The 121,896-nt window shown below is 38.7% G+C and overlaps 6 protein-coding genes across 12 annotated transcripts in view; 2 read left to right on the top strand and 4 right to left on the bottom strand.

Annotated features, from left to right (window-relative positions):
• Positions 1-682: 682 nt before the first annotated feature.
• Positions 683-37,500, bottom strand: prkci (protein kinase C, iota). Its single transcript, XM_023265640.3, has 18 exons — positions 37,168-37,500; positions 27,369-27,490; positions 23,784-23,873; positions 22,154-22,204; positions 20,682-20,767; positions 20,181-20,318; positions 20,005-20,059; positions 18,393-18,448; positions 17,275-17,451; positions 15,872-15,969; positions 12,281-12,367; positions 12,032-12,167; positions 11,818-11,905; positions 7,520-7,645; positions 7,014-7,093; positions 6,647-6,736; positions 2,550-2,665; positions 683-2,453 (listed from the first exon to the last, which is right to left on the bottom strand). The coding sequence occupies exons 1-18, from the start codon at positions 37,248-37,250 to the stop codon at positions 2,366-2,368; spliced, it is 1,767 nt and encodes a 588-aa protein (XP_023121408.1). The 5' UTR covers positions 37,251-37,500; the 3' UTR covers positions 683-2,365.
• A 1,619-nt stretch (positions 37,501-39,119) lies between these two features.
• Positions 39,120-62,118, top strand: phc3 (polyhomeotic homolog 3 (Drosophila)). Of its 4 annotated transcripts, none has more exons than XM_035946140.2 (15): positions 39,120-39,283; positions 40,425-40,632; positions 41,828-41,983; positions 42,075-42,152; positions 42,261-42,413; positions 42,544-42,633; positions 42,898-43,120; positions 43,941-44,575; positions 44,658-44,775; positions 45,744-46,015; positions 46,579-46,735; positions 46,858-46,969; positions 48,594-48,723; positions 50,841-51,102; positions 61,722-62,118. In XM_035946140.2, the coding sequence occupies exons 2-15, from the start codon at positions 40,468-40,470 to the stop codon at positions 61,874-61,876; spliced, it is 2,706 nt and encodes a 901-aa protein (XP_035802033.2). In that variant the 5' UTR covers positions 39,120-39,283; positions 40,425-40,467; the 3' UTR covers positions 61,877-62,118. The 4 variants fall into 4 exon arrangements, with proteins under 4 accessions (XP_035802033.2, XP_035802032.2, XP_023121427.2 ...); XM_035946139.2 differs by having other exon boundaries at positions 39,122-39,279; positions 46,852-46,969; XM_023265659.3 differs by having other exon boundaries at positions 39,122-39,283; positions 46,852-46,969.
• LOC118469767 (uncharacterized) lies at positions 53,101-54,884 on the bottom strand. Its single transcript, XM_035944627.2, has 4 exons — positions 54,289-54,884; positions 53,892-54,050; positions 53,518-53,610; positions 53,101-53,427 (listed from the first exon to the last, which is right to left on the bottom strand). The coding sequence occupies exons 1-4, from the start codon at positions 54,850-54,852 to the stop codon at positions 53,101-53,103; spliced, it is 1,143 nt and encodes a 380-aa protein (XP_035800520.1). The 5' UTR covers positions 54,853-54,884.
• Positions 62,119-63,557: 1,439 nt separating the features above from the next.
• On the bottom strand, positions 63,558-73,870 carry dapk3 (death-associated protein kinase 3). The gene is made up of 9 exons (XM_023265660.3): positions 73,776-73,870; positions 72,901-72,994; positions 68,452-68,812; positions 67,722-67,851; positions 66,457-66,505; positions 66,337-66,363; positions 66,079-66,231; positions 65,828-65,873; positions 63,558-65,546 (listed from the first exon to the last, which is right to left on the bottom strand). The coding sequence occupies exons 2-9, from the start codon at positions 72,960-72,962 to the stop codon at positions 65,010-65,012; spliced, it is 1,365 nt and encodes a 454-aa protein (XP_023121428.1). The 5' UTR covers positions 72,963-72,994; positions 73,776-73,870; the 3' UTR covers positions 63,558-65,009.
• Positions 73,871-79,947: 6,077 nt separating this feature from the next.
• Positions 79,948-92,672, top strand: sppl2 (signal peptide peptidase-like 2). 3 transcript variants are annotated; one of them, XM_035946146.2, is made up of 16 exons: positions 79,948-80,073; positions 82,485-82,601; positions 83,137-83,319; positions 83,411-83,500; positions 83,693-83,832; positions 84,668-84,810; positions 85,788-85,884; positions 86,525-86,641; positions 87,051-87,132; positions 87,256-87,330; positions 87,418-87,480; positions 87,994-88,093; positions 88,454-88,531; positions 89,197-89,357; positions 89,598-89,638; positions 90,159-90,302. In XM_035946146.2, exons 1-16 carry the CDS (start codon positions 80,026-80,028, stop codon positions 90,166-90,168), a joined length of 1,545 nt encoding a protein of 514 aa, XP_035802039.2. In that variant the 5' UTR covers positions 79,948-80,025; the 3' UTR covers positions 90,169-90,302. The 3 variants fall into 3 exon arrangements, 2 of the variants coding, with proteins under 2 accessions (XP_035802039.2, XP_023121429.2); XR_002745915.3 differs by lacking the exon at positions 89,598-89,638 and having other exon boundaries at positions 89,197-89,479; positions 90,159-90,299; XM_023265661.3 differs by lacking the exon at positions 89,598-89,638 and having other exon boundaries at positions 90,159-92,672.
• A 1,860-nt stretch (positions 92,673-94,532) lies between these two features.
• arhgef18a (rho/rac guanine nucleotide exchange factor (GEF) 18a) overlaps positions 94,533-121,896 on the bottom strand; it is a 28,793-nt gene continuing 1,429 nt past the window's right edge. Inside the window, exons 2-21 of one of the 2 annotated variants that reach the window (XM_023265627.3) lie at positions 114,254-114,318; positions 112,617-112,748; positions 112,170-112,277; positions 110,609-110,749; positions 109,800-110,050; positions 107,588-107,713; positions 106,791-106,908; positions 106,361-106,612; positions 102,960-103,036; positions 102,563-102,744; positions 101,833-101,888; positions 100,710-100,889; positions 100,386-100,526; positions 99,460-99,575; positions 99,305-99,364; positions 99,157-99,204; positions 98,492-98,977; positions 97,806-98,124; positions 97,450-97,554; positions 94,533-95,506 (exon numbers count right to left, since the gene is read on the bottom strand). In XM_023265627.3, the coding sequence (XP_023121395.1) occupies positions 95,352-95,506; positions 97,450-97,554; positions 97,806-98,124; positions 98,492-98,977; positions 99,157-99,204; positions 99,305-99,364; positions 99,460-99,575; positions 100,386-100,526; positions 100,710-100,889; positions 101,833-101,888; positions 102,563-102,744; positions 102,960-103,036; positions 106,361-106,612; positions 106,791-106,908; positions 107,588-107,713; positions 109,800-110,050; positions 110,609-110,749; positions 112,170-112,260 (2,904 nt within the window). In that variant the 5' untranslated portion in view covers positions 112,261-112,277; positions 112,617-112,748; positions 114,254-114,318 and the 3' untranslated portion in view covers positions 94,533-95,351. The remainder of the gene's footprint in view (positions 95,507-97,449; positions 97,555-97,805; positions 98,125-98,491; positions 98,978-99,156; positions 99,205-99,304; positions 99,365-99,459; positions 99,576-100,385; positions 100,527-100,709; positions 100,890-101,832; positions 101,889-102,562; positions 102,745-102,959; positions 103,037-106,360; positions 106,613-106,790; positions 106,909-107,587; positions 107,714-109,799; positions 110,051-110,608; positions 110,750-112,169; positions 112,278-112,616; positions 112,749-114,253; positions 114,319-121,896) is intronic. The other variant, XM_055014413.1, reaches the window with a different exon arrangement.

Here is a 121,896-nt window from a genome sequence, read left to right as displayed (position 1 = left end):
GCAAAACACAGAATCACAGTTTTGTTGCCAGACAGAAAAGGCATTGATGACGATCTCTACTCTGAAGAGTTCACTTAGTTTTAAGAAATCCAGTTTGGTTTATTTTTGACATTTTAACATAAAAGAAGAGTTATTGCAGCATCTTTCTGTAATGAATGAGTCATGTTTCTGAAATTTTATACTAAGAGGAAACTGACTTTATTAAGGGTGGGGAAACTATTCACCTGTGAGATTATGAAAACCTTAGGAAAATGATTAAATGGGTACTCCGCTTTTAGTAATACACCAGGATAACAGTGGGAGACCTGTAAGATATTTTACAAATCTTAGAAGCAGAGCCAAAGATAGTTCATTACTTAGTCTGTAGTAGCGTTCAGAAAATCTGGATCCGTGCAGATTCTGTAATGCAGTATCTATAATTAGACCATTCCTGCCTGTTACTTGCTCTCATCACTCAAATTTCATGCCCCAGGTTGCATCATCCTGTTAAACACTAGAAGCCCCACCCTGAAATCAAGATACAGATGATATAACATGACAGAATAGGAGGAATCTTTGAAAAAAAATCTGCTCCAGAACAAAAGACAACAGTATATAAGTAGGGTAGTTCTGTTAGCAGAAAAAATTCCCTTTTAAATGAATGACAGAGCCACACCAACACAAGCGCATATTACCACAAGGAGAGAAATAAAATGTTTATTTTACCGCCTGTTTTTTTTTCTTTGAACACTCATAAAGTTCACCAGAGTCCTGAGGATGGTAAACATCCCCAAAACACAAGAAATACAACAAATAGTGCTTCCATTGGGTTCACCCAGTAACATTTTGGAATCAATGTAGTGATAAAAAACTATCTAAATTAAATCTGATTATTCACAAAAAAAATAACAGTAAAGCAAAAGTAAAAAGTGTAACAGATGAATGTGTTTCTCTGGTCTGGTCACCATGTGAGCCCAAAAACATGAATATGAACAGAGAGATGCTTCGACTGGAAGAGAGTCTGGAGGTTCTTCTACCATCATTTAGTGTTGTTACAGTCGGGGAGCAGAGAGTGAATCACCACACCCCTTACATGTTTTAAAGCAGTTTTATAAAATACCTCATTCAAACTGCGGACTAGATATGGAAAAAAAATGGAGCACAGCAGACAGAATGCAGTTTTAAAACCACACTTCAGGACCAAAACTGCACTGTGTCATAGGTTTGGGCTTCTAGCCAAGCTCTCATTTTAACAATCACTTAACGTTTTGATTTTACAACAAACACATGGAATGGTGAAAATACACACAAAAAAATGGTAACAGAAAGGCATAGTACTAAAAATGAGCCAAAAAAAAATCAGAATATATAAATTTTATGACTGAGGACAACACATCTTCCTTTATATACTGTACCCTCTAATACGTACCAGCAAGACATTTTTCAGAAAACTGTTTTGGTTTTTTTTTTTTGGTCCTGTGTGAATTTCATGGATGGTCAGCAGAGCAAAATCAAACCTTTGCTCCAGCGTTCAGGAATTATGTGCTATTCTTCCAGCCCCTTTTCCACCACATCGAGCTCTTTCATTCACAGTTTGGGAGCATTACCTCAGTATTAGCATTATAGTGCGGTTTAAGTTCCTTCATTCTGGGAGAGGGGATCTGAAGCAGACTCTTATTTTCCAGAAGATGAGCATTCCTCTGGTTGTGTTACTCAGGCTGGACATTTAACACATTAATGACTGGTATGTTACTAAATAAAACATGAGAAAAATATATTGATTTTTTATCTTTTTCTGTTTTAAATGGCTAGTGTTATGAGTCTTCTTTCCTCTACAGAAGGGATTTCGCAACAAAGCTAATTCCAAAATGACAATTAAGATGTCAGTTTTGTCCAACTGTGGCTTGAAGCTAAAAAGGCCTTGTCTAACAATTATCCTCAATAGTAGTTTTGTATATATACAAATAAAATACGCATCGAAAACACCCACCAGGTGGAAGGAAGGGATGCTCAGTCTGTCAGGGGTCATGCCTCATCCCTCCGGTCCCCACGCACAGCAACCTTGGAAGAACTTTGTAGCCACACTGGCTACTGATAGAGGCCCCCGATGAGAGAATTGATATCAGTGCAGATTTACATGATATAAAAATAATTAAGAAAGAAGGTAGGCTTAAGGGCAAGTGGTTATAAATGGCAGAGTGTGAGACTGGTTTTGGCAAATAAGCGTTCTACTGTGCATGTGCGGCCCTCAAACAGAAGGTTGATGTCGTCAGGTTGTCTCGTAACCATGCAGCTTGAAGACACTGAGACGCCACGTAAACACGTGCATGAGTGTGTGTTTATGTGTGTGTGTGGGTGGCGTGCATAAGCACAGATGTCACATCCCTCACACACACTCCTCAGCCGACATCAGCAAAGGGTTGATGTACTCGAAGCCTTCAAACTCAGACTGGTCAATCTTTTTGACCACATCACTAAAATAAAGAAAGGGATAAAAAAATGTTTTAAAAAGTACATGAATTTACAGAAAATTACACTTGAAAATGACAGCAAACCAAGTAGGAACTCACTCGTCATCAGGCGTGAGCTGGATGGGCTCGTTGGTGAACTGGGCGTCAAAGTTGTCCAGTCCAAATTCCCCTGAGATGTTGGGCTTGAACGGAGGGACCACCTGCTTCTGCTCCAGCTAATAAAACAGCAAAGGAGTCATGAATACACCAACATTAAAATGAATATTTTACCTAAAAAGGAATTATCTGCTGCTGCAATTATTTTTAAATAATCAATTAGTTGATCAGTAGAATTAATCTCCAAGTATTTTGACCATTTCAGCAAAAATAAATAAATAAATTTGCAACAAGATTCTAGAAAGTGGGGATCTATGTATTATGGTCACTGAAACAAGTGTCAGCTGAGCAAAGCAAGCAATATGATTAGCACTAATGACTATTTTCAATTCAAATCAACTACTTCACGGCTAATCTAAAAATGTGCTAAATTTGTTAGAATGAATTAAAGTATAAATAAATAATGGTAATGTGTAAATATTTCAGCATCAGTGTCATTGATTATGTTAACTCATCACAGGAGCCCTAATCATACTGCATACTAAGAAATCATTATATTATATTTTACAGACAAAATGATGAGAAAATAATCAGCAGATAACAGATATGATTAATAGTTGCAGCACTAGAGTCCAAGACCCATTATGAAGCTGTAATTTATTTAAAATTAATTGAAATCCAGCCTCAAGAATGACAGTTTTTATTTCAATCCTCATTGCATAAATTAGTACACTGGTTAAGTGACTGAGACCAGTTACTTTAAAAGTGATCAAAATTCCTGTTGAACACCTGTGCTTTGCCTCTGCGTGTGACTACATTTATCACAGTGTACAGGTGACTCAGCAGACCTCTTCAGTATCCAAAACAACCATACTTTTTGGGAAGCCAACAATTGCTCCCCCTGCAGGCCAAATGGCACAGCACAGGGCAAACTTTCAGGATAATGTTGGGAGAGCGAGTGGGAGGGGTGTAAGCCGATCTGCCCAGACACTCTGACCAACTGCTGGGTCTCTGCTCTAGACCAAACAGGGAAAAAGAGGTCATGTAGATCACTGGCGGGCTGCCCTATTTGTCTGTATGTCTGTCCTGTCATCCAGCAGCATATGGTCTGTCTGCCTTTGGAGATAAAACGTGCCTTCTTCTTGTCACGTGGACACAGCTTCAGATGAACAGTCCCATGTCTCTAAAGGTATTCAGCAAAATCTTGCTATATCATTTAGGGCTGTGACTTTAATGCGTTAATTTCGATTGATTAATTGCAGCAAAAAAAATAACCCGTTAACTAAATTAATGCATTTAATCGCATCTTTCTCAGTTCCCTAATTTCTGGCACAACAGTAACGCTGACGAACACTCCAGCCCAGTAGGTGGCAGTAATGAACATAAAGTCTGTTTACAGCCGCGATGAAGAAGCACAGGAAGTGTGAGTGAAGTCAGCACTGGTGAACAGTGAAGGAAGACGAGATTGAGCTCGTTGGGCAGAAAGTTTTCTTGTAAAAATATTCTCTATGGCAGCTTGGATAAAAGCCTGGTTGTGTGCAAATTGTGCAACAAAGAGTTTTCTGATCACTGCAGCACTTCAAGCCGACAGTGTCACCCCAATATAAAACATGTTCCTGTTAGCACCAGAGCTAACGTTAACTACGACACTCCTGCTAACGGCTAACGGTGTAGCCATCCCATAATAGACCACTTTTCTAGACAGTGCTCGAGTTTACAAAAAGTCTTAAAATGTTGAATGTAATCGCGGTAATTGCACTTTGATTTTCCAGTGTTCTGTGAATGTAGCAGACAGATGAAAAATGCAGATAAATATAAATGAAACAAACAATTTTGTTGTTTAAGTTATTGCACTGTCAAGGCTCCACCTCCTTGTAATTTATATTCCTAAAAAAAAGAACCATCAAAATAACACCATTTATCAGACCCAGAAACTATGAAAACAGAATGAATCCGTGGATTTTCAACTTTTTGAACGTCCTTGAACTACTTATGCTGATGTTATGTGCCATACAGTGGAAAAAAAAACAAACTAAATCCTGGCTTTAAATAATCCAAATCACTTTTTTCTGTATGTCCCATTTTAAAATGTTTAGAAATTTTAAATTATAAACACGTATATGTCTATTCATTGATTCAACTGTCAACCACAATTTTATTTGAATTGAAAAATTTCACTTATTGTGTCAAATATTGCTATTTGACAAAAGTATGATTATTGCAATTAATTACAAAGCCTGTAATTAATTAGATAATTTTTTTAAATCGCGTCCCACCACTAATATAATTATTTTCTTGCTAAAAAAAAAAGATTAAAGTCAACTGTCCTCAGTCTTTAGATAAAAAATTCTATGCTAAAATAAAATACATTTATAGCATTCATCTGGATACATTTGACTTCTCATAGAATCAATATTTAATTCAATCTTACCTACATAAAATTCGGGCTGAAACAGATAGTTGACAAATGAGTGAGCCTATCAAGAGAAGATCACGTTCACCATTTTGATTGTGAGCACATTGCCACTTTGAAGGCAAGAATCACTGGTTTTAGCTTCTCAAATGTGAGGAATTGCTACTTTTTTATGTTTCACATCATTGTAAATTAAATTTGGGGTTTTGGGCTGTTGAGCCTGTGCTCTTGCAATTTTTGGAGTGTATATTTGCACATTTTTCTCACATGTTATAATCTAAGCAATTCACTGAATAACAAACCAAGTTGCAGTTATATGCATCAAGTTGCAGTTCACATCTATGTCTACTCAGACTTGACCTTTTGGATATAAATGTCATCACTTCATCAGTTGTCCTACTAGACGTATGTGTGAAATTTTGTCATGGTTAGCATATGAATTCTTGAGTTATGGCTAAGAAAAGGTGTTTTGTGAGGTCACACTGACCCTGACCTTTGACTACCGTAATATCATCAATTCAACCTTTAGTTTAAGTCAACATCTGATTAAAATTTTAAGAAATTGCTTAAAGCATTGCTAAAGCATCAAGTTTATGACATACAGACGTAGGTACAGACAGCCTAGACACAAAATTCCTCAATCCATGTCTCTTGGTAGTGTAGAGGCTTTAAAAACACATATTAGTCAGTAGGCAAAATAAATGTTAATTTCAACTCTACAATAAACAATATCTACATCAGCCTGTGAGTCTTTTGAGTCCACTGACATTACTTTGATTTTATGGTTCTTGGCATTGTAAAACAGCAATCTCATTCATTCCTAAATGATAACTTTCTCATTGTTGAAACTGAAAACAGGAGGCTTCAGAAGCATTTATAAGGTTGGTTTAAACTTCACTGGTATTGCTACAAGTGATTCTGAGATTACTAATGGGTGACTGCAAGTAAAGGCTCAGATGTTAATTTTCTGCTCCACATTCAGAATTACACTGGTTTTCAAGCATAAACAATAAACATGGAGAACAGACGCAGACAACAGTCAAGCAGTCAAACGTGGTTTTCAGTATCAGTGACAGAGACTATAAACTACAGAAGGAGCAAACAAGTTTCTGTGACTACTGGATCCTCAGTAAAGCTTGTTCCACACAGAAATTACGATAAAACTATTCCATAAGTGAGAATTTGAAGATTTATTATTGGTCTCCTCATGGACATGGATCATGTTTTGACAATCCAGACATCTAGAGCTACACATTTCACCTCCTTATAATCTGTCTCCTCTCATTTCCTCTTCATCTTTGGCTTCCTGTCTCAGTCAATGTGCTAGTCATTTTATCTGACTGGCCTGTCTGTTTCTAACTGCCTTCCTTCCACAAGGACACAAGTCTCATTCCAAAGCCAATAACTCTCAGCTTTAACAGAGCGTCTATGCCTGCAGTGCAGCAGAGAGGGTGAGCCTCTGCACTTAGATTTGACCTTCTGCTGTGTAGAAGCACCTCTGTTTTTCTGCTTCTCTCCATGATCAATACATGGATTTATTTTGAACTATTTGGCAACCAGCATGCACCAGTACTGATTTCCTTCATTTCACATGATGAAAACCATGATTAGGTGGTGAATGAGGAAAGTCAAAAAAGGGGAGGGTGGAGAGACAGAAACAATGAGAGAATAAAACTAAATTACTTACCAGGTCCCAGTCAACATTGCGGAAGAAAGGATGACCCATGATGTCTGCAAAGCCTGTCTGCGGGTGGCAGCCTAGACGCTCCTTGGGATCCTGTGAGAGATGATGCCGGTAGAGAAAGACACCAACTTAAATAATCCATAAAAAAGGTGGAGAGGAAGGTGTAAAAACAGATTGGAATTTTGGTGAAGGAAAAAGTTTAAAAAACTGGACAGGTAAAAAGGTGATAAAGCCACAATGAGACACAGTGACAGATGGGTGGCAGAGAAACCATGAGAGATTGCAGTTGACTAACAGAGGTCATAATAATGTCATTCTCAGGGGAAAGCCCTGTGTAAGACTAATAGAGGTTCATGTGACCCCTTCTTACCTTGTTGAGGAACCCTTTGAGCACACTGGCAGCTTTGACTGACAACGAGCGGGGGATTCGGATCTGTTTTTCCAATATTACTGCAGGAGGTGAGAGGAAAAGGGGGGAGGGGTGTGCACAAGAAAAGGAGAGGTTGAGACAAACGGTCCCCTGAGGATAAAATAACAGATGAAGGTACCAACACTGCTGTTATATGTTCATTCCTTTCACTTAGACTCATGTTCAACATATACAGCAGCTCTTCAATGAAGGGTCAGTGACGTTAGACAAAGTGTACTGAAATATGACTTTCTAAATCTAAAACTTTATTGGCAACTTTAAGAAAACATTTGTAATCATATTTATGTTGAATAAAAAAAATACACAACTTTCACACATTCCCTGTAACAGATGGCACATGCCTGGTACTGAGAGAAGCCATTAGAAAGGTGTCACTGTAAAAAGTGTTTCATGGTTTCACACATTAGTCGTTCTTCCAGCTATAAACCAAACAGTGTGTGCGTTACCTTGGAAGAGGTAGTCTTCTGTGTTCTGGTCTGGATTGTCGGAGCTGCCAACGATATCGAAAGGTGACCGGCCCGCCATCATCTCAAACATCAGCACGCCCAGTGCCCACCAGTCCACACTGAACCCTGGGACATACATAATTAATGTTAAAGCTCATTTTTCTGACAAGCACAGAGACACCAAATATGTTCTAAAACAGCAGCCCAAAATGAACGACAGGTATGTGTTTACAACTGCCATTTAAAATAAGCGGTATACCTACTTTTATAGCAATGTTTTTGCATGTTTAAGGACAATTCTTTTTTAACTCCCGTCCTTCAAATTGCTGTTTACAACTGCACAAAGCATACCACTAGGTCACTATAGCAACAGCCTCCACCTTAAAAGCATTATACTAAAGTCGTTCCATATAATCACACCTTTACCAATAATCTCACACTTCACAGTATTGACAATTTGTCTAAGCAAGTGACTCGGGCTTACATGTGGTAATATAATAGAACATTATTTTACCAGATACTGGCTGCCATTTCAACTGTGTAGCGACATTTACAGAAATTATCAGATTTTTGCTCTATGTTATATTTCTAAAAATCAAAATAGTGCGTAGTGATGGGGTTCAACAGCATAATAGGTTCACCTATAAACATCTGCAAGTAGCGTAAGGCTAAAATGACTCAACCTTAAAGATGTGTAGTGGCCTTTTGAGTGTACAGAAATACAGTGGTACCTCATCTATCGCAGGAGTTACGTTCCAGACCTTCCCGCGCTAGACGAAAACCCGCAAAGTAGCGACCATATGGTAACCCTTAAATATTGGTCGACTCACCCGTCTCCAGGGCTGTGGGTCAGGCCAGTTACAATTATTTAGCGTTTTTATGCTCATGTCTTTAGCTGTCTTCCATGCTAAACATCCCCAGCATGACAGGACAGTTTTCTGCAGGTTTTATTCACTGCTCAGCACAACAAAAACAGACTGGGCTCTTATCAGCTCTCCCGCTGTACCACAGTTAAATCAGCTGTACCAAAAACAACAGGAACGCGGAACCATCATCTGGGACAGCGGGGCAATAAGCAAACACAAAACAATGAAATATCTGACCAAATGATCAGCTAAATAAGATCCAAGGCACAACACAAATAAACACCAAAATAAATGCAAATGAACACAATCATACAGAAATCCGATGCTACAGTATTAATTTTGCTATTGCTCCGCCAAGGAATGTGGCGGAGTAATGTGACGATCAGCTACGCTTCTCTGTGATTCTGTCTGTTCTGTGCAACATTACTCAAAAACAGACCAGCAGATTTGGATGGAATTTTTAGTGAAGGTCAGAAATGACACAAGGACCAGGTGATTAGATTTTGGCAGTGATGTGACTTATAGTCTGGATCCACGGATTTGTTAAAGATTTCCCATTGCTAGATATAGCGGACGGCACAGCGTCACTGTAACCATGACAACAAGTGAACGCTGCGTCAGTTCCCTGCTGACGATCATGCGATCCTCTTACAAATCCACCTGTACCGACTTATCGGAATTGATACAAGGAACAATTGATTGATTGATTAAATTGTGGGGGTGTTTCTGAGCCCCATCAATTCCCGCCGCCCGCTACATATTTAGGTCAGACGATTCACGCACACATGCATAACACACGCATGTGTTCAGCGCCGGGTCAGAGAATCAACAGTCTTGGCGGAATATTGCGGTCTCTGAGCGCTTTTCTTGTTGATATATATTTTGAGGCTTTATAAATCCTCCCCACACACCACACATCACCGCAAAGCAACACTATGCAGCGATTAGATGTCTGTGTGAAACGGACAGGGCCAGATACTGAATGCCGCTATACCATATGTGCTATACTCAGGAGACAGAGGAGACTGACGCTACGGTCGCTGAGCCAATCAGAGCCCAGCGCACTTTATTTACATTAAATATTCTTTTAATATGTTTAACTTTTTTTGTTTACATATTTTTTTATATTGTTTTCAGTTTTTTAGGCTAGAAAATGTTTATTTTACTGCAGAAATTATTAAAATAATGTTGCATGGCAGAGCTGCTCGCTATGACTGAACCGTTGTGCTGCAATGCACCATGGGAGTTCAGGGTGTTGGGGGTTAAAATGTCATTATTGTGGTTTATGTTGGTGATACAGTGTTATTAGTATTTGTGTTTTATTGTGTTTTTGTGATTTAGTCAGTCTAGTAACTTTGCTTAAGTGTTATGTTGTCACCACCGTGAGTGTGAAGTGTAGTGTGTTTGATGACTTCCTGCCACATTTATATCAAAGTCTGTGTCAAAATAAAAGCACTTGGCAGTTATATAGTGCATCAATCCTGGGTATGTGTTTTCCAGTGTTAATTATGAATGCAACCTGCCACAATGCTAACCACAGAAAAAATAACCAAATCCACAAAAATCCGTGATATAGTGAAACAACCGCAGAACCAAACTCAATCCAAAAATCCGCGATATAGTGAGACCGCGAGAAGTGAACTGCGATATAGTGAGGGACCACTGTTTTATTGGCAGTTAAATTTAAATTCTTAACCTAATGAAGTAAGCAGCATGATATGAGATTTGAAAAAGATTAAAAAGGGTGGAAAGAGAAGAGCTTCTTTAGCATTAAATTTAAGTAATTCAGGAGTCCTTATCTAACAGGATTAATTAAATTGAACTATCTATAGAGAACCAAATCAGAACTTATAGGGTCTGTTCCATTAGTAAGAAAATCTCAATCAAAATGCCGATATCCTCTACAACTATGCTGAAAGCTACAGCCCTGAAACAGGTATGCCTAGCATCGCGTGTTGAAGTAAGTACAGCAGTTGTGTAAAAATGATTTAATATCATAAATTCGGTTGTTTAAGTTTTAACAGACATTTCCCATATTCTGTAGACATTTTTGTGCTAAAAGTCAAAACTCAACAAAGGAGATGAGTCCATGAGAGTGTTTCAGGTGGAAAAATTGAAAAAGGCAGACAAAGAAAGGGCAAAATGATAGATTATCTTGAGTTACTAAATATGGTAGAACAGAGGTTAGCCTAGACAGGAAAGCCTATCTCTAGTAAAAATCAATAGCAAATAGGTTTTCCCACAGAATTCCTATTTTGATGGTTTCTTGCACAGGTTTCGCTTTTTAAAGTCAGATGTTGAACTTTTGCTGTAATACACTAAACACAGTCAGTCACACATCATATAAAGCTTAAAATGATCATAATTGGTCACTCACTGTGCAGGTAGGCCCAATGCAAACCAGATATGCAATTAAAAAAAAGCTTACAAGCCTAGTTTTTATTTTCTATGAAGAGGTAAAACTGATTATGTACAGCACCAAGGTGGGCTTACTTATCAGACTGCATCCAACATAAATATTTCAGGTCTATAATGTCATTTTGATGAAGAGACAACGTATTGTTCAGCTCAGTGGTTGCAATTTATTGTAAAACTTTTCCACTGCAACCACTGTGACTTGTCTCAGTACAAACAGCGTAATTGTTACTAAATAGGGTGGCAGCTGAGGAAGCAGCTAAATGGAATCATTAATTTTTCTATTTTCACCATCTTTGCTTTTCTTTCTATGACATGTTAAACTGTCTATGGTGGAAAACAGCTGCTTTACTCATTTGAAAATTATAATTTAAAAACACTGATACTAATACATTGATTCTTTCAACAGGGTCACTATGATGTTGCTTTTGGTAACCAGGGAGCTCTTTCTATTTTTATTGTATTATGTGTATAGATACTTGTACATGCAGCACGGAGCTGAGGATGTAGGAAATGCTATTTGATTCAGTGCTTGAAAGTACATTGAACCTTTGCTATAAATATCTGTAGCACATTCAATTTTGAGTCACACATCTAGACAACCTTCACCACATAATTTTTCAAACCAATGTACTCTGTACTCTGCATAATGAGTTTAGGTGGAGTATCGTATTCAGTCAATGTCACAAGTGTCCCAGTGCATATTCGAATGCTTTTGTAAAAGTATTTGCTCATGTTTATTTTTATTTTACTGATTGTTTTAGTTTGCTAGCTAATTTTCAGCTCTTGTTTCTCATTTTCTATTCTTTTACTGCTTAAGTTCCACTGTACCCACAGAGATGTTTACAAGTTTTATTTTTTATGTTGCTGGGGATAGGCTTTTCACATAGTGCAGATTACCCCAGTTCTGGATCACCATCCATTATCATCACTGAGAGCAGCATCTCAGATATTCCTACATAATGTCTCATCATCAGATAGCATTTCTGGTAACTGCCTCTGTGTTGTAATTCTCACCGTAATCCTCTCCTCTGAGTATTTCGGGGGCGATGTAATTGGGGGTACCACAGAAAGTGCTCGTTGTATCGCCTGGTCTTAAGCCCTCCTGCAAAAACAAAAAGATCGTCAGATTATTTGACAGGGCTGTAAACTGACACTTCTGCAGCTTGGCAGGTGCTTTTATCCAAAGTGCATTGTATCATTAGAACAAGCATTAATCTGTAAACCACACCTTGCACATGCCATAGTCTGTGAGTTTGATGTGTCCTTCAGAATCCAGAAGTACGTTGTCCAGTTTCAGGTCTCTATAGATAATTCCTCGCTCATGGAGGTAGTTTAGCGCCAGACTGATCTCTGCTGAGTAGAATCTGAAAGGGAGAGACAACAACAAAAGCCTCCATCAAAATATGCTGTAGCTACATAAAGACAGTAAATGGCATCTGTTTTGTTTGTTGTAATTACACGAGACAAACTTTTTTACCTAGCATGTTCTTCTGGAAGTTTCCTTTGTCTCTGCATGTGGAACATGAGATCTCCACCGTTCACATATTCAATAACAAAGAAGAGTCTGTGGAAAGATGCAAGTGTTTTGTTGAGTTTATTATTTTTTCACTTGAACACAATTAGTCATTTGATTAATCATCTAAAAGAATCTGTCAGGGTGCTGTCCGCAATGTTTTTTTAAAAAAATCTTTTATAAATTTAGTTTAGCATTTTTAATACACCTGATATAACTTCTCTGACACAAAAAATCAACAAACACAATAATCAAAAATGTACCAAGTAAAGAAGAATTTTCAGATTGCTTTTTTTTTTTTTAGAGACTATCAATTTTAAACTTCCTGGATCCACGATATATCTCTTGGTTTGCTGGAGGTCTTTTCCATCCATTATCTATACACCGCTTAATCCTCACTAGGGTCGCGGGGGGTGCTGGAGCCTATCCCAGCTGACTCAGGCAAAGGCAGGGGACACCCTAGACAGGTCGCCAGTCCGTCGCAGGGCTACATATATAGACAAACAAGCACTCTCACATTCACACCTACGGGCAATATAGAATGATCAATTAACCTCAGCATATTTTTGGACTGTGGGAGGAAGCCGGAGTACCCGGAGAAAACCCACGCATGCACAGGGAGAACATGCAAACTCCATGCAGAAAGATCCCGGGAAAGCCGGGACGCGAACCAGGGATCTTCTCGCTGCAAGGCGAAAGTGCTAACCACTACGCCACTGTGCAGCCCTTGGAGGTCTTTTCACTGGTTTAAATTTAGAAAATGGTAATGTGATACATTCCTATGCACCAATTGAGAAAAGGATGGGATGAGAATGTAAGGACACACAAGAAGTTGTGTATTTGTGCCGTCTGGTAATCATTGAATATTTTTTTAAACAAAGGACTTCTTGTTCTAAACTTTAACTTTGCCTTTTGTTGGAACGTTTGATGTCATAAAGTTTTCAGGGGCTTTTAACATGAACGGGGTTTTCCCTGTGACTGCACTCTTTCACTGACCTTAAAGTGTTTTGTTTACCTAAATGTAAGCATACCTTAACAGGAGCAGTAGGGGAGGAAACACTGTGTGTCATTCTGAAACGGCTAGGATTTGTCATGACAGAATGGTTTCTGTAAACAGGCATCTCTGACATACAGACAAGTCCATAAATATATGGACATGCATACAATTTTCAGCATTTCGGCTCTGTACACCATCACAGTGGATTTGAAATGAAACTGTCAAGATGTGCTTTAAGTACAGACTTTCAGCTTTAATTTGAGCGGAATTACTTCCAAATCAGGTGAACGGTGGAGGAATAACAACACATTTTAGATGTGCCCTCCACCTTTGAATAATTGGACAATTGGCTGCTCAGCTGTTCCTTGGTCAGGTATGTGTTATTCCCTGATTATTTAATTTACAAGGAGCAGATAAAAGGTCTAGAATTCAAGTGTGGTATTTGCGTTTGGAATCCGGTGAGGTCAACTCTCAATATGAAGTCCAAAGAGCTGTCAGCAAAGCAAGTCATCATTAGGCTGAAAAATCAAATCAAAACCATCAGAAAGATATCACAAACATTAGGTGTGGTCAGATCAACTGTTTGGTACATTATTAAAAAGAAAGAATGCACTGGTGAGCTCAGCAACACCAAAAGACCAGGAGACCACAGAAAACAAGTGTGGTGGATGGCAGAAGAATCCTTTATCTGGTGAAGAAAAACCCTTCACAACAGTTGGCCAAATCAAGAACAAAAATTAAGAGAAGACTTTACCAGAGTGAATACAGAGGAATCACAAACAAGGTTGTTGGTGAGCCTCAAAAACAGGAAGGCCAGATTACAGCTTGCCAAAAAAAAAAAAACATGTAAAAGAGCCTGTGCAGTTCTGGAACAATATCCTATAGACAGATGAGACAAAGATCAACTTGTACCAGAATGATGGTAAGACAAGAGTGTGGAGAAGGAAAGGAACTGTTCAAGATCCAAAGCAGACCACCTCATCAGTGAAGCATGGTGGTGGTAGTATAATGGCTTGCACGTGTATGGCTGCCAATGGACCTGATTCTCTTCTATTTACAAAGATGTGACTGCTGACAAAAGCAGCAGCATGAATTCTTAAGTGTTTCAGGCAGTATTATCTGCTCATATTCAGCCAAACGCTTCAGAACTCATTGGATGGACCTAAAGCATACAGCGAAAGCAACAAAAGAGTATTTTAAGGCAAAGAAGTGGAAAGTTCTGCAATGGCCAGGTCAGTCACCTGACCTGAATCCAATCAAGCTGCATTTCACTTGCTGAAGACAAACTGAAGGGAAAATGCCCCAAGAACAAGCAGGAAGTGAAGACAGCAGCGGTAGAGGCCTGGCAGAGCATCACCAGGGACCAAACCCAGCGTCTGGTGATGTCTATGGGTTCCAGACTTCAAGCTGACATTGACTGCAAAGGAATTGCAACCAAATATTAAAAGGGATGATTTGATTTATCATTATGTTAGTTTGTCCAATTACTTTTGGTCCCTTAAAAAGGTAGAAGGCACATATAACGGTGTTGTAATTCCTCCACTGTTGACCTGATTTGGATGTAAATACCCTCAAATTAAAGCTGGAAATCTGCTCTGACAGCACATCTTGATAGTTTCATTTCACATCCATTGTAGTGGTGTATAGAGCCAAAATGCTGAAAATGGTGTCAATGTCCACATATTTATGGATATTCAACTGATTTAGCAATTGCACTCCTGTAACACTCTCAGACAATTAGTCCCTGGATGTAAGCTGTAGGTTTAAGTCTGCCATTTGGCATTCATTTTACATGGCGTCATCCACTCCTTCCACTAGCTACCTGTTAACGTTTTCAAAATTCACTTGGCAAAGAACAACTTCAGCCTAAAACACTTTAAAAATTTCAAGGTTTGATTCATACAGTAAGGCAACTCTGCTCTTTTATTGGTACATTATGACAGATAATGACAGTGTTCATCTCCCTGTTTGCAAATGTTTCACCAAAACAACTCCACCTGTAACTATTTTGAGGGAACATCGAAGTCCCATCTTTTGCTTAGTTCCACCTAAGACTATTGTAACTAATTTAAAGAAATACAAACCAGAATGTTTTCCCCTACAGCAGAGTGACAGTAAGGTGCAGTCAAACCATTATGTTCTGCAGAATGGGCTTGCTAATCGAGACAACCAAACTAATGACGAAGTTTTGAAAAAGGAACAAATTCAATGAAGAATTTGTTGTCAAAACCTGATGCCTTCAATACATGTAATGCAACTCTACTACTGCTAGTATCAGCTAATGTAGCCTCAAGCGTTAAGCCTTAAACAAAGATAAAGAGTGGGGTACAGAGGTTTGTTAAGCTAAACATTTTAATTCCAGCCCTCTTCCTCTCCTCCAGTGATATCACTTAAGGCCATTTATCAGACTTGGCAGTTCTGCCTCTGGAACTATAACTCTTTATACAACTGTTTTTTCATAGGTGCAGCAGGACAGACCATGTTCTGTAAACAGTCAAAAGCTATGCATTTTTCGACATTCACATACTCTCCAAAAAAAAAAAAACCCACTCTCTCACCTGCTTTCTGTCTGAAAACAGGAGTGGAGGCCAACCAGGAAAGGATGATTAGAAGCCTGCTCGAAGACGTGCTTCTCTGTTTGGACCCAGTCAATGTCCTGGAAGAGAAACACACAAAAGACACACCCAAATGCCAATCAGAGATCATTCTGACATAGTACCCTTGAATTTATAAAAGCTGAAAAAGCACGGAGTTTCATCGACCATGCTACAAAGCTTGGGGTTCACTCATGTGTGAGGTGGGCAGCAGCAAGAGAAAAGGGCTGAGCCAGGAGAGGCAGCAGCAGGCCTATATCGATGTCTGGATGATAATATGTCTGGACACGGATGCTGCTCACACCGACAGGGCAGGGACAACAGAACACTTCACCATTGATCGAGAGGCACTTGTCAATTTGTCAATCACACTAAGTGCGTCTAATCAAGGCTAACTACTCCTATTGCCGCTGGCTGTGCTGCTACATGTGTTCACTGAGATCAATTTTTGATGACAAGATGGTTTATCCACACCTTTTTAGAAAGACTGGTGGCTTTGAAGAGGTCTGTCAACTGAAGTCTAAGTGTTTTAGACAAGATACACAAGATGGATGCTCATTCGCATTAGACAAATGTTCATTGTGCTATGAATAACAGCTCCCATTGATTGTGCTAATTATTTTAATTATACATGGCAGTGACAGAAGATTGATGACTTCACTATTAACAAACCTCCTTACATCTCAATAGAAGGAGGCACGCTGTTATTGTTACACTGTACAGACTTAAAGGGACAGTTCTGAGATACTGTGTTGAAGATAAAGATGTTTAAACCTTTGATGATGGCTAAATAATGGCTACATAAACTACAAGCTGTAACATATAAAAACACATCTTACTATTAAAATGGAAGTTCACTTGCATGAAACAAATCTCTCAAGATAATATGAAAAGCCTAAAGCTGAAGTGATTATTCCGTTTTTCTATTGCAATAATTTAAATTTAAAATAAAATAAATAAATAAACATCATCGGATTTCTTTAGAGTGTCCCTTTTTCCACTGGCCTACATAGATGGCAAGAAAAACAGTGCATCCCATGGTTGTTTATGATATGAAGAAATGTTATCAAACTTCAGCAGTAAAGAACACAACTGGATTGATTCTGTTGCCTGTATAGACACAAACAATGCTCTATACCAAAACACCCACATTTGATTTAATGCTGGTGTGAAGCCCTCTTTTATTTACTAATTCTATTATTACATTTCATTGTATTTTATTAAAAGTTTATTGTATTAATTGTTGAATATCGCTTTTATGTTTACAGTCCTCATTGTCTTGTTCAAATTGGGCCAATAAATGAAGGCTAAAAAACATTTGATAGGTAGGTCTGGCACCAGCATTATCTGAAACTATTTAGATTTACCTCATCGTCGTTGACCAGCTCCTTCTTGACGACCTTCATGGCATAAATACGCTCTGTTTTCTTCAGCTGCACTAACAGCACCTTGGCGTAGCTGCCTCTGCCGATCACCCTCAACAGATCGAAATCTGCTAGGCCCAGACTGGAGGGCGATTTTCCTGTGTCTCTACTGCTACGCGCCTGTGGGGGAGCAGATAAGGAAGGAAATTGGAACACAGTGATAGAGAGAGCATTAAAACCTTTCTACAAACAACACCATGAGATGAACAGTAAGTTAACTGTAAGACTTTTGATCATGCATCATTTTGGCCATCAACCTCCAGATGATTTTCTCAGTAAACTGTTGACATAGCAAATGGTTTTGTTTCAACAAGGGCAATTTCCTTTGGGTGATTTTGTAAATGGGATGAAAACTACACCAAGCACCTCTTATTGAGAACAAATCTTAGTAGAAATGCCATCATGGACCTTCCATTAGCTTAGACACTTGATATAGTATAGTCCAACTTCTCTGTAAACCAGACTGCCACCTTTAACTTTCCCCCACCTATCATCCCTCCTGTAATCTGTTCTGTAGTGAACCGTTTGACTACCTATCCATCTAGCCTGCCTTCACCTGGCAACCTCCATCCCCAGAGTCAAACATGTACCTGTAGATAAGATCATTTAGCTTGCTCTCTTTTATCTCTGTCCAACTCGTACCATTCTTGATGCATCTCCAGCTTTCCTGCTTCATCTAACAATCCTTCCCACCAAAGCCCAAACTACATCCCAAGTCATTAATCAGCCTCTGGTGTTAAGAGCTGTGATAAAAGGTTACATTATTAGCTCCACCAAAGAAAATCAATACCCACAGCACTGCAAGGGTGCCTACAACTGCATGCACTCTATATCACACAGGCACAGAAGGTGAAAGAGGGATCACTCAAATGCAAGCCATTTAGAAGATGACAAAAACCTGCTATAAATTACAGGTGATCTTATTCTTCCTGCCTCTCAAACAAACAGCGCCAATTTCTGTTTCTAAATATATACATACACACATATATCCATCTAGTCAACATGACAGGGTGACAGCCCGAGTCACATAGCAACAACATTTGAAAAGATTTCTTTCTCACCTCTTTCTCTTCTCCATCGTAAGTCAAGCTTTCTCTGGAGTCTTTATTCTGAGGGCCTGGGGGTGGGGGGTGGGGTGGGTGGAGTGACAGACAGACAGAAGGAGAAGGGGAGGCAGGAAAAAAATAAAGGAGATGAGCAAAGAAGGGGAGAAAATAGGTGAGAGACAGTCACACTCTTTGTTCACAGCTATGCTGTGCTAAAGTATTTTTTCTCTGCTTCGTTAGAGAAGAAAATACCCAGTTTGCATTGTTTACCAAAACAACAAAGACTGACTCTTTTTTGGATCCATACTAGTAAGAGCACATCAGAAAATAAACAATTACCCAAGTGATATCAGTGCTTATAGTTCAACATAGATGCTTTTAGAACAGGCTAAAACAAAGTCATCCGCATCCAATCATTACTATAATTGCAGTCCTCAACACTCCAGATGGCCAAGGAGCATCTATAGCATGAGTTTCAGCTGCCTCTCTAACAATAGCAGCTACGATCCTAAGCTCTCTCATTCCAGTCAACCTCTCAACCACCTGACTGGATTTTACTCTTGTGCTGGACGTGAACCCCCAAATGCAGCTGACCAACTTCTATTTGGCCAAAGTCACACTGAAGCGGCCAAGATCCCGAGTGTTTATTCCTGATAGACAAGTATGGTGTTTTTACATATATTGTCTCTTAGTCAGTAAATCTTGCGAAAAGACTGACACTAAAAATAAATTGATCCAACTAGTGTTTCCCGTGCATCTAAAGCCTGATATAGCTTAACCCTCTGTGCTATGAACCACTATTGTTCAAACACTCTTAATTTCATCTTAACATGAGCCATTTGTCACTGCAATTTAATCCACTAACTATATAGGAACTATGATTTCTGTTGTTAAGGTTCCAGTTCTAATAAATGGTGTAATTTTGCAGATTAAAAAATAATATTTATTATTATTATTATTATTATTATTATTATTATTATTATTATTATTATTATTATTATTATTATTATTATTATTATTAATAATAATAATAATAATAATAATAATAATTAACAGCCTTTCAAACCTGCTGTCCGATTTTGGAATTCAGTGAGTTAAATGATCTCTTTAAAAATATCGGCAAGTATAGAAGCACATTTGAGCAACACTGGGTGACAAGCTTCTTCATTACGAACGGCACAATGGTTGATTCATGTATTTTAAATTACAGAACTATTGATGATCTGTTTTTTAAGATGTACATTGTCCAAAAGAACAAACTGACTTGTGAGAAGAGCCACAGACAAGCAAATTCCACTGCAAGACTATAACAGTGTCAACATTTTTTGACATGTACAAAACAAAAAACAGTGTCAACCTTAATGTCTTTTTAGGACAGAGGTCAAAAGCTGTCGGCAGTAGGTAAATCTAAGTCATCATGTCATGGGAAAGATATCTAAAAGTGGTAGTATATATTAAAAAAAAACTCAAAAGAATTAGTTTTTTTTTTTTAAATGACAGTTTTACATTTTTATAAATTAACAAAAGTCCATAAGGAGCAACAGATAAACAGCTCAGAAGACTGTCTCTCTGGGCTTCCAATGCATAAATTCATTTTTTGATTTTTATGCAAACAAGTGTGTCTTACCTGGCTGTTCATTTGGGTCTAACTGACTCAATGGTTGGCCAGGAATGGTAGGTTCCTAGACAAAAACATTCAACATTAAGTATAATCAGCATAGAAACTATTTTGCAGTGTCTGTATGAGTCACAGTGATCTACTGTCATCAAATTAGTGAGCATGACATGCGTCACAGATCTCACCGGGATCATAGGTCTGCCACATTCCACCGTCACCAGTTTATGGCACTTCTTGTGCACCAGCAGTTTGCAGTTGATGCATTTGTAGCCTTGTCTTCCCAGACCCCAGATTCGGTCTGTACAGATGGCACAGTGGGCTCTCTGCTCGGGAGGGCAGACAGAGCAAAATCTTTATCATAAACAAGCACAAACTGTATTCTAGAAGAAGCTAAAGAGGAAACAAATGGCTTCTGCAACATGAACAAATGCTGGTCAAGAATCAAATTGCACAGGAGATACTGTTCTGTATAAACACCATCACTTCTGCTCCATCAACCAATACAGACACAAATTACTTAAGGGTAGCAGATGTCTTAAGCTCCTTTCATTGCAAGTAAAATGTCCATTCTGCTTGAATTGACAACACACCAGTGATGTGAAATATAAGAAATACAGAATATCAAACACATAGCTAGTTCTTACAGTGAAAAATATTGTTTAATAAAATTCAGTACCATGCCTCACCCTGTTAAATCGTTTTGCCTGAAAGGCATGACCGCTGGCATAGTAAAGCTTCCTCCAGCGCCGGGCTCCACGCCGATATATTGACTCTGTGAAGGGAGGAAAGGGAAGCAACCCTTACTTGTACTGGCATGCATTGGCATGTTTTTGTATACTAACAATCAAATTGGAAACAGCAGTATCCTACTGGAATATTTTCAAAACTGACAGTATCTGAATTGTCACCCTCAACATCCCTTTCACAGTTTTTACAATACAGGTATGTGACATTATATAAGTTGTACCACATTTATAGTAAATGCTTAAGAATTTACCTAGAAGTATTTCTTCCAATAAGTATATGAATTCAGTAAGTGTAATAGGCAAGGTAACAGTTCAGTTTCTGCAGTCAAAGTGGTAAAGTGGTATCCAAAAATAAAAATTTAAGAAATGCATTTTTTGTGACCAAGTATTTGATAAGAAAACGCTTTCTATAGGATTACTTTTGTACTATTGTGAAATGCAACTACATATAGTTCAGAAAAGATCACTAGTTGACTTCTGCATCTCCTGTTTGTCAATGTGTGCTCAGTGATGGGACTTTTCATAATGGTTGCACTTCTTTTTCCATATTTCAGTTCAAAAATAATCAAAGATTTTCACTGTACAAAAAACATGCAGAAAGTAGGTTGACTGGCAGTTTGTTAAAAACAATTACGTCGAATAGTATTTGATATATCAAGCTAAAATTTCACATATATCATTTTAAATATCTATAGCTTTCGATAAAAAAAAAAATCAGGCAAATGGGAGGTGGTTGAGCAGAAACCATTCCAAATATTTCAGTGATTTCAGATGGAATGACCCATATATTGATCAGCGCCTCATGTGCAGCCAGCCAACATTCCTCATGAGCAGGATGGACATATTTCCTTATGATGTTTTGATAACATCCGTTGAGCTGTTGGAAATGCTCAACAGTCAAGTACCTTTCAGAGAAAGTCAGAATCTGAAGTATAAAGGTAAGAGGTATTGTGGCACAATTATACCTGGGAGTCTTCACATCTCAAGCGTAAGTGTACTGGTAAATAACTTCCATTTAAATAACTACTGTGCTGTCTGTGTATAATTTCCACGCTGACAAACCTACTGCTGATTCTTTGTACATTGCATTGATGTTACTCATATTTTTTTAAACCAGCATTTTTTGTGCAAATACAAATCTTTTCTATGCTTTCTTTGAGTTTTTTTTTCATAAGTTTAAAAAAAAAACTGATACAGAACCACAGAAAGTGAAGGTATTTCTGGACATCATTTTAACAAATTCAATTATCAAACTGTCCATATCTGAAAAAAAATGCTATTTTGAAATTCTCGAGGATAAAAGCATTTATCTCTAAGTATCTCAAATTTAAAATCTAAATTAAATACAGGTTTCTTTGTAAACCTGGCTGTCAGAATGAAGTAAAACTAAAGTTGGAAAATATTTAACTTACTGTCTTCACCTGGACAGGGCATGCCTGGTTTCTCTGGCACACATGGAAACACTGGAAAGAAAAACAAAGACATCATTACCTTTAGAAAGCCTTCAGTTCATTTTTAAGGATGGCAAGTCTGACAGCATTCAAGTGAGGATTTTTGTGTGCGGCTCAATACATTTCCCTTTTTCCCTCATCACAACAGCAGGCCTCCTGCAGCAAAACCTCCCCCTCAAGCAATTCATCAAATAAAAAATGCTCATGTTGTTTTCATGACGGTGCAAGCCTATATGTGCGTGCGAGTTTCAGAAAGTGGAAAAAGACACAATCTTACAGAAGTCAACGAGAGAGACACAGAGACAGACTGGGCTCAGCGTGAGTCAGAGGCGAGGCGTGGGCTATAGCCAGCGAGCTTGTTAACGAGCAGACCTGGCGACCCCCTGCAGCATCGTCACATCCTCTCCTCAACACCCTCTTCCATTCATCCTCTGCAGTCACGCTGGCATCCACTGCACTCTTGACCCGTCACCTCTGATTTGATTAAAACTTTACATTAACCACATCCCTCATCCCTGCTACCCCCAGGTTACATGCTTATGCACACACAGCTTGTCAATCAAATGTTCCATATAACTACATCTATATAACCTTCACCCCAAGCCAAGCCTGTGTCGGCCCTGACCTCTGGATTCACAGAGATGCACAGCTATTTGTCAAGTACGCTAAGCTTAGACAGGAGAGTGAACTAGCTTAAGGGCCCATAGACAGACATCAACAGCGAGAGTAATATTGTTTTTACAGCCCACTGGAGTATTATCCATATGTTTTTATGCTTTTTGTAGTGTGCAGTATCTAGCTGACTGTGTTCAGAAACAAACAGAAATGTAAATGCACATAGAAACATGCAAAAGGAAAGGCAAAGGAAAGTAAAAGCAACCACATTGATTTTTAAATAGATGGCGAACCACATCCAAATATGTCATTTGCATCTTTGTGGCCTGACAAAATGAAATGCCAGAAAAAAGATGAAACATCTTATTCAATATATGTTCAGACCAACAGCTCCAGACTCAAGTAAATTCTGTTAAACTATCTTGATTATGCGTACTATAGTTAAAATACAATAATTAAAACATGTATTTACAGAATGAATAGGTAACATTGTTGTGAATATATGCTCATAGTCCAAATAAAAAGTTCTGTTGATTCCACCATGCCTAAAGAATATATATAATAGTCTTCAAAGCAGCATTAAAGGAGAGACTAATTACTAGTACTGGCAGGTGGTTAACTAAAAATGGCAAGCTTTGTGCCCACCAACACTGATGATCTGTGTTGGCACATCTCATCAGTTATGATCCTGGGCCTGAAGTCTTGTATAAGGTGGTTCACTGACCAGAAATGAAACATTTAGTAATGCTGCCAACTTGGCGTACCATCAGATTCCCAACAGACAGGTGAGTGGACCAGGAGAGCAAAGAGTAGAAAATAACCGGTTTCTCAAAGGCTTCATTTATTACTGACCATGGAACTGGTCAGAATCAACATCTTACTGGCTGCACTACACAAGAACATTATTTGAGTCAAATTCTGAAAGTGTATAGAGAATGTTATAAATAGGGTCTGTGTGAAAAGCAGTAAGGCTCACCATGGATAATGAGCTCTGAGTCTTTGTTTAGATCATAGAGTCGCAGTGCTTCCTCCAATTCCAGCTGAGATGACACGGTGCAGGGGTCACCTAGCAGCAGAAGAGAGGCCAAATGTCATTCACAACACTCACGTGTACACAAGAAATCAAGCTGTAGAGAAATCCGGTGAAGGTGGAAACCACAAAGTTGTGTCCTCTGCAATGCAGTCCTCTGAAAAAAAAAATTCGTGTCAAATAATTTCCTCCTCAATAGCATACACTATTGTCAAGTCAAACTTATCATCATTTAGGCACATCGCATGGATATGACACTGCAGTTAAAGTACAATATTTTCTTTTGCATGATAGAACATCTGAATAACATTTTTAGAGGAATGGCTCCATAATGCAAGCCAAGTTATTTACTTATTCAAGTAAAAATATATCTGTTGTAGAAGTAAATCAGTGATTTTTTTAGCTGCAGAAAAAAACAATCAATTAATTTTCAGTTATGGTCAGTTTTGTTTTTAAAAAATTGTCAGCAGTATTATTGATAATCATATGATGCTTTTTTTTGTTAACTGTATGAACAAAACAACATTTTCTAGTTCAAAGAACTCAAAAGTAAGGATTTTGTGCTTTTTTATGCTATACATGAAAATGAACTAAATATTTTAGGGTTTCTAATTGTCACCTGAGGATGCCATTCTGGAAGATTGTAATTTTTCAAAGCATGACAAAATGATTACTTAATTCTTCTAATGTTTCTGATCAGCAGATTAATTGATTGTAAATAATTCAGTTCAATTTTATTTATATAGCGCCAATTACAATTCAAATTGTCTTAAGACGCTTTACAGAACCTATATGCCTGAACAATGAAATAATCAATAGTTGTTTTTAAAATAAATCTTGCTCTAATCACATTCTTTCACAATATAAAAAAATAAATATTTTTTTTCTGCTCCTCATATCATCAGATGTTTGTATTTGTTCCCATATTAAGAACATAATTATACACCTTTCTGCATTTGACAGCTTCACTCCTTTCTTCTTTCAATACTCAAGTGTGTATCTTCCACATGTGAACATATTACAACTCTGCTGGTAATCCAGAACAGGTGACCAGGTTTCACATTGACATGGCATTTAGGAGGTTAGTATGGAAGGCTGACAGTAAGCAGGTTACTTAAAAATGCACAAACTAACAGGACAAGCAGTGACAAAGTAGACAATTACGTGGTATATGCACTGGATTTGCAGTTCCCAGAGAAAAGGTTGAGAGGGTAAAAGGTGAGTGGAGCACAGTGATATTTAAAATTTAAAAAAATAAAAAATATGTTTGATTATTGTAGGTGCGATGGGAAATACACAAACTTTTAAGTAACCACTGAATTAAGTGTGTGGGTGTAAGCACTAGCGTGGAAGTCAATGTTGCCATTTCAATCTGTTTCCATTTAATTCTGCACGGCTATTTGTACCATGATTGATAATTGAAATGCTACTTAGACACAGATGTAATTATTTCCTTATCATTAACAGGAAAAGCTAGGTGTTGCACGACAATCAAGGAGAGGCTGTGAGAGCCAACATTCAGGACATCGATTCTATTCTTAGTGCTCTACCTAACTAAGCACATTAACAAGCTGCTGATACCATACACAGCACAAGAACAGAAACTATGACACACAGTGTAATTAAAATAATAAAAACTACTGAAGACTGACGTTGAACTTCTAAGTGGACTGCGACAACCATCATGTCAGAGGTGACGTGACTGTCTGGTTTTCTGGTGACGTGAGACACTCAAACCATTTATAGCAAGGCCTGCAACTGATTACTGTTTTTTACTTTAAATTCATTCCTGAAATATGTTGTCACTTAAATAAATAAATGTGGGAGCTATCCAAAAACAATTAAAAATTCCGGTCAACTTCTTGGTACCAAAAGTGATATTTGAAACCGTGTGGTTAAACAACAGATCCAAGGAGATTCACTTTGTTATCACAGAAGACAAAACAAGCATGAAATCTTTATATTTGAGAGACTCAGACAAGTATTTTTGTGTTAAATTGATGATCAAAATTCCTGCTTGTGGATTTTATGTTAATCAGCCATCAAGATCTATATATAAACTGATATTTTTAGCCACAAAAAAAATGGTTTGACTTTAGTAATCAGTTAATAAACACATTTTCCAAAGCGAAGTGAAATTAGTTAAGATTGCTTTTTAAAATCAAACAGTCTGATGTCATGAATTTTGCACCAACTTAATTTTCCTCATGTCAGTATTTTCAGTAACTTGGTTTAGCTACAAGGCTCTGTGCACCATTTTTCTCCCAAGATGGTTTGTAATAAGCAAGTCTGCTCATTTGTTCTTCAGGTTCACACCATACAGGTGATGTCCTGTACCCACAACAATGATTAAAAGAAAACTCACATCTGATTGAGGAACACGTTATGGTTAAAAAAAAAAAAAAAGAAAGGGCTTTGAACAACAGATTATTCAGTTTACCTGTGCAACAACATTTCACAGAGTAAATCTTAAAAGCTGTGCGTTCATGTGAATATTGCCTTCAAGCCTTCAAATGTTTCTCTGGAGGTGAAATCAAATGACCATGGTATTTTAGTAGGAAAATTCAGTTTGATAAATTGAGCATTTTTGAAAAACACATTGATCAATCACAACATTAAAATCACTTGTCTAATGTTGTGGAAGTCTCCCTTGTGCTGACAAAACAGCTCCGACCTATCAGGAAATGGACATGGGTTATCTAATGGTGTCCAGAATAATGTTTAGCTAGGTGGTATGTGTCAAAGCAACATCCACATGAATGCCAGGACCCAATTCTTCCCAGCAGATTACTGCATTATAATTAGATGATCAATATTTTTCACTTCACCTGACGTGGTTTTATGTTATAGCTGATTGGTATATGTCCAAAGCAGTAACACATGATTGGCATGAAACAATTGCATCTAATTTTTTAAATTAATGTGACCATGACTTAAGTTCACATCGCACAGGTGTACGTGTGTGTTTCCCATGAATTGGACAGCAGGAGAGACAACTAGCACTGAAGAAAGTACTTAATAACAACCATCAAGCAGCTTGTCTTTCTCACACAGGCTAATGACTCTAGTGATTGCATGTGGGTGGCTACCAGCAGGAGTCGATCAGAGTCTAATGAGTTTGGGCAGGCTGACCTTATCCTGGGCAGGACGATCTGATGGCTCCATCTTTCTATGTCAGTATTACTGCTGCCTGACTCTGACAAGGAATTGCAAAGGGGTGCTCTACACTTTCTGGACTGACAAGACAACACGTAGCATTACAGTCAACAAAGAAGGACATGTGTGCTTATATGAGCATGTGTACATATTAACATATGGCCTTGCAAATTCAATCTATTCTTGCAAATTCAATCAGTAGCTTCTAAAATTATAGTCATGTAATCATCAACTTGATTTTTGTTTAGTATGATTCCTGTAACGTAAACTGTGGAAAAAACAAAAAAAGCACTAGCTACTGTGGCTGATTTGTTAGACATTTACAGAGCATAGATTTTTAAACAAAAGTGCAGGTGCAGTGTAAGGAAAACATACCTTCTTCATCAATCCACTTCATGGTGAAGAGCTGGTCATTGTCCATGGAGCACATGTCCCTCACCTCCCCGTATAGGCCCTCATACGAGATAGATGGCTCAAAATGTGTGATCATGATGTCCCTGCAGATATAGAAGAATCAATGAAATATTTTATTTGACCTGTGTGATTACTTTAGATCACTGGGGCGCGATAGTGTGGGGGGCGCAGGCGACTGGGAGGAAAAGGTCCGTCTATGCGGAACTAACTAGATGAACTATTGTTTTAACATCGGCCTGTTTTTCGCAGCGCACAAACTCAGCTGACCGTTGTGCAAGTCCGTACTTGCTTACTTGGCAAATACGGACTCCCGAGAACGGGAAAACGCATCGTTAATATGCAATTAGAACACCGGCGTACTTAGTTACATCACCACCTCGGCTCATCTGCTCCGATTATTTCTACCAGGGGTGTCAAACATGCAGCCAAAACCGGCCAGCCAGATGGTCCATTTCGGCCCGCGGAACGACTTTACAAAGGGTAAAAATGAAAGAGAAGACATTAACTGTAAATCGTAAAACTGTAAATTTGAAATAATTTCTATACCTTGACAAGTTGTTTTGATCATAAAGTAAAATACTACATTGTTCAGTTCCAGATACCTGTGACTAAATGTTGTGTTCCTTTGTAGATAAACTGTGATCTGTAAGTTGTAATGCACGTGTAAATGATCAACTGAGGCATAATATTGTTGAAACTGAACTTGCTTTTCTAAAGAAATTTCAGGGTGTTCATAATGTTTTGTAAAAAGATAGTTCATTAAATGTGAACATTTTCAGAATGTAGTTTTTTGAACTAAAACAAAGGGAAAAAAGTAAGAGTTGTGGTTATTTATAGGTTGTTATTGCTCTGATTTTACTGGTCCGGTCTACTGGAGATCAAACTGGGCTGAATGTGGTCCCTGGACTGAAATGAGTTTGACACCCCTGATCTTTGCTGTGAAAAAAAAAAAAAATGGAATCAGATAAAATAACACAGTCCTGCATATTCACGTTTTAATGTAAAAAGAAATTATTTTTTTATTTTTTATATATATATATATATATATATATATATATATATATATATATATATATATATATATATATATATATATATATATATATATATATATATAAATAAAGGTTATTGGGGGAGGAGGGGGGGCGGAAGCTTTTTGTCCTCCAAAGGACAAAAAATTGAGAACCACTGCTTTACATGCAACAAACACATGCTGGATATGTGGTAGTACAGATATAACATTTGACAGCGCTGCCATTCTAAAAATTGTTGTATACGTGTTCGTTCAGATAAGTCAAAATTGCCTGCCAGCACAGTGTTCAAACTGACAGTGCACCGCATTATGTTACGATGTGGTGAAGTACAAATATTGTTAATGTGGAAAATGGCTGCACTAGTACCAATGTAAACATAGTAATATCAATTATGCTTTGTGGAAGATATGGTCGGCACTGAAAAAGTCAAACTGGTGCATTAATAGGGATAAAATAGACCATGGCCAAATTAATGAATAACAATATAGCTACCACCTATGAGCACAGTATACTATTTATGTATTCATTTTAAAGGAGCAAATGCCATTAATGCTGCTATTATTACAGTTTATGACATTGTCTACAAAACAGTGAATACAGATTTAGCCCAATGTCGTGTATTTTTTTTATTCACAAAAAAGAATTGTTCAATTGATAATATATCACAGCTGAGTGGAATATATCTCAAGTCTGAGGTGATGCCTTCAACACAATCCATTTTAAAGACATCACCCTAACAAACAGTCCAAAACCCAATAATGTTTGATTTTCAACTATATTAAACTGAGAAAAGCAGCAGCATTCGCAAGGTTGGAATGAAAAAGATTATGTTCATTAGATAAGTGGCTAATCAGATGATCAACTGATTGTGTCAGCAGCACTAGTTATCACTCATGAATATTTAATTAAAACACTCAGCTCCTCCAGTCTCCCCATCGCTCTCTCTGATGCACTCAAAGAATGCCAGACTTTTGATAGAGAGAAGAGGTGAGAGAGTGCTCTTTTTTCCCCCAACACTGCTGTATGTGAGTCACAGTCTCGCAGTCTGTCACATTTGTGTGTGCATTCATGCGTACAGCATGATTGTGGGTGTGAGAAAGAGAGCAAAACCAAGAGCTAGAAAGACTGCAAAAGAAAGAGAGCGAGAACAGCAGACTACAACAGAATGAGTCACAGATGATACTGGTGGCCGCTGTGGTTAAAGCTCACTGTCCACCCCTTTGTCCTATCAAGCAGAAAAAAAAATTCCAAACACATTGCACTTTATCAACAAGCACATCACTCTTGGTCTCTTCAAGCCACACACACACACACACACACACACACAAACATTTGAGATGTGGGATAAGGACTATAGAGCAACCATCCCTGTGGAAGGGATCATCTGTCCCTCATAATTTCATGACAGCATTAGGATTGATGTTGCCTTCTCCAGCACTCTGGCCTGCCTCTGCGATGTTTACGACCCAGCGGTGGAAGATGGAGATGGTACACACAAGCTTTTACAGGCTTGCAGGCGACAGGTTTCTGCGCTCAGGATTCTATGTGTTTGGTGTCAGGAATAAGGGGAGCTGGGCAAAAACAAGGGATGTAGAGCAAATACATGGGAGCAAAAAGGGGATAATGTGTAAATGCTATCCCACTGGTCAGGGAGTGACCCACAGGGACAAAGACCTCTTACTCCTTTTACTGCCATCGTCAAAGATAGGTCTAGTTTTTCATCAACTTGAGAGCTTTATAGCAAGATGATAAAATCCCAATACTTGAAGTAAACAACACACACTTTCAAGGACACATACTGCACAGGTCTAAGGACAGCTTGAAGTGCATAAGGTCAATGTAGGGTCAATACTCACCAGAAGCAAACACATACAAATACACAATAGACTGTGATTTATTAGCTGATAATCTAGTTTCACATTAATGTTGAGCATCTGCAGGACTCGTCATAGTGCGGCTTTTGCACAGCAGGTACTAAGCTGTCTGAACTGAAAGATCGCATATCAAGAATGAATAAAGCACTCTGATCAAGAATACACTGGCGTTAAGAGTCAGTCTGATGCCTACTCTTCCTTCCCATCCTCCCTCAGTTTTCTCACCATCTTCCTCCATCCTGCTGGTGTTAATCATTGCTCTTGAGAGGGGGAGGAAAAGATTGGCAACTACACTCGTACAGTCTGATCTCTCCTCCAGGACCAGCATGGGAGCTCTACTTCCTCCAAAAGCCCTGATAACATCAGAAGATAGGGAACACTTTAGCACACATACTACACTACACTACAGTTCCCACACTGTGACTGTAGATGATCCAGGCAGCGTTTTGAAGCCAATAAGTGATTCTAACTGTGTCACATGTAACTGGACCCGAGCTGTGGGTGTTCATTAAACACTGTGTCTACACTGTAGTTAAAGTTTGCCATGTCTCAGGTGCCTCAAGCAACATCCTCCGTTAAAACAGATACAAGCCCAGTTAATGACTATAGCTGACACTGGAAACTGGCAAACTACAAAGTTCTAAAAATATAATAAAAGCAAACTACTGTACAATAGAGCTGAAATACCAGATTTTTTGAATGAGTCAATCTATAACAATTTATTTGAAAATTATTTTGATAATTTGCTTAATCAAGCAAAAGTGCCAGCTTCTCTATATGATGATTTTTCATAGAGCTGAAATAATAAATCAACGAATTGATTAACTAGTCGATTTTCACATAAAACTCACAGCTATTTGTGGTTTAAAATAAAAATTGCAATTTGAAACAATATAAAATATACATTATGCAGTGTGTCTGACCCAATTTTAAAACTGCTGTGTAAACAGCTATACAAGTTCATGCTGTCCTCCATGTGTGACAGCCGCACTTTAGACGGTATCTTGTGACGTAAAATTCTATTACATCTATTTTATCATTCATATGGTCAATTTTGTGCTAAACTGCGATGCATGTCAGAAAAAGTGGAATAAGGTATTTTGCACTCAGCCATATATTACAGCTAATTGAATGTCTTGGGGATTGGGAAATAAGACATGCATTATAAATAAGCAATTTTGGGCACTGGAAAGTTGTGACAGGTATATCAAACTATTTTGGGACATGTTATAGATAAAGTATATAATGAATTAATGGAGAAAATATACCTGGCAGATTTATAATAAACGCCATCACAATTGTTAACTTCAGGCCCAATCTGCTGCATTACTGTGTTTTATAATTGTTTTAAATCAAATACCTCTGGATTTTTGACTGTTTTTCAGACCAAACACGAGTTTAGACGTCATCTTGGATTTTCAGAACTTCGGTAATTACATTTACATTCATTTTTGGCATTTCAGCTGTGCTGTACCATTCCTCTTCTGTCATCTTAGTGCACTAAATTTGAGACTGCACCTGCCTAATAATAACTAGAGCTTAAACAATTAGTAAATTAACCAGAGGTCGACCGATATATCGGCCGGCCGATATTTTGGGCCGATATATGGACTTTTTTCAACATTGGCCATCGGCCGATATTTACAAATAAAAAGCCAATTTGTGATCAGGCACCCGTACAGATTATTGTTGATGCATATTTTGTTTTTAACTTGTGTTTATTTTGTGGTTTATTTAAAGATTTGTAATGTTTAACTGCACAAAGTTTTTTACAAATGTTTACATATATATAATATTTATATACTTTTTGAGTTAAATTTATTGAAAAAAAGTTTTATTTAGTCACAGAAGACACTTGAGAAATTACCGTTGATGCCAATTTCATATTAAACTTTTGTGTTTTATTTTGTGGTTTATCTAAAGATTTGTAATGTTTAACTGCACTACGTTATTTAATTTAATTAGCATTTGTTACAGTTTTTATTTTGTGATCATGTTTATCTTTTATACTTGAACAAGCAATTGCACTTTCAGGTTACTTTTTAATTGTATTTTTTGTAAACTTTAAGTATTTTTTTTTATGTTATTGTACTTTTTCACTTTTTGTGTTCATTAAAGGTTAGAGTTCTACTAGTGTATTTAATTTGTAATATATACATGTATATACTTTTAGTGTTTAAATTGCCTTTTGTAATCGATGTGCTTTAAAAAAAAAAAAAGGATATCGGCCTTAAAAATCGGCTTCTACAATCAGCTTTAGATATTGGCCATCGGCTGAAATTTTTTTTAAAAATCGGTATCGGCATCGGCCTTTGAAAATCCCATATCGGTCGACCTCTAAAATTAACCCACAAGAAAATTTACTGGCAACATTTTAGAGAATCTTTTGAACAAGGTCATGTTTCCAGAAAAATATTTCTCTTTATTTGTGATGGGGTTTTTTTTCCCTTTACTGACATATTAATTTTATGAATAAAAATGGATGATTATTTCACCCTAAAAATGACTAAACTGAACTGAAGTGAAAGAGACTTTATTTCCCCAGTTGAATTGGCAGGCAGCTGTTTGATAAATAAAGTGCACCTTCTTCTGTTGCACTATATGAATTGCATTAGTGTTTGTTTCTACCTTTTCATGCAGACACAAATGATAGAAATTAACTAATCAACAAATCTCAAAAAATACATCTACTCCCTTGACATGAAGGAATTTATATGGTCAGTGACAAATAAATCTACTGCTAAACTAACCTGGTGACCAGTGTTAGACAAAGGCAACAGTACTGGGTGAGGCAGAAGAACTGTGCAGTAAGCAACTGGGAGCACATCATGGTGAGAAACAGATGGGAAGTGCCATTCCACTCAGATTTGGCATTCCTTTGCTCTTCCCTGTCCTACAGTACGGCTAAATTAAAGGAGAAGGAGGAGGAGGAGGTGGTGGTGGGGGGAGGGGAATGGGAGGAGTAGTGCCCTATGCTTCTGGTGTCTTAACTGTCGTGAGTAGGACTCTGTAGCCCCATCTGCCCTGTATGAAGCCATTCGTCACTGGTGAGCGCTCAAGCAGGAAGAAGGGTCAAGGTGCCTCTCTGGGCTTCCAAGAGCACCTAGGATCATCCATCTCTCTGTCACTGTTGCCATGCATGTGCCCAGCAATACCTTCACAAGACCCACATGTACACACTCAGAGAGTCAGAATCAACTGCTAACACAGACTTGTGTCCGAAGAAAAACTAACAGACATGGAACAAAATACAGAAATGGACAAGCAGAAGTTGAAAGTGTCACAACAACTACACAGACAATGCCCCAAAAAAACCTACATCCTCCCAGTTTAGTCCCAGTAAGGTCAAGATGAATGAAACACAGCTATGTTGGTCTACAGTGCAGGACGCTGTGGTCTCCAGGCAACATGGCCCGCCTGCAGAGCTACACAGGAGGGAGCCTTGCTCCTCACAGCACAATAACACCAACCAAACGCTCTCCTGCTGAGCCTGGGGACAAGGTCGCTCCTAACAACAGACTGACACGTGCATGCAATCACTTGGGCTATATTACACACAATGTGCAAGATGTGTACATGTTACAGCACAGACAATGCAATAATGCATGTTAGCATCAGCTGAGAATCAGACATATTCAAACTCGTTAGTTAAATCACAAGTGGAGACGTGTACTGGTGGATAAATGGGTGGATGGCTGTATGACTTCGTGGTTCAATGCTTGAGGGGCTTTCAGAACAAAAGTAAACAGCAACACAAATACACTTGCCATATTTTAAACAAAGCTGGGCCTTCAAGCAGTGATGCAGAAGGCAGAGTCTTTGAAAACGAGAAGCAACTCCTTTCAAAAGAGAAAAATAAATGAACTGCTCCATCAAGCCGGAGTAATCCCAGTTTCCTGCCAAACAACATGCCTTACACAGGAATCCTGAAGTTGATCTGGCACATAAGAGGTCTTGTGTTAGTGTTGGCAACTCTGCAAAAGATATTTTTTCTAACTTGACATGGTGGCAGTTAGATATTGAAATGTATTTTTTTTATGTTAGGAATACCAGCTATTATACACAGAAGTTATCCTTTTGATAGCTTATGCAGTTGACACTTATTCAAATACTTGAGCAAAAGCCATAAAAACCTGTGGTAAGAAAACCCTTCATATACATATAAAAAAAAAATCTAAAGGCATACAGACAAGGTTTACTTAGTTGTAGTTACTTATGGAAAAACTGGAGTTTTCTTGGCTCTGAATGGGTCTGTTTCCTGACGTTTCTGATCATTTGACAAACAAATGAAATAGAAAGTAACAGCCTGAAAAATAAAATAATCATTAGTTGCAGCACTACCTACACTCTGTACTTTTATTGGCAGTGACTACTACCACAGTATAGCATCAGCATCACTGTCAATTTCTGGTCATTAGGTCAGTTAATTTGTACCATTCTCTACAGGCCATCAGAATGAATGAGAGCAACATGAAGACGAGCCAGTGACAGGCTGAGACTGCTACAGGCTGACACCGGTCTGCTGGCACTGACTGACAGCACACATGCAAACTGGAAAGAGTGGATACTACACTGAAAGTAGATAAACTGAGACATTACTACCACAGAGTAAGGTCATCAAAAGAGTCAGGGAGTTGGATGCTTGTTGGATTTAAAAAATGTTCTTCAACATTTACATTATTCATGCTTTAAACCACAGAATTGGAACTAAACTGTGAAATCAGTTGCTGTAGTGTTTTGGTGACAGGAAACCTGCAAACTCTAAATTCTTAACACTACATGGTAAAGGCCTTCTGTTCTGAAGTGACCATCCTACAATCAATATTTTCATTTTTGATTACTAGGCTGTAATTGTTTAAACCATATTAATCAAATTAAGACATCATTTTGTAAAAAAAAAGTCAAAAATTCCAATCACAATATTCAAATGTATTTAGTTTACTATTGCATATGACAGACTAAAGAAGCAAATCCTGACATTTCAGAAGATGAAACCAGAGAATGTATAGCATTTTTTTCACTTAAAAAAAACTACTGAAACAACTATCAAAATTACTGATGATCGACAAATTGGTGAAGTAATCAATTATTAAATAATTTTTTCTTTCAGTCCTAATTTTACATCACATGTTCAGTATCTGTAGAGACATGGGGCTACTGCCCGAGCTAACATACTGATTGAGTGTATTACTAAGTCTTCCATCTCTGACTCCTGACTTCTGCGGGAAACTCTGACAACATCTTGGCTTAATGCATCCCAATAGCAAAACAATAAGACCATTATACTGCATTTCCTCTTTGGTAGCATACTTCAGATTCCTCAGCAGGAATGTCATAAATACTTCACATGCTTTGTTCTGTCAGATGACACCTAATGATCAACACACATTACAGAGTTCTTGAGGTGTGTCACAGAGCCAACAAGAAATACAACAGGTCTGCCTGAGGTGACTTGCACTACACGTTTTTCAAGTCTTGGCTGGCCTCCAATCACTGGCTCCATCAAACCGAGGCAGTGGGGCAAGGAGTGTCATAGAAACAACGAAGTGATTAATAATTTTCATTGCCACAATTCAGCTACAAAACTCAAACAGCCTACATGCCTCTGGAAGGTTTTAGTAGCCTCTTATCTTATCTCTTAGTTTGGCAAAAACTCAAAGCAGTGGTTTGTCATGCTGGATCGGGAACTTGGACATTTATTGCTCAGACATTATTGCCAGCCTGCTGTTGAAGTGTGTTTCGCTACAAGTAGGGTTGCTGGAGCACTGTTTTCCCTGATTAGGGAAGTAAAGTTAACTATATATAAATTTTAAGTTATGTTGGGGCTTGGGCTATAACCGGAAGAGAAAGTCAATAGAATCTATGAACAACAGAAAATTAATCTGCAATATCTTGGATAATTGTTTGAGTCTTTTGAGGAAGCAGATGTGTCCAATTTGTGCCCTGCTCCTCTAATGTGTGGAACGTCTGTCTATTTCATACTGCTTTTAAATTGATTACCTTTCAGTTTTGGACTGTTGGAGCAAAAATTTCATTTGTAATTTGACTTCAACAAATCAAAAACAATTCGGACTTTCAGCCCTAATTAGGACTATAGTTTGGTTGAAACTAATTTATGAGAAAGGAGACTTAAGTACAACACTGTGAATATATATGAAACCTACTGGTAAATGTTTCACATGGCTTTGTTGTTTTAACTAATATTACATATGTATTTCTGTACTACTGGATAATACCCCGAATGTGACAGCTTTGTTTATAATGTCAGGCAGTTCATCTAGATAACCATCATACCTTAATTTAATTTTCCAGACCTTCTCAGTTTTTTTGTTAGTATCAGTAGTATTGCTTAAATTGTTGTTCTTACTGTCGCAACATAGTTATCATACTGCTCATACCTAAATGACAAAACATACGAATTTCAAGGTATGCTAACTTGCCAAAACTGCCAGTCAATCGATACGAACATTCCAAGTTCTTACTCAGAAACAGATAGTCAACTTAGCTAGCAACTGTTAGCTAGTTGGGCTGACAGACTAGCTGCAAAGCTTTCAAATTGTATTACATTTAACTGTTTCTGAATGAATTGAATCGTTTGACAACGTGGCTGTCCAGCAGACACATTTTTTAAAATACCACAGAGGAACTGACTTCACGCTGTCAACGCGTCTGGATGGTTTCACCTGTCTGCCTGGCCAAGTTTACCGAAACCTGGTACACAACATTAGCAAGCTGTTAGCTGACTTAGCTTATGTTAGCCAACTGGTTAGCCACATTCCCAAGTCTACAACCGACAATAGGAAACTTGTTTAGAAGATCATTTATATACTGGAAGAGACGGTGATTTCTTACCCTTTATAATAAGCTTTCACCCGGACTTGGTGGGAATTCTCGCCGGGGTGGGACATGGTGCTGTCCCGCAACGTCGGCATCATAAGCTCAGCCGCGGACAGGACGACTCACCGATACCTTCCTTCCTTCCTTGGCCCTGTACTTGTCACCACGCTCCAAAACACTATGTTTTTATGGTCTGTCGACAAACTGCGAGTATACCGAGGCAAATTATGCTTGAAATCGAGAATTTGTCCTTTCTTAGACGAACAACAATAACATGTAAAGTAAAGAAAAACTTGCGGAGTCCGCCAAACAACTCCCTACTGCAAAGGCCTAACGACGGACGAGTCCACTGTCGGAATGCTTGGGGTGGCTCGTAAGTTGGCATCACAGGAACATGCTTTCGAACACGAAACAAATATTGCATTAAAAATTTAAATACAGATTTTCATACAAATTCATGGCTTGTATCTTATAATAAACAACGGATAATATCTTTAAAGTGAAATATATTACTTGGCAGCATTCAGACTGTACCAAGTTAAGCATTTAATGTCTGTGAGTGCTGCATTCATGTTCAAACATCGAAGCTCGGAAATAGAAATCACCCTCAAGACATTACGCGCATTGAAGTGCTGTGATTCGGAAAAAACGAGAGAATTCCTCAGCAACATAACAGAAGTATGTGCTTTTGTTAACTTTAATTTTAGAAATGGACTACTGTGCACTGCTGTGATAAAATAGCATTTCCATGGCATTCAACAACTTGACATTTATTAGAATTTTCCATGCTGAGATAAATTGAGTCAGTCTGTCTCATATACAGTCGTTGTATGTTACAGAAAAAAATCGAGATTTTTATTGATAAAACATTACAAGAAAATGAGCTTTTTGAGAAGATTGTTGACAGGCTGAAATCAGTTATCACATGATTAAATGGTTTTATCTTAACCCTAAGGAATTCTGTTCGAGCAGCTCAATTTGATTGGGTTGGATAAACTTCATTCGCTTGTGTATATTTAGAATTAGTTGACTCAGTCCGATCAAATTTAGTCAGACCCAAGCCTTGGAGGTAATTTTAAACAACCCTAATGAATTCATTCACACATACATTAAGTTGGAGCAACGTAACTACTTTCATTCAAAGAGTTATTTTTTGAGTGTAGTTGGATGTTCAGTCCAAAGCCTGCTTTTACTTCCTAAACATAGTACACGTTAATTTTTGATAATGATTTACAGTCCAATCTTTCATAATTATAGGCCAGTTTAAACATAATATTCATAATCTGATTAGATTCTCACAACTACTCATAGCTTGGTCACTGTTTCAACTTCGACTTTATTGATTTACTTAATTTCTCTAAGTGCACAAACACAAATTAATTTAGATCTATGTCTGCAGTAGCACCAGTTATGGTAGTTTGCCCTGTTTACTGTAGCTTTCTCTTAGATGATCAATCTATTTTCTTGTCTTTTAATGCACTTTTATGATCTTAATGTGTATTTTTATGTTTTTTTTTTCTATGATTTTAATGTATGTCTACCCGTAAATCATTTTTTCTGGATGTATTTCTTTGTCATTGTAAAGACCTTTGAATTGCCTTGAGTATGAAATGTGCTATACAGATAAACTTGCCTTACCTTGCCTTCTTTCTGTCTTACATCACAATAAATTAAGCTGTTACAAATAAATTATGCTCCCAGGGAAAACACCTCATAGAAGTAATATTACTGAGTTGGGTCTTTTAATATGTGAAATATCAACATGTGTCTGGCATTTTGAAATGGTCCTCTGATGCATTTTGACGTGTGCAGCCTCATTTAGAATCCATCTTTTCTTTTTTGAGTAAATATATAAATGCCTTTCTTATGACTGAAGTTCAGCAAATTAAAGCCGTTCACCCCGGATGAAAGCTCTGACATCCCCGGGACTGTGGAAGGTCCTCCCGCACTGCGAGCGGTGCTGTGTTGAGGAGTTTTTTTTTTTTTTACCGTCTGCTGTACAGCCTATACCGTCTGATTTTTTAAAATCTCCATTTTAGACAGTATTGACGCATCAGTAGGCTTCATGACTGGGACAATGTGCCGGGGTTTGGTCAGCTCCTGATGGCCCAGCTCCATCAACAGCAGGCAGGTATCGCCAACCATCCACAATGATTGTGCATGCATAACGCGCTGTGTGAGCGGAGAGAGGCAGGGAGGCAGAGGATGACATCCAGATGTGCTGAATGTAGTGTAATCTGGCGTTCACAGACAGTGCATTTAAAATCAGATTGACTTTGTGGTCGTTCTGGGTTTGTCCAGAGAATCCAGCCCGCGTCTAATTGGGCAGAAAACGCTCTGCAGCAAAAACAATCAATATTCAAATTGCTCCGGGAGCGCAGATCATCATCAGTGTTGACCCCTAGACAAAACCTAACAGTTGTTCCATTTTATGATCAGCCTATTGAGATTACTAATTGTTATTATTTCCGTATTTTATTTTATTTAATTTAACGACCAAAACATATATATCCTGCAGTGTTGTGCATTTGCCAGTTTGTCCTGAATTGTAATTTACTCTCAGTGCTGAAGATGTATTTGAATGGTTCTCATTGTAATGCGTGAGATTTTCATTACAATGTTTTATTAATGAATATGATTACTGTCGTGTGTTTGCACAAGTTTGGTCTCTAACTTGTGGAGTACTGAGGAGTCAGTTATGCCACCGCATTGGAATAATCAAGTTTGCCAAAAATCAAGTTTCATTCGTTTTCTTTGCTTTTAAAACATGTATCTTTTAAATGTATGAAAATCGGGCGACATTCATTTGACTAGAAATGTTAGGGCTAAAATTTCTTAAAAGCAAAGTGAAATAAAATGTCACGAAATATATGTTTCTCAGTTTATAATGCATGAATTACCAACCAATTTCAATCAGATATTCTGTCTATTGACAAAATGTTTTTATACCCCAAACAAGTGGATGACTGTTTAATTTAAGCAGATCGACATATAAGTAGCCTTTTTTAAGAGTTGAGTGATACCTTTGAATTTTACCGAAATGAAGTTGCGCTAATATTTGAACGTAGAAGAGAGTTCTTACAAATGACCACAATTCTTTGTAATTTAAAGCTACAACCTGAGTCTCTTTCCCACCTTTACTGAAAGCTTTTACAGGCGAGTGAGAGAAAAATGTGTAAACCGTGTTCTGCTGATCCTATCAAGAAGAAGTTTTACCATCTCCTCATCATTAATGTTTTTTGTTTGTTTGTTTGTTTTTGTTTTTATCTCAGTGTCCCCGTTTCTTAGGTACTGAGTCCGTCTAAGACCTGGGAGATGGACGGCCAGAGCCCAGGAGAGAAGCAGGGGGACACTAATAAGATAGTAGCCACCACATCAGCAGCTGTCGCCATGGCAACAGTCAGCTCCAGCAGCACCACGTGCACCCAATCGCCCTCTACTTCCCTCAGCATCATTCCGTCAGATAGACAGGCAGTCCAGGTAATAGGCGGGACCTATAGCGCCTCTGCATGCATTGTTTAATACTGTATAACAGATAGGTAGTCCAGGTAATAGACAGTACCTGCGACCTTAGCATCTTTTGACCATTTGAAAAGAAGGCGGTCCAGGTAAAAGACAGCATCCAGTACCTCTGTATACATTGTTTGATTTAACAAGTAGGTAGTCCAGGTAATAGACCGTATCTATGACCTGGCATGCATTACTTGATTTACAGGCAGATAGTCATGTTGATGGACCTCTGTATGTTAACTTGATATTCATATTGATTGACAGCACCTGCACCTGAACTGCCACATTTTGATTTGACAGGTAGACATTCCAGGTCATAAACAGTGACAAGCACCCCTGCATGCATTGTTTGATTTAGCAAGTATATTGTGGGGTACGACCTTCTGAGGCCTAGTTTGCCTGACAGGCAGACAGTCCACATAATAGACAGTACCTAGGACCTGTGCATGCATTGTTTAATTTAACAGGCAGGTAGTAACCATCAATAGAAACCATCTAGGACCTCTATGTGCACTGACTAGATAGTCCAGGTAATAGACAATACTTGAGCTCTGTGCACATTGTTGAATTTAACAAGCAGGGAGTCCCAGTAATAGACAGGACCTAGGACCTCTGTGTGCATTAACTAGGTAGTCCAAGTAATAGACAGTCCCTGTGACTTCAACAGGCATAGTTTTGCCTGTCAGGCAGGGAGTTCAGGTAGCAGACAGTTCTTCTTTTGACTGTAAACATTTTATGACAGATTTGGATGTTGTTTGGGTAAGACATTACTCAAAACATTATGTACTGTCTATAGTATATCATTCATTATACTGTAAGTTACATGTTGTTTTAATACAGTGACCAACATATAAAATATCTGTCTTTTTTTAGGTGACAGAAAAATACAGATTTGGTTCCTTTCTCTGGATTTTAAATTTCTCAAGCCCCTGGACATCAAAATAAAAGCACATTTTACAAGTCTTTATTATTCTATAAATAACACATTCCCATCTTCATCAAACTAACATATAAACTGTTTCAAATGTTGGATGTTTTTTTTTCATATGACAGCTCAGTAAGAGCAAATACAATACACTTTCAGAAAGAAATAGCCTTGTGCTGCAGACAGAGAGCAGAGGTTTAGTTGTAAAGTGATTTATATGTTTCTCATGTGATCCAACAGGTGATCCAGCATGCCATCCACAGACCTCAGAGCATGGCAGCCCAGTATCTGCATCAGATGTATGCAGCCCAGCAGCAGCACCTCATGCTGCAGACAGCAGCCCTGCAGCAGCACCAGCACCCCTCCCATTTGCAAAGTCTGGCCACGATACAACAGGTCAGGGGGTGTCTTTGTGTGTGTCATGTGTTGACACAGTCATGAATCACTGGGTGGAAAGTGTAAAGTTAAAGTACCTAATGTTTTTCAGGCCTCGGTTTGTCAGAGACAGTTGCCTTCTTCATCCAGCGGCAGTTTGGTTCAGCCTGCTGGTGTTTCCCAAAACTCAGTAAGTATCTTAGTTACCACTCTCACCAATATCACAGGCTCAGAGCACAAATATTAACCGCAGCATCTTGCTTTTTTCACATTTTTCATCTTACTGTGCCAAATCCAGATCACTTTACCAGCATCTCCAGTGACAGCACAGCTGATTGGCCGAACTCAGACATCCACTGCTGCTGCAACCACTATATCCCAGCAGGCCATGCTCCTGGGAAGCAGACCAGCCAACTGTAACCAAGCTCAGATGTACCTTCGAACTCAGATGGTACAAACCTTTTTCAAATATCCTACTGGTCCTTGCTACCCTATTACTGGTTTACTCTATTTTCTATTTTTACTGCATGTGTTTTTCTGCCAGCACAAATTAAGAATCTCTGTTGCTTTTTTTCTGTCAGCTTATTCTAACTCCTGCAGCCACGGTGGCTGCAGTTCAGTCAGACCTTCCTGCTGTGACCTCCTGCTCCTCTTTACCTACCTCCTCACAAGTACACATTACACACGCCACACAATTAAACAAAATCATACATACCACCACACTGCGGTGTTACCATATCTGCCACAGGAAGTTACAAACCTTTAGCATGAACCACACTGTAAAATTAAAGGATATGTGGTAAATAAATGACTGATTGCTATCCAGATATTTCTTTTAATGCATTACCTGTGGATTAGCTAGCTCATTTGTTAGCATGTTCATCCCACAAACTTTTATCAACAGTGGAAAAAGACCTCTGTTTGTGTATATTTAGGTGCAGAATCTGGCTCTGCATGCTCATTTGCCTGGAGCTCTGACCACAGCCCGCAGTGTCATCTTAAAGCCATCCACTCAATCCCAAGCTCTGTCTCCAGCTGCTTCTATGTCCAAGACAGCAATCTGTGCACTGAAGGCCAACCAGCTGCCTGATGCTTCAACAGAAATAGGACCACCTGATATCCCGCAGATGGCTTCAGGAGCCCAGATCATAACCCCAGGTGAGCTTATGTATCCTGGTTAGATTTAAAAGCACCAAAGTCAAGATTGTTTTCATCTGGTATTTCCAAAAGAATCCCAATTAATTCTTCCAATAACTCTTTGAAACAAATATCACTTTTTTTAGCACTGGGATTATTCAGGCATCAAGACAAATTCTTCCTCTGATGGTGTAATGTAAAATATAAAAGTTGAGTTTTTGAAGTTTTACTTCTTATTATGCTGATTTCACTCCTTTTAATACAGAAAAAAATACATTTCACAGTGGATTTTTAAAATAAATTAGAAAACAATTTGATGGACAAGCTTAGTCTAGCAGTGTGCTACAAATCAGCCCATGCAGCGATAAACTAAACTTTAAATGTTCAACTCCTGAGCAGGGGTCAGGCATCTTTCTGTAATGACCACTTTTATTCTTACTGCCATAGTTGTACAGATGTTAAGGTTATTAAAATCAGTAAAAGTACTTCAGTCGGCTGTAGAGAGGCTCAATAAGCAGTATAGTTAGAAGGTCTCTGTGTTGTGATTTATTCAGAGTCTAAACTTCCTGTCCTGAACCCTAGTGATTGGTCTCCTTGACCACTAAAAATCAGAATCATCCCTGAAAAAAACATAATGGTCAACACTTGCTTCTGAAGTTACTCATGCCAAAGGGATATGAATTACCAAATTTCTTTAATGCATATTTATATCTGAAATGTGATCCAAATTAAGAAAAGTTCAAAACAAAGATATTAATGTTCATGTAGATGTAGAGTATTATATTTTTGGGAGGATATTTTATATTTTATGCATATTTTTTCTTCATCCCCCCCACTGCAGCTTACTCTCCAGTGCACACCCACACTGTAGTGAAGCAGCAGCTGTCGTGCCCCACAGGCCAGCGGGTGGCGCACCACCAGCTCATCCTCCAGCAGGCCACAGGAGGAGCTCCCAGCCACAGACAGCTCCAGCCCATTGCCCTCAGAGTAGCACCCCAAGATACCACCTCCAACCCTCTTCCTCTTTCTGTTAAAAGACTGACCACTCCCAGCTCCCAGGCACAATCACGTAATGACCCCCCAGCCATGTCTCCCTCTGTTCCTTCTTCCACTAGCCAGTTTGCATCAACAGCTCAGACCTCAATCCCAGCTGCCACAATTCAGCCTCAGCCTCCTCCTCTGGTGGCTGCTCCGCAGCGTCGGACTTTGTTCCCACAAGTGCAGAACCAGCCTCCACCTCCTCCTCCACCTCTGGTTCTCCCCAGACTGCCCCAAAACCCAACATCCTCTCTCCACAGACTGTCCCTGCACTCAGTCCAGGCTTTGGCCGTTCAGTCCGGACAGATAATGCTTACAGAGCAGGAGCTGCCTGTGGCGGAGGCTCTGGTCCAGATGCCCTACCAGAACCTGCCACCTCCTCAGACAGTGGCTGTTGATCTGAAAGTGCATCCAGTCAGGCACAATGAAACTCCAACGGTGAGTCACCACATCCTGTATGGAACTGCTGTTTACATTCTGTGTTGGTTTGACTGAGGCTTTGATATGGTTTGAATTTCAGGTGGGGCAGACATACAAAGTGAATGGACTAAGCTCAGAGGACAGGAAAGATCCTCCAAGTCCACAAAGAGAGAGGACGCCTCCACCTCAAACTGTGTCCCCTAAGAAGAACGGTGCAGGTAGATGATTAAGTTCTTCAAGTTAGCTCAGAGAAACAGGGCTTATTGTGAAAAGCCTGTCTTGAATAAACCACAATTATGCAGGTTTGGAGTTAATTTGAGTTGCATGCTGTAGCCTGCTTTATAATAACCTTGAAAAGCAAAACCGATAACAAGTGAAATAACTGATATCTAAACACAAAATGTGTTGTTTTCTGCCACTGAGCAACACATATTAAAACTATGATATGCAGATTCTGATGTTAGAAGAAAAATCATTACAACAAAAAGGCAAATTTTTGGCAGCAGATTGCAGCATCTTAGAAGTAGCTGAACTCAGAACAGATAGTAATACTGTTAGGTCACAGGAGTGTCTGTGCACTGGTCACACTATCTGATCTTTGTCCTTTAAACCTCAGTTTGAAGATGAATAATAATATAGAAATAATAATATAGAAAGTCAAACCCTGCAAGATGGCAGGATTGGTTCCAGGACTGGACAATTAAGATGACTTCACATTTTTAGTTGGAATGTGTTATTTGTTTTGTACAAGTGGCATAATAGCATAAAATTCAGTTTAAATAACTTCAAACTCACTGTTTATCCCTTAGATTTCTCATCTCATCTTATTTTTTGTTGTCACATTTAAAAAAGGAATAAATGGTAAGATTGTTTGCTACTATGGTGCTCCAGCCATGAGTTACAGCTGTCTCTTAATTCTGTTTGTTAATATGATTGGATAGATCCTTTAGACTGAAAAGGATTTCGGTTCAGAAGGTGATTCTATGCATCAACGTTTAATGTGGGACATAGATTTCTGACATTTACTTCAGGCAGACTCATTGTCACAGTAAAGCAGTAAGATAGCCTTATTTCTAAAGCAGGACAAGTTTCCATGGGAACCAAGGTCAGACTTTTTTAAGTTGCATAGGAAATTGATAATTAACCTGGTTTAGGCTACCCTTTAATGCTTTTTATTCTCTGGCAGTGATGTGTTCATCCTCCGTCGCCACCAGTCACTCAGTGATCAGGTCACCACAGGTGGAGGAGCTCTCCCAGCTCACCAGCAGCAGCAGCAACCTCTCTCCTCCATCTCCTCCTCTACCTCCATCCATCCTCCCTGCTGCAGTAAGAGGCCCCAGCCAGCCCCCCTCTGCCCCAGCCAGCCTCCCTGGAAGCCCTGATAGGACCCTGACATCCCACGTCCTCACACACCTTGTAGAGGGCTTTGTCATCCGGGAGGGCATGGAGCCGTTCCCAGTATGTGTAGAGGCAATTTTAACACATTTTCAGTTCACCAGTGAATGTTAGTTTGAGGTTAATATTGTAGCTTAATTGGAGATTCCACCCAAAAACACTGTAGATCAGCTTCATTCATAGATAATTAACATTAAGTAATTCTGCTGCAGATGAGATGAAGATTTAAAACAAATATTATTTTTATATAAATGATGGTGTTATGAACAAAGAGTACGAGTTTTGTTGTGTATAGAGTCAGTCAGAATGGAAGAATCATCTGCTGGTGTGGCAGAAATACTGTAACAGTTCTGCAACTGATAATTGTATCATAATTTGATATTAATCAATCCATTAAATCATGCCAGCAAAAGGCCTCCACATCATAACAGGGCCATTTGATCTCTTTACTAGAGGTCAAGTCTTCAGCATTTTTAACCCGTTCGTACATGAACATGTACATCAACACAGGGTTTAGCAAGGTTTAACTTAAAGTCATAACACTGAATAATCAACTCACTATAATCCATTAAGTGAAAATGTCACTATGTCAGATTTTACATTTTTGAATGTATCCCACCATGCAGGTGGGTCCATCCTCACTGTTAGCGGACCAGCAGGCTTCACTTCCTGAATCCCAGGAGATACAGAACAACGGGGATGCAGCAGAGGACAGTCCTCTGGATCCTGACCAGTCAGATTCAACAGACTCTGAGATGGAAAATGATGGGCCTGCAGCAGATGGTGAGGACTGTGTGTGTGTGTGTGTGTGTGTGTGTGTGTGTGTGTGTGTGTGTGTGTGTGTGTGTGTGTGTGTGTGTGTGCATGTGTGCATGTGACTAACAGTTGCTCCTCTGAAGTTGCAGAGCTCCAGGAGAGTGTGGCAGTTGTGCTGCAGTGTGAGTACTGTGGAAGCAGAGGTTATGCTCACACATTTGTGCGCTCCAAACGTTTCTGCTCCATGACGTGTGTCCGAAGGTGAGTAAATCACTCACACAGGAAGATGTGGTTATCACATGTCTGATTCTCAGATAGTGCACAAAAAACAGGCGAGTTAACTAGAACAAGTGACAAAAATGGACAGAAACTAATTTTAAAAGTAGCTTCTGACTATCTGTCTGAGATGTCGATTAGATATGCACTTTCTAGATCTCTCAGACATTTTACCTCTGGTCTCTTCAGTGTTCCACAGAATAGAACTAAGATGAACAGGGATACGTTGTGTGTCAAACAAAATCTTAAACTTTGTTGTAGAAGATGCAAACTTCTGTATGTCATGTTTTCATGTTTCATAAACTTATTATTTATATTTTAATTTATTATCTTTTGATGATGTGAAGTTAAACTTTGATTTCCACTTGAATGTATGAACTTAGCTATACAAATAAAGTAATAAAGTGAGTTCTATTTTGAGTCTATTGAGTTGATCTGCTGCTGAAAACAACCCCAAACGAATGCACCATTCACTACTGTTATAGTGATATTTGCAGAAAATTCCAGTGCTCTGCTGTTGTATGGTATTCTATTATTGTTTTTAAAAATGAACTTATTTAAACCGCTTAGATCTGGAGAAATCTGAGGAAGACTGAAATGATATTTGGGAAGGCCAGGCTGACACTTGCATTGCAGATACTAGCGACAGTTGTGCTGGAAGAACACAATGTGATAAAGAATCCAAAACTGAAAGTTGTACAGTGGGTTTTTAGGGTCAGGATGAATGCTGGAGGCAGTGTAGTAAATCAGTGGAAGACTGTTTTTATGTATTTTGGGCTTGCCGTTTATTTCACCCATCGGAAGTTAATTGCCCTTCAGTCACATTGTACCTGGGCAAAGTCCCACACAAAGTCATAGCTAAGCATGAATACTTTTATAAAGGGGTTGTAGTCATAAAATTGCATACAAGTGAGGTGGTTGTGGACACTGTTTGGAGAAACTGACTTTTTCTTTAATGCTATGCCCTGATAAATATATCAAATGTAAGAAAAAAAAAATACTACATACTCTATGATGTGCTAATAAGTACTTATGGGATATCATCTATTGTCTGTGTAACTGAAAAAACTCACTTCTGTGTTATTGTTTAGCTCGTACTAGCCCATTTTTTAACCTGAAAACCACCTGTAGTTGATGGCTACAAACAAAGGGTAGGAACATCGTGATGTACATAGAAACTACAGCATCAGTGGTTTTGGATTTACGTTAAGCTATTGGCAGAAAATTCTAAAACATGCTGTCTCATCCTTTAATGCAATAGCGATTGGTAATGTTAATTCTTTGTGCTATTTACAGTGTGTTACCTAAAGTTCACCACCTTATCTGACAAACAATGTGGAAAAAAAGAGTAACAGTCTGGTTTTAATTAATTAAATAACCTACAGTAAAATGCAGTCTGTGTCAGCGGTGCTGAAAGACGTCATCTGGAGTCCACTGAGCTTCAATCAAGGTAGAAGATAAAGTATATAATTGCTCCCAGGTTTCTCTTTGAGTCTCCATCCAGACATCAAAAAGAGGACAAGTCTCGATACAGACAATCAGCCTGTCTGTCTGAAATTATTTCTCACTGGAATATACAGTCTAATATTTCACAACTCTTCACGCTCAGGTTCAGTGTGAGCTGCACCAAGCGGATCACGGTGCTGCGAGCAGGCCGCTGGGATCACAGGCCGATGGGCAGGAGAGGACGACCTCCCAGCAGAGTCAATGGAGCCTCCAGAGAACATTTTCTGAGACAGGTCAGCTAATATCATTGACCTGACGCATTCATGGAGATACAGAGGTGCTGCAGGGACTGCTGCTCTCCAGGGAGCAGCTAAATTAGACAAGAACAAAGTTTTGGAGGATACTCTTGGCTTGTGAACACAGTTCACACAATGCTTTGGGTTTGTCTAAATGAATGAGATCTATAGGCAGATTTTAATGTCTGTGACAGCACTGACCTCTATCACCAGATAGATGTGGCCTCCAGTTTTGAAAAGTTTAACTGCAGGCTGATTTTATTTTGTTCAAGCCATTCAAATAGGCATGAAGTGATAAAATACTTCTAGAATTCAAAGAGAGAAAAGCAAATAGTAGAGCAAAGTTTGAGCATTTTTTTGCTCTCTATCTCATATTAATCGTCATATTTATCTTTCAATCCCTTTGTATAAACACTAATCTGTTGGAAAACTTTATAAAAATTTGTAGTCAACATTGACTTTCTTCGAGCCAACAGATGAGACAGGCTACTCAGCTAACTGAAGTCTGTTTCCTAATTCAATTTTACTTTATATTTACAAAATGAAATTAAAGGTCAGTTCATTTCATTTCAAACTGTCCTATTATTCTAGCTTTCCAGAAAACCAGATTTTTACATGAATCCTTTAAAACATTTGTAGCAAACGTTAAACAAAGGAACAACTGTAACTCAAGCTATCTTGCGTAAACAGCACCCTAAAACATTAGCTGTGCTCTTAACTTGAGGAACACCTATCTGATGAAGAACTGCTTTAGGTGTTTTGATCCTGCAGAATGCACACCATCCTGCCTTTTACTCTGTCCAGTAACAACACAATAGTCTTTGTTAGGACCAGTTTGAAGAGCAACTACCCACAACTGGAGTCAGGTAGTCATTTAAAACTGCACAGTGTGCATGTTATTATGTAAAAGAAAACATTTCACCTGGTTTGGTATGACCTCTCCAACACAAACACATGCTAAACATAAAGGTATCCACACCTTCACACATATAAACAAACGGCAAGCATAGAATGTGAATGTGGAGGGTGACAAGTACATTGGCAAGTTGCAAGCTAATTTCTGTGTTTACTCTTAGTCGGTCTCAAAAACCAACATTTCAAACGATTCATGGAAAAATCCATCTTTGGGAACGCTGCAGGGAACTCATATTTTTGCTGTGATATAGGCCCTTTAGTGTATCTTCTTTCTCTGTATCTTTCAGTGTAAACTCAGTGTGACCTCTAGAGACACATTATCCACATTAATGGGAAAAACACCTGTTTAAAATGAATTAGAATCACCTTTGAAGTAACTCTATTACTGCTGCTAGTAGTAGCACTTACTAGTTGCTACCAGTCAAGGGAAGACAATGCTAAAAATTGAATTTTCTTAACAGAGTTACTACATGCTTGAGTGCTTTACAGTGAAACTAAAAGGAAAACGATAAAATGTACTAATGAGGATAGGAAAAAAATAACACAACATAGATAAAATCATACAAGAGCAATATGGTAAATACATTTCAGAAAGTACAAATACATAAATAGGTAGAAAGAGATGCCAAGGAAAAAATATTATTTTGTTTTCATAAGACAATATTGTAATGAATATATAACATAAAAAAAATAAATTGGTTACATGAAATGAGAAATGTAATGTGAAAATCATCCATACAATCAGATGATTATTAGGTATAATGCAAATCTGTTTGAAGGCTGATGTAGACTGAACATTGCAATGTCTGCATTCTTCCTCATCATTTTAGCAATAATTGCTAAAAAATGGAGCAGTGGAACACTTTAATGTCTCAAAATTAAAAGAATGACATGTTTCCTCCTGCTGATTGGAAACATTTCTAAAGCAGCCTTTAGACTAATTTGATCCTCACACTGTCCACCAACACTCTTAATTTAGCAGCACGCTGTAACATTGGAAAAAATTATGGTGGCCAATGTTTCCTCACTTTAATAAATCTCCTAAATATTCCATTACATGTGAAATATACAAAAATATTACTTGTAGCTTTTGTGGGGTAAGAACTCAAATATTACCTGGGAAGACAACTTCGTTACTGTAATCAGTCGCTCACTAAAAGACACAGTGTCATGAGTCTGATGGTGTTTGTGCTTCACAGGCTCATGGGCCGTTTGGCTCAGAGGAGGCCCAGCAGAGTTCACAGAGGGAGGAAGAGGAGCAGCAGCCCCAGGAGGAGGAGGAAGAGCAGCCTCCAGTTCCCATGACTACCAGGCTCCGTAAGCAGGCCGAGAGACAGCGAGAAAGGGAAAGAGAGCAGACGATGACGGAAACAATCACTGTTTCTGATGGAGAAGAAGACGTCAGCTCTCCGTCTCAGTGGAACGTGGAGCAAGTGTTTTCATACATCAGCACCCTGCCAGGTACTACTGCTACTACTACAACTGCTTTAGTACTGCATCTGTCACCTAGGAATGGCAGATATGGCTCCATCCTATGTGTCAAGAAAGAAATTCAGTTGGAAACCTAATTACCCACATTATGAAAAACTGATGGAGATTTGAGATCAAGCAAAACATGACATTGAAACAAAAGCAGAAGGTGATGTTTAGTTTTTATTTTAGACCAGTTTTTTGTCATTTTGAAGAACAGTTTTTATGTTCAGAGCCCCTTTTCAGATGTGGAAATGTAAGTTAACATATGAAGGTCAAAAAGAAACAAAAGTGAGTCTAATATCTGGTTGCTGAGGTCTTTAACCCTCTGAACCCCAAAATGTTGCCAAAATTACACTATTTCTCATAGCAGGAAACTGGTAAAATAGAAAGAATCATACAATGTTCAACTTTCTGACAGTCCATAAAGCACTCAATCTGTGGCGTCATTCCATCAGTAAAGTTAACTGAATCTAAGCTGACAATTGTGATATGTAATCAAAATAACTTTGTACATGTGTCATTTAATATTTTGCCAAAATAAAATGTTTCCTCTAACGACATTCTATAAAAACCAAAAAGTTCTGCGATCTTGTTGCAAGCGAGAAGTCATGAGTGACTCAGCTGTGACCAAAAGTCATGAAAAAATTCAGACTTCTCAGCTGGACTGGGCTGAACTTCAAGCTGTGTTTAACACAGAGCAGATGATAGACAAGGATGGAAACAAATTCAAGTTCGTACTTCACAGAATACATGTGTCCTCTCTCCTTCTAGTCATGGTTGTGCTGTTTCCATAGATGTTGAGGACTTTAGTATTGCAGTGAAGAATTTGGCCACGATGAGTCAAAATGTGACATAAAATAAAAAACAAACAAAAAAACACCCAAAAACTGTGTGGAAATTCAGAGGGTTAAGGCAAAGATGCACTGTTAAATGTGACAAGTTGATCTTACTTAAACAAATCTAGGAAACCGGTTGCACTCAAAAAAGGTAAGTAACTATAACCATTAGTCGCAAGTTAAGTTTACTTAATATCTATTTGTAAAGTTTACTCAAAATTTAGCTGTATTAATTACTTTTGTGAACTTACAAATAGCAAGTAAATTTAACTTAATCTTTCCAAGTGTTAGCAACATAAATAAGTTAAGTTAGTCTGACTTAACTGAACTAACTGTACTTAGTAGAATTTAGGATACCCGATTGCCTTAGAAAAATTAAGTAAGCACAACAAAGAATTATTTGTTCACAGGGTCATAGTATTTATTTGAACAACAAATTATGTCAACAAGGCTCCATGACAGTTTTTTCACAAAACCAATAATCAATTAAGGTTTAGCCGACTCTCAAGCTAAATGCTTATGCTTTTAACTTAAACAAAACAACAAAACATAACACTGGTGTTAAAACTGTGCTATATCTGCTGATAGCAAACTAACCAGGTTTGTTTATAGACAAAAAGGATATTATCTAATAATCAATGACCACAATAAACTGTAAGTCTTAAACTATTCAGTTACCCAGGAAATAATTTTTGTTGTATACATCAACATAGTGAAATTAAACTTTTTATGAGACAAGGCATATCCTTTACCTGTCTATTTTCATTCTGTAACATCTAGAATTTGGGAGTAGTGTGTCCCACAAATAAAATTTGGCATTTTAAACATTTTAAAACAAACATTTGGGTAAAAACACAAACACCTGACTACTTCTCAAAAAAAGTGAGCTCTATTTTCACAAGACTGTTAATGTCAATTACACTCAAATGTTTCTTTACTTAACTTCACAAGCTAGTTTTGGTTATTCAAAGAGGACTCAAACCTCCAACTGAAATCCCACAAGTTGAGACAGTACTGAAACTATAACATTATAACAGCATAACAAGTAACCAATCTATGACTGACTTTCTAAGAATTTTGAACAGTCAAATCAAGTATCTATTCTCCAGGATCCTTTGCTATTTTAAGGATCTACCTGCAGTAAATCCACCTACTGCAAAAGAGCATTTTTCAAGCTCTGAAGTTTTGGCCTCAGGTGACCGTAACCGATGTTAAGCATCACCCTCTGAATAAAATCAAAGGTGTTCTTCAGTCGTTTTGGATAATCCAGATGAAGAGCGTATATGAGTCCAAATAAAATGCAAAAAGCTTGTGCGTGGCTTTCAATGTCATCCATGACGATAATACCTTCTAGTATGATGGCAGTGCTGGATGGTTCGAGGGGCAGGGCATGTGGACCTGGCAGCTGACTGTCTTCAGGTATCACAGTCAATACCCCAACCGGTACCTGTGTGACATCTGCAGTGGCATGAGAGTCCTGTAGATATAAAGAAAGGTTAAAAAATAATTTTAAAATGTTGGCTTCATAATGCATAACCTTCATCATATCAAATTATGCAATACTTACAAAGCAGACTTTGAAAAATTCACTTCCATCATCCCCAAGGAAAACTGGAAGACATCGCAGGACAGCAGTCCTCATGACTCTGACATCACGGGTCTGATGATTGGGGAAAACAGTGAAATCAGGAAAAGCATTTTCTGAAGAAAGTGCATCATATTTTTCTATGTTGAGCGATTTAAAGGAATAGTTTGGCTTGTTGGGAAACGTATTTGTTTGTCTTGTTGAGCAACATTAGAAGGTAAACATCACTCTCACGTATGTGTGACAAATGTGAGGCCACAGTTAATAGCTGGTCATCTGTGGAAATTAGAACATTGTCAAAAAGGAAGAACTTGCACAATTCCCACCACTTACACAAGATGAGAAGGAGTGCTTACCCTTGTTTCAACCTGGGCAAGAATCTCTGCAAGCGTCCTTCCAACCATTCCACCTTTTGATTTGAAGATCTCCAGGAAACGTGGGGTATGTCGGTCCAACGACTCAAAGAAGTCTTGCTCAAGATCTTGGCTTGCCACTCTTGTGAATTCTGCAAAGACCTTCAAGGACAAAACCAAACACAAACACAACATTTTGTAGCAAATTAAGAGATGACCACAATATTACTGTATACAAACTGTGAATGGGACAGATAGTTTCACATCACACCAAAACGTTGTTTTTATGTTTATGCAATTTGTATATTTAATTTTTTACTTAAAAATCCTTTAATTCCCCAGCAAACAACATCCTAACTTAGTATATATATTCATATTATTCAGTGTACTTATTAGCTACCTGTTGTTTTCTGAAGAGGGCTGGCCACCGTCCCAACATCTGTTTCACAGAGGGCTGCTCTTCCACAATTTCTTTGCGTCTTAAAGAGAAGGTCTGGCTCATCAGCTGATTCACAAGTGCTACATCTGGGAACCTTTTCTTCATTTCATTTTCAAGCAGCTGTCTAGACCTTTCAAGCATTGATGCATCCTGACCAAGCGGAAGATCTGGCAGAAAGTTTGTCTCACTTCTTCTGGGTCTCTTCAGGTTTTTTCGAGGTGGGTCACCATCTGGGTTCTGCTGTGCTCTCTTATTACCATTGACTACCACATCTGCAATTCCACATCTGCGAAGTTTGGAACGGAAATTTCCCATTTTGAATTTTAAACTATTCTTCCATCCATAGCAGCCCATGGGTGACCCTGGCTCAGCAAGGCAAGGGTGCTTGGCAATCAGTGCTGCAGCAACAGTTGTGAAGTGTTCATCTTGTGGGTAAGCCGAGAACTTGTACATCTCCTCAGCTAGTTTCTGCAGAATGTCATGCTTCATGTCTCGTGAAACTGACTTGCGTGTGCCATCTCTCATATAAATTAAGTTTCCCTGCCTCAGTCTATATTCAGTATTTACAGAGAAATATGGCACCTCAAATGTAGAAGGCCATGGGTCATGTGAGGTCAGTGCTATGGTCTCCTCAGTGTGAGGCAGTATTTCTGTGTCAGATGAATTAGGCGAAGACCGAGCATAAGTTGAAGACAATGCACTGGCTGAAGACGATGGACTGGCTGCAGACAATATTATACCTACATTTTCCAGACTGATAATCTTCAGTGTTGGTCTATCAGGTAGCTCACTTATGTCTGTGAGGTTGCAAAAAGCATTGTTGAAGTCCGGGTCTTCATAGTGAAGCATGAAGTTGTACTGCAGACCAAGACGTTTCTTCAACTCGCTTAGTAGTTCCTCCAAAATATCAGGTCTTTTGTGGAAAGTTACTTTTCGGATGTCACTTTCACCAACCACCACCCTAACTGGCCAGGACTGCTCCATAGTTCTGAAAAAATGAAATATGACATCAGCACAAAATATAACGCTTCAGGGTCACAAACAACTTGCCTTTCACTCTGTAGGCAGAGAGGGGAAAGACATCATTGAAGTCTTTCAAGTGAGTTACAAGCAAGTTTGAGCTACTTTTGCAGACTTCGTATGCTCTGAGGTGTTCATGGTACCATGCAAACAATTCCCTACAAATGAACAAAATATTGGTATCCACAACCAGAACCTGCTGAATCTGCCTAAATTCTGGAAGGCCTGCACATGAACCAACAGACACCACCATGTCAGCTGCATACTTAATACCATCTATGCTAACAGATGTAGCTGCAAGGACTGTGTTTTGAGGTGCATGTCTTGCCAACAAATGCTGCTGCACATTATCTGGGAAGGAAGAAATCATGACACTCTTCACTTTGTCCAATTCCAATGCTGGTTTGAAAAATGAAGCAGACTCCAAATGGTAAGCCATCATCTTTTGATGTCTTTCAGCCAAAAGTCAGAGGAACATTTTTGAAATTGTGGGCTCCACGAATGACCCGTTTAAAGAACTTGTGTTTTCCCTCAAACCTCATTGTCCATACATCTACAAGTGGTCCAAATACTTGAATCAGATGGGGATAATGCTCCAAGTAGTGGTGTTTTGGACGGAGTCTGTAGTGAGGGAATGCCTTTTGAAGAAAAGTTCTATGTTCCGACAACTTGAAATCCAGATAGTGGAGAGACTCCTCAGTAAACCTTGTAGACATGGCCAACTCAACCACATCTTTCAAGCACAGTATAACCTCCCATGCATCATCTCCTTCAGGGATATAATGACCAATCAGTAGGGGAAGGAGTCTGATCAGGCTCCAGTTTTCATGACCATTACCTCCAATGGTCCCTTTGACATGGAATGTTTTAGAAATTGTCTGAGGCTGGTTTGTTTTGTCTGAATGTGTGTAGGGAAATTCCTTTATGGCATGATTCAGCATCTCAAGTGTGAAGAACTTCTTTTTTATTAAGTCCTGAATGCAAAGACACAACTCAGAAGGAATAATACCTTCAAGCAAGTCATGGAGGATATCAGGAGGGAAACCATCAACAACATGAAAGTGCTCCAAATGATCACTTATCGGACAGCTCCCTTTCACACCATATTGCTTAGCCATCTGGGCATCCTGTTGGACTTCTTGGACATGCCGATCATGGTCTTGTTTTCTTCTCAAGCAGAAGTGACCAGACCTGACTTCATTATCTTGTATTTCCTGCCGTGTAGCCATGCAGAAGCGGCAAATCTTATCAGAGACAAAACTTTCATGAAATCCTGCCAAAGAATGAGCAGCCAAATTATCTGCAGCAATATACAAAACAGTTCCTCGGACACTTGAGCCTAGTTTTTCCACATATATACCATGCTTCTCAAGAAGCACTAGATCCTGGAGGAGTGGACGAAGGACTTCAGAGTACCCACATACTTTGACGGTGTTTGCCTTACAAAGAAGAGCTAACTGTATTGAGCTGAGAGAGGAGCGAAATTTAGGTGCAATATTTACAAGCACCGAATATACTGCACAGATTTTATGTTTGTTTTTAGCAGTCCCCAGAGGGTTCGTAACCTCAAAGTCATCAATGTACAGTGCCAAGGCTATCTGACAATTTTCCTCCATGAGTAAAGTATTTTCACAGAAACGTGAACCATCCCTGAAGTTACTGTACCCTTGCACATCATCACTGCTAACTGTAAGAGCTTTGTCCAAGATTTCATGTTTGTTTAACAAAGTCTGGAGCATTTTAAGGACAGGTATGTAGACAACTGACTGCTTGTGTTCGCCTATGACAAATTCAACAGGTTGCACAATTTTAAACTCTTTTAACATGTAAAAGGCTCTTTTGCAGGACGTGGACAGGGAACCTCCAGTCTGAGTGTGTTTCAAAATGACATTGCTTTCTGAGATTGCACTTACTATTTCTTTTGTTATAGACATGTCTGCATCAGGATAGTATTTCAAGAGTATTCTCTGAACAGCAGAAAAATGCAAAGGTTTTGACAGGTCCATGATCTGCCTTATTTGCTGTATTACATCTTGCACAGCAGTTTCAGAAATATTAAGTATGGTCGACATTCTAAGGAAAAGGGCTGCCAAATTATGCTCAAGCTGCCTCTCTAAGTCATCAGTATTATCTGCTGTCAAATCCTCTTCTTGAAAATCACTTGTATCTTCAGTGTCACTTTTGTTTCCAGATTGGGCAGCTTCAACCAAAGGTTCTGCATGAGTTAGAATTCCTGGCTTGAACTGCAGCTGGCTGCTGCTATTGTGTTTCCTGCTTTTGTGGGCATTGAACGTAGTGTAGATGCTGGTTTCAAAATTACAACCCTGGTATGGGCACTGTACTTTTTGGTGCATCTGGATATGTGTTCGCAAATGTGTGAAAAAATCTTTTTCTGCACACATCTCACTGAAGTCACAAAGTTGACATTGGAACACATTTTTTATGGCATCACAATGATCACTGATCTGGGAGTGTGCTCTTGATAAATGTACTTTAAGACTATTAAAGGACTTGAATGTGCAGAGGCACTCTTTATGAATGCATGGTAATGGTGCTGTTCTTGTGTAACCACCATGTTTCAATCTATAATGTTTAAGCAGTTGCCCCCTCTTTTCACATGTGAAGCTGCAGAACTTACACGTCCACTGCATCAGTGTTGATCAATGTGTGTCTTCAAGCTGTAAAAAAAAAAGAAAATAAAAAAAAGAAAAACAAGAAAAATGTTACAAAAATGACAGCAACTTTCTACTATCCTGGCAGACAGTTAAACAGTTCTGAGCAACACACGTGAGACAGGTTGCTGCTCAGAACCGCTGGTTCTGGCTGTGTGTAATTTGTAAATGTTACTTTACAGCAGAATTACAAAATGGTGCACGTGCAGGGCTCTACACTATTATCACTATTGTCACCTTTTTATTTTATTGTAAGTAAGAATAATTTAAAGTTACATTTACATTAATAAAACCACATACAACGATTTATAATAGTCAACAACAGGGCTCGAGCTTCAGGACCTTTCAATTTTTATTTGACATTGAAAAAAAGGGTAACTTTATGATGAATGGTGATGAAATAAAAGATAAATATAACTTGATGTTTAGTGTAGAACACAAAATTCTCATTAAATGAATGAATGTAATCGTACTGCTACAGACTGAACTGAAATAACTGACAGACTTCACAGCTCCTGAGTGTATAACAGCAACACTAACTTAACTAATACCACACAGTATTCTAATCTGTCACAGTTTGATGTCAAGCTTTATAAACCAAGACAGACTGAGCCGATCCGTTTCACACACACAGCGCGACCGTCAGCTTGATAACTCACTGACTGAGCCGCTGTTTTGGGCAGTAACGTTACTGTTTTTCAAAATGTTAGCTTGTTAGCATGCTAATACCTTAACCTGCGTTTACGTAGGAGGAGCGGGTCGATTTACCGAACACGCACGTGACGTTACCGTTAACGGTAAGCAGCTCAACTCAGTGGGTCGGGTTGAATCCACCGCTGCAGCCGCTGTTCAAGTCCAGCTGCTTTTCCCGGTTGTAACGCGGTTACTAACAGTCACTACTGGTCGGCACAAGACCGGTGCTACCGCTTTAGTGCACTACACAGAACATTAAGTCATACTTATTTTTATCATCATTCATTATAAAGTTACCAGGTTTTTATATTGTCCTGGATAAAATTATTTATCGCACTGGAGCGACGGGCAGTCCTTAAGCTCAAGCCACATATGCAGTTTTATATATCTAAAACGTAACCTTCAGCACAGGGTGACACATACATACATATTTGTAAATTCTGTGCTTGCCAGAACTTTTTAATTTAGAAATTCTGCTGCAAATTTGCATTTTCAGCTCTTCTCATTGATGTACTATAGCGAACGTGACAAACTCTCGTGAATGATATGGCAGTTTTAGTTAGCTGCATTGGCTACTGTTAGCTAACATTAACATTAGCCAGGAGTCTTAGTTACGTCCAGACATGTTCGTAATCACTATGTTCAGAAATTTGTTTTGCAAAATCTCAGCTATCAGTAATGAAATCCTGACAAGCTGACAAGTGGAGTTACTTAGTGAAGTTGAATAACTTACCAAGACACTTGGAACACGTTCTGCTTGGTCCAATTGTCTGGAAACGGGAAAAGTCGGTCCAGCGCCTGAAAACTTGTCCTGTACTGCTCTACTGCGCATGTGCACTGCTGAGCTCTGCGTACACTTACTCCAGGAACAGAATGGTTCGAGTTCAGTTCACTTGGATGAACTGAGTTTTATATCTCTTTAAGGAAAAATGAGTACTGTTTACTAGTACTACGAGTAATACTCACAATCCACGAGTTAAATGAACAGGATAGTGAAAAATAAGTAAAGTATACTAATGTGATTTATGTATGCACAGTTATTACCTTTTAGAGTGTGGCATCAAATCTATGACAGACTAATAGAACAAAACATTTAGTATCTTTAAAAATAGTTTCCAGCCTTTAAAACAGCTGCCTTCAGCTGATGTGTGTTGCAGGGAGCTCTGTTTTCAGTCTCCTTTTCAGGATTTAAAATGTCCACAGGGGTTTAAATCTGCTGAAATCTGAATTTTTATGTGTTAGGGGTCACAGTCTTGTTGCAGGATGGAGCTGTTGTTGCTGCTGCCTCCATCAGATCCGTTAAAATGATCCTTAAAAATGAGCGGCCCAGAAGCAGTCATGTGCTTTTCCCTCCTCATTGTTTCATTAACGGGATGAAATGGTTTACACCTCACTTTACCATTGCCTCATCTGTCCATAAATGTTTGCCCCAGAACCTTTCTGGGTTATCCAGTCCAGCCTTTGGATGGTTGCTGCTCATTCAAAGTTTGCATTTTGCACTATATTTTCTCTTGAAATCTTCCACAGACTGGGGATTGTGATACTTTCACAGCTGCACTCATGTCTGACTGTAGTTGGGATTTTAGCGAACAACCTGTCTTATTTTCATTTTGAAGCCCACCAATAATTTCTTTGTCTTCTTTCCACACAGCTGAACTTGATAGATCCACAGATGAGCTGTTTTTCATCACAGTCAGCTCTATGGTCTTTATGTCGTGTTCTGGCTCAAACTGTTATCTCAGTTGATTAAAAGACCAACTGAAATGTGGACTAACCTATAGGTGTGAACAATCCAAGCTAAGAGAGACACCTGTGCAGCGAGTTACACCTGTCAGTCATTTACATAAAATACTGTTCAAAAGTTTGGGGTCACACAGGCAATTCCACATTTTCCATGAAAACTCACACTTTTATTCTTGTGCTAACATAATCACACAAGGAATTTCTAATCATCAATTAGCCTTTCAACGCAACTAGCTAACACAATGTAGCATTAGAACACAGGTGTGATGGTTGCTAGAAATGAGCCTCTGTGCCCCTATGTGGATATTCCATTGAATATCAGCTGTTTTCATCTAGAATAGTCATTTACTACACTAACAATGTCTAGACTGTAGTTCTGATGAATTTAATATTATCTTCACTGAAAAAAAGCTGATTTTCCTACAAAAATAAAGACATTTCTCCAAACTTCTGAATGGTAGTGTATATTTGCATACTTGGAAGCAGTCAACACAATACAGCTATTTTAGCTTTAGCTTTAGCTGTTATTTCCAAATTAACAGAGCTTTGAAAAGCTGAGAAATGTTCCTGTTGAATGGAATGAAAGTCACTGTGAGGCGCGACTTCATGGGGGAAAATGATTTCTGGGCCAAAACAGACATTTTAAGTGATTTGAGTTCAGTTCACAATCTGTGCCAAGTGCTGGGACATCTCCCAGTGTGTTTCATCTCAGATCTAAAATTTAGGATCCCCCAGTACAAAACTGTCTAACCACCATTTCAGCAGCTGTTAAAGATGTGCTCATCAGGTGGTTAGACTTATTTTCTCACAGTTTATCAAATGATGTTACGGTAACAAAAATACTACTTTCAGCATGACAGCCAACATAGATATATAACTTCTGTAACTGTAGTGGTTTGAGCTGAATGAAAATTTAAACTACAACAGTGCTGATGTTATCTTTAACAATATTATTAACATTAACAGCTATTATAGTTATACTTAGTCTGACTCATTGGATGCAGGTCAGGCTAAGAAGAAAAGGCTCCTATCTAAATGAATAAGGAGAGATAGGTTCAGAAATCCCCAGGACATAAAAACTGTATAGAATCAGCAATCAATTCTGATAAAAACTGATTAAGAAGTTTGTTCACTTTTGCTGAAAAGGTTTAAAAAGTAATATAAAGATCATAGTATGTGAGCGACACATAAAAACATTAAAAGAACACAGGTTACACACTCTAGTGGCAGAAACCTTACAGTGTGTCTCTCCTTCCTTCTGTGCAGGTGGTTTGGATGTAGCCGAGGAGTTTCGCTCCCAGGAAATAGATGGACAGGCTCTGCTGCTTCTCACCGAGGATCACCTGGTCAACACCATGAACCTTAAACTGGGACCTGCACTCAAACTCTGCGCCCATATTAACTCTCTGAAAGATGCATAAACAAGTAACATTCCTGCTGTCTGAGAATGTCTGTTATCTGGACTAGGACAGAGAAAAACCGAGGAGACAACATGGAGCACCACACATCTTTAAGCTCTTTATTTTGTACGTTGCAAAGACAGTTCAATCACACAGAACTGAAATCATGAACTGCAGCTCTCCTGAGACCACTGCCAAGATTTTCTGTAAGCGCTAGTGTCTCACACACTCCAGAGTTGATTTCAATACAAAGACGAGCAGTTCTTTCTCTCGACCTCTCTTTATTTCATTGTAGTGATTGTAGCAGTTGGCTCTGGTTATCCATTTGTTTCAAAATGGTTTTAAAAATACTTGGTATCATTTATACTCAAAGAGAACAACTGAGCAGTTTACACTGTCACACAAAGGTTGCTGTACACTGTCAAAGTTTACAAACATGACAGATTATTGCTTATCTTGGAGATGGAATTTGATACATTTATCATCAGAAAACAGTCATAATGAACTATAAATAATTTCAAGGTTATTTATTATTGCCACAATTAATATACAAATAAACCCATTTAAAAACAATATTTTACTTTTGTCTTTATGTAGATGGGATTTTTTAACAGTCAGATTCTAAGGGAAATTCAAGTGAATTTCTTTATCTTATTGTAGGGTTTTGGTAGTGATAAACCTCTACAATTCAGATGAATCGAACGGCATTAAAGGCAACGCATGATGGCACCATAAAAAGCAGCCAAACAACCGGAGGTTTTGCTCCAGAGCTCCAGTTTTTTACTAGTTTCCATGTACAAAATACAGCCCACCAAACAAACAGTCAGACAAAGGAGTCACCCAGGTGCAGTCGATGATGGCAGTTGCAGCAGCAGAGTTTCCACCTGACCCCCTCCTTCTCACACACCGCACTGATTTCCCACCTCAGCGACCTGCCCACACTTCTATTAAAAAACACAATATTAAACATCCTTTATACTTAAAACACATAAATGCAATTAACAATCTGATACAAATGAAAGACAATGCATAATGAACCAAAGAAATACTAAAAAAAGATCAAACTTATTCAAAAATCCCCCCCTGTAACCCCTCCCCTCTCTCCTCTCTGATCTCTCAATTCTGTCTAATCAGATAAGTGACAACTGCTGCATCCTCATGTGTTCACTCCATGGAACACACCCCCTGAAGTCAAGCTCAAGAGAGAGAGGTTAACAGGTTTCCCCCCCAACACAAAACAAAATAAATAAACTTGTATCAGTCTGTCCAACTGTCAATAAGCATGCATACTTTCCTTAGTGAGGGGGATGCTTTCCAGCTCCCTCACACTTATTCATCTTTTACCTTTGATACCTTCAGTATATTTTGCTGATAAAACTTTGTTAGATTTAAATTGGCCATTATTTTTCTATTGTGATATTGCTACTGTTATCAAAATAAAATCTCTAAATACTAATTCTTTCCAATACTGCAGCTACAAACAACAGATTTATGAGACAAACACCCAGATTCTTTTTGATTTTTATGTTGTTTCAATGCTCCATGTGAGGTTCACACTGAAGGCAGATTTTTTAAATATCTCATGTATTTTGTTGAACCACCACCAGAGGGAATCCTTGATACCAATTCTGTTGAAGGCAACGCTGTACTGAGCTGAGTACATGTTGTCATCAGAGTAGTATAGACAGTAACAACACACAGCTTGTCTCAGTGATAACTTTGTTTATTTGTAACAAGCCCAGACACTTAGTTTTACAGCTCTTTCTTACTCCAAGAGACAGATTAAAACATATTTTTGAACATTGCTATAATCATTTAAGTGCAAATGAGTACATATCTCTACTGAAAAATACTACAGACTACAATATGCTTTCTATGCTATACATAGGGAATGTGTTGGCTGGATGTGAAACTTATCAATGGAACGTTTCAAGTGTGCAGAGATGGTCTGAACGCAAACATCGACACAGTTACAGTATACAGAGAATGTTTCCATGCACACTATTTGGTTTCCAAGGCTGCTGTGCAAAAGTTGCTGCGTTTTAAGACATTAGAAATAATAATGACAGACCAGTGCTCACAGAAGCAATGAGGTCAATCAGTTTACAGGCACTGGAAAGACAACTTTATACATTCCCAAATCTGTCATTGCTCTACAAAATCATAAATTAACTTTCTTGCTATTTTCTGGGATATTTCCTGTGAAAAAAACAAACACGTAATTTGATGCTAATTATAGGTCAAATAGTAATCAGATGATCAGAAAATACATTTCCAGTCAGTTCTAAATGTTAAACTAAGCTAACTTGAGAGGATATCAGGATAGCTAAACAACTCAGTATATATAAAGGAAAAAAATTTCCAGTCACTTTTTCCAAGTAATCAAAAATGAAAACTAATTAAACAATCTCATATGCTTCTCTATTTTACCTGAAATTAGTATTACAATCTAAATGTTTGCATCCAAGAAACATTAAAAAAAAACATATCTGAAAATACCAGATATGTAAAATAACTTGCTACTGTAAAATGTCCTTTTGTACTGTGCTGAGTTAGTGCTTATTGCATTGTTTAAAGTCAACAATCTGTCCACAGATATAAGGTAATTTTTAAGGTCAGCTGAACTCAAATGTAAAATGCATTTAACCACATGAATAAATTCTCCTGGAATGCCACACAAACCGCTATAATATGGCATATTTTGTGAAACTTTCTCACACTGCTGGCCAGCAACCTGAGGCAGGAACATTTATGTCTTTTCAAGCTCTAGGAAATTAAGATTTGTTTTAAAAATGATAACCAGACTAAAGCAAAAATTAATGACAATATGTCTATCTGCAAAAGAAGCCAACATATTTAACGATTACAGCTGAATGACAGTACATAAAATTGCTAAATTCTGAAATAAATTATAAAACACAGGAATGAGCCATTTCACTGGGGAATGTCTTCAGCATATGACCTCTCTACTTCTCGCTCCTTCTCCCAAGCGTGACATAAAAATAGTGGAACGTGTATTCTGATGGGCAGCAGCAGCATAGCTTATGATGACAACTGACCCACTCAAACTCCACTGTGCACCACACAGGCAGAGAAGACGGGCAGGTGGATACTTGAGAATTATAATAACGTCATTTGTGGATCTCGGCCCAGCTCAGGGCATGCTGCCAGAGCTGAGGCCGTCCCTCTCCACCGATATTGACTTTACCAGCTCCTCCACCCAGTGGACCTCAGAGGCCACCTGCTCAGCCAGAGCCTCGTAGCGGTTTTCCAGGCGCCCAAATTTGCGCTTAAGGATGTTGGCTGCCTGCATGGTGTGCCGGGCATCCTCCTGGCACTTCTTGCGCTGAGCCTGTGTGCGCTGCAGCTCTTGGCGGATGTGGCTCAGGTCGCTGAAGATGCTCTGGTTCTCCTCCTTGTACCAACCCTCCTTCTCCTCGTATATGGACAGCAGCGCTGCTACGTCCTCCCGGCAAGAGCGTTGATTGCGCTCCAGCTCCTTCAGGCCTTCCTCTGCAGCTGCGATCTCCTCGAGCACCTGGGAGAAGCGCTCGAAGTTGACATAGGTGTTGTTGGGAGGCATGCTGGAGTGAGACTTGATGGTGTACTCCTTCAGGCGAGTGGTCTTCAGACGCCGGCGCTCAGGTTTGTGGTCTCTGTCCTCTTGACGTACGTTACGCCTCTTGATCACCTGAAGAGGATAAAATGTAAAGGTAAGAAAAAAGGATTGTATTTGATGATATACTCTGAACAATGATGACACTTGAGACGATGTCTGAAAATGACAGATGTGTAGCTTTATTGGATAAATCCTTCACAAAAATAAAGATTTTCTCGCAGGATTCCCTAAATTTGCTTTGCAAAGGAATTGTGATGAAAGTGTAAGCACGTCACCTGAATCAATATGTGACTGTGAATGTTATGCTATATACTGTATAAATAAAAAATACAAATTCTGGTTAAAATACAGACCTTAATCCAAGGGTGCTCAAGACTGTCATCAATGGTCATTCTCTTCCTACAAAAAAAAACATCAGAAAAAGACCAAGCAGTAGCTTTAATGTTTTCTCTACTTTTATAATAAAAAATCATTTATATGGCGTCTTGAAAAAGAAAGTTAAGAGGTAAAAAAATAAATTAACATCAGCTCCTCCTCCATTAAAAGGGATTTTTTTAACCATACAAAGAAAAAAAAACTGAATAAGGTATGAAGATATGATTACTTGGGATCCTTGACCAACAGACGGCGTATGAAGTCTTTTGCCAGCTCACTGGTGTTGCTGAAATACTCCTCATCAAAGTCGTAGTTGACAGCAGATATGTTGGTCAGAGTCTCCTGCTTGGTCTCGCCCAGAAATGGTGAAGCACCACTCAGCCTAACAGACAGAATCTTTGCTTTAGACCACAAATGATGAGGAGGACTGAAGTGATTTCTGTTTGTACTAATGTCAACGGGCATTTTGATGTGAAGCATTACTCACAGGATGTATGTGATTACTCCGATGCTCCTGCAGAGAAGAGAAGATGAATGAAAACCGTCAGCGGGTTTTGTATACAGCTTCAGAGGGGGGCAAAAAAAAAAAAACATGCTGACAGCTTACCACATATCTGCCTCCAGCCCAAGTGGCTCATAGTTGACTATTTCTGGAGCTGTAAAGCACAGAGGAAAGAACACTTTAATATAAACCAGATGTGATCTGAAGCACATCAACTTCAACTTAAGCTTTATTGTCATTCAGCAATGTACATAGTACACAGTTAAACGAAACAACGTTTCCCACATCCATTCACAGTGCAGAAGTAAAAGTAATACTATAAAAAATAAGAATAAATATAAGGCAAAATAAATATAAGGTAAATTAAAAAAGACTTTTAAACAAAGCATACATCAGACAAAATCATACTCGCTACTGGGGTGATAATGGGTGAGATTAATGTGACTGCAGTTTTGAGTTTGGAGGTGATGGGTGTGTGTGCAGGTCTTCATGTGTTTTAGCCGCCGGGTGTTCAACAGTCTGACTGCCTGTGGAAAGAAGCTGCTGCAGAACCCTGATGTGCGGGTTCTGATGCTGCGCAGTCTCTTTATTGACAGGAGGGCAACAAACAGTCCATGTGAGGGGTGGGAGGGGTCCTTCATGATGGAGGTGGCCCTGTGTATGCTGTGTTCCTTGTAGATGTCCTGGAGAGCTGGAGGGAGGCACCAATGATCCTCTCCACTGTCTTGACCACACGTTGCAGAGATCTGCGATCCACTTCTGTGCAGTTTCCAAACCATGTGGTGAAACAGCCAGTCAGGACGCTTTCCACAGTGGCCCTGTAGAAGGTGGTCAGAATGGGAGTTGGAAGGCTGGCTCTCTTCAGTCTCCTCAGGAAGTGTAGGCGTTGTTGTGCTTTCTTCATTGTAGAGTTGGTGTGGAGAGACCAGCTAGGGCCATCTGTGATGTGCACCCCCAGGAATTTAGTGCTCTTGACACTCTCAACTGTGGAGCCGTTGTGTGGTCAGCTGGTGCCCTCCTGAAGTCAACCACTAGCTCTATAGTTTTGTCCACATTCAGAGTCAGGTTGTTGTTGCTGCACCATCCTACCAGGCATTCCACCCCTGCTCTGCTCTGCTCTGCTCTGCACATGACCATCCTCTTACAACGCTAACTGACAGGCCTGCATGGACACTTTCTGACACTACGCCATGTAGTGCTATGTAGTCAATAGATGGCCAGGACACCTATGTGGCATGTGATGACAAAATTAAAACTGACATGAAAAAAATAACAAATGCCAAACTGGAAGCAGTCACATGTGGCACACATCCACTACTGTATTACTTTAAGCAAAGTGAATGAATATTGTTGAGATCACATGCTCTTACCAACAAACTCTGGTGTTCCAAAGATGTTCTTGAACTCGTTTCCTGCTTTAATCTGATGGGCGATCCCAAAATCGATCAGCTTGATCCTGGGGTTGGGGACGTTCTTGTCCAGCAGCATGATATTCTCAGGCTGCAAGATAAAACAAAATGACTATACATTACTGGGTGGAAAGACAGAAGATTTTGTATTAATGTCCAGAGTCTAATATCAAAATAAATGCAACTTAGGGTTTGATTTTTAGATTTCTAATACCTCATTTCCATGTATAAACATAACCTATTAATTACTTGTATTTTTAAAAAAATCACTGTATTGTTGCAAATAATCAAGCAGGGAAGTTTCACGGAGATATGAAGTTTAAAATGTTACCCTATTCACCTGCAGTGTTTCCCCTTTATTAAACAATAACCTTAAGGCAAAACAGCAGAGATGCCATGTAGCCAATGCCAATTTTCTGGTTTCTATATCAACTTCGCTAACAGCAAAATATATTATTATGGTATTGATGCAAAGATATTTTGCCTATAATAGCTTGTTCCCACCCTCCCCCATGCAGCAGGGCAGTCTTGTGTGTTGGCTTTGTTTCACACTACTGATGGAAAACATCTCCAAAGACAGAAGTGCCACATACTTGCAGGATTACATAAACTTCTGCTAACAACTAAACTGAACTTCTCACTAGCAAGTGATCTACCACTGCAGGCCCACAATTCCCCACAGACCGCTAACCTTGAGGTCAAAGTGAGCAATGCGTTTGGAGTGGAGATAGTGAACGCCGTCCAGGATCTGCTTGAGAAACTGCGTGGCCTCCTCCTCAGTCAGAGATTCCTTCTCAGCCAGAAAGTCAAACAGCTCCCCTCCGGACACCAGTTCCAGGATCAGGATCACGTCGGTCTTGTTTTCAAAAATGTCATGTAGGGTGATGATGTTGCTGTGCTGGATCTCCCTCAGGATGTTGACCTCACGCTCGATCTCTTCACGGCTCACCCCCCGCCGGCTGGACGACAGTCGCCGCTTCTTGATGAACTTGGCCGCATACTCAATGCTGGTGCTTTTCTCCTTACATTTACGGACGATGGCAAACTGTCCACTGCAGACAGGAAAGGCCAGAGTGATATTTAGAAAATACCAATGACTCAGGAGGAGTCTGCACACGTTAAAGGCAATGAACCTGTGTTACCTTATTTCACAGAAAGCTATGCCTCTTCCTGTTATTGCTGACCATTTGATAAATATAAATGTCTATTATGGTTGAGGGAATGAAACATCAATAAATACAATTTAAAAACAGATATTTTAAAAATGATTACCAATTTGTATCATTTTGGCATTGTCTAAAACAGGGGAGTCAAACATGCAGCCCCACCAGAGGGTCCAATCCAGCCTGTGGGGAAGACTTTGTAAAGTGTAAAAAATTACAGAGAAGAAATTAACTGCAAATTGTAAATTTGTAAAACTGTAAATTTAAAATAATTTCTAGACCTTGACAAGTTATTTTGATCGTAAAGTAAAATATTAAATTGCTCATTGTTCTGTTGTCATTTCGTGCCTCATTTTTGTAATATTTTGTCTTGTTTTTTGTCTGACTTGTCGTTTGTCTTATGTTTTTGTCATTTTGTTTCTCATTTTTGTTTTGTGTTTCCTTTTTTCTCACTTGTGTTTTTTGTCACATTGTGTTTTGCTTTATTCATTGTTTTTTTATGTATCGTTTTTGTCATTTTGTCTCTCTTTTGTCTCGCTTATGTCATTTGTCCATTTTTTTTGTCACTTTGTGTCTGACTTTTGTAATATTTTGTCTTGTTTTTGTTGTTTTCTGTCTGACTTTTGTCATTTTCATCCTAAAGTAAAATACTATATTATTCAGTTCCAGATACCTGTGACTAAATGTTTTGCTCCTTTGTAGACACTTTGGAAGTTTAATGTGTAAATGATAAACTGAGGCATAAAGTTTTTGAAATTGAACTTATTTTTTCTAATAAATTTCAGGTTTTTCATGATGTTTTGTAAAAAGATAATTCCTTAAATGTGAACATTTTCAGAATGTACTTTTTTTGCACAAAAACAAAGGAAATATTTAGAGTTGTGGTTATTTATAGGTTATTATGCTCTGATTTTACTGGTGCAGCACACTGGAGATCAAATTGGGCTGAATGTGGCCCCAGAACTAAAATGAGTTTGACATCCCTGGTCTAAAACCATCTTGTTTGCACCAAGAGTTAACATAATTAAGCTTTTTTCCTGCTTCAAGTTATAATAAATACTGAATTCCTGACCTCTTGCTAGAGTGCATAAGCTACATCTAAACACTGGTCTATGTGATGAGGAGCGATCATTATTCTAACATGGACTAGCCATTGCTTGCCAATACTTTTGGCGACTGCTCGTCTCTACACTGGGGCCACAAGTAGTCATTTAATTAAACCAAAGAAAATTATTTTTTTCTGAGATTACTTCATTTAAGAGATTTTAAGAAGTCTGAAGAGGTGCAAATATCAGTTTATTCACAATAAGACTGTGAACATTCTAATAAAATAAATGTAAATAAAATGTTTTATCAAAAATACCAAGTTTTTTTTGAACAAGTGAAAAAAACTGCTTCGACTTCGAGAACGTTTCAACTGGTTTCCACAGAAATCAGCTTGTGACCCTTTGTTTCTTGGTGCATAGGAACAACAACAAAACTTGAGCTGTGATTATATTAGAAAAATATTGGAAATATGTTGATGGAGACAGAAAACAAGTGAAATACTCTCAATATACTAGCACAGGGGTATCAAACTCATTTTAGCTCAGGGGCCACATTCAGACCAATTTGATCTCCACTGGGCCGGACCAGTAAAATCAGAGCATAATAACCTATAAGTAATCACAACTCCAAATTGTTTTCCTTTGTTTTAGTGCAAAAAAGTACATTCTGAAAATGTCCACAATTAAGGAATTATCTTTTTAGAAAACATTATGAACAACCTGTAATTTCTTTAGAAGAAGTTCAATTTCAACATTATTCCTTAGTTTATCATTTACACATTACAACTTACAGATTACAGTTCATTTACAAAGGCACAAAACATTTAGTCACAGGTATCTGGAACTGAACGATATAGTATTTTAGTTTATGATCAAAACGACAAAAGTGAGACAAAAAAAGACAAAGCAACAAAAACAAGACAAAATATTAGAAAAATGGACAAAAATGTCCTAAAAATAACATGAATGACAAACGAGACAAAAAAAAGACAAAAGTGAGAAACAAAATGGCAAAAAAAAGACAAATGACACAAGGGAGACAAAAACACAAGCAAGACAAAAACGAAACAGAAAATGAGAAACAAAACAACAAAAACATAAGACAAATGACAAGTCTGACAAAAAACAAGATAAAATATGACAAAAACGAGGCACAAAACGAAAAAACAGAACAATCTAGTATTTTACTTTATGATCAAAACAACTTGTCACGGTCTAGAAATCATTTTAAATTTACAGTTTTACAAATTTACAATTTGCAGTTAATGTCTTCTATGTAATTTTTACACTTTACAAAGTCGTCCTGCGGGCTGGATTGGACCCTCTGGAGGGCCGGTTTGGCCCGCGGGCCGCATGTTTGACACCCCTGCACTAGCAGAATGTTTTTACTTGTTTAAGGAAACTTTTAGGACTTAGGTTGTTTTAATAAATGACTTGTAACAATTACAGTTTTGCAGGTATATTGTGACCCTAATGAAGGGGAACTGATCCGCTTTATTTAAATTAAAAAAAAAAAAAAAAAAAATCAACAGATTAGCTAGAAATTAAACTGGCTGTCAGTTATCCGAGTAGAAGTAAGAAGCTTAATAAGTGACTGAAGTTGCTGACAGTAAAACCGTCCAAACAAACCAGATGTATTCCTCTAATTATAGATAATGGAAATCTCTGTTGTCTGTAACCATATTACAAAATAGCCACACAGCAATCAATATGACATGGTTTCAAAAAAAAGGAAACAATATAAAAGATGACAGGCACAAACAATAAGACCACCATGCACGTATGACAACAGCACATCCCTGTGCATGACTGAGCAGGGAATTTAATTTGCACCCATTTAAAGTCTGAATACCTTTCTCAGCAAACACACACACATTACCCTCTGCTTTAGAGACACGACACCACAGCAGAGGTGGAAAGGCACATTGAGAAGCAGTGATGTCATACTTTTGCTGCATTACTGCAGAAAAAATAGCTAAGGTAGAAAGTTGGGGTTTAATCGCTACAAATTTGATGACTCATTCACAAACTATCCAGCATAACAAAAAAAAAAAAAAAAGACATTAAATAAAATGTAATATGTTGCTGACACATTAAGTATTTTGGCCTTGTTCGGATCTCAGGTTTTGGATCGACTGCAGCTTATACCTGGCATCAAAATGCATCTCAAGTAATTGTGTGTGATCTGCTTACACAAGCGGTCTGTTTTTAATCTATGAAAGACTGCAAGCTCTCATAATCATCACTTGTACCCAGTTATGTAGCTTAAAAGGAACCGCTGCAGAACCTGGAACCTTGCTTTAAGGATTTGTCTCACAAATGAAAATTAACCATCACGCTATACACACTCTCCAATAAAAGGACCACATGTACACTACTGATCAAAAGTTTGGGGTCACACAGGCAATTTCATGTTTTCCATGAAAACTCACACTTTTATTCTTGTGCTAACATAATTGCACAAGAGTTTTCTAATCATCAATTAGCCTTTCAACATTATCTAACACAATGTAGCATTAGAACACAGGAGTGATGGTTGCTGGAAATGGGCCTCTGTATCCCTATGTAGAAATTCCATTAAAAATCAGGCGTTTCCGGCTAGAATAGTCATTTACCACATTAACAATGTCTAGACTGTATTTATCATTCATTTCATGTTATCTTCAATGAAAAAAAACCTTTTCTTTCAAAAATAAGGTCATTTCTAAGTGACCCCAAACTTTTGAACGGTAGAGTACGTGCTAAATGACCACTCTGTGCCAACACTACACTCACATAACAGTACTATTAAGTGTTTTGGGTGCATTGTATTTGGAGAAACTGGGGCATCGAAGACATGTGAGGGTGAAGTGCTAACAGTGCAGACTACAGTAGAGGCACTGGCCAGATGCTTTCAGACACAATGTGCTTTGTTAAATGAGGAGAACATACCTGCCCAGCTCCTCTCCCATCTCATAATACAACTCAACATCCTCCTGCCTGAAGCCGGCCATAGTGTGGAGACTCTTAGATGATGGGATGATGCCTTGAGAATGAAAAAAAAAAAAATGAACTACACAAGGAAGAGAACAGACAAGACAGAACAAAACACAATGACATATTGGCCGTCTACCCTGTGACAGAAGTCTGAGTTATAAGCCACGATTATAATGTTCTCCCCACATTACGGTTCTCCTCTCAGTACCTGCTCTTCTTTCCTCCTTATTTGGCTCGAGTCAACAAACTTGAGTTTTCAGCCTCTCTGCTTATGTCAGACCACTGCATTCCTGTCCTACTTACATCATCTCCTGCCCTGGAACAGCTAACTCTGATGTTAAAGGGACTGGGCTTTAGCTAACCTTCCAACTAGTTTACTTTGAAAACGTATTTCATGTGACTGAACTACAACCACACTGTAAACATACATTTTTAATAAAAAAAACTTCCAGCTGGTAACAGATCGGGAGAACCTTAACGGATGCTGAAAAGCGACTCTGCCGCTTACGTTACGAGTAGGCACCAGAGACATTTCTCGTGGATTATCATGAATAAAGCAATATGAACAACGGGCTCACTGCCACAAACACAAAAAGAACCTGCCGTCACGGGTATAAGCTATTCACGTTACGGACTTTCAACAAATGGAAAGAAGAAATGACGGAGGGAAGACAGCTAGCTTAGCTGGTTGACTTGCTAACGTTAACGCACTGTATAAACACCGGCTCTCCCTGTTTTTGACAAAATCAAACACGATAAAGTGAAATACTGACATCAAAGTAAACACGCAACCACACAAACATGAAGATATTACTACAGCAGATACTTACAGTCCGGCTGGCTAGGAATGTTGCATTCCTCTCCCTGTAGTTGTGTATAAAATCACAGACCGAGCAGCGTCAAGCTAACTGCGGCTACACCTCAAGTTTCCGGTCTATTATATCAGAATAAATGTCTTATAAATTTTGTCCATGCCAAATATTGCAGTTTCATTGTATTTGTTTTTCCTATACATCCCTTTAGTAAAGCATTGTACAAGTTAATCTGTACAACCAAAACTGCAACAAATAACTGACTGATCAAATAGTCAATCAATAACTGACCAGTCATCTAATCAATTATTTGTCATCTATTCAATTAATTGAGAACTATTTTGAGAATTGAATCAATTTCTGTATTTTTTCTGAAAGAAAAAAGTATAAATTCTCTGAATTTAGCTTCTTCAATTTTAAAATGAATGTGTGACGGAATACTAAATATCTCTGGACAAATCAAGACATTTGTCATCTTGAACTTTGAGAAACACTAATTTTCTGCTATTTTATAGACCAAACAACTATTAGATTCATTATTAAAATAATCAACAGATAAAATAATAATGAAAATAAGCCATGTGCAGCATACAGCTTATTACGTCCTTAGACCTTTAGATTTTATGATGGATTTATTTAATCTGAAAAAAACTAAACAACAAAAAACTCCCCCTTTAAAAACCATTTAACAGGGAAAATGGAAGAAGCTTCAGCAGACAGAAAAGGGAGACCTTACCCAGGATGAACAGACATGCATTAGATGTAGCACAAATGAGCACATTCACAGAGCTATACTATAAATATGGCCTCCATATCACAATCTATTTTGTGTTGAAATAAAGAAAAATACATAATAAAATGTACATTATGGACAATCAAGAAAACAAACATATGCATATTGTGAACATATACAAAATACATCTCTATAAAGACCTGGAGGACAGAGTACACAAACATACAAGAGGCAAAACTCAGGCACACTGTTAACACATCACAGAAAGAAACAAATGTAGCAGTTATTGCTACTGCAGTAGTCAATAATTGCAATTCTGTCTACTTATAAAAACTCTCAAAGAAGAAGAAGAAGAAGGTTTTCAGTATTCCAAGTGGTTCTGTAATGTACACTTAAAGTGTAAGGAATAGTAAGAATGTGTTGTGATACATTACTGAATTCTGGCAGAAGCAAGCTATTCATGATCTTCTTGCCCATACAGCTACAAGTAACTGACTGTTCTGTCACCTAACCTAGAGGCTCCCTGTTAAATTTGTGAACTCAAAAATCCTGTCCAGACTTGCATGGCTGCTTTTCTCTTTCGATGTGGCATCTATTTTCAGAATTACTGGCAATCAGTGTCAGCCAATCGTACAAAGACACTAAATTCTTTCACATTATGCACCGGTTTTGTATTAAATTCAAACAGAATATTCATTATTGTTAATAGTCTAATAGTTTACTGGGATAGTATGAAGTTGCGACTTCTTTTTCAAACAGCAAAGCAAACTCTTATTATGAAGTTCAGAATGGTTTGAGTTCCAGCGTTGCTGTTTAGCTTGATGCAGGTAAAAGTCTGGCAGAAGGACGACATATGGAATGACATCATGCAGTGAATCAACCCGCTGCAGTACGTCAATGGAGAACAAGATCGAGCATGCAACTGCAAAGATTACAGAGAGACCAAGAACAGGCCATCAAGTAGAGAGTATCCCTGGATCAAAGCGGGACACTTCGAAACAACCTGAGTTATAGGAGTTGTTTCTCATATAGGATGCAGGCCAATTAAAACAGATTTGTTTTGAATGCTCATCATTTGCAAACAAAACTATGATCCCAGAGGTTAAAACACTCAAGAACATGTATATCCGGACTTAACTTGAATGAATTCTGGCTAATCTAATAGAAAACACACAATATTTATTACCCTTCAACAATATATTTTGCTGGTTCTACTTCCAACATGTGCAACCTACTGTCAAACAACTGACTGTGATTACCCAAGATATTTGTTTACCCAATCCCCTAAGTTAACTTTAACAGTTGACTTAAGTCAAATAGAAATTAACATACATAGAGGTACACTGTTCTTAATCTAATATGTACAGTAACAACCTCATGCATTACAAGAACGTGCAGGAACACACTGGATATATGGTTTTCTATGGATTAGCTGACATACCTGTGAGTACCTGTTTCCATTCACATATATAGTCATGGAAAAAAATTATTAGATCACCCTTGGTTTCTTCAATTTCTTGTTCATTTTAATGCCTGGTACCCCAAAAGGTATATTACTTGAGGAATACAATGAACACTACAAAAATGCAGTTGATTATATTTTATGTCCTATTTGACATGCTTAAGCTTAATTGTATTCCCAGGGTATATAGGAAGCCATTTCATGTCATAAGCAGCACTGCACATGCCTTGAGTGGTTTACTGCTTGCATTCAAGCAGTAGCACGACTCAGAAGTTGTCAAATCTCACATAATACCTAAAACTAAAGAATTATGTGAAGCTGCAAAGGCAGCCATCTTGGCACTGCTGGAAATTGGCATGAGTGAAAGACAGGTAGCAAATAAACTGAAGATCTACAAGACAGCTGTTCATTACGCAAAGAAAAAACAAGCCTCACGTGGTACTACCGAACTGATAGCAGGAAACGTCTTTCTACTCCACGAGATGACAGTGCACCCATCAGGAATCATTGTCAGACTTCCAGGGACCTTAAAACGCCCCACATCAACAAAGTCATCCAATCCTGCTTCCTCCAGATAAGAACCATTGCCAAAATCAAATCAATCCTCCCTCTAGTGCTGGGCGATATGACGATACATATCGTGAGAACGATAGAAAAGTGTCTACTGTGCCATTTCTCTTCTATCATTTCTATCGTTTCTAACCTAATTTTATCAATTATTACAGCAAATTTATCATTAAATAGCCTGCGACAATTGTATTAGTGTTTTCTTGTCACGATGCATACGTGAAAATAAAGTAGAATAAAAGAGAGATTTTTCGCAAAGAAACTCCGTCTTGTGGTTTTTGCGACATGACGTTGCTTTACGTTCTTTGACTGCCCTCATTTTTTCCCGTCTTGGTTACTGCAACTCTCTTTTTATCGGGCATTCCACAAAAATCCCTCTCCTGCTTCCAACTGGTCCAGAACGCAGCAGTTAGGCTTCTTACTGGTTTTAACAGACAACATCATATCTCCCCTGTTCTAGCTTCCCTCCACTGGCTCCCTGTCTGTTTTAGAATTGATTTTAAGATTTTACTGATCACTTTTAAAGCTTACCAGGGCCTTGCCCTTGGCTATATTTTAGACATGCTAATCACGTACGTCCCCTCACGCAGCCTTAGATCCTTGGGTGGGATCCTCCTAGTTGTTCCAAAGTCGAGGCTTAAATCCAAGGGTGACCAGGCCTTCTCCGTCAGGGCCCTTCAGTTTTGGAACAACCTGCATGAGGAGATGAGGCCCGCCAAATCAGTAAATTCTTTAAAATTACTTCTTAAAACCCACTTTTATAGACTTGTCTTCCAGTAAAATTCTCCTTTATTTCTCTTTTATCAATATGTTCTACGGTGCCAAAACACTTTGTGAATGTTCTTCTGAAAGGTGCAATACAAATAAAGTTATTATTATAATTGTAAAACTGAGTGGGCACTGTGGACAAATGTGACTTGTTTGACAAGGACAGTTCGAAACCGACTTCTTGAAGCTGGTCTGAAGTCACACAGTGCACAGAAGAAGTCCTTCATCAACAAAAGGAAGAGGAAAGCCAGGTTACTCTTTGCTGTGGATCACAAGGATTGAACTGTTGATGATTGGGCTGAGGTTCTCTTCAGTGATGAATCCAATTTTCAGTTGATGCCCACTCCGGCCAACTTAATGGCTAGGTGGAAGCCTGGAGAAGCCTACAAACCAGACTGTCTTGACCCTACAGTAAAACATGAGGGTAGATCAGTGACGACCTGAAGTTCTTTCAGTGTGGGTGGAACAGGGCAAATGCAATTGTGTGAAGGGCAAATGAACCAGGTCATGTACAAAGCTACTCTTGAAAACAGTCTTTTTCCATCAGCTGGAAAACTCTTTCCTGCCTTGGATGATTGGATTTTCCAACAAGACAATGCCTCTTGCCACACGGCAATGTCAGTTAAAGCATGGACGAAGAACCAGAACATTGGGACCATGCCTTTGCCTTCTCAATCACTAGGTCTAAATCCAATTGAAAACCTGTGGAAAATCATCAAACACAAAATGGAGAACAACAAGCCCCAAAACAAAGCAAATTTGTTTGGATTTGTGCAACAGGAATGGGCTGCTGTAACAGAACAATGTCAGAAGCTGGTGGAGAGCATGCCAAGACGCATGGCTGCAGTCATCAGAAACAATGGTTCTGCAATTAAGTGCTAACTCCTGTGTGTGTCATGTGACTAAAACAGACAGAAAAGAAAACATTGAATGCCTAAAAGCACTGTTTTTGGCAGTACAATGCCATAGCTATTGATGTAAGAACTTAAGTAATTTTGGTTATTATCAAGAAAACCATGGAAAATTGCAAGATATCAGCTCTTAAATTGAACTCTTATGAGCTATTTTTGTTGTTATCATTATATTTGTCCAACCAAATGTACTTTCAGAAGTGCCAGGCATTAAAATAAACAAGAAATTGAAGAAGATGGTCTAATAATTTTTCCATGCCTGTAATTATTGCCTTGCTCAAAAACTGTACGTTAAAAGTAATTCTCTCACCGGGAATCGAACCCGGGCCGCGAGGGTGAGAGCGCCGAATCCTAACCACTAGACCATCAGGGATTGCGTATATGTATTTTCCTGAAATTCCCACGAAACACGGGGCCGGATGGTAAACAGGAGGACAACTGGTAGCAATATATATCTGGTTATTTCTTACCTATACGTTGTGTACAAGAGTTCACTGCCGGACTACAAGTTTATGTCTAAAAATAATAAAAATAAAATGAAATAACATAAATGGAGTTGATTGGCAGTTATGAGACTGTCCAGAAGGCTGTAATTACAGTGAAAATAGACGGTTAGGAATGGAAAGCAGCTTTAGCCTTCTCATTCCTCCCTTCAGGGATTGAGCATACTGGAAATAACCTACCCTGTAAGTGATTACATGCACTAGATGTGTATTTATCAGCCCATGTCATTACACTGTCTAGGACCCACTTGAGAGACTGGATATGGCAGCCAAGAAAGGAGAAGGAACAAAATAAACGTCTTTACAATTAGTGTCGCTGCTGTCTATAGAACATTTAGCAGTAATGCAGCACTTTATTTATGGAGGTGTCGAGTTTTGCATTTGCCAAGATTAAAATTGAGCCCTTGTCTTTAAGTGGAGTTGCAATCAAATTTTCATTTTGCAATTCGAAAATCATTCAAGTATTTAGAGTTCAACCTGTGCGCTTCGGGTCCACAAATGTCATGACTTAACATTTAATTTATCGCTGATTAAATTCTTCAGCTACAAATAGTATTAGTATAGTTTTATCAACATACCAAACTAGTTTCTGCACTGAAGAACAGAAATACACGCACAAAAAAAACCAGTGAACGTAAAAATTAGGTTAGAAATAAATTATTAAAATAAATAGCAGATGTAAAAATTCTAAACAACTCGAAGTGATTCAGCAATCTCAACATCACATATACTCCACTTGAAATCGCTAAAGTAAAATAAAGATATGTAAATTTACAAAAGACAAACCTCAAAGTGATAATACCAATATCAATATATTTTGTTTTGATTTCTGTTATCTTATATTCAAGTACATGTTGTGTTGTTCAAGGTATTGGTTTACAGGTGCGATCTATATTTCTAATTACACAAATATTCAATATAATATGACTACTTATACTGCATTTTGGGGCCTATAAACATATTAACAATTACCTTACTAAAGTAATTGGAGGGTCCCCTTTTCAAAAAAAATTCAACCACCCTAGCATTATTTCAAGTAGATAAATCCCTGTTAAATCGTTGAAAAAAGTTTGTGTTTTTAAAAAGTACATTTACCTACTTTAACTCGCTTCTTAATTAAATCAAGGCGTTTACATTAGTTTTGACTGATTTGAACTTTAACCAATCAAGAACGTCTTCATCTGTTCGTGACGACAACAGCCAATCGTAAACCCCTCTGCGCAAAGTGGGCGTGTCTCATGGAACAGCTGGTGGGGGCTCGCGTTGCGGGGCTCGAGCCGAGCGGTTGGTTGGTCGATGGGGAAACAACAACAAGCTAGGCATCATGAGGGTCCCCAAAACACTGATTTGGGCTGCTTTTCTCATCCAGAAGGTGAGAGACCGCTTCCGTTTCTCCGAGAACGGTCTATCTGCGTGTTTACGTCGCATAGCAGCACGTGGTTGATAAGTAGAGACGGTTTTTTTCTAACCGTGCTCCGGGAATATTAGCTTGGATGCTATGACTGTTAGCTTGCGGACATCACCGAGGGCCCTGGAAAGCCACACATCACTTACCTTTTGATGTAACCTTAATGAGGCTGGGTCACTGCTGATTCACCGCATTTCTCAGACCAACATGACAGACAGAATTTAGTAGCCGTTTAGCAGACAATGAATCGGGGAACGTTAACCACCAAGTTACTTTGCGCTGGTGTTGTAAAGGTGTAACAACGCTTCAGAAATTTGAGGCTTCAAGAGAAAACAATCTCATAGCTGATTATAATGTCGCTACCAAACACATTAAAACCAAATGTACTTAAACCTTGTGAGTCAGGCTCTAACAGATCTACTGTGCTGTGTAACCGCCAGATACTGACTCCTTTTCAGATTTAACAGACCGATAAGGTTTTTTGTAAATCAGGTTTTTAATATATTTAAGACTCTAATTGCTGTACACAACGTGTAAATAGTAGCCTTCATATTGCTGTAATTGAGCCTACATACACTTAGTTGGCGGTTTGTTTGGTACATCTGACTACAAGAAGATTGCGTTGTAATAAGATATCACTGCAGCAAAACCCTCTACATTATCAGGGTTTCTGAAAAAGTCTTCAACTGCACTGGATTAAAAAAATAAATAAGAGTCTTAAAATTCAACCTGCAAAAAGGCCAACTATTTTCTTTTGCTTGCTGTAGGCCAGTGGTGTCAAACATATGGCAGAGGGTCCAATCTGGCCCGCAGGACAACTTTGTGAAGTGTAAGAATTACAGAGAAGACATTAACTGTAACTTTGTAAAACTGTAAATTTTAAATAATTTCTAGACCTTGACAAGTTGATTTGATCATAAAATACTCTGTTGTTCAATTCCAGATAAATGAAACTCAATGTTTTGTGGCTTTGTAGATACTGATCTATAAAATGTAATGTGTAAATGATAAACTGAAGTGTAATATTGTTGAAATTTCACTTATATTTTTCCTCAAGAAATTTCAATTTATTTGTAATGTTTTGTAAGAAGATAGTTCTTTAAATGTGAACATTTCCAGTACTTTGTTGCATTAAAACAAAGGAAAGATTTGGAGGTGTGGTTATTTATAGGTTATTATGATTTACTGGTCCAGCCCACTTGACATCAAATTGAGCTGCATGTGGCCCCTGAACTAAAATGAGTTTGACACCCCTGCTTTAGGCTGTAATAAAAAGTAAGTAAAGTGTATAATACAATACACATTATGAGCGAAGATCATTAACATAATGCTGCAAAAATGAAACAAAAAAAGAGATAACAATGTAACAAGTTATCTTTCGGTAACTCAAGTTCAAAAATCACACAATTCAAAGTGATGAGATGCGGAAAGACACGAAAATTAATGGTTCATGATCCCAAGATTCTATAATAAAAACAAAACAATACAAAACAGAAAACTGTTGCACACACTGGAGCCAGAATATATCTGCCGGCTGCAAATGTTTACATTAAATTCATAAGACTGTGACATGAATAAGACTTGGTTAAGTGTGCGACTTCTTTAAACGTAACCTTCCGTCTTCAGTATAAACTGAATAATGTAGTGCATCTTCTATTACTTATTTCTACTGTCGATTCATAGTTATTGTTTTTATAAATTGTTCCTTTTTTAATTTTACAAAATGTCAAAATGGTGAAAAATGTCCATCAAAGTCCAAGATGACAGATGTCTGGATTTGTCTACAACCAAAAGATATTCAGTTTACTGTCATAGAGGAGCAATGATTCCAGAAAATAATCACGTATAATAAGCTGCAGTACTTTTTTTCATACTTTTGAACATTTGTTTTAAGAAATAGAGATGTGGTACAAAAAGGTCTCGGAAAGTCTTAAATCTAAAATGTTGTACTTCGTGGAAACCCTAATTGATAAACCATTATGTATTATACATACAGGCGCTGATAATATTGAGTCCATCTTATTATATCACTTTATTATAGACTAAAAGCAACTCATCATTAGTTTGATCATTATTTACAAAAGGTTGTACAGCTCATGGGTTTGCAGAACAGCCTTGACAACAGTGAGCAGTGTGTTTAGAATTACTTCCAAATATCAGTCTTGCTGTCTTTCACCATGCACACTGTTATTTCATCAGCATTTTTGACTTTGTCCTGGTTACGAGATTCTCTTCACAGTGAAATATCAACAGCAGTTGTAGTTGTGCTTGATGTTATGGCTAAGTATGATATATATGATTTGACATATACATCAGTTAGAAGTTACTAATATGTCATGGACATGTGCAGTGATACTTTGTTGTTGTGTTGCCAGGTGGTGGGAGAGTACGGCATGGCCCATTTCAGTGACAAGGGCAAGAGCAAAGGAAAGGATTACTGCATATTCTTCAACTCAGAGTGGGCACATCTACCTCAGGACCTCAATAAGGCAGTAAGTTGATAGTGAGCCACAACAAGTGGAATTAAGTCAGCTTCTATAGGCATAGTAGTAATTCAGATCACAATGCGGTTTAACTTTATACTAATTTCTATAGGATCAATAAAATTCTTTTTCAGAAAGCCTCATAAAGGATACTGAAAATTAATCTCCACTTTTAATGCCTGGACTCCAGTTTTCAAAACCATGTGCAAAAGGTGGAAATCTTTAGGACTGATATGAGAGAATAATGATTTACAGTAATCCATTCAACAAGAAATAAAGGCAGGAATTACAGTTTTTGGGTCATGCTTGTATTAAAAGGATTTTATTTTTGGATAGAGATGTATCATTATCAACCAGAGTCTGTTAATTCAATTCATTTCCACTGACTGAGGAAGCATTTTTCTTCCTTTAAATATGAATTACCAATTTACTACGAATAAAACAATATAATAGCTATCGGCTGTAAGAAAATACATTTGTATCTTTGTACATGAATCTGTAAAAGAAGATCTGGCTAAAGTTGCAAACTTTTTTTGTGTTGTAGTCACGTCACCAGATCTATGACTTAACACCATCAGTCCTGTGCTCGGCCTCTGAGGTCCCAGAGGGAGGCTTCCCAAATCACATCCCCATGGTGATGAGGGGCAACTGCACTTTCTATGAAAAGGTTCGCCTGGCCCAGACTAATGGTGCCAAGGGCCTGCTCATTGTCAGCAAGGACAGACTGGTAATACAGTTGTTTGCAGTCGTGTGTCAGAATTAACGTGAGTTTGGTCCATCAAAAAAGAAAAAAAACTTTTTTAAAATTTTTTTTACAGACACCCCCTGCAGGAAACAAAACTCAGTATGAGGAGATTTCCATTCCTGTAGCGCTTCTCAGCTACTCTGATATGCTGGACATTAGCAAGGTGAGAGGTCGGCCACTAGGCGCTCAAACCACCAGTGATCTGTGGGGTCCAGCGGATGTGTTGCTCTTCCACATTTATGCATCATCATTATGTAGTATTTTTAAAATGTATTTGTGCAAATACATAAAATGTTCCAATGCACTCAGATGTGGTACCTTAAACCTGATCTAATGCTGTTCTTTACTCTTACAGACCTTTGGTAAAGGACGACTGGTTGCAATGTATGCACCCAAGGAGCCAGTGGTGGACTATAACATGGTGATCATCTTCTTGATGGCTGTAGGGACAGTGGCCATTGGAGGCTACTGGGCTGGCAGCAGAGACAGCAAGAAGTGAGCAAACAATTTTCTGTTATGTTACAGCATGGATGGAAACAGCTGCAGACAACCAGAGAGTCAATTCGCCTTTTTAGTTTTTGAATAGAGTACTCAGCCTTTCTGAGATGTGTGTTCAGTCTAGACTGACTATAACTGTAGTGTAAGTCTCACAAAGGCAAAACGCATGTTGCAGGACTTTCCTCTACATTACATTACACCAGGACACATATTGTCTTTCTGTTGTGCATACAATGCTTTTAGTGTCAACAGCTAAATTTAAATCACACTCAATTTATCAGTTGAGTCATCTGTGGAGACAATTAGTCAGTTTTCTTGGCACAGCACTACAAGCGTATGAGTTTTCTCCTTGAAGACTGTGTGTGCGTCTCTTCTTTCCAAACCAAGCTGACTGCATTGTACTGCTGCGACTCCACTAAAGGGCAGTGTTATTTATCTGAGGCTGAACGAGTGACTCACCGGCTTAAGCCAACCCAAGTCTGTCCTTTCTGACGGAGTTGCCAAGGTGACTGAGGCCACAGTCAGGTCTGACGCACAGAACCGCAGGAAAAAAACATTTTGGAATATGAGTGTGTATATTTTGAACTTGGGAAGGAAATAAATGCCAGCAAGCTGAGCAAATGATGGTAAATATTGCCTGTGGACAGCAGCACGGTCGTCCTGGATGCTTTGGCAAATGATCAAACATCAGAAAGTATCTGTAACTAAAGAAATCTAAGACAAACCCAAAGAGGCAGAGAAAACAAGTGGAAATAGATACTGCTAGTATTTAGAGTAATAAACATCTCCTCTGATCACTAGGCATCCCTGAATTTTGTTTTTCCCCCTGCAGACGTTACATGAAGCACAAGCGGGATGACGGTGCCGAGAAGCAAGATGAGGAGACAGTAGACGTCACTCCTATAATGATCTGTGTGTTCGTGGTCATGTGCTGCAACATGCTGGTGCTACTCTATTTTTTCTACGACCGCCTGGGTACAGTACAAATGCACATGCTCTCACGCCACTGATCTGTACAAATAATATAATCTACCTGATACTAATCTTGCTGAAAGATTAAAAATGCTTGTTTTGGTCAAATCCTTTCTGTTCAGTATTTATTGCTGTGTTCAGGCAAGTTGACCTCTCATAGCCCTTCATTTTTCCTCACTCACTGTAGCCTGGTGCTGCTTGATAAGCATTTTCTTCAGATCCAAGTTGTGCAGAAGATGGCAGACAGCGTTTCCTCATGTAACAAATCAAAACTCAAGCTCCACTTGCAAGATAAGATTTTTTGAAGCCCTCAGCTGTCTTGCAGGCTTCCTTGCTTTATTTCATTGTGACATGCGTATATGGCTAAATGCAGGACTTACTTGGCTGCTATTGTCATTTTTTTTACGCTAAATAAATGTAGTGGCTCCTTAAAAGTTGGCAAAATTGTGCTTCATGTTGAATCTATGATGTCCAGTTGAAATCCTAGTGGACTTACACCAGAGCACTTCTGTCAATAACGGGTTCGTTAAAAGTCCCGGGTAACAAAGTGATAATTCCTTGATTAAGCTCCAGTGTAAAGTTGAGATTCCTAGGAGCTACAGCTGACACTTGATCCTCTTTTCATCCTGCAGAGCTGCTCTCTGTCCTGCATTACAAGGCTGAAGATTTAGTTTGCAGATCTAAATGTTTGAACCTCTTGAGTGGAAAAAAATGGCAGTTCTGAATAAAGCTTATTGGCTCAGATCAAATTTCACTTCTGAATAGATTAAAAACTGATAGCTGCTGATGGAGTGTTTCTGAGAGGTGCTTTCACTGAGCATGCTACATACCGTACATGCAGTGATGAAAGAGATACCACCGTTCAGATGTTTAAAAAGCCAGAGGGCCAAGAAAGTGTCTTTCCTCATTGGAATAGGAATAGATATTGTGTTAATGTTTGCTAATCTTCTGTCTCCCTGTTCTGTTTCCTCACTGTTTAGCCATTTGGGTCATTGCGATCTTCTGTGTGGCTTCCTCTGTGGGACTCTACAGCTGTCTGTGGCCTTTTGTTAGGAGACTTCCTTTCTGCAAGTGCAGGTGAGACTGTATCAGTAGGCCTCATGATGCTAACAGTCCAAAACCTCTGTCCATGCATCATGTGGTTTTCTCTACCTCTACACTGAAGTTTTATAAGGCTACTTCTGTCATACAACTAAAAAAAGACCTGTAGGATAGCAGAAGTTGTATTTTGTAGATTATAGGTGCAATTTTATGAGTTCAAAAAATACTGATTTCGTCCTGAGTCTCCAGAACTGGAACATATCATTTTTTAGTGTGGAAAAACTCTGCACCCTGCCAATCAAGTTGCAACAGTTCAGCAATTTTGAACAAAAATGACAAACATTTGCTGTTTCTAGCCTCTCAAATGTAGTGATTTGATACTTTCATTTAGAATACCTGACACCAAGCTGGATATCTTTTGGACTTTGGACAGTTAGTCAGGCAAAACAAGATATCATCCTGATCTATAATGAGTTATTAATGCCAATTTTCTGCAATTTCTTTTCATTTTAAAGACTAAAAAAAGTAGGTGTTTTGCAGATTTATCAATAAAAATAGTAATCATTAGTTGCAGTCCTCCCCTTGAAGACAACAGCGATCATTCCTTACAATGACTGCATTTCCTTGCTAGAAAATGCTGTTATGTTGACTGGCGTGAACCATTTTTTGACCACAGAATCCCAGAGAACAACCTGCCATACCTACACAAGCGTCCACAGATTCGTATGTTGCTGCTGTCGGCTCTCTGCATTAGTGTCAGCATCATCTGGATGGTGTTTCGCAATGAAGACCAGTGAGTCCACAGAGAGAATGTGTCAGATTCATTCTTCTGCAGATGCTACAGTCACATGCATGAAGAAAATCAACCTGGTTTTCAAAAACAGCAGAATATTCCTTTCACACACCAGCCCTCCTACTGATATTTTGAAATGCTGCTGTATTATGACAGAAAAGAACATCAACATTTATCATAATGATCTTTATCACCATAGCAAGTGCCCTTTATCCAGCATGTGCGCTAAAATTAATTTGATTTATATTAAAGAAACTGTAGGTTTATTTCTGATTTATATTCGTTATAACCAGGAATTTTGGTTTTAGAGCAGAATTATTCGGGTGTTGGGCATCTGAATGTCTGTGTTTGATGAGACGTCGATATGATGATGGTGTTGGCTGACTAACATACTTGTTACATCCTTCAGGTGGGCGTGGGTGTTACAGGACACCCTGGGGATCGCCTTCTGTCTCTACATGCTCAAAACAGTGAGGCTGCCCACATTTAAGGTTGGTTGACATGCTGACAGAAACACAGAATGTTTTCATAGGTCTTAATTGTGATTTATTGACTAACAAGCACTGTGTTAGTCATAAACTCACCTGAATCCTTTTTCTGTCTCTCTCCTGCAGGCTTGCACTTTACTACTGACAGTCCTGTTTGTCTACGATGTTTTCTTCGTATTTATTACACCGTTCTTTACAAAGGTATTCCAAGACTGTTATCACACACGGCTCCTCAAATGTCTGCGGATTCTGTTAGTGTGTTGTGCTTATTTTCCATTCTTTCTTCAGAGTGGGGAAAGTATAATGGTGGAGGTAGCTGCTGGTCCCTCTGACTCCGCCACACATGAAAAGGTGAGCTTGCTTTCAAATTCCACACCTTTCAATAGTGGATCTATAAACCCCTCGCATTGGCAAACAAGAAAAGCATCCAGAGTGCAGCACTCTGCCAAGGCTGCTCAGTTGTATGATTTTAACTGATGAAATCTTTAAAAAAAAAAAACTGTGGTCTGCAGCGGTCGATTTGTAGTAGGATCACAATCATGTGATCACAATCATGTGATCGTCAGCAGGCAGCTGACATAGTGTTCACTTGTTGTCATAGTTACAGTGACACTGTGCCGCTAACTCAGAATGATACAGAAATATTTAACAAATACTTGGATCCAGACTATAAGCTAAATCACTGCCAAAATCTAATCACTTGGTCCTTGTGACATTTCTGACCTTCTCTGAAAATTTCATCCAAATCCTTTTTTGAGTTGTAAGGACGGGTGAGATGGGGGGAAGTCAACCTGAAACTTCTGGAGTGTCCATATTCCCTCTCAGCTCAGTTACTGGTGACACTACTGTTTGTGTTTTCTCCAGCTTCCTATGGTGCTCAAAGTGCCACGGTTGAACTCGTCTCCTCTGGCCCTGTGTGATCGGCCCTTCTCCCTCCTGGGCTTTGGAGATATCTTAGTACCAGGTATATAACTGTCATCATACCACAAGTCCCTTACTTTACCAGAAATGTTTTAACCAACACTGACCATACTCACGGACTTTGTTGGAGCAGAACACGTGTTTATGGGCAGATCATCACTACACGGCCTCACATTAATATTTAAGGTTTAATCCTCTACACCTGCAGTTCATACTATTTCCCACATATTAACTGCAAATTAATCGCTTGAAGAAATTATGTGTAAACACCAGATTATCTAAAAAGCAGATATGTAATTAAATAATGAAGACTGCGTCTGATGTCTGAGTGTGATGGCACAGTGCTAAATACAGTAGCTGTCTTTGTTGATTGTTCTGAATGCCTCTTTGCTTTTTTTGTCAGGTCTACTGGTAGTATACTGTCACAGATTTGACATTTTAACACAATCCTCCAGGATCTACTTTGTGGCCTGTACTATTGGTATGTACATGTGCGGGATGCATGAGAGGGTTGTAATTGGTCAAATGTTGCTGCAATGTTAGGATAAGCTTCATTCAGATAGGATTAACATTACTGAGAGATGTGGGTAGTAAAAGATTTTACTGTGCTCCTCTATAATTTAACTCAACCATTGCAAAATTACAGCATGTTGTTTGTACTGCAATAGATGTCGACTTTGTGCAAGATTAGAAGACAGTACCAGTACCTATCCTTTTCCTCTACTAAAGGTTTTTACATTTATGTGTTGTAGTATTGTTTTGTAAATAAGCAGATATTTTGGTGGGAGGTAATTTTTATCTACCAGGAGTTAAAATATTTCTGACTTGTATATAAGTCAAATTCCATAATTGATAAAAGGACAAGTAGTATCCATTTTGAATTACAAGGACATTGATCCAAGTTTGATTTAGAGAAACACCAGCGAGTTTGCTTAAAAAACTGTAACTGCACGTGTAATCACGACAAGGATGGGAGTGAGAAATTACACCACACATGCTATGTTTAAAAATCATCATCTGTGATGTGAAAAATCTCCCTACCTCATAGCAAAATGAATCCATCTCCAGTGAAAATGTGCATTGTCTCATGTGTCGCCGGGGACTGGACTTTGACTTTTCCTTTTTGCTTTGTCCCTCTTCTGTCAGCTTACGGCATCGGCCTGCTGATCACCTTCGTGGCCCTAGCTGTGATGCAGATGGGCCAGCCGGCCTTGCTCTACCTGGTGCCTTGCACTCTGCTCACCAGCCTCACTGTAGCGCTGTGGCGTAGGGAGTTGCCCCAGTTCTGGACTGGAAGTGGATTTGTGGTGAATACCAGTTTGATATGACTGCCTACTCCAGAAGAACAAAAAGACTTTTTAAAAAGGAAACAAAAGAAAACAAAAACAATCTAGTGTAAAATAACATGCAGAGTAAAGTAGAATTTCAAGTTGAGTAACCCCTTTAAATTATTCCATCCGTTCCAACTGCCTCTTTCTGTTTTACTGTCCCCCTCCTTCCCTTCATCGCTGCTCCTTGCCCTTTATTTTACTGTGGGTGTGCTCTAGTCTGCTGCTGAGGGCTCAGCTGTCTGTGAATGTCACTGCAGGTATTCTATTTGGGCTTGCCACTTTACACTCCACCATTAAAACATCCTTATCTCACTTTAAGTTCCTTTCGTTGTTTGTCCAAAGAAGTTAGACTTCATTTTACTTCTGTACTGTTGATAGACTAATTATTATGTAGCAAAGTAGGTGACTACAATTTTATTTTTGGGGGGGAAATAGAAATGTAGATCAACTTTCTTCTTTTAATAGCATTTGTTAGTTTGTCTTATCCGTCTAGTCTGATGGGACTCAAGAAATTTGTGGGATTTCATTTAGATAGACTTTCCTCTCAATTATGCATAGTTGGGACTTGTATCCCTGTATGCAGTGATACCTATGACAGCAATTTTAAGCACATAAAGCTGCTTAATTGGGGTTTAATTGGTAAAGACAGAGGAATGACTATCATTTTGGCTCTATTTGTCTTATCTTCAGCTCTTCTGTATCTGTTATTAAATTTAGTTTTCAGCCGGACACATTTCACCGACCTCATACAGGCTTTTTTTTTTCTGTCCCCTGCAGCCTCCCATAGTGCTCGCACCAATCAACTGTACACAAACTGCAGCGCCGCAGACAGAGGGGCCCTCGGCTAAACTGGAGCCACAAACCACAGAAGCCACCAATCAGAGCGAAGACTCGCCCCAGCAGCCGTCTCAGGAAACGTCCCCGGTAGTAGAAAAAGACGAAGAGGAAAACAAGTCTAACTGAAATGACTTCTAGTACGGCATTTACTATTTCACTTCATGTTTTTTGTTAAATTTTTTTTCTACAGTGTGTCTCAGTCAATGGACATTTTAAGTATGAACGTTTATTTGCACTTGGTGTGAAGGGATGAACAGACTAGAGCAGCTCTGTGTTTTCTGAATGGCTGGCTAAGCGTGGCACCGGGATCAGACACACAAGGCCCAGGGACTGAAACTGACAAACATAACATGTATCAAAACTGCACAGCAGCCCCAGCATCTCGTTCTACTAACACACAGTTTGCACCACCTGAAAAGGGAATGAAAAGCCAAAGCTACAGACTGATAAAACACATTTTTTTTCATTGTACTCTGAACAGCCCTAAGAGGCTCAGTCACACCAGCATTTTTATGGTGAAGTTTAGCAGCAAATTATTTTTCATTTCAGAGGAATTGTCATGACTGGATACACCTACAGGTAATCCACAGTGACTTTAAAAAAAAAAAACTCTCCATGAACTTAATCATAGTGTTGATCCATCCACCTCTATTTAAACTTCATTGATGGAGTATAAAATACTTTACAAAAGAGAAAATATTTGCACTTATGTGGCGCTGCAGCAGTTAGCCACTGGACAGAAAACTAACCCCCCCAACCCCAAGCAGTTTCTTGGTTCATTTTTCATCACTGCAGGCTTGGTTTTCACTACAATAGAAAGTCCTCCACCTCTATGGAAACAGCACAACCCTGGCTAGAAACAGAGAGAACTCAAATGTTTTTTCTGCAGTGTAGCAGTTAAAATTAATTTCATAGATTTACTGTATAAAATTTTCAAAAACCTGGAATTGAGATATGAAACATTTTTCCACTACAGTGATGAAATCAGGACTTTAAGCTTAGAGTTGTTGAAGTTTTTCAAAGTAACAGCCTGTCACAGAAGAGTAGCTCAAAAAGTTTAAAATCTGATGATTCTGTTTCTCATTTTTTGGTTGTCCTGAAACCCCATTTAAAGGAGCTAGCAGGTGTTAGGGTTCAGAGAGTTAATCAGCATCGTTAAAGAAAAAAAACAGCAATTTGCTGGTTCCAGCTTCTCAGTTGTGAGGATTTAAAGCTTTTCAGTGTCATACATAAAAGAAATTGAAAATATTTTGGTTATGAATTGGTTATTAGACAAAAGAAGGCCATAATGGGAATAGTCAATATTATCGGTCACAAAACCAAAAATTTCAGTGTGCTGCTTTCTGGTGTGACTGAGCTTTAAAGGTCCCAGTAAGTCATCTTGTGGAAATTATCATAGTTGCCAGTTTGTTTTACAAAAGTTAAAGTTGGTGGATGTGGCTTCATCAATTTTGAAGCTTTCAAACATTTAATTTGAAGCATATTAAGACCCTAATTCCCCAAAAGCCATTTTAATCATCTAAATTCCTCCAACACATTATAAACTGCACCAGTGCCAGAATATATAGTTGCTGGCTGAAGAGTTTCAAACCCTTTAAAATGTGGCGCTATCACGGTTGTTGACTGAGCCTGACATAGCCATTGATTTTTTTTAAAAATTCGAAGCATCTGATCTTATCATAATTTTGTTACATTTTGTTTTGCATGCTATGATTTTGATTTTACCCTTTATATAAAACTATTGTATATTCCATAGTGCAGACTTTGTATACATTATTGATGGCACTTGCCACCTCAGTTTTGTTCCCCCAGTAGTTACTAATATTGTCTTAAGAATGGGTTTTGGCCTTAATGTGTCCATGTCGGGAGGTACAGTGGAATGTGTCATGTGTAAAACTTGAGTACTGTACTCAAAATGTGCTGCAGTTTAATGTGTAAACGAAGGAGCAAGTGACCAGTTGTGTTACCAATGTTCTTAGAGTTTGTACAAAGCATTTGCACAATATTTTGTAATCCGTGGACTGACAAATTGTCGGCTCATGTATGTATGTTTATGTATATTCAGAAGGGTTTACAGAAATGGAACCTAAGTTAATAATTGGTATATTCAGTATTCATTCTGCTTTTGTTTTGCAAGGCTATTTCTGAGCTGAGGGCGTCCTGTTAAATACTAAAACCCAGCAGCCACTTTATTCTGTACACCAGTATAGGCATACTTTTGATACTTGTTCATTTATGGTGCCATCAACAGATTTCTGTCAAAAAGTTGAGCTTAGGGTAAAAATGATTTGGTCAAAAGAAATAAGAGCAGCTTAGATGTCTGAATGTGTGCCCTCGGTGATTCAACAGCAGCGGGACATGAGATTATTCATTCACCAGTATAGTTTGTTGTCACCAAGTGGTTTTTAATGCCTCTGTTGAGGAATACATATAATAAAGAAACATTGTATTTGATTTTTGATGTATTTCTTTTCTTCCCATATTACACAGAAACATGAGTCTAGGTTTACATTTTAACAGAAGAATGTTTCTGTTAGTACTTGGACATGTTGATGTTTGACATCATTTGGACCCTGGCAGTGGTTTCTGGGTCTGAATGCATCTTTTCATTGTAGCCTGCTAGCTGTGAAAAGTCCCTCTGCTGTTCTGGCTCTGCAGAGATGAACAGCAGTCTGATAAAGAGCCCTTTCAGCACAGTCACTCAAAGTGAAGGATGGAGAGAATTTCTGTTTACTCCGGACTGCTTAGCTGATCAATAAACAGTGTTGAGTGGTTTGCACAAAGAGCCATGCAGCACCCTGTGTTCCTGCAAAGATTTCTTATCGATAGCCCTCAAATCTCCACTTAGAGCTGTGATATAGTTATTTTGTCATACTACAGTCCTACTTAAAGATTAAAGTTTCTACGGCACAATATGAGAAAGATAAAAACATCATCTTCTACTTACATGTATATACAGAAGAAGGAACATGAAAAGTGCTTTTCATTGGTTACTCAGGTACTTCTACCCATTTTAATGAAAGCTTACTGCACTGTTATTGACCTTTACATATCTGATATGGGGCTGCAGAGTGGTTCAGTGGTGAGCATCGTCGCCTTGTAGCCAGAAGATCCCAGTTCGCGTCCCGGCCTAGGCTTGGGATCTTTCTGTGTGGAGTTTGCATGTTCTCCCTGTGCATGCGTGGGTTTTCTCCGGCTTCCTCCCACAGTCCAAAAACATGCTGAGGTTAATTGAAGATTCCAAATTGTCCGTAGGTGTGAGTGTGATTCTGATTGTCTCTATATGTAGCACTGTGACAGACTGGTGACCTGTCCAGAGTGTCCCCTGCCTTCACCCCAAGTCAGCTGGGAGAGACTCCAGCCCCCCATGACCCTAATGAGGATTAAGCGGTATAAATATAATGGATAGATGGAAACTGATATGTAAAGGTCAGCAACACCTGGATGTCTCTCAAAGTCCCTGAAAACCTCAAAGTAGATCTTCAGGTACTGATTTTGTGTCTGCTGATTATTTTCTCAGTAAGTTTCTTTCTTTAAATGTCAGCAAAGAAAAAAAAAATACCCATTTTAGTTTTCTAAAGGCTGGAGGTGGCATCTTCCTTTTTTCTGTAAGGCCCAAACCCACTGATACTCATTTGCGTTTCCATACTTAAAGATGATTTTAGCAGGAATATAAATCCTGCATTGTTTACATAAGTGTTTATAAGTGTGTACCTGTATTTGCTGGCACACTGCAGCACATCTTGGAGCCTTACTGCCTCTTGTTGAGGAGCGGAATATTGTAAAATCATAGTTTGTACGATGCTTGTTAGCTGCATCCTTGTGTGCATGAATAAGATGAATTGTAATCATTAGTATTATTAGAGATCACACATGTCACAAGAGAACTTTAAATCAAATGTCTATCTCCTGAAGTGACGCTTCTACACAACATTTCTTTCATCCCTGGACAGCGTTGTCCCTGCTGAGCCACTGGAAGGGCACTAACGAAAACAAACAAGCCTCTCTGTGAAAGACGCTCCCATGATCAGGAAACGATCTCTCAATGGCCAATGCACAGATGGGATCTATTTTGAAGACAGGCTTCAAAAACTGTGAAGCTATTCTTTAAAAGTCTAGCATGTGTGAAATACTTCACTAATGACATGTTTGACACATTTTCTGCATGAAGGAAATGACTGGAGCAAATAAAAACTATGAAAAGCCAAGATTACACCACTAAACCACTTGCGTAGAACTACCTTCAGTTCATTATCCTCAAAAACTACTTTAGGTTTTGTTTAGCTGCCTGAATTCACAAAATGTGAAAGTCTGTAGAATCAACCACTTTTTTATTCCATAACCTGTTAGTTGGGGTGTGTTATATATTTTACATGGAACCATGAGTTGACAGTGGACAATGTGTTTCTACCAGAGAAAATCATTTACATAATGTTAAATGTTTCATTACTCCAGATCCATATTTAACATTGAATGCCAGAAACCATTCTGGTTATAGTCTCCAACGTTTCAGCAGCCTGCAAACTGAAACATTCCTGTTGATATTGTGCTGTGGACTGTCACTACCTGCAGTGAGCAGTTCACAACAGGTCCCATTTTACATTTACAAATAACAAGTTTACAGTCAGGTTTTAAATTCTTCTACAAACCCTGGAAATTTGCACACAATCTGGGGTCCACTGTAAAAATATCAAGATCATCTGATTCACTCTGAAATCTGTGCTTGGCATTTCAATTTTAAACAGATGTAAACTTGTCAAATCTATAGCTTCCTCACAGTTTGTCATTCATTAAATAAAAAAAGCTTAAGACATGAGTGCTAAGTGGTTATAGACAACCCACTTTCATTTAAAATAAACAGAATAAAATCTCAGAAAAATCTTTCCTCATAAAATCTTCATTTAAAATATTATCTTTATCAAACATCTTTGCTTTGTTTTCAGGTCCAGATATTTTGAACTGCAGCCGCTGTTTTGCACTGTAAAATTACCACATCAGTAACTGGCCTCTTGGACACATGTAGACATCATGAAGACGTGCATAATGTCCTCTCACAGGTCCATCAGTGTTTCCATGTGTAGAAGTCTGTAAGCTTGACAGGGTGTCATCCAAACTCCTGTCTGTAGTTCATGATTAAAAGAATATTACCTTCTCTTTTCCTTTTTCAAGGACATCTTTAGGGAAAGGAAGCGGTGCTGGTGGAGGTGTGTCACTGCTGCTCCGTTTGTTTGTGCTGAAGGACTGTGACGACTTCACGTTCTGAGCAGATCCTGGTGGTCTGAAAGTGTCTGAAGAGAGAAAGAAATAAAATGGATCTCCAGGGAGTAGAGAACTAAAGTAAAACATACAGTAGCTTATACATGTACTGCAACCATCTTTGTAATGAACTCTGAAGTTGAGTTGATAAGCACTTTCTCAAGTCTAGCTTTAGGAAGCTTATTATGGTGCCAAGGAACGCGGCGGAGTTATGTGCCAATTGGCGTACGTTTGTCCTTCAGTTAATCTGTCCATCTTTCTGTGCACATTACTCAAAAACGGACTAATGGATTGGGATGAAATTTTCAGGGAAGGTCAGAAATGACACAAGGACCAAGTGATTAGATTTCGACAGTGATGCGGCTAATAGTCTGGATCCACAGATTTGTTAAAGATTTCTGTATCATTGCCAGATAGCGGCATAGCGTCACTGTAACTATGACAACAAGTGAACATTACGTCAGCTCCTTGCTGCCGATCACATGATTGCAATCCTACTACAAATCCACCGCTGCGGACTTATCCATCGGAAGTCATACAACGACTGAGCAACCTTGGCAGAGTACTGGGCTCTCTGAGTGCTTTTCTTGTATTGCAGTTAGTGACGGTTAGTATTCAAGTAGATTACGTTATTGTGTTCCTCTTTACATATCATGACAGGGCAGAATACTAAAAACACCTCAATATAATGTAGTCTTCCACTGACTATGACCTCAGTAATAAAACTTCCATATAATATAATGGAATTAACAACCTATGTGATGTTGTTTGGTAAAACTTCTACGACAGTGTCAAAACTAAATATTAATAAGTAGACGTATGACAGAACAGTTGTATTCGATTACAATGATAAAAGATTGTTCTGTTATAAAACTTCCTTGTACTCGGAAAATCCTTACTCAAGTTCAGCAGGTCGCATTTCTCCACAACACAGTGCTGTTCAATCATTAATAATATAACTGTTTTTTCAGCTTCACCTTTATTCCCAATGTTCTTTAAATGTTTTTTGTTGAAGGAGAAAATACCTGTGAGACATGGTAAGGTTTTAAGGCCTGACATTGCAACGCTTGCTCTATGTGTACACCATTAAAATACAAATACTGAATATAGTAAAACACCAAATGTTAACTTAGTTAAACAACTTTTGTACCCAACTTAATTAGGTGTTAATACCAAAAATAAGACTTTAGTCTAAATTTCTGATACTCTTTAATTGGTTTTCACCCTAGTGCAAGAGTTGAAGTTGTTATGGGCAGGGTTTTTACACGGAGCGAGTGTTTAATGCCAAGATTCTCACATACACGTGTACATGGAGCAAAGAACTGTCTATTGGCAGAGGTGATCTCAGCTAGTATTATTTTTGTGTTAGAAAAAAGGTTCCATGAGGATAGTTCTGCAAAGTTCCAAAATGTTCTTCTTAAAAAGGCAGGATAACGTCCTCTAAAGACATCTGAAAAAGGTTTGATGACATTTTTAGACTACTAAGCCCTATCATTCTAAAAATGTTTTCTAAATGTTGCATTTGGAATGTCCATCTTTTGTCATCATGCAACACAGCAAAGGTCATTTATAGAAGAACTGCAATGGGTTTCCTCAACATCTCAAAAACTTTCTTCAAATATTGCAGACAAAATGCTCAACCTTTGTTAATGTATCACATTACAGGAAGGTTAACATCATCGGAGGGATACGTAACACCTTGAAAACATTTTTGGAGTGCTAGTTTGAGAATGTTCTTAGTTTGTTTTGTGTACAGTCTTTGACCCAGACAAAATCTTTTAAATGTTGCAGTTAAAATGTTGCGTGTTTGTTAGCATTTAACTTTATATGATCATTATTTAAATGATGAATCTCAAACAGTCTTTGACCATAAGCTCAAGAAGCTCTCTTTAAAACATTACAAGCTGTAGGTAATTTTGTGGGAATATTCTGTGCCAGCTGGAATATTTCTCTGACTAAGGTGAGTTGTTCGTACCTGTCAGGCAGATCCTTTGAGGACTGGAGCTCCTTTTGGCTCTCAGACTGCCTCCTTCTTTTCCCGTCACTCTGATGGGCAGCACCTGGTTCACGTCTATAGAAGCTGCATGTAGAAAGACAAGACTGGAATTTACAATACGTTGTCATTTAAAGCAACTGTAACAATGCAAGATGACCCATTAACATTTAACATTTTAAGGCTATCTGTGGGACAACTTGCCCTGCTGATCTGGTCACATTCAACGTCAATATCCGAATTACTCATGTCTTTCTGAATTGTAAATACAAGTTTTAAAACATTTTTTGAAGAAAAAAAAAATAGAAAAACTCAACATTGTCAACCTATGTCCTGACCTGCGCTGTGTGTTCTCTGGTGGGAGGGCTTTGTCTTGAAGCCTTTCTCCTTTCCTTTGGCCAGAGCTGCCAGCTTGGTAGGGATCTGTTGCTGCACAGCTGTAGGATTGTGCACCTGGTTGGTGGTGCTGATCAGGTGGATGGGCAGCTCGCGTTTGACTGGCTGAGGGCTGATACTCTCCTTGCGTGGTGGAACTTTTGGAGGAATTTCCAGAGAATCAGAAAAATTTGTGGGCACGGCCTTGGGCTTTGGAGTTAAGGTCCCACCACCGTTCACAATGCTTCCCCTGAACGATGGGTAGCTAAAGAGACTCCAAGACTGGGAAGAAAAATGAAATAATTCAAAATCTGTTATTGCAGAAAGCTAAACAAAATGATCTCATCTTTGGCTTCTACCTACTTTACATTAACTGAAGTACTTTTGAAAAAAAATCTTTTGATGCTATCAAATTTGAATTTGCTTTCTTAAAATACACTGGAAGTCAGCGCTAGGCTCAAAGTAGTTCTGATCATCTTGTTTCAGAATATTTTATATCACTATATAGCTATATGGACCTCAGTCTAGATTATACATGCTAAAGCTGTGCATAGAATATTGATGAACTGATAACTAGACTATACTGATAGATAAATACACAGTAACATCAATAATATGAATGTTAAATGAATCTTATTTCATTTCTCACTTGTGCAGGATCATCATAGTTGGAGAGTCCTGGGTTTGAGATGTATAACCTTAACTTCTCCTGCAGCTGCTCTAAACGGTCCTTCTCCTGAGTCAGACGCTCCTTATCCTTCTCCACTGATCTTGTGGACTCCCTAAGTCTCTCTAGGTCCTGCTGATAGTTTTTCTTCTGCCTTTCCAGCTCGGCCTTCTCCTCGTTCAACTTCTTCTCCCACTTCCCACACTCCTCCTCTCTCTGTTGCAGCTGAGCCTCCAGTGTCTCGATCTGGATCCTCTGCCGCTCCCTCTCTTTCTCCCAGCGTTGCTGCTCCTCTCGATGCTGAGCCTGCAGTTTGTACAAATTGGCAAGTTCCTCCTTCTGTTTCTCCAAGTTGCGCTGCTTCTCCTGTTCAAGCAGCACGTTGCTGTAGTGACGAGCAGGCTGCTTGGTCTTGGACTGAAGAGCGTTCTGCAGCTCTATCAGGCTGTCCTGCTGGGCGATGATTGCCTGCACATTGAAAAGGTTGATACAGCAACCCAATTCCAGAGAATATCTTCTTTTTGTAGAAAAAAACCAATGACATTGTTTTCATAAATAAACCATTTAGCTAATAAAAAAAGAAAATAGATCATGAGGTGCTTAGAGAAATAGTGCAATAAAAGTTTGAAAACAAATTGCAGTCTTACTTGTAAGCTGTAGAGTCTCTGAGCGAGCATTATCACACTGTCACACACCTACAGAGACAGAGAAGTGGCAGCAGCAAATATTCATATTTTTGTGCATGACAGAATAAAAATGAAAAATAAGGACAGTGATTAAAAGTATTAGGGTTACCTCTACTTCAGGGAAATGACTGCAGTTTGGCCTTGGAAGGGTGTCAGTTTCATCATCAGCCTGGTAGTAAAAAGGCACAAACAATTTATTATTCCATTTTTTGTCAGCAGATAGTAGAACGTTAGGCTTAGATCCTCTACATCTGCCTCACTCACAGACTGTTCCACGCCATCAGAGTAGTAGATTTCCTGCAGTTGATGGTCACTACCAGTGTGACTGCTGTACAGTAGACCATCCTGGCTGCCACCTGGCTGATCAGCTGCATCTCCATCTGAGAAAAACAATTCAATCACATACATAAAAAAGTAAGTGATCATTTTATCTGCCACGATGTTAATCATCTTTCACACATAGGATATGTAACATTGCTGGCTTCAACTTGGTGAAGTGACGGCATTCCGTCATTCAGACATGCTGAAACATTTCAGACGTTAATGTTTATGTTCCTTACTGCTTCATTCAGACAAACCCACCACAATGAGGGAGACAGCCAAAATTGGACAGAGAGTGTCAAGTGACATAATGCATTATGATGCACTCAGAGCACTAAATCTAAATCCACTGCATGACAAACAATTTAACTGCAGCTTATAAACTGTGACTGTGTGTAACAGCTCACCTGTCTGATGTGGAAAGTATACCGTGTGACTTACTGTAATATCCTGACTGTCATTGTTAATTTAGAATCATACATAATTAATGCTGTTACCCCGTTAGTCTACTGTGTAAATGTGCACAGCTCTCTTGTTTTGGAGACCCCCATGTTGATCTGGTTAGACTGCAGTTGCAATTTTTAAGTAAAGTGTATTTCAGACATGAAGCTGACATCATTAGATGCCACCAGATCAATGGGAAGGAGTTCATGTCTGAAGGAGGCTTTTGTTTGACCGCTATTCATGCCTATAAAATAATGTGAGGATGATTATGATTCACCCAAACGTTTTGTCACAACCATGTATTGTATTTCCCTTCAGGGATTAATAAAGTTACTGTATTGTATTGTATGCTGCTGTGCTGCATAAGCTGTAGGGCCTGTGTTAATACTCCAATGTGTATATATTACTGATATAAAACATGTTACTTTTCATGGTGGTATCCATCAGGTTACTATCTGCCACTCCAATGGTGTAGTCCCTTAGAGGCCCTCCCTGCGTCGTACTCTCATCCGTAGGAAGGTTTGGGTCTCTTATCCTCAAGAAGAGCAGGTTCTGCAGGGTTTCCACTACAAAGAAGGAAAACACATTCCTAATCTCCTTCTTAAAAGATAATATCAGTGCTCTCTCTGTCATGATGTAAAGGTTTCACAGTTTTCACTACAAGACTACGTATCACGTTAGTCCAATCCCAACAGAAATGAGTAACTCCAGAAATCATAAAGTACATCTGGTGTTGCTTCTTCCCTCACCCTCATTGATGGCTCCATTAAGTAGCATCTCTCCCTGCCGGAGGTCTGCTGTGTCTCCTCGGAGCAGCAGCCCTTTGTGGGGGGTTTCCTGGGAGGTCACATCCTCATAGAGAGCAGCAAAGATCTGCTGCTTTTCTGTCAGACTTTGCATTATCAGGTCATCCCTCGCCTTTAGACTGTCTAAAGAGCAACATCATAAAATAACCTGTTTATCTAGTAAAAGCAGTGGAAACGCAGAAAGAAAAAACAATTATTTATTATTATTTTACTCTGGACAAGTAAATAGGGAACAGTGTGAATCCCACCTTACAAGAAAGAAAAAAGAATGCTCATATATTTTGGTCATATATATTTTTTTTTCAAACATGGTGTCTCTGTAGTGATTTTTTCTGCCCAGACATCGACTGCTCTAGGCTTCAGGTTGACTCATCGATTGGGTGGTCAATATACTGTCTTCCAACTTATTACTGCTCAATCCCTAGTTATCATTTCAGCATAAATTAACTAGTTGTAAGTTATTAAACGTTGCAAATGCTGGCTTTTTATTTTTATTTAAAATTTGTTTAGGCTGATAAGGGTAGCAGGTGGAGTGCACTGTGACCAACTTAGTTTATATGGAGATAACATAGAGATTTAGTTTTTCCTTGAAGGCAATTTCATTGGTTAAAGAATGTGGACTATTTCAGTCAAGCCAAGAGGTTGATCACAGCTCTACAAATATTGTGCAATAACATTTATAAAGGAGCAGAGTGCAAATCCAACCCCAACTGAGAAATGTCACAGGACTAAAACAGCACACAAGGAAAAGAGGTAATCTATAAACTCAAACTAGCAAGCTCTCAACATGCAATGATGCAACATTTCCAGACTTACAAGGTCTTTGTCATGTTGCCCTTTATGATGATCTGAGCTAAGATATGATCAGGTTTCTGGCTGACCCAGTTCAGCAAAATGGTGTGAAAGTCACACAAGTGAGCTGTTTGCTAAGCACACGTAGAATGACAATTTGTGCGCCACACTGACCTTTCTTTTGTTGTTCAAGAAAGCCTTACTGATCAGCTTTGCACACTGACGTGGTGTTCTCTGTGATTCAGTAAGTGGCCAATAATTTTGGTTATCTTACCTTGAACATGTTGCAGTCTAGCAAGTAGATCGTGGTACACCTCCTCCTCACGATGGCTGAATAACACAAACATTTTACACAGTTTTGTCTTTTAAGTAATATTCTGAAGAAAAACATGTTTTAAAAAAATGGCCTGTTTTTCTAAATCCACATGACAATGCTCGTTTTTGATTCAATCTGACGAGAGGTGGCATATCGCGTGAAATGGATAAAAATGTTTGTTAGCTGGTTCTCAATCAGCCTGTTCAATGTTTAGGTCCCTGGAACAACCATTCCTGACAAGACTGCCATGAAATGTGGCCTTTCATTATGTTAATTCTCTTGATTCCCTGAGATTTCAGTGAAAAGGGGTCTTGTATATGGATGATCATATTTATAGAATTGGTTTTTCAGCAATCTTAACTGCAACAGGCAAATCTTTCTGAAAGTTTTTGTACTCATCTTTGTCTCAATGGGAAGGTATCTTTTTCTTTTGAAAAATCAATAACATTTTCATTTGCATCACTTTCAAGCCAAAATGTCAGTTTGCACACATGACATAGCCAAGACTGATGAAGCTGCAAGAATCTGAGCGAATACTATACAAGATGTGCTGCATGTGCACAGTTATGCTGATCATATTTCAGTTACGTTCGATGCTTTGACTGTCAGGTATCAATGCTGCTATTAAATGCCATTGCAACTGCTCTATTTAAACATGAATATCTCTTCCTAGAAACACTGAGCTTACCACTCCACAGCTTCTCGTATGAGGGTCGTCCAAGTGATGCATTCCTCTTTGGAGCCTGTTTGGATCTGGTACAACTCCGGCATGCTGGAGGTACATGCACAGATGAGGTACATGGCTTTTTCATCCAGGGCCACTTCCCTGACTATCAGTCCTTGAAGGGAGATCACTGATGGTTTGTTATCCTGCATGAGCCATAATAATACAACAGGTTTTATTAAGATTTAAATGATCGGTTCTGGTTAATTACATCCTATCATTCAAGACTACAAGATGAACAAATCAGACAGCTAAGACCCGTGATAGTTTTGCGGTAAATTGAGAAAAAATAATAAACTTCAAATGAATAAATCATACAGCGATACTTATATTGTCTAAGTATTGTTTAAGCAGAACTTACCACAGCAGCAAATACAAGCTTCTGATCTTTCTCTTGTAAGAGGAGGAGCACATCTGACAGCAACACAGCATGGATGTCTACAGACAGAGAACACTGCTCAGCATTAAAGCAACACAAATACTTGACGTTCTGACCACTGTGCCATGAAAGATGGACATCAGACATGCAGTTTGTGTGACCGTTTGACACTTAACAACAAATAAACATGTTTTGATCCTGGCTCAGAGAGTATTTTGGTTTACAAAACCATTTTCCCCCCAACGCTGAAACTATTAAACACAAAATGGAACAATGGCACATGTCGGCCCTGTAATGCTGCAGTAATCCACCAAGCTGCAGGTCACTTGATGCAACATCCCTCATAGTTTCATTAAAATGATATAAATGCTGCTACTGACTCAATCACTGCTTATATCTCCTATTGCGTTGACTCAATTATACCGAACAAAACTGTTAAGATATACCCTAACAATAAACCGTACATCACAAGGGAAGCAAAGGAGTGTATAAAGAGGAAAAAATTAGCCTTCAAATTAGGAGATAAGGCAGGAGTCAGGGCTGCACAAAAGGACCTCAACCAGCAGCTAAGAACATCACGGCTGCAGCATAAGGAGAGGGCAGAACAGGAGCTGTCGAAATCCAATACTAAGAAACTGTGGGACTCTATCCGAGGCATGACCAACATGGACACTACAAGGAAGGCCTTGTTCGCTCAGAATGAAACTACAAGAGCAAATGAGTTAAATAACTTTTATTTGCGGTTTGAAACGGACAATGTCGGGGAATGCAATGCAATTTTAGAGAATGTATGCTGCAGAGGGGATAAGGACAGAATAGTTATTGACCGTCAGTCTGTCACTAATGTTTTTAAATCCTTAAAAATTGGAAAAACAATGGGACCTGATAACATGGCAGCTTTCCTGCTGAAAACATTTGCAGAAGAGCTCACACCAGTCTGGCATCGACTTTTTCAGCTCTCCATAGATACACACTCCGTACCAGAGCTTTGGAAGAAGTCTGTGATAATACCAGTCCCAAAAAATGCATGTCCCCAGGTGGACAGTGATTATCGACCTGTGGCTCTGACCTCCATTGTCATGAAATCCCTGGAGAGACTCCTACTGGATCTCTTATGTACAGAGGTGGAGCCATCGCTCGATCCTCTTCAGTTTGCTTATTCGAGAAAACGCAGCACTTGTGATGCCATGTCCACTGTGATGCACATGACTTTAAAGCACTTAGAAAACCCTGCAGCATATGTCAGGCTTTTTATTGATTTTAGTTCTGCTTTTAACTCCATTCAATCACACATTCTTCTCAGAAAAATGGTTGAGCTAAAGGTAAACCCATTTCTTATCAGGTGGTATTATTCCTTTCTTTCAAATCATTCACAGCAGGTGAAATTTAACTCTGTCCTCTCCAGTACAGTAGTAAGTAGCACGGGGGTCCCCCAGGAGTGCGTCAGTTCACCCTTCCTCTTCACTCTGTACACCAACGACTGTGTCAGCACTCAGCCAAATCAGTTCATTATCAAGTTCTCGGACGATACTGTTATTCTCAGTTTGCTTACCCACAATCCAGACAGTCATAAAACTGCTGTGGATAAATTTGTTTATTGGTGTGACAACAACAAACTGCAGATTAACACGGAAAAACTGTTGCGATGGTGATCGACCCCAAATCAGTAGGTGACCATAGTCCGGTGTCCATACATGCCAACAACATTAAACAGGTCACCTCTTTTAAGTACCTTGGTGTGCACATTGACAGCGACCTCAGCTGGAACACACAGGTGGCAAGTGTTTGTGCCAGAATCCATCAGCGTCTCCATTTCCTCACACGACTCAGGCTTTTTGGTGTCTGCAGAGAAATCATGTTGATCTTCTATTGTGCAACCATTGAATCCATACTTAGGTACGGGATCACCTGCTGGTTTGGGGCTCTCACAGTCAAGTCAGAAACACAGATTCATAACGTGGTGAAGATGGCGAGTAAAATCATGGGTACCCCCGTTCCACTAATACCACAGGACTTATACAGGCCACTATCAGGCAAGCAAACAACATTCTTGCTGATCCATCCCATGTCCTGTTCACAGAATACGAGTTGTTGAATTCAGGCAGGAGGTACAGAGTCCCGCTGTGCAGGCTCAACCGTTTTAAAAACTCTTTTATCCCCGTCTCAGTCAGGCTCATTAATGAGCGGCTTGGTACACGTAGCAAAGGGAGGTAATTGGGGAGGAGTGACATGTATGTATGAGGGAATGTGTGTATTTTAGTCTGCTTATTTATTTTATTTATTTTTTTTTTTAAACTTATTTATTATATGTCATGTATTTATGATGTATTTTTTAATCTCATGTGTTCTGTTTTATTGTGTTGCAGTGCAGCTTGATGTCTTGCTTTGTCTGAGACAAATTTCTCCCATGGGAGACAAATAAACTGAACTTTGAACTTTGAAAATCAGACCAATGAACACACTCACTTCAGTTTACCTTTGGACCAACTGCAATATAAATGCAAAAGGTGTAGATGTGTGTGACATAGATGACAAATTTAAGAGAGAAATGCATTCTATGATGACCGCAAATGTGGGATCTGAGCTCAGTTTAACACCTCCGGAAGATCTGAGATTGAATGTTAACTATATGTGGAGGCAGTCTGGTTCAAAACTGTGACACTTTCTGTCACAAAGGTAATCTCACCAATTAGGACCTAGTTATAGTTTCACAACATTTACAGTGCGGCTCAAGTCTGCAGTGAATGCAGCCACATCAACTGAAAGGATCATGGTAGCAGGAGGCTCAGTAGGGCTTTCCATACTTCCCTCTTCCCAGCAATGGCCCTCCTGGGGAATTCCAAGGTGTTCCTAGGCCCCATGTAATATGTAATTCCTTCAATAAGTTTACTGACACCAGAATCTCCTCCCAGTTGGATGTGCCCAGAAAATTTCCAATGGAAGATGCCCAAGAGGCATTCTAAATCAGAAGCCCAAACCATCTCAAATGGCTCCCTCTGGATGTCCTCCGAGCTCCCCACCCTATCTCTAAGGTTAGCCTAATCTACTCTATGGAGGAAACTCATTTTGGCCTGCTTGTATCCACCATCGTCCATGGCCACAGGTGAGGGCTGGAACATGAATCAACATGTATATTCAGCACGCTGGTGCGGTACAACACCCATAATTCTGCTGATATTGCACCACTACATCTGTCCATCTCACACTCCACTTTCCCATCACGCATGAACAAGATCCTGAATACATAAAGTCTTGGAAAATTCATACTCCAGTCTTTCTACATTGTGTACAGTTTGAATACTTAGTAAACTGCTCTACATACATATGAGCAATGTGCTAAGCCACAGACAAACAGTCACGATATTGATAAACTGGTCACAAACCTTTCTGTCTACCAGGCAACTTCCAGGTTACGGTGCCTTCATGTAGCAGTGTTCTATTGTCTTGTATCAGATCCTCTCTGCGGAACAGCTGGTTGTTCTTCAGCCGGCCCACAGATTTCGACTCCAGACGCAGGCTGATCTCTTTCAGACGAGCTGCTTTCTCATATTCACTGACCTGAGCATTCACCTGGAAGATGGTGTCTTTAATCAACGCCAGACCTTCTACCAGAGACTTGTGCTCATCTGTATCAGCTGTAAGAAGCAAGAAGTAAATTAAACCAGCAGCCTTACTAGGCCTGTAAAGTGTCACTATGAAGGCAGCCAACTCGAGTTTAGTAATTTTACATTACAGCGTTAAACACTGAAAGTCTGACAAAACTCTCAAAGACCTAGCAGAGGAGGAGGAAAGCAATGAGTGGTGAGATTTTACCTTCAGTGTTCTGTATGATCCGCTCCACCAGAACAGGATATTTTGTGATGCGTTGAGTCACCAACAGGAAACATTCAGAGATTCCCAGCCTTCGCACTATTGGCAGCTGACCTATTTTCTGTTAAAGAAAAAGATTCTGATTTTACAAACTTGATCAAATATACTTGGCTGTTTAATAGGCACAATGATGTAGCACTTATTACTATACCTGCTGTTTTATCTTTAACCAGACTGCTGTGCTGTTGCATAACTTCTTTGCCCAACAGAACACACTGATTGGTGTGGTTCCGCTCGAAATCTCTGAGCTATTAAGCTCTTATTCTGCACCTCAACCCCTCAGATCAGAAAATCAATTGGTATTAAAAATACCACAGTCCAGGTTTAATGAAGAGAGGGTAATGCTTCTACCGTTTAAGCCCTGACACTGTGGAACCAGCTCCCCCTGACTATTAAAACACGTCTTTTCTAATGTTTTTAATTACGTCTCCCTTTTGTAGAACCTTCCAGTATTGAAAGATGCGACAGAAACATTGTTATTATAACTCTAACTAAATTGTAAGTTTGTTTCCATTTTTCTTTCAACAGATAGTTGGTTTAGGAGACTAATTTTGTTTTTAGGAGCAACAGTGTTTCTATAATCACTGGTATTTGTTGAACATCTTAAATTCCATAACTGATGCAATAGACATGCACAATTTTTTGGGAAATTCCTGTGCATATTCTCTGCAGTCCTCACAATAGCTTGAAGAAAATCATTTTCATTTACATAAACTGAGTAGTGAGAGAAGATTACTTACTCTAATAAGGATCTGCAGCTTCTTGCTGTTCTGCATCTGCTCTTTATAGAAGCTGATGGCCTCACTATGATGGCTGCAAAAAATGCTGTAACACTCCATCATTTGTTCTCCCAGTGTACCTGAAAACTGACACACAAAAGAAAACCTTGACATCTCCATAAACTGCAAAATTGAATTGGTACAATGCTAGACTGCATTTACCACCAAATAGTCATAGTGTTCATTTAAAGAAAAGAGGAGAGGGTCACAATACAGACTGTGGCTTTATGATCCACACAAAGTGCAACACAGCCCTGCTTTGCCGCTAAGCATCACATCCTTTGATGCCCAAAGCATGCACACGGTGCATGTCATGCAGAAGAAACCAACAGTCAATAAATGTAAAATATGAGAGCAAATGTGACAAAATTGCTGGGTTTCAGGGGAGCTGAACGTAGGACAGTGGCATATTCTGATGTGCTGACATGTCAACTCACAACGACAAGCATCTAGATGCTGCAGGTCTGTGGGTTTACACAGAAAAACCATGGGTGCTTTTGTTTTGGCACACAGTATATATCACTGGTGGTGTTAGGGCCTCGTTGCACTAGAAAATAATTAGTTCATACATTGTGTTGTCATTGAAGTTAAACTGAGAAATGACAGAATTAGTTGTATCAACAGTTGTGTGAATGCCAAATTGCCCCACTTGGTAAATTGTCAGACTGTTAGTGGCTTCTGTAGTTTGTCAGATACTAGCCTGTTTATACATTAGTCACTTGTTTGTTTTTATATTTCATATGACGCTAGAAGAGAGAAAGCATATTATGAAAACAGTGCTAAACCTGGCTCTGTTTTTCATATACACTGCACATCTAAGCTAAAGAATAAATGTTGTTTAAAATTAGTCATATTACAATAAATTTCAATGTTGTTGACATGCAAATTCACATAATGGTAAAAAAAATAACCACACAGAAATCCACTAGGTTCTTACAATATACAGTCTATGTTCTTAGAGTCTGGTCCAAATATTTTGGAAAATTATTGACAGACATAAAAATGCTTCTCTGGGAATGTGACACCAGTGAAACAGCATCATTCCTCAGCTTATGGAGCACACACACCCAACTGTGGTTCCTTGTAGAGCGTTTCAGACATACCAACCATTCCTCTGGACACCTGTACACTGTACACTGCACATGCTCAGAGACTAACAAGGGTGGAGAGAAGTGGCTGGATACCAAAAGCAAAGTGGGGCTAAACAGGAAAAACTGAGGTACACCGGAAACATTTTATTTCTAAATAAAATCGTCATTTTAGATAATGGACATTTCAAGCCTCAAACCTATTCTTTTATTTGCGCATGCCACAGTGTTAACAATATCATGTGTTGGACTGTAATGACAAAAGGCACATAGCAATTGGGGCCAATGTTCACAAAAAATAAGTCTGCCTGATGTTATTTTTAAAACAATGAAATGCAAAAGGTTGACTATTAAAATTCTGTCACTTAATTTTATTCTTTACAGCTGACTTGCTGGTAACGTTTGCAGGCAAAACTCCATGTAAGACTGTTTGTGGTAGACCTCTGTGTAGTAATGTAAATATGGCATTTAGGGAGAGTTGAGTAAACTGTGTGCAGGCTAAACGCAAGCCTAACTGTTGTCAAAAGCAGTAGCTCAAGTTAAACTGTACATTTACCCTATGAACTCTTAAACCTGCCCACAGGCTTGAAGAGCATTTCATTGTAAAAACCAACAATGACAACCAAAAGACAAAAACAGGAATCCATTAGTGACTAATCTTCAATCAATAGTCACGTGATAAAACATGAAGTCCATCCAGTACTGACACAGAGCAGAAAGGAGGAAGGTATGGAAACAAAATAAAAATGTAAGTATTAAAGTGTTTATATATCTTCACAACATAGGAAAAAAATGTTGTACACACTGATTTCACCTTTTTTGTTTTCCCAATTTTTGAAAATGAATAGAGAAATTCAACCTTTGTTTGGGACGGTGTTGAAACACCTGTTTGGTGAATTTAAAATATCCTCTCTGGAGCTCTGAAGGACAGCTTCTAACTGTCTTCAGTTGTTTTGGAGAAACCTCACACAGTACCTCAAACTTGCCATATATTATGCTGACATACAAACTTAGTGGCCTTTTCGTCTGAAGGTGAGTAGATATAGAATAGAAGGCAGAGATCCTGGACTCCTGCTTTACCCTACCTGAGAGATGAGGATGTCACTCAGCTGTGTTATGTAGTAGTTGTTTGAGTTTCCTTCCTCCTGACTTTGATTTTGGCGCATTTTGAGGCAGTTGAGGAAGTGCTGGTGGAGGATGAGCAGGGCTTCCACTCTAAGGAAGAGCCAATCCAACTTACGGACCTCTATCAGCTGAGACTGCTTCAGCTCGTGCATGTAGACATGAAGAAGGACTTTTAAGGTGCGTACATGGTGCATCTCTGTCTGGATCAACTCTAGGAAATTAATAAAGAGAGATCTTGCGATTACTGATGTAAATACTCTGCTCCTTGCTAAACAACTACCAGTGAGGGACCAAACAATTTACACAAGCAAAGGTAAAGTTATGCAAGTAAATAACAGTAGTTCCCCCAGGTGAAAGCTGGAAAAAGCATTCTAGGTGAATTTGTCCTATTAGACAAAAGACAATTACTGGCGTCATTCTGCTTAGTATCATGGCAGACACGGCTTCTATCAAAAGGCTCCGTGCAGCAAGGAACGTATCCATCATCATTATAATGACAGGCATTGTGATCTTTGCGTCAAAAGGGCAATTACTGTGTACTCTGCTGTCAGTGATCCAATCTTGTTTTTTCCCCCACTGGGTGATCGACATGAGAAAATTCTTATCTACATAACACACCCTGACTGAAATTATATATGATTATTAAAAATACAAACTGAATTTTTTTTCTTCTGGTTATCAATTTACAAAAAAAATAAAAAATTCTTACAAAGGCTAAGCTTCATACAGGTTTACACATTCAAGCTTTGGCTTCTGTGCTTCAGCCTACCATATATGACATCCTGTCTTTTAATAGCCTCTTTGCTCAGGTCCTTCAGGTAGTTCTGGTCCACAGCCAGGCTCCAGGACTCTGCCTCCAAATTCTGAGAATCGGACTCAAGTTCACCTCGCAGCGCAGCATAATGGGAGTCTGGATGACACATAGACGGTCACACTCGAACTCATATTACTCAGACAAAACTTGTGCTTTGTGATAATATGAGTGTGTCTATCAGTGATTCATTACATGTCATGTACAGGTTATTTTTAAATGTCCAACTTCCGAGACAAAAATCTTCTTCACATGGTTCCAATTTTAGGTCACACCTTGTCATTAATTCAAAATCAGAGAAACATTTAAGTCAATAAAATGAACAGTTTTTATTCTGTCTGTAAGTGTGGATTTAAAAATATCCAGCAATGCCACAATATTACAGAATACGTTTCTCTGTCTATTAGTGGCAAATATATGATGGAAAAAAAATAGCACTGTTTATTTTGATTGGTGAGTTAAAGTATTTTTATTTTGTTTAACTTCAATATCATCAACAACAATAATTACTATTTTGTCATATGTCTTTTCTATTCTGAATTCCCCAGCAAGATGATGTTTGCCAGATCACGGTCAGAAAATCAAAATTGTAAAATACTAGGATATATTCTTTAAAGCAGTTTAGGCTCCTGAATAAATTTATGTTTTGTACAATGTCCCAAACACAAAAGGTTTTGCACACCATAAGGTGCTTATGATGAAATACCGTCTTACACACTGTCAATTATATATGCTGACTTCAATTATGCAAGAAGTGTTTGGATACAGCAATGTAAAAATACACCAAGTAAAAGTAAAGTGAAAAAAAATTCTACTTGAAAATATTATCAAGGAACTGTAGTTAAAGTAATAAGGTAAATATGCTGGTTTAGTGATATGGTACCATTAAATTATTAACCAGCAGCATGTTACTGTTGTAGCTGCTGCAGATTTGAACTACTTTACATCATGTTTTATATACAGGAACACCAGAAAGAAAGGAGAAAAAAAACTCCTGATGTACAAACCTGTATTCAGCTTTTTCTCTAACCTTTGATTTATGGTTGGATATGGGAACATTTGAACATCCTTTGAATTAAACTATATAGGTTGTTTAGAGGGGAGAATCCATATTTAGTGTTATATCATCCATTGTGGCATGCATATGCATATATATGTAGTGGAAAAGTACTACAAAGTAAAATATAAGAAATGTAGTGGAATGAATGTACAAAGTAGCATTAAAGTGGAAATACTTGTGCAACGAACCTCATAAAGTAAATGTACGTTACTACGTACACTTTCCACCACTGACATTAAAAAGTATATGATTTTTTTCAGTGATCAGAGTCTGGGTTTCTTTGTACAGTTTTAAATAGGTGTTGACTGAACTTCTAAAAATACATAAAGCCTAGGTCAAAGCACACTTAAAACTGCAGTGAAATTTCCATGAACATTTCTATTTTATTGTACTTTTTAAACAGTAGTGTTTTATTATGCTACTGCTGTTCTGACATCATGCTGACAGTGATTGACTGACCTTCTAGGTTGATGGGCTCCACCAAGGAGGACGCCAGAGACAGAGAGTCCTCAGTAGAGCGCTTCAACCGCAGGCCTTCGATCTCATCCATCTTGCGCCACAGCGGATCTAGTTGGTATGCGATGAGATAAGGTTCAGCAGGTAAATTAAATTGTGATGTCAGGACAAAAGCATGCACACATACAGGGTGGGAGGTGCAGATGATGCTGGCCTGACTTTACTGCAACGCACGCACACACGCACACACACACACACACACACACACACTAATGCTGCAGATGTTCAGTAGTAGTGCTTCATTTAAGATGGATATTTCCACTGGATGACTGATCTTATCTATATGAAGCATAAGACAGCCTTGCTGACAAACAGAAGCAACGTCAGTAAAATGTCAATGTCAGTAAAAAAAAAACAACAAAACACATATACACACACACTATCACTAACCTGAGACTTGTGACGTTGTACGAAGAGGAAGCAGGTTGAGGGCTGGATTTTTTGAAGGTGATGGTCATACCTGGACTAAGGCATCGGGCAGGAAGGCCATTGGAGGCTGGGACAGAAACACTCTCTCCAATGCTGTGTGAGAAAAAATCAACAAACACAAAAAAAGTCAACACAGGCAGAAAGATAAACACTATGTCAGGGCCTCGATGTCGTGGTTGAAAATAAGAGAGAACAAATGCAGAGGAATGAAGTTACAGAATCATGTAAGGTGAATGAACTGTTAGAATTAGGCATTTCCATTTTAAATGTTTTAAGAGAACCAACAGAAAAGTGCAGCAAAGGTTTCCTCATTGTTGTTGTAACATTTCTAAATACATATATATATACAGACTAGTGGAGGCCAGTGGTGTCAAATTCTGATGATATGACATAAAATAATCGAAAGCAAAAACACACAACAAACCCAGTCAAGTCTTCAAGCTGAAATACTGTGTGCTTCGGTACAACTGGTACATAGTCAAAATCATGTATCAAAAAAAACATACGTAAGACCACGCATGGACTTTACAAATTAGTGATAAATTCAACTGTGCTACATTTTCATGTATTATACCACACAAAGCTACTTTAATGTGTAAAACATGAACTACAGCAACTAGTTTTGATCATATTTAACTGTAATTTTCTTTTAATCTTTCAGAGTTTTAAACAATGTTAATAAAGTCTGACATCACAGCATAACACTGAGGCTCACTACAATAAAATGAGGACTTCATACATGTAGAGCTTATTATTTGAAATAGTGCTGAACAGTTAACCAACTTCCAATTAAAATCTGGACTCAAAACAATGAAACACTGCCGTTTAGGATAGACATTATGCCCCATGTCTGACCCTGGGCTTATATTGCTTTGTCAGTGCTTTTAAAATTCATGCCGTCCTCTTTGTGTGAAAATCACACTTTTGGTGGTGTGAAAATTTTTCACCAAATGCTGCACAGTGAACGGTGAACTGAAGCATGACTTCAAAAAAAATTACATCACAAAATTAATTTAATTCTGTCATAATTTAGAATAATTATTTTACCCAAATCATCCAGGCCCATTTGGAAAGGAGATAAAAATAACCACAGCTTTATTATTTGTTACTGGAAGCGCTTGGCTGACTCACAAGCCCTTAAACAGACTACCTATAGCAAAGGAGTATAAGTAGATAATGAACCCAAACAACAGGCTTCTGCAAAACTAATCTAGCCTTGTGAAAAGGAAACTGGTTTGGCAAACTTGAGAATACAGCTCAAGTCAGACCAGCTTTCAGGCAAAGACAACTAAAAAACTGCATCAGGACACAGAACACCTACAAATGTCAGTGACACATGTACAGCAGCACGTCTGGACAAACATAGAGCAGCATTTTCTATTCAACTCTAAAAGACATTACAAATCATCAATGCCACCAAGTACTAGTGGCTCTAGCTTTATTCTTTTGACTCTGAGATACACATCTCTGCAGGGCAGGGTGTGAAAACAATGACTGACAACTTCAAATCCAGCTTTTAAGTTTAACTATTCCTCAAAGCTCTGTTCTTGACAGAAAAAAAGCAACCACCTCCTTGTCTGCGACCCAGAGTGACTCACCTTCGTCATATATACTTCTGCCTTTTTGTTTTCTGCGTTATGTCGGCTACAGTTTCCTCGTGACTCTGGAGAAACACAAAGGAAAAAAATCTTGTTCAGCCAGCGGATAAAAACAGAAGAGGAAAATGCAGAAAACAAGTGACATTGAATGTACTGGGTCACAGTCTGATTGAGTTTGTGCGTCCCAGTTTTAGCACAGCAGCCTGCAGTGGCCCGCTGGCTGTGTCAGTTTGTGTGCACATGCTAATGGGCCCTTAGGGTCAATGTGAACGATCCACAGTTATGTATAAATGCCTCCACCTGACTAAACAGCAGCAGTAGGAAAATTCGTAACAAATCAGACATGAGGAGGAACAACACATGGCAGGAAATCTTTAAATATGAAAGAATGAGCAATATTAACAAAATGCATTCCAAATGTACCTAAACTTCTTAGTTTTACAAAGATTACTACTGGAAAAGCAGTAGTTGTTTAAAGTGAGACAAGAAAAAAAACAAAACACATGACTGTTTGACTAAAGGAGTTATGACACAAACTCACACAAACATACAGGAGCTCTCTTGCTAGCCTGAGGCTCTCTTTCCACAGAACAAGAGCACAAACCGTAAGATTAGTGTCTGAGCACTCCTTAGTGTAGTGTTTGTCCATAATTTCTTTTCAATTCATGAAAGTCAACAGGCATTTATTAACTAATGAGCAATGTGGTGTACTTGAAACCTTTTCAAACAGCGTGACTGAGCTTTTGTTTTTTGGCTGCTTGACTAAGAGTGAAAGAGGTTCAAAATCTGAACACTAAAGTGAAAAATACTATTTTTATAATGACTCCCATAACAGTATTTTATGGTGCTTTTAAGAATTCCTGCACACTGAAAGAAGACCAAAACAACAACGACACACATCTCTAACTCAAGTTGTTGAAATACAAATGTCCTAATGCTAATAGGAGTAATTAAAAATAATCATCCCACTGCTTGTCATGTAATTATTTGAAACGGGTGATATGGCTCCAGAGAACAAGTTAAGTTCTTGCAAAGTAATAGTCATGTACGTAATTGTTATACTGAAGGAAGCTTGTTGGAATGTTAACATTTGCTAATGAGCACCATCATATTCTCTGCAGGTATTTATAGCTCTTCAAAGGATATGCTCATGACATTCTCTCTGCTCTATATTGTAGAGGCATTTCTGTTGAGGTCTGAAAACATTAACATGGAGGAAAACCACAATGCCATGCTTAGTTTACATACATGCACCACAGGCAAATGTCATGGCAATACTGGGCTTTCAATGATTTCTTTGACCTGTTATTTTCCTGGGGCAGAATGATTGTATAAGATACACCTTTAATAGAAGCAAAATGTAATCATTTGGAGCACAACCTGTAATTACAACTGTACTTAATTTAGGATTTTCTGAATACATACAGGATCAAAACTATACATACAGCATACGCAGTATTTAGTTAAATGCCCTAATAGGAAGTTGTACCTTGACCATACACTTTTAATAGCCTTTTACAAGCTTCTTGCATGATTCTGCTTGGATATTAGACTACTCTTCTGAACAGAATTGGCCGAGTTCAGTAAACCTTGATGGCATCGCAACACACATCGAGTTCTGAAGCACATCCAACATATTTTCGATAGTTCTGAGGTCAAGATTTTGGTAAGGTCATCTAAAAAAGTTTAATGTCAGTCTGCTTTGTTGTGCTACCCTCTCCCTCTATCTTCAGGAGAGGTGGAAATTGATCTCAGTGCACAATCTTAAACAGTGTGACAACTGAACTCATGAATCTAAAATGGAGCCAAGTGAGGAGAGAGGAGGCTTGCCAGAGGAGCTATGAGGGAGGATGCACAGGTGGACTGTTGTGCATCCATGTTGTAAACGTAAGTGAACACTGTTGTGGTCATCTCACATCACACACTATAAAATACAGCAATGGATGGATGATGCAGCTGTGCCACACATCATATTTAACGGTAACTGTGGCATGTTTCATCTTGTTAAACTCTGTTGCCTTAACTCCTCTCTCTTCATGTTTGCTCTGTGACTCCTCTACTCACATCTCAGGTGAAAGGGCAATAAGACATGAGGAGAGGAGCAAGAAAGAAAAGGCAGATGTACAAACTGCGACTGAGAGTAGTGACACTGTGGTTCTGTAAGCTTCCAGGCCTGTGTCTCCGTGTTTCCTGGATTGTTTCTGACTATCCAAAGTTCCTCTGGACTGAGGTCAGATGACCTTTTGGTTATTCTTCCAGACCTTGAAGAAGTGGCTACATCTCCTAATAACTTGTACTTGTGTACAACTGTTTGCAATGATGATCTTGGAATCTGCATTTGTTTAGAAATGGCTTCAAGACGTGAAAATCTATGAGTCTTACTCTTCGATCTGCACTAAGTTTCATTGGCTCTCCCATTGCACTGTTTGTTACTCAAAAGCATGAGTGCTGTAAAACATATCTTTTTTATGTTGACACAGTGAAGCTAACAGCAGCAGTCAGTCATGATCAGTAAGAGGATGTTAAGAGGCCACAACTGACTTCTGTCCCTAGTTATGCTGCTATAGGTCTAGGCTACTGGGGGACCTGTCTTGACTCTCTGAGCCCTTCTCTCATTACTGATGTATTTACTATATACACTGCCTGGCTAAAAAAAAGTCACCACCTCGATTTAACTAAGCAAATAAGTATTGGATAATTGGACAATTACTGCAGTGATGAATACATTTCAGCTGGCAACAACTTATTTAACTCTAGCTGATACAGTGAGGAGCTTCTCATTTGTTAAACAACCATGTTAGAAGACATATCCTGTGGTCAAGGAAAGGATGTTAATCTCTTTCAGAAGGGTCAAATTATTGGCCTGCATCAAGCAAAGAAAACAACTAAGGAGACTTCTGAAACTACTAAAACCAGACTAAGAACCGTCAAACACATCATTAAATACTGGAAGGATAGTGGTGAACCATCATCTTCGAGGAACAAATGTGGTCGGTCATGTTGTCTGATGAGTCTAGATTTACCCTGTTCCAAAGTGATGGGCGCATCAGAGTAAGAAGTGAGGTGGATAAAGTGATGCACTCATCCTGGCTAGCGCCTACAAGCCTGTGGGAGTTAGGGTTATGATCCTTTCAGCACCACTGATATAATAATCTAAGTTTATATATAAATATATATGTGTGTGTGTGTGTGTGTGTGTGTGTGTGTGTGTGTGTGTGTGTGTGTGTGTGTGTGTGTGTGTGTGTGTGTGTGTGTGTGGGAGGGTAATTTTGTCCTTGTGTTGATTTCATGTGCTGTACAGTATATGCCACAATTAAGATCTATAAACATTCTCTTCAACCAGATCTCCAACTTCCTCAGCATACAAACATACAAAACAAACACATCACAGCACCACTTTCTTGAGCATTTATTCCCAGGCCCTTCTATCACGTTACTTTCTTTAAAGGCTTGCCTCTAAGCTTCACGGCATGTTATTATCCATTTTGTTGTTGTATGGTCCAGACTCTTGTTGTAAGTGGCAGCCACACCTCAAATGATTCAGCCACACTGGGCGGAGAGGAAACGGAGCAGCATGAAATACAGGTCATACCCTGCAAGAGAAAAACAAGACCAGCAAGTCTGCCAAGTATCTTGCAGAGGACGGAGACTGGGAAAAAAACTGCTAAATGCTGCTTGTGTGGAGCAGTTTCACTTAGGCTGACACGGGGCCTAATCATAGCCACACACTGGGACTAAAAAAAAACAAGTGACAGTTGTGGATCTTGTGTCATGACAAATAAACCCAACCAGACCATCCACAGTGAATGGCTGTGAAACTAGACCTGCCACCCTGAGCAAGTTATAAAAGCTGAGTGATTCAAAGAAACTAGTGATCCATGTAGCTCGTGTTCCTCATAAACCCTCAAGGCTCTGTTTGTCTCACATCATAATTTGAGAAAAACAGAAACCTCAGGTCACTATGAAATCGCTCCCTCTTAGCAGCAGGTTTTGCTTGTACTTTTCACATTGCCTTCACATCCACCAGCCTTGACATGCAGTTTACTTATTAACCTTTAGATATTGGCTGTTTTTATCTTTGGCGTACATGCATGCATTTTTGTCAGTATGAGCAGGTGAATCCTATCCTTACTAGGTCCTCAGTCTGATGGAAGAGTGATGTATTTGTCTACGCAATGCAGCACTAGGTAATGCACAGCACCTCCTAACAAGAAACATATGAGACCGGCTGAAAGGAAAGAATGTATACCATAAAGTTTTCGAGCTTTAGTGGATTTTACATTTTCAGGCAGCTGTTGATTTGATTCATGTCAGTACTGAGTGGACATTAATTAATAACCTCTGGAGAAACTTTATAAAACTGAATATCAAGTGGTATTATTTTGTGTCTATCTTCTATTATCCCCTGATGGTAATGCAGCTTAAATACACATTAATTTATACAGTCTACACTGCAATACCACCAATAACGTAGCTCTGCCATTAATAAATACAGACTGTATGTTCACTGTGACGAATTACACAACTCAAGCAAGGTTGAAGACGTTGGTGTCATATTGTATGGAACAATTGCTGAAAAATACTCAAGCTTCTGTTAATATAGCAGTATGGTTTATTTTGGTTTACAAAAGAGTTAGCCATGCTCTCAAGTATGTGACTTGTGGAAAGCGGCTACCACATGCTTAACCACAGGGACAATCTTACCATTAAAGGGCAAAAGAGCATGTTCTCACACTGACAGAAATTGAGCCCTGTGACTAACAGAGAGGCATAAAAGAGGATTATAAATCCATGTATTTCTTACATTTAAAATATATATATATATATATCATCTCATAAATATAGCTCATTTCATGCTGCTAAAAAAAGAAATACAATATGTGCCTTGCATTCAGATAAATATCTGGAATTTATCAACTATGCTGTCCCCATTGAATAAGTTTGTGTGTAACACTGATTTCCTTGACTGTCACATGTCAAATACTGTCTTCTAATATTGTCAATATAAGCTGACACTGAAACTTGTCGGAATTTTGGGTTTGTGCAAAACATAACAACGCCTGACTTATCTCTGTACCAGCCCTTACATTATTTGCGGTCATGTAGAGATCGGTAAAATCAGGCCTCAAAAAGATTTTTTTGCACAGTATGTAAAAACTTCAGCTCACAACCTTTTCTATGCTTTCATGTCTTGGTCTTCAAATGAAAGGTGATCTGCAGTTAGTCATTACACTCTTAAATGACATTTAAACTCCTTTATTGCTCACACTTAAAAACCTTTCAAGTCTGCTGCTTTAACAAAAGCCGGTGTCACAACTTCTATGCTCACATGCAATTAATACAAGTACTTTCAATGATTACATTTCAGTTGATCACCTGACAACTTCTTTTAATGAATACATTTCAGCTGGGATTAACTTCAACTTCCAGCTCAATTCATCTTTTACCCTTCAACGATTTTATCTCCTTTTTCTACTTTAACTTGACACTCTAAACCGGTTCTGTACCTTACAGAAACTTCAGCTTCATTAGCATCATTTTGAAAGGCCACTTAGCATTTTCATAGTTTTTTTTTGACATTTTTGAACAGTGACAACACAAGCATTTTTGCATTATAATTTAGAAATTTGGGGCTCTATTTTCTCCTCAAATTTCCCGTGTTAAAGTTATAAAAGCAGCTTATGGACTTAAATGCTAACTTTTTTGAGTTAGTGAGCTAGTTTTTTCTTCAACTTATTTCAATAATTTTAACTGCTACGTCAGTATTGTTTTCAGATGTTTTGTTTGGAATATTTTATAAATGACCACATTTCCAACTTTCTGATTTTATTTTGTTTGTTTTAGTTTGACATTACAACTACAATTTAAACAGTCAAAGACCCCCACTTCTCTGAGCACACTATAAATGGTCAACTCACCTTCTCTTAGGAACTGTATTTTTGACTGCTACTTCAGTTTCTCAAGATGTTTATCTGATTTTTTTATTTGTCCAAATGTCCTAGTGTGATATTGTCAAATAATCTAGTGTTGGCAGTAAAGGTTTCCAACTTCATTGAGCACATTTAATGTCCTTTTCAACTGTTTTTTCAGTTGTATTTCAACTGCAGTTTCAGCTTTGTACAGATGTGTTTAAATTAGGGCTGTCAAAAATAGTGTGTTAACGTGGATTAATCCAGCACCATAATTAATCAGATTAAAAATTTGAACGCAATTAACGTGTCTGCAGCGCTTAAACTTCTCTGGCAACGCATTTCAGGTATTTTAAATTTTGATAGGTTGCTTCTATTTTACCGGCGCAGCTTTTCCAGTGTTTATAGCATTATTTTATCAGTTCAGGAAACACACAGACCAATTAGGTATGAGTTCAGCCATCCCATGTGACGCTACTCAGCCAATGAATTGGTCTCTGCATTCCAGCCGCTAAACATCGCAGCTGAGTTCAGAAAACAGGTGAGGGACAGACGAGAGGAGGATGGACAAAAAGATAAACAAGAAAAGCACTCAGAGAGTGCAGTGCTCCGCCAAGACTGTTCATTCCTCAATTTGTGTATTCAGAAATCATGGCAACACAGAATCTGGTCATTTAATATGGATCGACCCACAAACTAACAAAATAAATACAAAAATGCCTTGCATGAACACAGGCATGTGTTGTGCATGCATACATTATGTAGTACAGATACCGAATTGCGTGACCGAAATATGTAACGAGTCGAGTGAATTGATGCAGGTAACTGAAACAGCGTTCACTTGTTGTCATGGTTACGGTAACGCCGTGCCGGCTGCTATATCTCACAGTGGAAAATCCTTAACAAATCCGTGGATCCAGACTATGAGGCGCATCACTGCCAAAATCTAATGAGGTGGTCCTTGTGTCATTTCTGACCTTCCCTGAAAATTTCATCCAAATCCGTTAGTCTGTTTTAGAGTAATGTTGCAGACGGATAGACAGAGTCACAGACAAATGTATGCCGATCGTCACATAACTCCTCCGTTCCTTGGCGGAGTAATAAACAAATCGACACTGAGAGGAAAGCCGCCCTGCACATGTTGACTATGTTTGGCTCAACATACAGCTGTAAGCCAGCTTCTCAACTATGAATATAGTCCAAACTAAATATGGTTCCAGACTCACCAATGAGCTCCAAATGCGTTTGAGAACGACCCTGACACCATTCAGACCACAATTCAGAATACTGGCAGCTCAGTTCTCCCATTAAGCAGCAGGGATATAAAGGGAGTGATATAAGACAGAAAAAAATGTAAAAGTGTTCAACTGTTTAAATGTTTTGAGATTTAGGTATTGTTAAAGATGTATATAAGTTGGTTCAGGCTGTTCAGTCATTATTTTTCACTTTATTTTCAGATGTACAGTTAAATTAAAAGTTATTTATTAATAAATGTTGTCAAAAAGTTTTTGAACCGTACTGAGTTTATTTGATTTGACGGTCAGTTATTGATTACATGTAGACACTAATAAAACTACCAGGTTACATCAATATATATCACACTAATTCAAGTTAGAGATTTTGATGTTCTGGACCTTTGCTTTAATACATTTTCTCTGACTGGACCTCTTTAAATTTTAGTTGAATACCCCTGCACTAAACAGCACGTTGGCCCTCTTTTTGATTACAAAAAAG

This window comes from Amphiprion ocellaris, chromosome 10 (assembly GCF_022539595.1).
Source record: "Amphiprion ocellaris isolate individual 3 ecotype Okinawa chromosome 10, ASM2253959v1, whole genome shotgun sequence".
Classification (NCBI taxonomy): domain Eukaryota; kingdom Metazoa; phylum Chordata; class Actinopteri; family Pomacentridae; genus Amphiprion; species Amphiprion ocellaris.
Note: the sequence above shows the minus strand (reverse complement) of the source record. Positions and strands in the feature narration are given on the sequence as shown.

Bases quoted from the DNA above. Each gene is read 5' to 3' on its own strand.
- phc3 (XM_035946139.2), top strand. From the start codon at position 40,468: ATGGACGGCCAGAGCCCAGGAGAGAAGCAGGGGGACACTAATAAGATA. The intron at 40,633-41,827 runs GTAATAGGCGGG...GTGATCCAACAG, and splicing joins CAGATAGACAGGCAGTCCAG to GTGATCCAGCATGCCATCCA. The intron at 42,153-42,260 runs GTAAGTATCTTA...TGCCAAATCCAG, and splicing joins CTGGTGTTTCCCAAAACTCA to ATCACTTTACCAGCATCTCC.
- sppl2 (XM_023265661.3), top strand. From the start codon at position 80,026: ATGAGGGTCCCCAAAACACTGATTTGGGCTGCTTTTCTCATCCAGAAG. The intron at 83,501-83,692 runs GTGAGAGGTCGG...TTACTCTTACAG, and splicing joins ATATGCTGGACATTAGCAAG to ACCTTTGGTAAAGGACGACT. The intron at 88,094-88,453 runs GTATATAACTGT...TTTTTTTGTCAG, and splicing joins TGGAGATATCTTAGTACCAG to GTCTACTGGTAGTATACTGT.
- prkci (XM_023265640.3), bottom strand. From the start codon at position 37,250: ATGATGCCGACGTTGCGGGACAGCACCATGTCCCACCCCGGCGAGAAT. The intron at 20,319-20,681 runs GTGAGGCATGGT...CCTCCCGAGCAG, and splicing joins AGGCAAAACGATTTAACAGG to AGAGCCCACTGTGCCATCTG. The intron at 15,970-17,274 runs GTAAATCTAAAT...TTTCTCTTCCAG, and splicing joins AGCTGGTCAACGACGATGAG to GACATTGACTGGGTCCAAAC.
- LOC118469767 (XM_035944627.2), bottom strand. From the start codon at position 54,852: ATGAGAGATGGCACACGCAAGTCAGTTTCACGAGACATGAAGCATGAC. The intron at 54,051-54,288 runs GTAGCTAATAAG...TTGTCCTTGAAG, and splicing joins CCCTCTTCAGAAAACAACAG to GTCTTTGCAGAATTCACAAG. The intron at 53,428-53,517 runs GTAAGTATTGCA...TTATATCTACAG, and splicing joins AATTTTTCAAAGTCTGCTTT to GACTCTCATGCCACTGCAGA.
- dapk3 (XM_023265660.3), bottom strand. From the start codon at position 72,962: ATGGCCGGCTTCAGGCAGGAGGATGTTGAGTTGTATTATGAGATGGGA. The intron at 67,852-68,451 runs GTTAGCGGTCTG...TTTATCTTGCAG, and splicing joins TTGCTCACTTTGACCTCAAG to CCTGAGAATATCATGCTGCT. The intron at 66,506-67,721 runs GTAAGAGCATGT...TGTGCTTTACAG, and splicing joins TGGAACACCAGAGTTTGTTG to CTCCAGAAATAGTCAACTAT.